Source organism: Pipistrellus hanaki, assembly GCF_964339955.1.
Source record: "Pipistrellus hanaki genome assembly, chromosome: Y".
Taxonomy (NCBI): Eukaryota; Metazoa; Chordata; class Mammalia; order Chiroptera; family Vespertilionidae; genus Pipistrellus; species Pipistrellus hanaki.
In genome coordinates, this window is record NC_140525.1 from 138,750 (window position 1) to 282,928 (window position 144,179).

The 144,179-nt window shown below is 42.7% G+C and overlaps 1 protein-coding gene across 1 annotated transcript; it reads right to left on the minus strand.

Moving 5' to 3' along the window:
- Positions 1-47,315: 47,315 nt before the first annotated feature.
- Positions 47,316-50,261, minus strand: LOC311615854 (melanoma antigen preferentially expressed in tumors-like; the record flags this gene model as incomplete). Its single annotated transcript, XM_084871287.1, is given in 5 exon segments — positions 47,316-47,498; positions 47,500-47,866; positions 48,975-49,207; positions 49,211-49,580; positions 49,969-50,261. Coding segments are annotated over 5 exon segments (1,446 nt in total).
- Positions 50,262-144,179: the final 93,918 nt, after the last annotated feature.

Sequence of the window (144,179 nt, forward strand, 5' to 3'; positions counted from 1 at the left end):
TGAAGGCCCAGGCAGTTCCCATGCCAACCCGGAGGGGCCTGGCGGACTCATGTGCTGAGGCTTGTTTCCAGAAAATGCCCTTTGATTCCCCCCTGGTTGTGTCTTCTGGAGGCGGGGGAGGGCAGTGGGTGAAGGTCCCAGGCTTTGCCCTTGTGAGAGGCTGGCAGGGAGGGGCAGAATGCAGGGGGCTGGCTGGGCGAGGGCATGCTGGGTGGGGAGCCCATGCGGGCTAAGAACTCACTTGGGCTGCGCTCCTGTGACCGGTTTCCTGGGTGAGTGAGCTTAGCTTGCCACCCACAGCGGGTAGCAGTGGTTTGCTCCTGGGGCCCAATGCTGGTCGCATTTTGGATCTTTACGTTTCCTTTGTTCTGGTTTTCTCAGAGACCTGGAAAGATTCAAAAATATCCTCAGCACACTTAAAACCCCTTTCATCGTTTCCTCTCAAAATGCCCAATGGCTGTGGAAGCGTACTCGCATAAATGCCCAATGGCTGCGGAAGCATCCTCGAAGTTTTGTAAAGCCTCTGTTGTTAGGAGTACATAAGCCCCCGTTCCCTCTCGTAGACCTCTTCTAGTCCAGCCCGCCCGCCTCTACCCTTCTCACTTCACCCCGCTATTATCTGTGCCCATGGGTAATGAATCTATGCATACAAGTTCTTGGCTCCCTCCCACATACCCTCCCCCGCCTTCCCTGTGCTGTCTGGGCATCTGTTCCATGCTTCTGTGTGTCCGACCTCTTCTTGGGCATCCCTTTATTTGGTTCACTACATTCCCCATATGGCTGAGTTCACGTGATACTTGTCTTTCTCTCGCTGGCTCATTCCACTTGAAGGAAGCATTAAAATTCACCTTTCCCTTTGACCAGTGTTTGCCCAAATCTATCAACACAAATAATCACCCTTTAAATTTGCCCATGGCAGTCTTTAACTTCCTTCTGACCAGCAAGGATCTGTGTTTTTCAAACCTTTGGAAGTAGAAGTTGACTTTAGGAATTTTTAACAGTGCTATGCACTCTTGATAATGACAAGAACTGTTGGGCATTATTTTAATGACACTTAAGTTAATGGCTGTTTGCCTGGTCAATTGTCACTCTGTAGTTAGGGACACCTGGGAAAGTGAGGGGTTGCATTGCCAGGTTGAAAGATGATCTCCACCCTCAGTGGGGTCCCTGGAGGTGATAGCTAACCAATCTAGGTGCCTGCCTTCCTTCGCTCTCTCTCTCTCTTTCTCTTCCTTCCTTTCCCCCTTCCCTCCCTCCCTCCCTCCCTCCCTCCCTCTCTCTCTCTCTCTCTCTCTCTCTCTCTCTCTCTCTCTCTCTCTCTCCTCTTTTCTCTCTCTCCCTTCCTTCTCTCCCTCTCCCTCTCTCTCTCTCTCTCTCTCTCTCTCTCTCTCTCTCTCTCTCTCTCTCTCTCTCTCCTTCCTTTCTCTCTCTCCCTTCCTTTTCTCTCTCTCTCTCTTCCACTCTCTCTCTTCCACTCCCTCTCTTCCACTCCCTCTTTCCACTCCCTTTCCTCCTCTTGCACTCTCTCTGGAAATGATTCTATGAAATATTTCCCCGTGAGGACTAAGGAAAAAAAAAATATATATATACACACACACACACACACACACACACAGATATAGATATACCCTGTTTTGCTGAAAATAAGACAGTGTCTTATATTAATTTTTGCTCCCAAAGATGCTAGGTCTTATTTTCAGGGGATGTCTTATTTTTCCATGAAGAAGAATATTGTACACATTCGTTGAATGAAAATAAAGGGAGTTTATTACCTGTATACGGTACTGTAGTATGATAGTTGTCAACACAAAGCAGAAAAATTGTGAATCCTACAGTATCAAGAATTTACTCATTTATTCAATGACAATCATGTCATCATCTTCTGGAACATCATCCTAACAATCCAATTTCTGAATTTCCTGATGAATTTCTTGTGATTCCATTTCTTTCAGAATCAGTGGACCAAATCTCTCATGTTTAGCCAATGGGGCCTTATTTTCGGGGGGGTGCCTTATATTTCACTCAGAAGGAAACCTGTAAGTTTGTGTTATTTTCGGAGATGTCTTATTTTCGGAGAAACAGGGTACATACAGATACAGCTATAGATATGTGTGTATATGTATATTTGGATATGTAGATATTTACTAGACTTTGAAGTCCAGAACCTACCAACACTTTCCCAACTGCTTATTTAGGTTGAATAGTGCATTTCAAAACAGTGACCTCTGGACTCTGCACCTCAAAGTTACCTTAGTTTTCCAATGGAATCTTCTCTTGAAAAATGGAGCATTTGTGGATTAGACCAGTACTCATTTTGTGCTTTAGGTTACAAAACTGTCATTCTTTGCAGATGACATGCACTATTTTGTACATGGCATTCCTTAAAGACTCCATCATAAAACTGTAACATTTAACCATTGAATTTGGCACAATGGCTGGATACAAAATTCACATGCTTAAATTGGTGGCATTTTTATAAAGAAATAATGAACTCACAGGATGAATAAATAAGAAAAAGTATGGCTGACCCCTGCAACAAAATACTAAGGTACTTGGGTATAAACTGAACCAAGGAGGTAGATACCAGTACCCGGAAAACTACAGATGCTTGCAAAAAGAGATGCAAAAAGTGGAAGCATTTACCATGTTCATAGACAGGAAGAAATAACGTCATTAAACTGTGTAACAACAACAACAAAAAAATCTGTAGATCCTAAGCAACCGCTCTTAAAATAACAATGGCTTATTTCAGAGATCTCAAATAAACACTGGAAAAAATGTATAAGCAACCAAAGAAGGCTCTGATTTCGCACAGGAATCTTGAAAATGAAAAACAAAATTGTAGGGGAATCACAATTTTGTACTTGAATTGGGTATCAGGTTATACTACAAAACCTTTGCTAACAAAAGAGCCTCCTGTTTGCACAAGAACAACCATATTGCTCAATGGAACAATAAAGAGATTGCAGAAATCACCCTGAGCCATTAAGCTCAATTAATATTTGACAAAGGGTAAAGGGAATACAATGGAGTGAAAACAGTGTCTTCATTTAATGGTGTTGCAAACATTGGACAGATATATGCAGGAAAATTAAGCAGGATCACAACTTACACATATAAATAAATAAACCCATCCCGTATAATAAAAGGGTAATATGTAAATGGACTGAATGGCAGAACTATTAGTCGCTATGATGTGCCCTGTGCACCAGGGGGAAAATGCTCAACCTAGAATCTGTCCCCTAGTAGTCAGTGTGCTCTCACAGGGGGAGCCCTGCTCAGTCAAAAGCTGGGCTCACAGCTGGAAAATGCAGTGGCAGTGTTGGTAGCCTCTCTTGCCTCCTCAATAACATTAATGACCACTCAGGGGGTGTCTGTCTGTTGGCTTAGGCCCACTCCCTGGGAGACAGAAAGCCCCCAAGGAGTTCAGGACTGAGAGATGGCACAGGTCAGGCTGAGGGATCCCAACCTCCCCTCACCACCAGCCACACACAGACACACACACACACACACACACACACACAAACACAATTACACACAATGCACAAATGTCATGCACCAGTACTCTAGGAAGGAATAAAGTCCTTAAATGTGAGTCTTGAAACCATAAAAATCATAGGTGAAGACTTAGACAGCAACAACACACTCTTCTAGCAGAGTTTTCAGAGACACTTTGCCTAGGAATAGAGAAACAAATGAAAAACTAAACAGATGGGACTGCAAGACATCAACATGAAAAGAGAAACTATGTGTGAAAACATATGTGCCAACAATGAATCTGATAAGGGAGCATTTTCCAAAATACATAAAGATCTCATACAGCTTCATAAAATGAGAACAAAAAAACCCAATGCTAAAAATGGGCTGAGGACCTGAATAGACACTTCACCCAAGGGGGCATAAAAATGGCCAAGAGTCATATTTAAAAAAAAATGCTAGGCGAAACCGGTTTGGCTCAGTGCATAGAGCCTGCGGACTGAAGGGCCCCAGGTTTGATTTTGTTCAAGAGCATGTATCTTGGTTGTGGGCACATCCCCAGTAGGGGGTGTGCAAGAGGCAGCTGATCACTGTTTCTCTCTCATGGATGTTTCTAACTCTCTATCCTTCTCTCTTCCTCTCTGTAAAAAATCAATAAAATGTAATTTTTTAACAATGCTAAACATCACCAACCATCAGAAACTTGGGAATGAAAACGACAATGATGTATCACCTGGAACATGCCAGAACTGTTATTATGAATAAATCAATACACAGCAAGTTCTGAAGGGATGCAGGCTTTTGTAACCTTTATGGAACACAGTGTGAAGATTCCTACAAATGTTTAAAATGGAACCACCATTTTACTCAAGGACACACTTCTAGGAATGACAACCTAAAAATCCCAAAATACCATTCAGAAACAATATATGCACCCCTGTGCTTATGGCAGCATTCCTTACAATAGATAAGATTGGGTAGCAGTCCCAGTACCCATAGGTAGAAGAGTGGGTAAAAAAGTTGTGCTATGTTTGCACAATTGGCACACTATGTAGCTGTAAAGAAGGCTCTCTTTCCCTCAGAGACAGCATGAATTCTGGAGATTATTATGTTAGGTGAACTAAGGCAGTCAGAGAAGGACAGATCTCTCATTATTGCATGCACTTACATGTGAAATTCAATGACAAGATCACCAGACGGGTAAAATAGAACCAGAGGCATGGAAACATGGAACAGACTGATGAAGCTCAGAGGGAAGGGGACAGCAATGCTGGAAATAGAATAACTAAATAACACTTATGCATGCATACATTGCCCTGCACAGTTGTAATAGGCTAGTGAGGGGCCAGGATGAGGCTGGAACCTGGCTGAGTAGGCCATTGTAGGCAAAATGGGGGGAGGAGGAGGCCCAGTAATATTCTCATCAGTATTAAAGATACAATATAAAAACACATATTTTTAAAAGTGAGCTCATGTATGTTGTTTCACTTGAATATTTGAAAGGCAGTCTAATAAAAATGATGTTCTTCGTTTTATAACTATTTTTTTCTATGTGTCTATTTTTGACCATTTACAGCACAATGATGGAAGTAGAGAGAACCAGAAAGCTGTTTGTGGAAGGCCTGGATATATGGAGCAATGAAAAAACTCTAGAAAGGATATTTGGGAGATTTCGTACCTTAAGAGAAGGTATGTCTTAGAACCAAAATGCCTACCTGCTCAGACTAAACTAGCAAATAGTAACATTGGCCACATACCTTAGGACTATTTTTCTTCTTGAAAGTATTAGGAAAACTTCCTTCTCCCTATTGCATTGTGAAAGCACTTCTAGCACTGAGTTAAACATTTTGCTTTAGGACACCCCAAAAGACCCAGAGGCTGTTCCTGGACAGCACCCTGAGTGGAAGGGAGAGCTCTTCCCTCCTCCCCCTCAGCTCTTGGCATGCACATGAGAAGAAGTTCAGCAGACTGATAGGCGGCAGCATTGTAGTACCACAAGGAACCTTTTAAAGGAGCAAAGCTAGCAAATTTATTAAAAAGGCAATGCAGCTGAAACCGGTTTGGCTCAGAGGTGGAGCATCGATATGTGGACTGGAACGTCACAGGTTCGATTCTGGTCGTGGGTATGTACATTGGTTGCGGGCACATCCCCGGTGGGGGGCGTGCAGGAGGCAACTGGTCAATGTTTCTCTCTCATCAACATTTCTAGATCTCTATTTGTCTCCCTTCCTCTCTGTAAAAAATCAATAAAAATATATTTTTTGAAAAGTTAATGTAGGCCAGTCTGTGGAATTTCACCTTTGGTAAAGCACAGGTGTGCTCTTAGCTACTCTGGCTTGCCCAGTGGGATACGAGGGTTTTTATAAATCCTTCATTGTATAGGTTTCAAGGTTCCTCTGCCTAGTATGTTGGGCACAGACTGCATTTCACGGTCTCCTTTTAAGATTGAGGCTGTCTCATAGTTGATGAAAATGTCTGACAATTTTTATCTTGGCAATTCCCAAGACTGTTGATTTCTTTGCTTAGCGACTGAGATAAACTCCTCTTTCCCCCCTTTCCCAAGACCGAAAGTTGGTTTGTTTAGTAGGGAAGACAAAACTACCCCTTCTTCTCATCCCTCTTCTCCACTCATGCCTGAGCAGTTCCAGGCTCACTTAGCTATAGAGCCCTCATGTGGGAAGACTAAGGTCTTTCTGCAAGCTGTAACACCGGCCAGGCTTGATTTTCTTGTCTCATGTTCTCTGTTCCACTTGCCCAGGAATCAATCTTAGCCCCTTGCAATTCCAGGTAATAAGAAGGAAAAGTAAGACATTGTGAGTTTATTGTGGGGTTAGTGCATGGAATGTCATAAGATAGCTTAGCTATGGCATTTATTCCATGCAAACTTTTGGGAAGGTAATGAGGATGCAAATGTTGTGTGTGTTCTTTTTACAAAAAGTTTCAGAAGATTGGTACTATACTTGTGTCCATTACATCAAATTAAGAGGCTCTGTGAGAATTCACAAAATGTTAGAGATTGAAAATCTCTAAAATCTCTAATCTTATATTTTTTTGTGACATGTGACATTTAACATTTTAAATTCCAGTACTTTTGATAAAGGATAAAGCAATGAACAAGTCCAGAGGCTTTGCTTTCATTGCTTTTGAGAATCCTAAAGATGCTTCTACAGATTCTGCCAAAGAAATGAATGTTAAAGCATTTTAATAAAATTTAGCACTGTGGTTCAAATAATAGTATTTCCAGGTTTCCTTCTTCTCATTTTCAACATTCATAATGCCATATGAGCCATGATTATTTAGCCATCACTTTTTTTTCCACACAAGTGCTGGAGTGTGGGTTTGGAAAAATGTTGAGATGTCCTTTTGGCAAAGCAAAATACTACAAAATACTACATTAGTATATGAATACATATGTAATTGGGCTTTAAGCCTTTAAAGACCTTTCTAATTTAGAACAGCCTGCCCACCTCAGAAAGACAATTACAACATAAATCTGGCCACTGTTGGTAAATAGCTAATGCAATTAATGCAAACATTTTCTTAGCTTAAAAGAAGTTCGCAAAGCAAGTTGGAACAGATGACTTCCCATTACTTTGCAGAAAAGGTCTTAAAAAGTTGCTATGTGTAGTAATGCCCAAGTGGGTATTCATTTTTTAAATATATTTGTATTGATTTCAGAGAGCAAAGGAGAGGGAGAGATGGAAACATCAATGATGAGAGAGAACCATTGATTTGCTGCCTTCTGCTTGTCCCCCACTAGATATTGATTCAGCAACTAGGGCTTGTCCCTTAACCAGAAATGGAAAGGTAACTTACGGACTCACAAATGGATGCTTAACCTTCACTGAGTCACAGCATCTGGGCTAGGTATTCAGTTCTTAAAGACAGGAAAGGAGGTGAGCAAGTAAACAGAATGAGTCATATGTATTATAACTAATTAACCTTCTTTCCTGCACCTAAATTTTCTCAGTTAATTATTTTAAAGCATGCAACCAGACTGATCATTGTTTAAAACACACACACACACACACACATTGTTCCTGCATGCGTTGCCATGGCACTTAGTCTGGTTAAATGGAAAAGAAAGAAAAAAGAAAGCACACTTTTCTAATATGTTTAATTTCACAATGCTTGTTGGTATACAGTATTTTTTGTTGTTCCCTTGTCTGTGCACATATACAGATTGTCTGGGTTTCAGACTCTAGAATATATAATTGTCCATTTGAGAAGCAATCTGTGCCTAGATCTAACCCCACAATTCTAAAGATTGACCCGGAGCTTTGGTGATGGTAATTGCAAACACCAAGTGAATTGGGAAATGCCATATCTTAAATTGAAATGGCATACCCATTGGAATGCGACGAATGAGGGCATTTTCACCTGTGAAAAGTCCTGTCCGGATTGTTGCTTCTATGATGTTGCTCATTAATTTTTGTAGTTCATTAGCTGGTTGATATTTCGCAACATGATAATTGGCACGCCAATTTTCAATTGCAGTACGTGCGGTGGCATCCCTGGCAGATCAAGTGAATTCAAAAATTATGTTGGATAAGTAACCACTTCCTCTCCTTCCACAACAGTGTCAATGGAATTGCACATGGCTACCTTGTTTTGAATGTTAGACTGAATAATATTGTTAAGTTTGTAGACATCTTTGTTCTTGGCCGTAAGACTAGCTCATTCACTCAGTCAATCAGGATTCTTACAATTGGTTTCAATATTGGGAAATACTTTTTCAACCAATTCTTCTTTTAAAGTCACTAAATTGCAGAAGTTATGAGGCAGTGAAATCCGTCCTGAGGTCAGATCAATGGGCACCTTTCTTTCCCGATTTCCAGCAATTGATGTGATAATATCTCAGCTGATCAATTGTTTTGCAGCTGACATGCATATTTGTTGTTAATTTTAAGATCTTTACCTGTTGCCAGCAAGTAGAGTATTTCAGGCAAGTATTTATTTCGTCCGTTGGTGTCGATCCAGAAATTACAGGTAATATTTGCCTGGAATCTCCTGCAAACAATATTAATGTGTTCCTAAATGGTCTGATGTTTCCATGCAAATCTTGCAATGATCGATCAAGAACCCTGAGAGATTTTTTTGTGTGCCATTGTGCATTCATCCCAAACAAGTTTACATTTCTGCAATACTTTTGCCATGCCGGATGCTTTGGAAATGTTGCACATGGGAGTTTCAGTGAATTTCTTGTTCAATGGCAATTTCAAAGCAGAATGAGCAGTTCTTTCACCAGGTAGCAGTGTCGCAGCAATTCCAGATGACACAAGACCTAAGGCTATGTCATATTGGGATCAAATTGCTGCCAGAATCAATTTAGGAAGGTTTTACCAGTTCCTCCTGGTGCATCTAAGAAGATTTCTTCAACCCCCTTATTGACAGTTTTTATTATTTGATCGTAAATGCCATTTTGCTCAAGGAATATTTTTGCTTAGAAATATTTGATTGCACATAATACGAAAGATCAGACGTGTTTTTAAATTTTGTTCACAATACAATTCTTCATCGAATGTAGCAGCAGATCGATTTGATTATGGCATTCCCAATTTATTGAGAACTTTGTTCACGATTTCTAAGCACAAATCTTCAATCATTATCAACTTTGAAATGGAATCATAAAATTGGAAATTTGGAAATCATAAATGAATCTTAAATCAGAAATATTGAAATGGAATCCTAAAATATTTAGTATAGTGTGTGTAACTTTTACGTCCAACAGATGGCAATGTTTTTCCAGAAAATCATGTTTAATCTTTCTCAGGTGAGACATCTATAGAATAGTACAGTGTTTTTCAACCTTTTTTGGGCAAAGGCACACTTGTTTCATGAAAAAAATCACGAGGCACACCACCATTAGAAAATGTTAAAAAAATTAACTCTGTGCCTACATTGACTATATATAAAGTATTCTCTTGAATAGGAATCAAATAAACACAAAGAAAGTATTTTATAATTACTTTATTATGAAATATTAAGTAAACAAAATAGTGAAAAATTATAAAATTCTTGTCTTGTCTGCACCTACGGCACACCAGGCAACATCTCGCGGCACACTAGAGTGCCGCGGAACAGCGGTTGAAAAACGCTGGAATAGTAGGTATAAGGTATATAAAAACATGCATGTATTTGAATGCAACATTGTGTCAAAATTTCAAAATAGGTGAAGAACTCTGCGATATTTAAGATTTTGTACAAAGGAACATCTACATTTCAAGTAGGGAATGAGAGTTTCTTTAATTGAGTCTTTAATGTACTAGTGAAGGAAATAATATTATTCTTCTTTGATCTTAAAGTCTAGCCAATGTAAGTGTGTCCTATTGCTTTCGAAGTTCTTCATACTTGTTGCACAAGTATCTCTTAAAGTCACTCCATTATGGTTCTTTTTGGAACATATTTTCTTTGGTTCTGTTATATTTACAGATATTTCCAATACAACCTACAATTATTTTAGCCTTTTTTTTTTATTTATTAAGTCAGTCTTCCCCAGAACAAGGAAACATATGCAGATTTCTACATCCCCCTTGGTTATCCATACACCTGATATCTACACAAAGTAGATGCAATTAATGCAAAGATTTAAAAATTGTAGCAAAAGCACAAACTCCGTAAATTGCTACAATTTTTAAATCTTATATTTAAGTTAATTTCTGTATATACTCATTATACCATATATTGTTATTGATCATTCAGTGACTCTTACTCCATAACTCACTTATGTCCCTGTCCTTTATTTCGAGAGCTTGGTTTATAGTTCTTTGAAGGAGGTTGGCAGCCAATAGTTGGATTTGGCTCATGATTTTTGTTGAGTTCAGAAGTTCATTTATTTGATTTATGAAGAATAGTTGATATTTTTCCTAGGTCCTAAGCACACAAAAAAAATGTACTTTGTGTAGATATAATTCCTAAACTAGTGTTCAGGTGCATGGAATCCTGCCCATTGAAAGGGAATTAATTAGAAGGTGGCCATGGGATTGGCCTGGGCAAAATGGGCCAGACTTGCTTGGAGCCAACCTGAGGTGGCACCATGGCTCAAAGTGAAGTTTCCTACAGCACATGGGGTCCCTAAGCCTGGCCTGTGGGGATCAGGCCTATTTGGCTCCTACATTCCCATAGAGGTCCTATATTGCGAGAGGATGGTTCTCAGGTAATGCACCCCAGAATCAGGCTTCCTCCTCTCTAGTTTCAGGGTGCATCACCAGAAAACTTGAGCTCCCAAGTCACCACAAATCAGCAGCTTCTGCATTGAGGGTCTTTCCCCTTGCATATACTAGCGACCAATTGGACAATTGGACATTCACTTATATATATATTAGAGGCCTGGTACATGGAATTTGAGCACAGTAGTTGGATCCTTCATCCTTGCCAGCCCTTTCTCACAGTCCTAAAGTCCTCAAGAGATGCCCTACTGATGGCAGTGGGCCTATGCCACAGTCTGGCCTCCCTCTGTGGGAGGTGACCAGCTGATCAGGGGTCAGCATCACCTCCTCACTGCTGCTGTCTCTGACCTCCCTCTGGAAGAGATTACCATTTATCAGTGAAGGCAACACCCTTACCATGCTTCTGCTGTTCTCATAGCAGACCACAAGGCTGCCTGATGCTCAACCATCTCAGCTACTGTGGCTTGCCTGAGGCTCACCTGGTCCTCATCACCTGAGCCTAGAGCCCTTACAATGGCAGCAGCTATCAACAACTTGCCAGAGTCCCAGGCTGGTCCGGGGCAAGCAGCAGTGGCCTTTGGAGGCCTGGGTTGGCCCTGTGCAAGTGACAGTGGCTATCAGCCATGAGCTTCCCCGTACATAACCAATGTGGTGCACTCATCCGGTGATGGGCAGACTGCATCTTCCAGGGCTCTAACTGCAGAGGAGGGTGAAAGGTCTCCTTCTGGCCCTGGATAACTTGGTCCAAATTCTAGAGAAAATGCCCTATTGGTTGCCTGGACACTTAGAGACTTCCACCAAATTCCTGGCTCTGACCAAAGGGGTGTTGGAGGAAACCTGGTAGTTTGAGGAGCTGCAGGAAGGAGTTTCCCTTCTCAGAACCTCTTATCTGTGGTACATGGTGGGGTGTGGCCGGGCCAAGAGCTCTTTAGCATGAAGCTCAGACTTTCCCTCACCTGCCTTGTCTGCTGGGCTTTCCCTCACTCAACTCCCTTTGCTGCTTGGCTTTCCCTCACTTGACTTTTCTCCTGGTGCAGAGGTTTCCTTTGCCACTTGTCCTTCTGAGTGTGCTCACAACCCATGCCATTTGAAGTGTACAGGCCACCCTTCTCCAGACTCTTCCTCCCCTGCCCTGTCCAAGATGCTACAAATATCTTCCTTCCTTCTAGCCACTGCTGCACAGATAGCCTGCTCATCTGTTGTTACGTGATGGCACCCTGGCCAATTTGCATATTTTTTATTATTATTATTAGATAGACTAGTGGCCCCATGCATGAAATTCATGCATTGGGGGGGAGGTTTCTCTCAGCCCAGCCTGCACGCTATCAAATCTGGGACCCCTCATGGTAGTCCAACTGCTTGTTTAGGCCGGGGAGGGATTCAGGAGGTTGGCCAGTTAGAGTGGGATCAGGGTGTGTCCAGCCCATCTTGCTCAGTCCTGGTCCAGATGAACCTCAGCAGCAAGCTAACCCACCTGACAGAGGTCTGCCCCCTGGTGGTAGTGCACATCAAAGTGAGTTTTTGAGTATCTTTAGCATATCATTAGCATATTATTCTTTGTTTGGTTGAACATACAACCAGATGATCAGACACTTAGCATATTAGGCTTTTATTATATAGGATGTCTTCTTTATAATAATATTTGTAGCCTACACACTGTGCTGCATAATGATTCTGAATAAGACAAAAATCGTCATTTATTGTGCACTTATTTTCTATAGTACAAATAAGAAATATACAAGGAAAAGTAAATAAGTAAAATCATGCACAAAAAAAGGATAAGAGGAAAATATGGGAGATAATTATTTTTAGAAGTAGTATGATCAGGAGTATGATCAGTGTTTTTTTATAAAAAATTGATGTGCTCAAATAAAAGGGATGTTTGCTGAATCTCAAACAATATGAAGGAGGAAGTGGTGCATACATATGTGGAAATGTTTTGGACTCAGAAACCTCAAGTGATGCCTTAAGGTAGGAACTGTTTAGTTTGTGTCAGGGCTCATCATCGCCAGACATCTTGGTGAAATACATGACTTCAGATTTGTTTACAAAAACAGTGCCAAACATCCAAAGAGGTTTATGTGGAGCAATTACTATGGCTGAGTTATGTTTACACAAGTTATGTTTATTTGGCTAAAAAATCAACTATCATGAAGTTATTGGAAGATTGGGGAATTGTGATGACCAGAACGACCAATTGCTATGACGCCCACTGTGGCCAGTGAACTGGCCCAATCAGGGAGCAGAGTTGATGGCCAACTCCCCCATGGCCCTTCACCCTGGCTGGCCACATCCCTGATCAAACCCCTACCCAAAAGGGGACAGGGCTAGCCAAACAACTTTCTGCAGACCCTCCCTTTGGCCTGCCCAATCCTGATCAGGTTCATATCAGGACCAGCTGGCCAACCTCCCAGAGTCTCCTCTTTCCTACAGGCTTGGCCCCAACCTGCCTCAACTGGGGCTAGGCTGGCCAAACCCCACTCATGCACAAATTCGTGCACTGGGCCTCTAGTGTATGGTAATTAAAGTACTATATTTAAAAGGAATATATCTAGAAACTATTTTTTTAATTATTTATTGTTTCAAGTATTACACCTATTATGTGTCTCACACCCCACCCCATTGTGTACTCCCTGGCTACCCAGACCCCCCATCATATGCCCTCACTTCCCTAGTGTCTGTGTCCATTGGTTATGCTCATTTGCATTAATACAATTCTTTTGGTTGATCTCTTACCTATGCCAAACCCCCAGCCTTCCCTTTGTGGTATGACAGTCAGTATCACACTTTGGTGTCTCTGGATCTATTTTTATTGATCATTTTATGTTATTCATTATATTCCAAAAATGAGTGAGGTAATGTGATATTTTTCTCTCTGTGTCTAGCTTATTCTAATTAGCATAATTTCCTCAATGACCTCATATGCTTTTAGGAAAGGCAAGAGTTCTTTCCTATTTATAGCAGTGTAGTATTCTATTACATAAGTGTACCCTCACAGTTTTTAATCCATTTATCTGCTGATGGATATTTAAGCTCTTTCCAAATCTTTGTTATTATAAATTTCTGCTATAAACTAGTGGTGCAATAAACTAGGGGTGCATAAGTCCTTTCTCACTAGTGTTTCTCATTGCTTGGTATTTATCTTTAATAGGGTGAATACTTGGTGAGATGGGAGTTCCCTTCATAATTTTCTGAGGAAACTCCATACTGTTTTCCACAGTGGTTGCACCAGTCTGCATTCTCACCAACAATGTAAGAGGGTTAAATTTTCTCCAGCACTTGTTTGATGATTTGTTGATGATAACCATTCTGACAGCTGTGGGATGGTATCTCATTGAAATTTTGATTTGCATGTCTTTGGAGATTAGTGACTTTGAGCATGTTCTAATATGTCTCTTGAACTTCTAAATGTCTACTTTTGAAAAGGGTCTATTCAAGTTCTATGCCCATTTAAAAAATACATTTTGTTGATTTTTTACAGAAAGGAAGAGAGAGGGATAGAGAGTTAGAGAGAATAATCGATCAGCTGCCTCTTCCACACCCTCCACTGGGGATGTGCCTGCAACTGAGGAACATGCCCTTGACCAGAATCAAACCTGGGATCTTTCAGTCCATAGGCCAACGCTCCATCCACTGAGACAAACCAGTTTTGGCTGTGCCCATTTTTTATTGGATTGTTTAGCATCCTTTTATTTAGAGGGGTGAGTTCCCTATAAATTTTGGAGATTAGGCCCATATGGGATATAACATTGGAAAAAGCTTGAGCTTTCCTGTTTTTTGTTTGTGTTTTGTTGGTGTTGATGGCTTCTTTTTCTCTGCAGAGAACATTTATTGTTTGTTTTTTGTTTATGTTGATGTAGTCCATGTGTTTATTTCCTCCTAAGTTTCCATTGCCCTAGCAGTTGCATCAGTAAAGAACTTTTGTGAGTTGTCTGATATTTTGCTGCTTTTAGATTTTTATGGTTTTCCATCTATGTTTAAGTCCTTTTTTTAAAATTTATCTTCCTGTATGGTTTAAGATGGTGGTTTAGTTTCATTATTTTGCATGTATCCAATTTCTCCAACACTGTTTATTGAAGAGATTGTCTTGACTCAACTTTATGTTCTTGCCTTTTTGTCAAATATTAATTGATGGCCTGGGTATATTTCTGGGTTCTCAGTTCTGTTCCATTGGTGTATATATCTGTTACTGCCCAAGTACCAGCCAGCTTCAGAACAATGGCTTGTAATATATCTTGATAGCTGGTATTTTGATCTGCCAACTTTGTTCTTCTTTCTCATTATGTGGGTATTCTGGGACTTTTTAAAATTCATACTAGAGATCTGGTGCATGAAAGGCATGCACAGAGGGGAGTATCTCCTCAGCCCAGGCTGCACCCTCTCCAATCCTGGGATCCACGGGGGATTGAGCCTAAACCAGGCAATCAGATAACCCTCTCATAATCTGGGACCACAGATTCCTCACTCATCATCTGCCTGCCTGCCTGATTTGTCCTTAACTGCCCCTCCTCCAAGCCTGATCACTCCTAACAGCCTCTGCCTGCCAAGCTGATTGCCCCTAATTGTGTACCCTACTGGACTTGTTGCCCCTAACTGACCCCTTTCCACCCCCACTGGCCTGGCCACCTCTTTCTGACTCCCCAGCCATCTGGTTATCCCCCAAGTGCCCTTGTCTACTAATCTAGTCACCCCTCACTGCCCCATCTGTTGGATAGTTACCCCCAACTGCCCTTCCCCATCCCCCACAATTGCTCTCGTTGCCCCACACAGCCTGCTGTTCAGTCATTTGGTCGTCCCTCATTAACACTTCTGCTGGCCTGGTTGTCCATATAGTCTGCCTTTCAGTGGTCTGTCCATTTTTTTTTTGGTTGTGGCAGTCCTTGGTTATTTATATATTAGGATGAATTTTTGGAGACTTTGTTCTATGATTCTAAAATATGCCATTAGTGTTTTAATGGGCATTGCTGTCAATCTTAGATTACTGTGGATAGCATGGCAATTTTAGTGATGTTGATCCTACCAACACATGAACATCATATAATCTTCCATTTGGTGGTCTTCCTCTCTCTTTTTTCAATATCCTATAGTTATCCAAGTCTTTTACCTCCTGAGTTACATTTATTTCTAGGTATCTTAATTTCTTTGTTGCAATGGTAAATGAGATTGTTGTATGTTTGTTGTTTGTTTGTTTAGTTTCTCTTTCTGTGAGTTCATTGTTGGTATATCAAAATTCATAGAATTCTGGGTGTTAACTTTGCATTTTGCAATTTTGCCAAATTCATTTATTAAGGCTATTAGTTTTTTTATGGAGTCTTTAGGAATTTCTACACGTGTACAATATCATGACATTCTTGAATAATAACAGTTTTACTTCTTTTCCAGTTGGAATACCACTTGTTACTTCTTTTTTTCTGGTTGCTGTGGCTAATACTTAAAGTAACTATTTCAAGCAAAAGTGGTGAGTGTGGTCATTCATGCTTTGTTCCTGTTCTTAGGGGAGATGGTTTCTATTTTTGCCCGTTGAGTATGGTATTGGCTGTCGGTTTGTCACATAAGGCTTTTATTATGTTGAGATGTCATACCTCTATTCCAGTTTTCTCAGAATTTTTACCAAAAAAATGTGTGTTGGGTTTTGTCAGATGATTTTTCTGCATCAATTAATGTGATTCTGTGATTTTTTATATCTTAAATTGTTTATGTGATGCATCACTTTTATTGACTTGGGGATCTTGTACCATCCTTGCATTCCTGGAATAAATCCAATTGGTTTTGGTATATTATCTAATGTAAGGCTGGTTCAAATTTGCTAGAATTTTGTTGAGGATTTTAGCATCTATGTTCACCAGAGAGATATTGGCTTGTAATTCTCTTTCTTTCAGTGTCTTTATCTGCTTTTGGAATTATGGTAATGCTGGCTTCATAGAAAGAGCTTTCAAGTGTTCCTTCCTCTTGAATTTTTAAAAATAGTCTGAGGAGGATAGGTTTCAGTTTTTCTTTGTATGTTTGGTAAAACTCCCTTGGGCTTGCTTGCTTGCTTGCTTTTTTTTTTTCTGGAGGGTTTTCAATGACTGTTTTAATATCTTCCATATTTAGTGGCCTATTCAGATTCCTTTTATTCTTCCAGATTGAGTTTTGGAAGGTTGTATTTTTCTAGGAATATATCCATTTGCTCCAGGTTGACCAGCTTGTTGGAATAGAGTTGTTCATACTGTTTTTTATAACCCTTTTTTAATTCTGTAGGGTCTTTTGTTATTTTGCTTCTTTCATTTCTTATTTTGTTTATTTGGGTCATCTCTCTTTGCTTCTTGGTAAGCCACAATAACAGTTCATCAATCTTGTTCATCCTTTCAAAGAACCATCTCTTGGTTGTACTCATAGTTAGTAGTGATGCTTTTCCTTTTCTTTACTGTTTTGTTTATTTGTTTGTTTTGTTGCCATGTGATTTATTATGATGTGATATTTTCTATTTCCTTACTTCTGCTCACTCTGGTATTTCTTGTTGTTCTCTTTCTAATCCTTTAAGTTGTAAAGTTAGGTAACTTAGTACCAGTTATTCTTGTTTTTTGAGGTAAGCTATGACCTTCCCTCTCAAAACTGCTTTCAGTGCATTGCATTGGTTTTGGATTGTTGTGTTTTGATTGTTATTGGATTCTAGGATGTTTTCAATCTCTTCTTTGATCTCTTTGTTTAATAATGTTGTTTAATAATGTTTAGCCTGCAAGTATTTGAATTTTTGTAATATTTATTGTAGCTTATATCTAATATGCCACTGTGATCTGAAAAAAAAAATGCTTGATATGAATTCCATCTTGTTGAATATGAAGAGACTTTATTGGTGTCTCAAGTTGTCTATCTTTGAAAATGTCCCATGTCCACTAAAGTAGAATGTATATTCTGTAGCTTTGGGGTGAAATGTTATGAAGGTGACTATTAAGTCTACCTGAGCTAGTGAGTTGTTGAGGATTGCTAATTTTTTGTCTAGAGGATTTATCCAGTGATATCAATGGGGTATTAAAATTCCCTATTATGATTTTATTGCTGTTGATCTCTCCCTTGATATCTTCCAGAAGTGATTTTTTGTTTTTCTTATTTTTTTAAATGTATTTGGTGCTCCTGCATTGGATGCATATATGTTTACCAGAGTTATATTACCTTGTATTCTTGACGCTTTTTGTAATATGAAGTGGCTTTTCTTATCATTTTTATGGCCTTAACTTTAAGGTTTATTTTGTATGATATAAGTATTGCTACCCTAGTTTATTTTTCTTTTCATTTTTCTTTTATTAAAAAATATGTTTGAGTTCCTAGTACTGTTTTGGGTTTCTTCTAGACAACATATACATGGGTCATAATTTTTTTTTATCATTTCAGCCACTCTATGTCTTCTTAATGGAGCATTTAGTCCATTTATGCTTAATATTATTATTGGAAGGTACTTGATTGTAGCCATTTTTGTTCTCTGTGCCTTCTTTGCCATCTGCTTTTATGACAGGCCCCTTAGCATCCCTTCCATTATTGTCTTCTTAGTGATAAATTCTCTTAGCCTTTTCCACTTTTTTTCATTCATTTTGTCTGTGAAATTCCTGAAATCGACTTCAATTTTAAATGATAAAATTGCTACACACAGTAATCTTGGATTCAGTCCCATCTTTTGCACCGCTTTATATACTTCCTCCCATTCCCTTCTAGCCTGAGATGTTTCTGTTGAGAAATCATTTGATAATCTTCTGAGTGATACTTTATAGGTAATTCTCTTCAGCATTAAGATTCTCTCTATGTAGTAAACCTTTGCCATTATAAAGACAGCATGTCTTGATATAGGTGTTTTTGGATTTATCTTATTTGGGACACTCCTTGCTTGTATGAATATTTTCTTTCCCAGATTACAGAAGTTTGTATCATTATTTCTTTTTCTTTTTAAAAAAAATATAATATTGATTTTTAAAAAATATATTTTATTGATTTTTTTACAGAGAGGAAGAGAGAGGGATAGAGAGTAAGAAACATTGATGAGAGAGAGTCACCGATCAGCTGCCTCTTGCACACCCCCTACTGGAAATGTGTCTGCAACCAAGGTACATGCTCTTGACTGGAATCGAACCTGGGACCTTTCAATCTGCAGGCCGACGCTCTATCCACTGAGCCAACTTGGTCTCGGCATAATATTGTTTTTTTACAGAGAGGGGGAGAGGGATAAATATTGATGAGAGAGAAACAGCAACCAGCTGCCTGCTGAAGAATGTGCATGCAACCAAGGTAGATTCCCTGGACATATTCAATCTTGGGACCCTTCAGTCTGCAGGATCATGCTCTGTCCACTGAGCCAAACAAGTGTTAAGGTTAATCGTTGTTTCTTCTAACAGGTTTCCTAGTCTGTGTTACTCTTCTAGTCCATCTGATACCCCTATTATATGTAAGTTAAATTACTTCCTTTCATGATGCCTCAAATCTTCCTTAGGATCACCTCTTGATTTTGAATTTTTTCTCAAATTGCCATTTGGATTGTGTTGTTCAGGATGTGTTTGTCTGTCCTGTCTTCTAACTCACCAATTTGGTCCTTTGATCTTCTAGGAAGGTTGAAACCTACCATCATGCTTTTTTTTTATTGTAGCATTTATAATTTTTTACCTCTCCTTGATTCGTACATAAGTTGTGGATTTCTAAATCATCCCAAATGACACTTATTCTGAATTATTTTTATGGCATACTGCACGTCTCAGTTTCATTTATTTCCTCTCTGGCAAATCCTCTTTTATTTACATTGTGGGCTGTTTCTTTTTATTCCCTTTAAAATGTGTATATATATATATATATATATATATATATATATATATATATAATGTATGTATTTTTATTGATTTTTTTAAAGAGAGGAAGGGTGAGGGATAGAAAGCTAGAAACATCAATGAGAAACAATGACTAGTCACCTCCTGCACACCCCCTAATGGGGATGTGCCAGCAAGCATTGTACATGTCCTTGACTGAAATTAAACTTAGAAAGTTTCAGTCCTCAGGCCGATGCTCTATCCACTGAGCCAAACAGGTTTCAGCTGTATTCCCATTTTTGCTGTCACTGAGCCAGGTCCAGAATTTTGTGGCTTGTAGCCATGGATATGTGTCAGTGGGATTGTGGGACCATCATGCACACCAAGCTTCACAGGAGGCAGCAGCCAGTAGGTGCCTGGAATCCCACTGTTGAAGAGTCTGTAGCCATATAGCAGGTATTTGGCCACAGTGGCTCTAGGTACCTGGGTGAAGCCTGAGGCCAATATTGGTGGTGGTGAGACTGGTCTCCTAATCACAGCTGCTCTCACCTTAAAGATGGCTTTCTTTCTAAGAAACACATTTGACCTAAAACACAGTAGTAAGATAAAAATACCAAAAATAGTGCAAGCATCCTATTGAAAAATAGAATGGACAAACAGATCAGAACTATGTAAATACAAATTGTATTCATGCTGTGAATTTTTATTTAACTAAATTTTTAACTAAAAATATAGTAAAAGTAAGAAAGACTGGAATAAAATGCCTAATCATTTTGAATTAATGGTTGAATTATTTGTTTTAAAAATAAAAGTTTAGGTGAGCTGGGTGCACCAAAAAATAAAATAAGAGTTGGCAATATATAAATGAAGTAACATACACATTCTAAAAAGTCATCCATGTTGCCCAGTCAGTGTTTCACAATGGTTGAGCAGTGAGCCATGGACCAAGATGTCTCCTCTTCCATTGCCAGTGAGGACACACGCCAGGGGAGCTGGCTGGATCACCAGTATGGAACATTTCAGGATCCACTGGATCAGACAGTTTCTGTATCATTGATGTTTTCTTCTCTCTATCCCTCCCCTTTCCTCTCTCTCCAGAAAACCAATAAAGAGGCCTATTATAAAACTAGAAAGAAGTTTATATGTTTTCTCCTGGAATATGAGATATTTTCGTCGTTATTACGAGAGGCTTTTGGAGGACTTTTGTTAAGCAACATATATGGTTAATAAAATCAGTGTTAGATGCCTTAATAGGTTGTTAGTAAAGAAAGTCTTCATAAACTTATCCCAAAAAGGAATTCTTAAAATTTTTAAGAAAATGCTTTGTTTGGGAGAAGAATTTGAGGTAGATCTTGATTTTAGTGGCAGTAATTTAGTGGCAGGTTTCAAGCAGTTGTTCATTTGGTCAGTTTAAATATTATGTAGTATTGATAATATTTGTGTACACATTTTATTCTGTGCATGGAAAAACAATTAAAGTAGACTATGCCAAGGAACCATCTTTTCAAAGTTGGAGTGGACTTTTATCAATTAACAAAGTGATGTAAGAAGTCTGAGAGCTGGAAGCAGAGGAAGTAGAGAGACAAAAGGAAGTTCCACAGGAGGAGAACACATAGATAATGTTTCATAATATAGGAATGGAAGGAGACTTGACTAGGTCAGGTGAACACATAATGCAATATGCAGATGAAGTATGATAGAGTTATATACCTGAAGCCTATATAATTGTTTTAAGCAATGTAGCTCCCATCCTATATAGCTTGTGTGTGGTTGTCCAGTTAGCCATTTAAACTATCAAAGTGTTATACACTAATCATATACTAAGTCTGCTTAATTGCTCTTTATGATATGCACTGACCCACCAGGAAACAGTGGACCCATAGACCAGTCTCTATGATATGCATTGACCACCAGGAGGCAGATGCTCAATCTGGTAGTTTAGCTTGATTCTGGGATCTGACTATTTGGGACTGAGAAAGATGGGCAGGGCATGTCCTGGAGGCCTCCTGCAGTCCCTCCCTGGCTGGCCAACATCCTGCTTCCCACAGCAGACCTGATCTTGCACTGGTGGGTTGGTCTATGCCCCTACTGTTCTGGGAACCTTTGGTGGATATCAGAGAGCCAGTTTCAGCCCGATGCAGTAGGCCAGGTGTGCACCAGGCCTCTAGTAAATTCTATAAAAAAGAAAAAATAGAGAAACTGTCAGTAATTCAAAATTCTTTTTAAAATATAATTATGAAGTCATTATTTGTGTGAAAACAGTAACATTGAATAAAGAAATACACCTCAAATTTTATTCATATCTTTTCAAGGCAAAATAAATGCTAGCATTCATTACATTGAGTATGGATGCTGATGATCCATATGATTTGTAATTGCTAAAGAATTATAGCACTTATAAAATGAATGTGAAAATGACCTTTAAGGTCTAAAACTTAAACCTGTAGCTAAATTCAGCTTATTTTAGCATTCTTACTGTTTGCCTCTATTCACTTCAATAGTTCTCTGAAGACCTCAATTTTATTGCTCTATGTTAGAATGTTACACTTTGGGAACAAGAGGTTTATGTAGGTTTGAATACACATTGAACTAATAAGAATTTATTCTCAAAGTACACTTCTTTAGTCTTAGTAAAAGGATACCAGGACACCTTGAAATTATCCAACAAAATAAAAGTCAGTCTAACTACATAAACCTTAAGAACAAATACTTCATTATATATAATTGGACTTGATATACTTGTTTTTACTATAGGAATGTGCCGCCCTGTGCTGTGTAAAATAATAATATGTATTATTATTTTAAAAATAGAAGTGTAGTGCATGAAATTTGTGCATGGGAGGGGGAGGGATGGTGGTGTCCCTCAGCCCAGCCTGCACCCTCTCCAATCTGGGACATCCCTCTCACAATCCAGGACTGCTGGCTCCCAACTGCTGACTTGCCTGCCTTTCTGATTGTCGCTAACCACTCTGCCTGACAGCCTGATCACTCCCTAACCACTTTGATGGAGCCTGTTTGGCCCCAACTTCCCACCTCTGCAGACCTGTTCACCCCTAACTTCCCTCCCCTGAAGGATTGATTGCCTCCAACTAACCTCCCTTGCAGACTTGTTCCTTTCAACTGCCTTCCCTTGCAGGCTTAGGTTCTCCCCCTTTATCCCCCCCCCCCCCGAAAACTGCCTTCCCATGCTGGCCATCTTGTGTTCACATGGGGGCAGGATCTTTGACCACCTGGGGGCAGCTATTGTGTGTTGGAGTGATGGTCAATCTGCATATTACTCTTTTATTAGATAGGATAGAGGTCTGGTGCTCAGGTGGGGGCAACTGGTTTGTCCTGAAGGGTGTCCTAGATCAGCGACAGGGCTCCCTTGGGTTGTGGGGTGGCCAGCCATGCGCCCTGGTGACCCAAGCAGAAGCCCTGGTATCTGAAATTTATTTACCTTCTGCAATTGAAACTGTAACCTGTAGCGGAGCCAAGCCTCATGCTGCTCAGTGGTTGGAAGCCATTTCTGCTTGGATTTGTTTACCTTCTATAACTGAAACTTTGTAGCCTTGAGTGGAGGCCTAGGCTGGCTAGGGCAGGGAGAAAGCTTATCTTCCTCAGTTGCCTGGGAAATCCAAGCTTCCCTCCTGCTCTCTGTGGGTTGATTTGCATACTTGCTCTGATTGGCTGGTTGGCATGGCTGGAGGTGTAGCATAGTGATGGTTAGTTTGCATATTATTTTATTAGGTAGAATGATGATCTTATACCTATGTTTGCTGTAGAGAACATTCTATTTGGAACTGACATAAGAGAAATGTCTAGAATATTGCATAGATTCACACAGATGTCTCTGACTCAGAAAAAGGCTAAGAACTACCACTTTACCAGTTGTATTTCTCTTTCTTGTTGTGTAGGAGGAAAATGAACCATCAATAATGATGATTATGAGCTGTTTTTAAAAGGGAGTTTGCCTTTTAATTCATGTTACTGACTATGAATGGAAAGTATATTCAAATCAGTATCTACGGAGCAGAAAACCATTGTTTCATGTTAAGCAGTTATCCAAAATTCAAAGATTTAGTGTCCATTTGTGATAATTAGGTGTGACATTTCAGGACAAATGTCTTAAAGTGTTATTGCAGGATTTGTCCAAGATGAAGGTGAGTGTTCCCATTTTTCCCATTAAGGTGATACTGAGAAGCATTTGCTAGTTTATATTTTGCCATATATGAAGATGTTCATATTCTTCTTTCCCAGGAAAATCTACCAAATTGGAACATAAGAAATTGGAACATTTCCATTTAGAAATGGAAACAGTGATTTTTAATTATTCATTATTCAACAAGTGTTCCTTAAATACTTATAAAATAGAGCATACTATTTTGATCAAAGGACCATTTTATAAGTGAACTCTAAGAATTCTATGGTAACTTTGCTTTGGATAATACTTTTTTCTGATGTCTTATGTTTTGAATGTTTTTACATTTGAATTGTTAACTCTGACTTTACATGCTTAAAAGCTTTTATTGACAAGACACTTTGACAAAAAAACAAAATAAAAAACACAACAACAAACAACAACAACAACAACAACAACTAAAGGAATTTATCATCACCAAACCAGCAATGCAAGAAATGCTAAAGGGTCTACTGTAAAAATAAAGAATTAGGAAGCGAAGAAGGAACACGGGGGTATAGAATAAAAATGGCATCAAATAAGTTCCTATCAATAATAACTGTAAATGTAAATGGATTAAATGCTCCAATCAAAAGACATAGGATAATAGATTGGATAAGAAAACAAGAGCCATATATCTGTTGTCTACAAGAAACCCACCTCAGACTGAGGGTGAAGGGAAGGAAAAAGGTTTTCCAGGCTAATGGAAATGAAAAAAAAAAAAAAAGCTGGGGTAGCAATACTTATATCTGACAAATTAGATCACAAAGTGAAGGACATAACAAGAGAAAATGAAGGCCACTTCATAATTCTTAAGGGAGTAATCCAACAAGAAAAAATAACCCTAGTAAACATGTATGCACCCAATACAGGAGCACCCAAATACATAAAAAATCTGCTGGAGGATATTAAGGGAGAGATTAATAGCAATACAATCATAGTAGGAGATTTTAATACCCCATTGTCACTTTTGAACAAATCATCTAAACAAAAAATCGGCAAAGAAATATCAATCTAAATGACTCAGTAGACCAGATGGAATTAATCGTTATCTTCAGAACATTTCACCCCAAAGCCACAGAATATACATTTTTCTCAAGACCACATGGGACATTCTCCAAGATAGACCACATGTTGGGACATAGGCAAAGTCTCTTCAAATTCAAGAAGATATAAATCATATCAAGCATCTTCTCAGATGATAGTGGCATAAAACAGGAAATTAACTACAATAAAAATAATTAAACGAAATTAAACACATGGAGACTAAACAGCATGCTATTAAACAAGGACTGGGTTACCAGAGAAATCAAGGAAAAAATTAAAAACATCCTGGAAACAAATGACAATGAAAACAGAACCATCCAAAATCTATGGGACACAGCAAAAGCAGTAAAGCAGTTTTGAGGGAAGTTCATATTGCTACAAGCCTATTGCAAAAAAAAAAAAAAAAAAAAAAAAAAAAAAAAAGGGAAGAAGAAGAAGAAGAAAGGAAGAAAGAAAGAAAGAAAGAAAGAAAGAAAGAAAGAAAGAAAGAAAGAAATGGTAACAAATTATCTATCTCTACAATTTAAAGAGTTAGAAAAAGAGCAACAAGAAAAACCCAGTGTAAGCAGAAGGAAGGAAATAATAAAAATCAGAGCAAAGATAAAGATAAAGACATTAGAGACCAAAGAAACAATACAAAACCAAGAGCTGGTTCTTTGAAAGGATAAACAAGATTGATGAACTTCTAGCCAGGCTAACCAAGAAACAAAGAGCGAGGACCCAAATAAACAAAATCAGAAAAGCAAGAGGTGAAATAACAACAGACCCCGCTGAAATACAAAGGATTGTAACAAAATACTATGAACAGCTCTATTCTAACAAACTGGACAAGCTGGAGGAAATGAACATATTCCTAGAAAAATACAACCTTCCAAAACTCAATCAGGAAGAATCTAAAAACCTCAATAGAACAGTGACTTGGGAAGAAATTTAAACAGTCATCCAAAAGCTTCAAGCAAACAAAAGCCCAGGACCAGATGGCTTCACAGGAGAGTTTTACCAAACATTCAAGGAAGAACTAAAACCTATCCTCCTCAGACTATTCCAAAACATTTAAGGGGAAGGAACACTTCCAAACTCCTTCTATGAAGCCAGCATTATGCTAATACCAAAACCAGATAAAGACAACTCAAAGAAAGAGAATTACAGGCCAATATCCCTCATGAACTTAGATGACAAAATCCTCAACAAAATTCTAGCAAATCTGCTCCAGCAGAACATCAGAAAGATCAAGTAGTATTTATTCCAGGAATGTAAGGATGGTACAATATCCACAAATCAATAACCATGATACATCACATAAACAAATTAAGATATAAAAATAATATAGTCATATCAATTGATGCAGAAAATGCATATGACAAAATCCAACACCCTTTCCTGATAAAAACTTTCAACAAGGTTGGAATACAAGGATCATACCTTAACATAATATATGAGAAAACCACAGCCAACATCATACTCAATGGGCAAAAACTAAAACCATTCCCTCTATGAACAGGAACATGAAAGGGATGTACACTCTATCCACTCCTGTTTTACATAGTACTGGAAGTACTAGACATTACAATTACACAAGAAGAGGAAATAAAAAACATCCAAATTGGAAAAGATGAAATAAAATTATCCTTATTTGCAAATGGCATGATATTATACATAAAAACCCAAAAAATTCCATCAAAAAACTAATAGACTTAATAAATGAATTTGGCAATATAGCAGGATACAAAATTAAAGCTAAGAAATCTATGGCATTTCTATATACCTATAGTGAACTTACAGAAACAGAGACTAAAAAAGCAATCCCATTTACCATCTCACCAAAAAAATTAAGATACCTAGGAATAAACTTAACTAAGGAGGTAAAAGACCTATACTGGGAAAACTACAGGACACTGAAAAAAGTGATAGAGGAAGATGTCAACAGATGAAAGAACATACCATGTTCATGGATTGGTAGAATCAACATCATTAAAATGTCCATTCTTCCCAAAGTAATTTATGGGTTCAATGCACTCCCCATTAAAATACCAGTGGCATATTTCACTGACCTGGAAAGAACTCTCCAAAAATTCAATTGAACAATAAAAGACCCCAAATAGCCATGGCAATCCTGAGACAGAATAGTAAAGTACGAGGGATCTCAATACCAGATTTCAAGCTGTATTACATAGCCACTCTTCTCAAAACAGCCTGGTACTGGCACAAAAACAGATGTAGAGAGCCACCTGAGAAGGCACATGGACATTCTTTTAATTCTTATCAGCTGAGCCAGAGGGCACTGGCAGAATCCTGTTATCAGTAATAATTTCTTAATCCATGTGCTTGGAATGAGGAACAAATAGGACCTTGACTCACCTAGGTCTTGATATGTTAAATCTGTTCCAAAAATAGGAGCTTACCCAGATTTTGATGAATAGGATCTGGGCAAACCCAAAACTCCTATTGACTTTAAACTTCCCTTTGTAAGTGAATAAATAAGCTGTGTTGTCTGTGGTGAGTGTGACTGTCTCTCCATCAGAGAGATGGTGCCCATCTAGCTCCCAGCTTTATGAATCTATCTCTGCCTCTTGTCTCTTTAATTTCTTAATCCCCAGCTCCTCCCCTCAGGAACCTGTTGCTTTTCCGTGTGGGATGCGGAAAACAGAGAAAATGCCCACTGCAAACAGACATATAGATCAATGGAATAAAATAAAGAATCCAGATATCAATCCAAATCACTATGCTCAATTAATATTTGACAAAGGAGGCACAAACATGCAATGGAGTTAAGAAAGTCTCTTCTATAAATGGTGTAGGGAAAATTTGACAGATACATGCAAAAGAATGAAACTAGATCACCATCTTACATCATACACAAAAATAAACTCAAAATGGATAGATGACAGAAACATAAGATGGGAAACCATAAAAATACTAGAGGCATCCACAGGCAGTAAAATCTCAGACATATGCCAAAAGAACTTCTTCACTGATACTGCCCCTAGGGCAATGGAAGCTAAAGAGAAAATGGGACTACATCAAAATAAAAAGCTTTTTACAGCAAAAGAAACCATCAACAAAACAACAAAAAAGTCCAGTGTATGGGAGAACATATTTGCAAATGTTATTTGATAAAGGTATAATCTCCAACATGTACAGACAGCTTATACAACTTAAGAAAAGAAAGTTAAGTGATCCGATTAAAAAATTGGCAATGGATCTAAATAGAATCTTCTCAAAAGAAGACAGAAGGAAGGCCAAGAGGCACATGAAAACATGCTCAAAGTCACTAATTATCTGAGAGATGCAAATCAAAACATCAATGTGGTACCATCTCACACCTGTCAGAATGGCCAACATCAACAAATCAACAAACAACAAGTGTTGGCGAGGTTGCAGAGAAAAAGGAACCCTCGTGCACTGCTGGTGGGAATGCAGACTGGTGCAACCACTGTGGGAACCATATGGAGCTTCCTCAAAAAACTGAAAATGGACCTCCCATCTGACCCAGTAATCCCACTCCTAGGAATATATCCCTAGAAACTAGAAACACCAATCAGAAAGGATATATGCACTCCATGTTTATAGCAGCACAATTTACAATAGCTAGTATTTGGAAACAGCCTAGGTGCCCATCAGCAGATGATTGGATCCAAAAACTATAGTACATCTACACAATGGAACATTATGCTGCCATAAAAAAGAAGGAATTCTCATCAATTGCAGTAACCTGGATGGAATTGGAGAACATCATGCTGAGTGAAATAAGCCAGCCAATGAAAGAGAAATACTATATGACCTCACTCATTTATGGGTAATAAAGAACCTTATAAACTGATGAAGCAAAACATAGATATAGATACAGTAAAGCAACATGCAGACTGTTAAATTATAGCTGGGATAGTAGGGAGATCTGGGGAAAATAAGAGATCAACTGAAGGACTTGTATACATGCGGATAAGTATAACTATTGGACACAAAGCCCTGAGTTGGGAGGGCACGTATGGAAGGGGGGGGGCAATGGCATATGTACACAGATAAAAATTTAATTAAAAAATTAAAAATTAAATTAAATAAACACAGATGATGGTGGACATACACTTAATCTCCACAGAAGTGGCTCTAGGGGATCCCTTCCACTTAAAATGGATCCATCTTCAAGAAGTTGGGATCCCTCTCTGCCCATGCTGCTCCAAAGGGAAGCAAAATTGGAGTAGAAAGTAAAAATAAATGCTACGGTCTCTTATGGATTAGCATAATGAGCTATTTTAACAGAAATACTGCACTTTAATTTCAGAAAGCTAATGGAAAGTGAGTGGGCATCTGTACTAAACACTACCTTATAGTGTGATTGTCAGGAAATTATTCCTCAGGTTCTGCCCCGACCCACGGGGCACAACAACGTGGGGAGAGGGAGGACCTGTGGAGGATGAAAAGAAGGGACAGGGGCACGGAGAAATGGAGGCAAGACAAAGTTCTGATCAAGCCTCAAACTTTATTTTTGTAATGGCAGTATATATACAGCAGGAACAAAGGGGGACAGGGTTGCCTAGGGTCTTTGACAGTGTATAATTGGTTTAGGCACAGAGTGACAAGGTGGTAAGGTATCTGGCAACACAGGATTGGCTAACTGCCAGGGCGGTGTAACATTCCAAGGTGTAACATTCTAAGGCAGGGCTAGCTATGGGGGAGGATCAGGAAGGGGAGTTGCAGAGATCCTCCGGAGCAAGATGTGCTAAGCGGCAGGTTATCTTTAGCTTCCGTCCAAACCCACAGGGCACCGCATAACTTCTGCTAGAAGGAACTTAATTCTAAGATGGAGTTGTATTTTCTTAAGACAGAGTTGCTTGTCTCAACTCTGATGGCTCCCAACAAGGTTCTAATTAGTGAGGCAAGAAGTAGGAATGCTTTTTGTTTATCCCATGATGATACAGAGTTTTATGTATTTTTGTTTAATATTTTAATAAAAATGATTAGGTATAATGTTTATTCAATAAACATTAATATTCATAGAAAAACTATTTAAAATGTAATAATTTTACTAGCAATAAACATTAATATTTGAAGCAATATGATTTTAAATATAATAAAATTGGAGACACAGTGAATGCATTTGTGCATCAGTGGGGTCCATCTGGCCTGCCCTGATCTCTGAGCCAGCCAGAGATAGGGGCTGCAGGATGCTGGCTGTTTGGTCCCACCCCGATTGAGTTGTGGGGGACAGATCAGGGGAGTGGCTGGCCAGGAGGAGGTCCCATGTGTAGCTTGTCAGCAGTCTTGGCCCAGATCTGTGTTTTGGGGGGCTGATTTAGGGCAGGGCCAGCCAGAAGGTGGAGCCATAGTCCTGTCCCCTTGTCAAACTTCTGGTCTAACTCCTGGTTGAGGGGACAATATACATATTAGCCGTTTATCATACAGCATTACATGCAATACAAACCAACATTTTTATTGCATGTAATAAGAAAAAAATGTTTTTTAAATATAATAATATTACCAAAGTATACTAATAAAGTATATCACAAAAATTGTAGGAAATATTAAAAATCTGGAAATAGTAGGATTCCTTGTATTATATTCTAAATTATTTCTTTTACACTGGCTCTATTTTGATTCATCATTTTATGTTATTGCTCTCCATGACTATCCATGCTGTTGCAAATCGTAAGAGTTCCTTCTTTGTTACAGCAACATAATATTCATTTTATAGAGGTGCCAGAGCTTTCTAATACACTCATCTGCTAATGGGAACTTAGACTTTTTCTGAAGCTTAGCTATTGTAAATGGTGCTGGTATGAACATAGGGTTGCTATATTTTCCTTGATAATTGTTTCCAATTTCTTGAGATATATTTCTAGAGGAGAGAGTACTGAGTCAAGTGGAAGTTCCAGTTTTAATTTTTTGAGGAAAAATTTTAAATTTATTCCTCAATTCGTTTCTTTTTCACAGCAATTGCAGCAGTCTGCCTTCCCACCAGGAGTGTCCTGGAGTTATGGGTTAGGTCTCTAGAGCAGGAGAGTGTTAAAGGCTGTTTCTCTCTAATTAGGTCAGGCAAAGACACAAGGTCTCCAGAAACTGCCTCTCTCTACAGACTAATAGGATTCCAGCTTGAATTATCCTCTTGGAGACAATAGTCCTCAAGTGTGGTGAGAGTTTTTCAACAAAGTGTGGCAGTGGCTTTTCCTGGAGGCCCAGTATCAGTTTTAATGGCCTCAGGGTACAGTTTTTTCCAATAGTATATGTCAAAGCAAATGTTTCTGTGGGAAAGATGATCTCCTCTGCATGAGGAAATGATTCAGCCCAGGAAACATTTGGTGTCTATCTTCTGAGCTCTATCCCACTAGTAGCCAGTCCTGGCTTCAACACTCACAGCTGCAGTCCACTTCACCCTCCCTTTCCCAGGGTACAAGGTGGGTCAACCCAGAGGGAATTTTCTGTGTTGGCCCTTTAAGAGGATGCCTGCATTACCAGCCATCTCTCCCTGCCAGATAGTGTCCAGCTGATTTTCAGAGCCAGATGTTCTGTGGGTATCCTTTTCAGTTCTGGTGCTCTCCACTGGAGGGCCCAGCTTGGGGATTAGACCTCAGAATTCCAGTGGCAACCCCCACAGCTGAGATAGCTCTCCGGGACCTCAGTTGCTGTTTGCTGGTATCTGGCTAGCCCTTTCTTGCCTCCTCCACTTCTAAGAGCGTATATGTGTTCTCCATTTTAGGTACTTGGGTGTCAGGATTCTCTCCTGTGAGTTTTTTGTTGATTATTTAGGGAGTTTTTCTGCATTTTAGATGTCATATCAGTTTGTTTTGGGAGCCATGTCCCTGCAGCATCCACTTTCTCTGCCTCCGTTTTTTTAATCATATATATATATATATATATATATATATATATATATATATATATATATATTGTATTATTGATTTTTTTACAGAGAGGAAGAGAGAGAGATAGAAAGTCAGAAACATCAGTGGGATAGAAACATCGATCAGCTGCCTCCTGCACACACCCTATTGGAGATGTTCCCAAAACCAAGGTATATGTCCTTGACTGGAATGGAATCTGGAACCCTTCAATCTGCAGGCTGATGCTCTATCCTGTGAGCCAAACCAGTTTGGCTCTGCCTCCATTTTTAATCCTCTCCAGATTCCCTCTTAATTTTAAAGTTCCTGTTAAATTTTATCCAAAAGACTTCTTTTTCACTTGGTTTGCATGAAGGCCCTAAAGTCCTGTGAGTGCATATTCAGATCAATAGCACCATCAGGAAATGTGTTTTGAGGAATGATCAATAGGCATATAATAACAGAAACTGGCTATGTCTCTTACTGTTTCTTTCTGTGTTTGGGTCATGAAGGAGCCAAATTAAGGCTCTTGGTTCAAGCAGCGTGTGGAAGGATGCACTCTTGATTTCAACATTTATTCTTCTGAGGAAACCTTGATAAAATGGTGTCCTTCCCTAAAACGTTTGTATTAGGATGTTCAGTTATAAGGCCAGAACCCTTTATAAGGACAAGACATTATATTGGTTGAATGAACATTCTAAGAAACACATAAATAAATAAAGATATATTGCATGCTTCCAAGAATTGTATACTTGTTGAGGAAATACATAGACTAAGTAACTAATCTTAATCAATAGAATATAAGTTTTTTTCAATAGGCTGAAAAGTGATCAATCTGGGTTCAGATGGTTTGTTTTTAATAAAAACTAGGTGTAAATCTTAATCAATAGAATATAAGTCTTTTTAAACAGGCTGAAAAGTGATCAATGTGGGTTCATGGTTTGCTTTTAATAAAAATTAGATGGAAAGGCACACTTCAAAGAGTTATGCATTGCAGTTTGCCAAATCACAGCATGCACGTTTGTGAAAAACAAGGCAAAAATTAGTATTTCTACCGAGATGTCTTAAATTCTAAGATAAATCCATTACATTAAAATTATGTTGAAAGTATTGAGAGCATCAGTGTAGTTAAGAAGAATATATACCTCTGCCCTTGAATATAGAGATGCAGCCTTTCCATTTCAATTTTGAATGATCTAATCAGCAAATAAAACTAGTGAAAGGTTCACTTTTGGGCATTAAGGATAAGAATTAGCACTGAAACATAATATTTATGGGAGACATCATATTTCTCATATTTAGAAGGAGGTTCAGTGCTCTTCATATTAGCCATTAAATAATACAACTAAAGAGCTGTATAATCTCTATTGCCATCATTACCAAAAACATGGCTATACCTTTAAGCCAGTCAGCACAAGGATGGAGTCATGTTAAATTGGTAATAAATTATACAATTATAATATTATAAAATTACTAGAGCCTAGCCCTTGAAATTCAAACACCGGTGGATCCACAAGCTTGGCCTGTGCCCTCTTGCAATTCAGGACTCTTTGGGGGATGCCAGACTGCTGGTTTAGTTCTTACATCTCCTGAATGATGTGGCAGTGCACAAAATGGCAGGCAGCTGGGGAGGAGCCCGAGATGGAGCCAGGGGCCTCGCTATTCCTGCTCATCCTCATCCCATTGCACCTGTTAACCCTGCTCAGTAGCACTGTCGCATAGGTGCCTCTCCCACCATAGCCGCGCTCTCCTGTCTTGAGCTTGGTTTCTGGCTGAGTGATGCTCCCACTGTGGGAGCATATTGACCATCAGGAGGCAGCTCCTGCATTGAGCTTCTGACCCTTGTGGTCAGTGCACTTCATAGTGACCAGCCATAAGGGCTGCTTGTGCTTTTATATATACATATATGTGTGTGTGCTACTAATTTGCATGTCCTAGCCCAATAAAATGATATCTTGCCAGTATTAGAATACTACTGGCCTGGTGCAAGGATTCGTAGACATAGAAAGGAAGTTACTTAGAGGAAATGTTTTAATATCACTATTTGCCCTTTATAATAAAGACGTCAACAAATTTCATGATTGACAGTGACAGATTGAAACACATGCATGCAATTGGCCGCAGTGAGAGTTTTGTATGTTATGTATCGCACATGCACGAGTCAACTTAGCCTTATGTATATGGAGAGAATAAACTTGATTAATTAGACCTGCTCTCTGATTTAGCTGAACTTGTACCAGCCCAGTAAAGCACCCTGACTTCTCTTTCAGGTAATTGTCAGCAACACAGCAGTAAATATTAACATAAAACAGATTATTAATGTAACAAAGGTTTCATTAAATCAATGGGTAGAACAAAGGGTAAAATATTTAACTGCAGCAGTGTTTGACTCTATTCTGTGCAGTGAGAAACCCTGAAGTTATTTTCAAGTTCCACCATTTCTTTCTATTTTCAGTCACATTTGTAAGCTTTCTCAATCTCTGTTTTCTGTCTAATGAAGAGAAAATAGTATTCCACCAGGACGCCTTTCTATCTAATTCAGGAATTCTGTGAGGATCAATTGAGATGAAGCACTGGAGAATGCTTCACAGACATTAGGTTAGGGTAAAATGTTTCCCCCTGGCTATAAAGCAAGTCATGTTCCTGGGCTGAAGAAACTGCAAGGAGGTTAGTCGCTAGGAAAAGGAAGCGGGGCATTGCTACTTAATGCCATTACCCAAAGGGACACTTACTCTATTAGCCATATGTGTCTGTGTGCACGTGTGTGTGTATACATATGTAGGTATACATGCATGTATACACATACACATTTATATACACACATATATATACTATATATACATTGTATACACATGTATATGTGTGTATATATATATATATATATATATATATATATATATATATATATAAATGTTAGCAGTGCACATCATATGTACTGGCTTATGGTTGGATGGTCACATTGACATACAGTCCATCATTTAACCTTTTATATATATACTAGTGGCCCAGTGCACAAAATCCTTGCATGGGTGTGGGGAGGGGAGGTGTCTCTCAGCCTGGCCTGCATCCTCTCCAATTTGAGACACCTGTGGGATCTGGCCTAAACTGGCAGTTGGATAGCCCGCTCACAATCAGGGACTGGTGGCTCCTAACCGCTCACCTGCTTACCTGCTTGATCAAACCTAACTACTTGGCCTGTTGGCCTGATTGCCCCAACTCTACCCCCCTGCTGGCTTGCTCAGACCCAACTGGTCCCTCTGCTGGCCTGTTCACCCCCAACTGCCCTCCCTTCTTGGTCTGATCTCCACCAGTTGCCTTTCCCTCCTGCCTTGATCACCCCTAACCACCTCTGTCTCAGCCCCACCACCATGGCTTTGTATGGAAGGACTTCTGGAAGGTCTCATGGCCTAATTAGCACATTACCCTTTTATTAATATAGATAGGATATGACATACTGCCCTAACTATAACATGTGTACCAGTATTACTCTATGAGAATACATACTTTATGTGATAGGACATTACATTGTATATGTGGTAAGTAGTAGGAAATATTGTATTCATAGCAATAATATACACCCTGTGACTTCCCTTTCTGATTTGGGAATGGCTCCTCAGTTCTTTAAACATTTCCTGGCCCCTAATGTATTTTTTTTTGTCATTCAGTGTAACTTTATTTACTGTTTATTGCACTTGATTTGAGGTTTTTAATTTCTACCCAACAAAGACTCAAAGGGTTATTTTTTCCATGAAGTTTAACATTAACATTAGTGAATTCATGTATTCATGTGATTTTTATTGTAAACATCTGGATTATTCACGTTGTCATAGATCCTGAACTTGTAGGCATGGACCATGCACAGGCTGGCAGCAAGCCAGGAAGCCACTCTGCAAGCAAACAGATACACTGCATAGCAAGAAAAGTTATAGCACAACATTTAATGTCCAACCTGAGTTTCCTCAGAATGTTACATATATTGACTTCTTAATTCATATAGTATCAGGAACTCAACTGCTTGGTTGGTTACAGGGTTGATCTGGTTTCAGGAGGATTATTCCTGAAATAAATAAGGAGAGAGGGGATCAGTCTTTTCTTTGTTGCTTGCTCCTCCCCAGCACCTTCATCATTCTTCTCATCCTCATCTTCTTGGGCATCTTTGTCTTCACCCCCTTTGCATCCTCAAATTCTTCCTTGGCACCTTCTCCCTATTCCTATCCTTCCTCTTTATCAGCCACTTCCTTCTCCTTCTCCTCTTCAGCTTCTCCTTCAGAGGGAGTGTTCACTTTTAGCTTCCTCGGCTTTTGCAGCCTCAATGGTCTCCTCCACCTCAATCAGTTCCTCCTGGATGTGGCTAGTGTATTAAGGAGGGAAGGAGCGAGCAGACATCAAGTAAAAGCTAGTCTGTAACCTCTTTAGGCAGATTGACCAAAGTCCTGGCAACTCTGGGAGTGGCCACTGGCTGTGCTTCCCACCCTGGTGAAACTGACCTGGGTCTCCTCACCTTCCAAGAGTTTCCTGTAAGCTGCAATGTCAATGTCCAAAGCCACATTGAGGAGGTCCTGGTATTCTCTTAAATATCAAGCCATTTTACTATTTGTAGTTCTCAACTCTTTTTCTAATTTGTTGATTGTGTCCTACATAGTACAAACATCAGTTTTCTGCTTACCCTTCAGCTCTTGAAGCTGCGTTCCCAGAGCTTAGTTCATGCCAGACATGCTTTGATCTCCAGGTCTTGGCCTTGAGCAGGCGGCAGCTTTAAGGCACATCCTCCTTGGCAACGCACACCTCATAGGTGTTCTTGGCAGAGCTCTCTGTCAGTGAGGTGAGCAGCTCTTGTACCATTCTTCTGCATTCTGCATGTCCTTGGCAACCAGATTCGCTTACTAGGCCCCAATGTCTTGAGCACTGCAGAGAGGTCAGACTTGGAGAACATGTCCATTTTCATGGAGATCTGAGTGTACTGGATCTGCACCCATGGCTCAGTGATCTCCTCTTCATGCACCTTCTTCAGAAAGGCGATTTAGTCCATCAGGCTGTTGGTGTGCTTTTCAAGCTCAACGTCAGGCAGAGCCATTTCATCTGAAGCTTTGCATGCCTCCATCAGCCAGCCCTCTGCATCATCATGGTTAAGCACCTCTTCCTGTTAGCATGCTTGCAATTTGCTATCAGTTCCTTCCAAGCCCTGGTACCTGCTAAATGCCCACTGCCCTCTCCTGGCCAGAGATTGGTGCACTGGGCCAAGGCACAGGCATCCCATTTTCATTAAATGTTCAACCCTGCCCTGCTCTACTGGTGTCCACAGGTGGCCTGGGGCAGACAGTGATACCTGCTCACCCCAGCCTACCCAGGGTCCCCAGGCTGCCTGGACCCTGTAGGCTGAATCAAGTGCTGCACGGCCAGCATGCCTGGTCCCTGATGGCAGCATGGATACCGCAGGCTGCATCAGGCACTGCCCGCATGGCCTGCCTGGTGTCCCATGGTGGACTGGACACCACGGGTGCCATCAGGTGCAATCTGCCCTGCCTGCCAGGTCCCCAGTGGCGACCTGGAACTCAGGAAGAATCAGGTGCTGCCTGCCTGGCCTTCTTGGACACCACATGTGGAGTCAGGTGCTGTCCAACAGGTCTACCCAACTCTGATGGCCTGGACACAGTGGGTGTTGTCCAGCGCTGCCCCACCCCACTGCCCCGTTACCTATCATAACCTCAACCCAGCAGGTAGCATCAGGCGCTGCCCACCAGGCCTGCCCAACTCCAATAGCTACCTGGACCCCGTGGGCGGAGTCAGGTGCTCTGCCCACCCCCACCTGCTTGCTTCTGAATTCATCACAAGATGCCAGGCATTGTCCACCTGGCCTGCTGGAACCTGATGGTGGCCTGATACTAACTGGCAGCGTCAGGAGCATCCTGCCCCTCCTGAATATGCAAATTTACCCTCCATCTTTGTTGGCTTAATTTACATATCACTTCTGATTGGCTATGGGCGTAGCAAAGGTACAATCAATTATCATTTTTCTCTTTTAATTAGTGTGGATTATAGGACAGGTGCACAAAATTTGTGCACAAGGCGGGGGGTGACTCTCAGCCCAGCCTACAACCTCTCTAATCTGGGACCCCTTGAGAGAAGTCAGACTACCTGTGTAGGACACATCTCACCGGTCAGTGGGACATCCCGCTTACAATTCAGGACTGCTGACTCCCAACTGTTCACTTGCTTACCTTCCTGATTGCCCCAACTGCTTCTGCCTGCCAGGATGATCACTTCCTAACCACTCCCTGCCAGCCTATTTTCCCCTAACTGCCCTCTCCTGCTGGCCTGGTCACCCCTATGTGTACTACCCTGCAGGCCTGGTCATTGATAACTGCCCTTCCTTGTAGGCTTGATCCCTTCCAACTGTCCGCACCTGCTGGCCATCTTGTGGTGGCCATCTTGTGTCCACACGATAGAAGAATCTTTTATCACATGGGAGCAGACATCTTGTGTATTGGAGTGAGGGTCAATCTGCATTTTATCCTTTTATTAGATAGGATAGAGGCCTGGTGCTTGGGTGGGGGCCAGCTGATATGCTCTAAGGGTGTCCTGGATCAGGGTGGGGGTTCCCTTGGAGAATGGAGCAGCCTGGGCGAGGGGCCTCTGGTGGTTTTCAGGCCAGCCATGCCCTCAGGCAACCCAATTAGAGGCCCTGGTATCTGGGGCTTATTTATCTTCTACAATTGAAACTTCATAGCTTGTAGCAGAACCAAACCTTCTGCTCACTCCATGGCTGCAGCCATTTTTGTTGGGATTTTCTTACCTTCTATCATGGAAACTTTGTAGACTTAAGTCAAGGCTTGGGACAGCAAGGGAAGGCAGAAAGCTTGGCTTCCTCCATCACTGGGAAAACCCAAGCCTCCCTCCTCTCTCTGGTCTCAGACATCTTGGTTGGATTTATTTGCATATTTGCTCCTAATTGGCTGTTGTGTGTGGCTTGTGGGCATCTATTGTGGGTGTAGCAGAGTGATGGTTAATTTGGATATTACTCTTTAATTTAATAGGATATAAGTGTATATGTAAATGTATATGTAAATGTATATGTATATGTATATGTATATGTATATGTATATGTATATGTATATGTATATACACACAAACATATTCAAGAGCACAACAAGAGCATGTAGCTTTTCCTCAGTCCAAAATGTAGTTGAAAGTTCTAAGAGAAGTGAGAAAATTTCTTTTGAAATTAAATGGACATAACATGGCTCAACATTGTGGGCTTCTAGGAGCAATTGAAAGTGTTTTAACTAAGATCTTAATAACTCAATAATTGTATAGCAAAATAATTATTAGTTCTTAGGGAAAGAGCATGGAGCAATGAGTATAACATTAAGATTTAGAAGCTTTAAACAGCCCAAACCGGTTTGGCTCAGTGGATAGACTCTGTTGGTCTGCAGACGGAAGGGTCCTGAGTTCGATTCCAGTTAGGGGCATATACCTTGGTTGCGGGCACATCCCCGGTAGGTGGTGTGCAAGAGGCAGCTGGTCAATGTTTCTCTTTCTCATCGACATTTTTAGCTCTCTATCTCTCTCCATTTCTCTCTGTTAAAAATCAATTATATATATATATATATATATATATATATATATATATATATATATATATATTTTTTTTTTTTTAAAAAAGAAGCTTTACACATTTATTGACAACTGATGTGAGAAAGAGTGCAAAGTAGAGAAGGGGAAAAGCTGACAGATGCTAGTCAAGCTATAGGTAGGAACTGATAAATATGTACCGTATTTTCGGCGTATGAGACAACCCCTAATTTTACAGTTAAAACATATGTTTAGGCCTATATTCGCTGTATAAGACTACCCCCCACTTCAACAAAAAGACTTACTTTGCCGTCAAGATCTGCAGGTAATTTTTGTGCAATTTTGGTCTTTTGCCCCCGATTTTCGGTTGACTTTTTTTCGTTTCAAAAGTCGTCTTATACGCCGGGAAATACGGCATGTGGGCATATTGGAAATTGCTTGCACTTTGTTCAGAAGTAAACAAGTTTTTCCCACTGATGGTAATTCAAGAAATTAAGGATGATGTACATGGAAAACAAGATGTCAGAAAATAATACATTCCAGAGTAACATTTTACAGGGCATACAACCATGAACCCAAATGGAGTCTTAGAGTAAATTTAAACTTTGTCGTGGAAAGAAAAAGTTAACTGGTGTTTTGAATTTTTACATTTCCTTAAAACATTGCTCTCCATTGAGATATCCTCACCTAAGTGTTTTTCATTTTCATTACCACTGTCACATGGTAGACAGAACTATGTAGGTGCTCTGTACAAACAGCCAATCCCTTTCAGGAGAAATTACCATGTCTCTCCTAGAGATGATGATTTCAGTACTAGTTATAGATAATGGGCAACAAAACACAAGGTCACCTAATGTATACTAGATACTGTTTGTAGTTGAGGTGAAATTCATCTATTATCATACTAACTATTTACCCCTGAGCAAGTAAGTAGCATGCAGTTTATTCAGAGTCTTATGCCACCGCCACATCTGTGTAGGTCCAAAACATCTTTATTGCCCCAAAATAAAAGCTCTGCACTAGCATTCTTGTCCCCAATCCAGCAGCTTCTATTAAACAACAACCAGTATTCTGTCTCTATTGATGTGCCTGTTTCCCACAGATCATAATATGGGAATGAAACAGGACAGGGCATTTTGTGTCTGGCTCATTTCAGTTAGCATAAATGTTTCCAAGGGTCATCCACGTGGCAGTAGTCAGTCCTCAGCCACATTTATGATTAAATATTCCATTGCAAGTCTAGTCACTCAGCTCATTTATCTCTTCATCGGTTGGGGTCATTTCCACCAGAGGACTGCTGTGAGCATTCTTGGACTGGTATTTCAGTAGAAGTTTCCAGTGATTTTGGTGCATAACTTAGAGTGGAAAACTGAGTTTTATTATGATCCTGTGATAAATGTTTGTTGCAGGAATTTCCATTGTTTTCCACAGCAGTTAGCACCTTGTCACCTTTCTGTTGTTTGTGCACAGGATTCGTTTTTTCTAAATCCCCAACAAACCCTGATATTTTCCTCTTCACACATTGGAGTCTACTTAGGAATAAAGTAGCATCTCATTTTGGTTTGGATTGGCATTTCACTAATGACCCATTATGTTGATCATCTTTTCATGAGCTTGTTAACTGTTTGTGTATCTTCTTTGGAGAAATGACTCTTGAAGCCTTCTGTCCATTTCCATTTTCCTATTTCTGTAATCATGGTGTGTACATGTTCCATATCTTAGAAGGTGATTGCAAAATACTTCTGCTTTATTTCCTTGTTGTTCCAGCACAGATGATCCAGGTTTGTGATTCAGCAAGCATTATGTCCCACCATCTAGTGAGGAGGCACACCGTGACCAAGCATTGCAGATTCTAGAGATGTGCGTTGCTATTGAAGACAAGGGTGTTTAAACGTGTTTCCCTCTTTCTGTCAAATTACAGCAGGAATGTTTGGGAAGGATCATGAGGTAAAAAATCAATCTAAGGACTTGTATGCATGCATATAAGCATTGCCAATGGATGGAAGACACTGGGGGTGGTGGTGAGGGCATGCATGGAAATGGGATGGGGGGGGACAATAGGAAGATGTATATACTTGTGATACTTTAATCAATTAAAAATTGAAAAAAATAAAAAGTTAAATAAATAAAAGTGTTTCCCTCTTTTATCCAATAACTTGCTATAGCTGTTAACATGGACACAGTAAATTTGTGTTTTTTACTGTTGTGATTGTGATGGCTGTGGCAGCAGTCCTGATAGAGATTATTCTGAATGTTGAACTAGAGGCTCTTACAGATGGCTTTTATTTTTTATACTTTATTGATTTTTTTACAGAGAGGAAGAGGAAGGGATAGAAAGTTAGAAACATCCATCAGCTGCCTCCTGAAAACCTCTCACTTGGGATGTGCCCTCAACCAAGTTATGTGCCCTTGACTGGAATTGAACCAGGGACTCTTAAGTCTGCAGGCCAATGCTCTATCCACTGAGTCAAATTGGCTTTAGCTCTTAAGGCCGTTTATGTGAGAACTATGGTAAATGTCTGGATATACTGTGTGTGAGAGATAGGATTATATTTAATTGCCTGCCTTCTGTTACTCTAAGTTCACTTCCATTTGCCAAAGGGAGTACTATTGTATATGCAGTATGAGTATTGTATTATCTTGGATCTTGTGTTCTTTTCTTATAGCTCATTTGGAACAGCACATGCTTTCAGGGATGAGAGATCACATTTAACTTCCTTATTAAAGAAACAAAATTCTACATTTTTTGTTGTTGTTGTTGTTCCTCACCTGATGATATTTTCTCTAATTGCCCTTGGGGAGTGGAATGGAGGGAGTGGGGATGAGATAGAGCTACATCAAAGGGAGAGAAATACCTTGAATTTTTCCTCATGTACAACCCTCAACCTGGTCCAGGAAGGGACCCTGCAACCCAGGGGCATGCCCTGGTCCAGTCCTGCAAACAAATTCTGCAGGGCCAAGGCTGGTACTCTTCTCACTTATGCATACCAGTCAGGTTTTTTGTTGTTGTTGTTGTTGTTGTTTTAACATCTTTTAATCAGAGGGAGCAGTTGACAGAGTGAAGCATGGGAACAATACAATGGTAAGAATTTCAGCCTGTTTTCAGAAAAAATCTGCATTCCATTTATTCACAATCAAATATTTAAGATAAAACATTATTCGTCGCTGTCTTTTAAATAATTGTAAGCTCCATTGCCAACCTCAGCATTACTATTATCTTTTCAGCACAGGCAGGTAAACTTATAGGTTTCCCGAATATTTAAGACTTTATGGGGTCATGCCATACTGATGCAAAATTATTCAATTAGAGGTTCAAGTATTGTTATTTTGTCACTGCTTTGTCAGGAGGCTCAGGTGGAACACCTCCAGCACAAAGGTCTCTTCTGCCTTATGGTGGAAGCAGTCAGTGAGATGATAAATATAGCCACAGATGAGATGTTTATGATGTGGGGCATGACAATTAATGCAGCAGAATACGGGTAATCTCTCTAAGGGGTCCTGGTGTTGGCAGAGATCATAAGTTCACCATCTACTCATGCAGTACAGCAGCTCAACTTATCGGGCTCCTCTGGGAGAGTCAGGAGGGAAGCTCCTGTGACACAGGAAGTAGACACTGAAATTAAAAATGGTGCTAAGGTATGGATGACATTTAATTTTTTTAAAAATTGTCTTCTGTTGTTTAAGAATGACCAAAGGCTAATGGTGGGATTGGGGAAGAAACAAGAACTGCAGGTGCCTTCACATCCTATGATGTTTCTGCATAGGGTGCGAAGTTTGAATTATTCAAGGTTATTTCATAAGCATTTATGTTAATTACAATACACTTAATTATTTAAATTGAACATTTGTATTGTTAAAATATTCAGAATAAAGTTTTCAACAAAATGGGATTTCTTGTCTGATTTTACTCAAAACACGTAAAAGCAATGTGTTTGGAAGGTGAATTGAATTCTTGGCCCTAAATTCCCCAATATGTCTTTGACCATACTGCATACCAGATTTTGAAAGAACTGCATACAGAATGTAGCAGTGTGCTACTTCTTTATGGCATACTGCCCTGTTTTCCAGTTAGGCAGGGCAAACAAATCACATTTTCTTTGGAAAACCTAAATGGAAAAAAGGATTGAGGAATCTCCAACAAGGCTGCAAAACAATTGTTTGCCTCCTTCCTATGGCATTTTGTATGCCCTCAACCTTTAAAGGCATAAAGTAGGGAGAAAAATTACATACAGAATGAAATAAATGTTTGAAGAAGTCTTAATGTAAGCATCCTTTTGCTTATTGAATGACATCAGCACCTTTCCGATATAGGAATAATAAAATTGAAACAGATTGTCACTTAAACCGAACCAGTTATCTTTCCTGACAATACCTCTGAATGACATGAACAAAAGTGCCCCTCGGTAGTGATATGTATTTTACTGTAGAACTACTCATGCACTTCCCTTCAACTGTTTGACATTTAATGTACTACAAAGGGTGTGCTCTCCTAAACATCAAGTTACCTGAACCCTCGTTATATTTATCAGTGTATGTAAACAAATATCTCATTGGTAAGACTTTTTATTTATTTTTTAAATTATATTTTATTGATTTTGTACAGAGAGGAAGGGAGAGAGATAGCAAGTTAGAAATATCGATGAGAGAGAGTCATCAATCTGCTGCCTCTTGCACACCCCCTACTGGGGATATGCCCGCAACCGAGGCACACACCCTTGACCGGAATCAAACCCGGGACCCTTCAGTCCCCAAGCCAACGCTCTATCAACTGAGCCAAACCGGTTTCGGCTAGTAAGGTTTTTTAAAACTCACGTCTTTGCCTTTTAAGTGTATAGTTATTAACTACACTTCCAATGTGAATTTTAAAAATTACCAGAAAATGTGCGATTTCTTAAAAGTATTTTTATTACAATGGTGTATGTGAAGTTCGGTGAAAAATTTGAAAGCTGGAGCCTCAGTTTTTTTAAGGACTTTAAAGTCCAGCATGTAAGATTGGGGGCAGTGAGGGAATAAGCCCTGTTGGGTTTGGCTCAGTAAGCCCCTTTTCATTGCCACCTGGTATGCTGCTGGCCTGATGAAACACTTAATAAAGCCACTTGGATGTAACATTTACTCAGGTGAATTTTACCAATGTAGGTAAAATTTGAATTGATAGCACATTTGGTGCGGAGAAGTACAAGAAGGCAAACAATGCAAAACTTCCCAGCATAGAATAGATCACATTATATAAATCCTATAGGGAAGTGGCAAGAAAGGAAGATTAAGGAGAAGGAGAAAAAGCATAAAATTCTGACCAAGGAAAAGGGCTCCTCCTTCTATTTCTTAAATGGTAGAACCACCAATCCTGAGAGAGAATCATGGGTTGGCTGCCTCCTAAAAGACACTTACTGGGCTTGGAGCCCACAACCTGGGCATTGAACCCGGTCCTCCTGGTTCACAGGTCAGAACTGAACCCCTGAGCCAAGTGGACTAGGATTTATCTTTTTTATTGAGAGTTTTCCCTTTGACATCTGTGTCCCCCAGCTGTCCTAAATCCAACCTGCCTGACTACAGTGCAGATTGGTGGATTCTGGGATACATTAAATAGTAAGCAACCAACTATTGTGCCTTACTCTCCCTGCTTGCTTTCCAATGGCTTGGAGACCGCCATACATACAGTCTTCATGTACAGGATCCCTGTGCACCAGCAGTCACCACCTACCCAGGGCCCTTGAGTGCCCATCTTCACAGATGATGTCTCTATATAAACATGCACTTGCTAAGCCTCCTTGCCCTGATACTATGCCTTTTTGTGCATTTTGATGGGAAAGTTCATCAAAATAAATAATTTTGCTGGATTAACCAGTTGTGGTCTCCAGAACAAATAAAGTGTCAAGTGCAAGAGACCTGTTGAGGGACAACATGCAGCAATGAGTTTTCATTTGTTCTGCCTTGTTTTTTGGTGTGTTTTTAAATTCATTCTTTAGAGAGAGATGAATGGAGAGAAACAGAGAAGCATGCATTCATGTGAGCCAGAAATATTAATGGTTGCCTGGGGACCGGACCTGCCACCTTGACATGTGCCCTGACCAGGAATTAAACAGGTGACCTTTGTCATTCACAGGACAATGCTTAGCCCCGCTGGCCAGGGACACTAACTTTCACTTTTTTTTCTTTAATTTGTCTAATAATCACTATAGGTGGCTAATAATCACTATTAATGCTAATAACAGTGGACAAGTACAAAACAGGACATGTTGACAAGTGCTTTACATAAGTTAGCCCCACAGGTGAATCTCACCACAAGGTAATGGGGCATGGTCTCTACGTGTGGTGAGGAACCAACACCCAGATCATGAGATGTTTAGCGCATGCCCTTCCTCCCCCAAAACCTGTCCATTTTTATACTTTCCTCAAATTCCAGAGATTTGATCCCAATTATGGACACTGTTCCCTGTCAAGCGGGGATAGGATGACAAGGTGCAAGCAGAGAGAGTGTTTGATTAAGAGATAATCCTGTTCTCTTTCCTGGGGTTTGGGAGATTCACCATCCATTACAGATATCTCAGCATTTTCTCTCCTCTATAGAGGTAGCATATAGTGCCTTGCCAGTGTGACTTACTAGACCTATGATCCAAGAGGACATAGTCCAATTCTAAGTTGGGGCAGGGCAACTTAGAATGTAGGTTTGATCCCAGGGGGCATACAGAAGACAGCCAACTAATGATAGTGTCTCATTATTGCGGTTTCTATCCATCTCTCCCTCTCCCTTTCCCTCTGCAATTATTAAGAACTGTACTTAAGAAATGGTAATATATGCTCCCAAGCTGATGGGACCAAACTAGAAGAGTGGAAGGAAGAAGAAAATAAAGAATGGCAATAAAAAGAAAGAAGGGCCAGGTGCTGTGTGTGGCAAGCTGCGAACCTGCTGATACCCAGCAGAGAGCAGCAAGCACATGAGTGGCTGGCACTGAGTGAGAGACAGAAATAGCACATTAAGGAAGATGAGAGGAACACGTGGAGGCCTGCCCCTGAGCCTGGGTGTGTGGCCTTCTCCCCAGGTGCTCCTATGGCTGAGCGCTGACTGAGCCAAATGAGACTGCCCAGAATTTCTTGTTGGGCAGCTGACTGTCCTTTGACTATAGGAATCCAACCACACAATATGACTTCTTCCTTTCACTTGGTTGAATTGCCCCTCAGGGTGGCCCTACAAACCCCCAACTCCCCAGAGTGACCTTCACCTGTGTCCACTTAAGTGCTCTCCCAGAACTGGCTTGGGGTAGGTCACTCTTCAAAATCAAAACTCAAGGCCTGTCACTGCTCAGAGTTGGTTTACCACAGCCTTGACTGATAGAAATGAAGATCATGTGGAGAGAGCCTTCTCACATTATGACCTAGCCTCCACAGAGGGGTTCATATTAGTAAGGGACACAGATATTAAGCAAAGGTTTATGCCAGCTTAGCATTTTGTTGAAAATAATAAGCTGGCATAAACACAGAAAACTGTGTTTCTAAGCAAATAGAGAAAACTGTGTTTACTGGCCACAAGTATTAGAATTCAAGCAGGGGCTGGATTGAGGGGGATGACAAGTTTGGATTTGGAATTTCAGGCCTCTGACTAGCTGGCAGGATGATGTCCCTTTCAGTACTGGGGACCTGACTTGTGCACAGGGAAGCTCTACCCTGGAGTGACCACAGGCCAGTGATGGAGGCTCCCAGTGGGGAGGAGTGTTTTAATCTATGGCCACTAGGAAGTTGTAGTTCAGTGGTGCTAATGGGAGGCCACTTGTTCCAGTCCATGTGGATGCACCTTCTGTAGGCTGATCCACTGAACAGTCACAGAGCTAAGGGAAGAGGTACTGGTCCCCCAGAAGAACCACCAAACCAGAAAGGATAAGTGGTGATGGAGCTGCTGGAACCAACCTCACCACACTAGAGTGTGTGCATTACAGATGCTCATGCCCTCTTATTGGACCAGCAACTGCAGATGGCAGAATTGGTTAGCATATCATAGGGGACTCCAAATGGTTCACATTCAGTTTCCTTTATTACTGACATTTATTCACAACCATTCAAACAAAGATAATCTTGCTTCTACCTGCCAAGCCTGAATCCCACCTCCCTAGAGATTCAGATGCACATCTCTAACTCCTTAGGACCCATCTCCCCAAAGAAAAAATCTGCCCCCAATCTGCATCTCCCCCCACCACTGAGTAGTTGTGTGAAAATGGCTGCTGGGTTCCTTTAAGATTCACTTATGTCTGGGCTTCAGTGTCCAAGGGCCCATAGTAAAGCCTATGAGATGTGCACCCAGCTAGACAGGCATGTAACAGGGTCACAGAATGGGGTTTGGGTTACAGAAGGTTCTATAGACACCATGAGGACGGGGGTAAGTACAGAACCAGAACATGCCTGGGAGTCCCAACTCCTGCAGCATATGCTTCAGCCCCACATGCACCTGGGCAAGTCGGCCCAGGTCGATGATGTTGTTGCTCCTTTCCTCGTAACTCTCCAGGGGGGGCAGGATACAGCACGTAGTTCAGCTTGCTCAGCCCAATGGTGTGGCGAAGCAGGTCCTCCAGGACGGTCATGGAGATGGTGTTTTCACAGAAGCTTAGGGTCATGAGCTGAGAGCAGTGGCTCAGGGCAGGCAGGATATCCATGAACTGGGAGTCCATGATCCCACACTCATCCAAGTCCAACTCCTGCAAGATGGGGGAGGCTCTCTCTAACAGCAATTGGAGGGGCCCAGAACTGACGTGGGTCAGGTTGAGCCTCCTTAAATTCAGGACTTTCAGCTGGCTCACATTCAGATGCTGGGAGAGATGTCTCAAGTCACTTTCTAAAAGCATGCAGCTAGTGATGGACAGAGTCTCCATCATGCAGCTGGGGAGACACAGAGCAGTTAGGTGAGGGGGTGGGAAGGTGGAATGGTTAGACAGAGGGAAGCGAGCATGAGACAGGCCTTAAGGTAAAGAGGCCCATGTCACCTTAGTCTCAGGTCTTCCAGATGATGATCAAGCCCAGGACCTTGCACAGTGAAAAGTGTGATTCAGTCAGGGCAAATTTGAGTGGAATCTTTTCTCCATCTCCTACCTGCTCTGCGAGGGATTCAGCTCCATGAAACATCACACCCTTCATTTGTTCATCTGTCACCATACACCCAACCTCAGACACACAGGTGTTGTGAGCATGAATGATGGGAGGTAATGGTGAGAGGCTCAGAAAGGAGCTCAAGCAGTAGGCAACCACTGAAATTTAGTATTGGAGACAGGAACCAACATGCCATCCATTTGGGCTCCCTACCAGCACTGCCTGGACTCCTGTAACCCTCATATCTTAGCCCATGAGGCCACTGGCATAGTTGCAGAAAGGGCTAATCTGGACACGGTTGGGTATCATCCAGCTGGAGCAGCAGTCCTGCAGGAACTTAGATCACTGCATCTTCTACAAACTACCTATCCCTTTTCATGATTCCTCCCTCCAGAATCCTGCATTCACCAGGCATTCCTTAGCAGGAGCCTTTGGCAAACCTTGGCAAACAGGTGATTAGAAGCAGGTTTGGATTGAAAGGCTGCCATCACCAAATCGATAAGTGTGGACATAAATCCCTGAAACCTCACTTCTGATGGGCTTTCCTCTCCTCACTGCCATCCTCACGATTCCATTGCACAATCTTCCCTTACACACCACTTAGGATTCCCAAGCTCCCATCACCTCACCCAAAGCCCCCATTACCTCCATTCCTAGTAAGGAGTCTCTTCAGTAGCATCTTTCTTAGTTCATTCATCCTACCTTTGTCTGGAGGTGGGGGGAAGTTACTTGACAATATGCAAGGGGACAGAGCAGTGAACAAGACACTGACTGTGTGGAGCCTCTAGTGACTCAGGCTCTGTCGCACTGCTGATGAATGGCACATAGGAGGTCCTGTCACTGTGGAATGAAATGAGAAGGGGCTTGCTCTGGTCTGCAGAGAAACCTCGACATCCCTCACCTGAGGATCTGGTCCCAGCGGCCTTTGAGGATGGTGACGTCATCCAAATAGAGCTTCTGGAGGCAGGAAAGCCTGAGGAACTGAGAGGTGAACAGGCTAACACAATGCTCCTCCTGCTCCAAGGTGGTGTGAGAAGACGCAAAGACATGGGAGAGGAGGAACTGACGCAGATTGCCCATCTGGCCCAGGAAAGGAGTGAACTTCCTCAGAGTGGACAGTTTCCCAGTACAATTTTACTTCAAATCCTGGACAGAGTTGAGCTGCACCATACCCAGGATGTTAATGTTTTCCTTTGACACAGCATAAACCTTCACCTTCTTACAGCAAAGGTGCAGCAAACCTCTCCTCTCACTGACTTTCTTAATAAGGTAACTGAGGGACTCATCAAGGACACCTCTCTTGAGACAAAGGTCTACTAACACCTCCATGGGGGCCAAGGGTGGCTTTGGCACCGTTCTTAAGCTGTCCAGTTTACCCCTCCTCCTCATGGGCTGTGGGGCCTCAGGATCCAGCAGTGAGCACACATCAGCTCTGGTACCTGCCCACACAATACAGAACTCCTGATGAGCTCCCTTCTTTAAATTCAGTATCTGCATTTTCCACCTTCTGTGGAGAAAATAGGAGGTAAACAAGGGTCCATTAAGATATCAGGGAATAAGACCATGGCCAGGAGTCTGGGAATCTTGACAGCTGGGCCAGACACCCAATGGGACCTTTACTCCTTACCCCAGAAATCAGATGCTCGTTGCACTACTGGGATCCTTCGTGGTCCCCATTTCTGGTACCTTTCAGTGCCACCAGGAAGGGGGTTTCATGTCCTTCCTGTCACCCTCTCATCATCATCAGCCCTAAATATCTGAAGCTGTTCTCAGGATGACCCCAGCAGTGGCTCCAAGGCCTCCCTGAGCGCTCCCTGTGGCCCTATGCAATCCTATATCCCGGCTATAACTGCTCAGACCACCAGGGCCCAACTAGGCAACTGAATCCTCCTCACCTGGGTCGAGTCTCCTGGGCAAGCAGGGCATCTAGCCCATTGAGCACAGCCTGCAAGATATCATGGTAAGGCTGCTGATGGTTCAACAAGGCACGAAGAGAGAGGCAGAGGAAGGGCCAAGCCTGCACCAGAACCTTCAGGACATTGCTGTGCCTCCCAGGCAAGGCTGCTGTGAACAGAGGTGGGAAAAGCTCCATAGGCAGCCACTCCACTGCAGCAATGCCCGAGGCTTCATCCCTCAGCAGGCTCTGGCATGCCAGGTCCAGGAGTCTGAGTGGAGCCTCACTGTTCATCCTGATGAAGTGGCTCTGAAAGAGATCCTGGGAAATGGTCAGGAGCAAGGCATCATGTCAGGCTAAGCATGAGCAACCCCATTCCCTCTCCCTTCAGAGGAACCAGCTGAGGGCCAAAGGCACTGCTCTGGCAACAACTGCAGCGTCCCAACTTACCCCATTCCCATCTTCTGCTTAGGGGCCACAAGGCCACTCAGCCCTGCCTCTCCTAGGCTGGTGCAGGATATATATCTCATCAGGCACCAAGGAGTGGTGAGATGACCACTGCACCCCTCCCACATGTACTCACTGCCTACCTGTAATTCTGCTGTGCAATGAGTACTGGGAAACCAGAGAGATGGCCCCACCTTTTCAGGGAAACCTTTCTTATTATTGCCGAGGGACTGAAAGCCCATGGAGTACGCAGCAGTCCCTGGTCCATCACATCTCTTGCTAATCTACAATAAATTAAATGGATAGGGAAAATTAAGAAACAACCACACAATGCATACCTTGTGTCTTCTGATATATTCTGAAAGAGTAAAAGCAGAGCAAAAGTTTTCATAGCATGAGGGAGCGCGAGATGAGAAAAATAACCATCAATTTGAGATGTACATTTATTGTGTGTCCCTTCTATGAATATTAGAATGACCACTTTATCCATGACAAGAGAGGGCTCACATGGCACAACTAAGCCCCCTCCCAAAAGAGACTGCAAGCCCTGGTCAGTGTTGCTCAGTTGGTTGGGCATTCCCCCTTGTACACAAGGCTCATTTACAGGTTCCATTCCAAACTCCAGTACAGAGTAGGCAGGAGCCAGTTGATGGATGATTCACCAATCAATGTTTCTCTCTCTCTTTCTCCCTTCTTCTCTTTCTAACCATCACTTGGCTTTTATTAAAGAACTCCCTTAAGACCTGTTGTTAGACACATAGCCTGGCCTCCAAAATATCCAAATGGGATATTGTCACTATGGTCTGCAGTAGGTTCCTTAGGAATACTCTACTTTCAGACAACAGGGAAACTTGCCCTGAAAATCTATATGAATGGAACACACCAATACAGAAATAAAAACCTTTTGGATTAAGGCTAACCTGCATCTACTGGCAAAGGCAAAGTCAGTTCATTTATGAGGAAATAAACCACAATTGTCTGTGGGACCTGGGAAACCACTTTAGGCTTATGATTCAGCAGACTGGGTGTGATGCAAGAGCCCTCTGCTCTGACCTGGGCAGCGTCTCTCATGCTCTTGCCTCTGGTCCCTCAGCCTCCTCAGAAACCATTATATCCCAACTGGACACAACTTCCTGTTGACATCCTAGCTGAAATGGCAACTTCCAACTGAGAGCTGAACCTTAGTACTGGTTCTGCACGCAGTTTACCTGATTGGGTTTTGCACTCTGCACACCTCCAACTGAATCCTAGGTCCTTTCATGATAAGAAAAGAAAATGAAACCAACCTGGAAGTAGACTTGATGGATTGTTGGTACCATATAAAAACTCCCCAGTATTCCTGGTAATACACCATTAGACAGACAAGGTATCCTCTCAAGAGAAAAAAGGAATACAATGCAAAAGCATTGAGTACCACAGTCACTGACACGTGATGTTGCCTCAATTGCAAACTCATTCCTATTCAAAGAGTAACATAGACATAGTTGTTGTTCCAGATTTTGAAGATCAAGCCTTCTCCAAAGGAGGAAGGGCCAAAATCACATCTAGGGATTGATCAGGAGAAGGGAGTGGTGCAAGTTTGCAATGGAACCAAGGGAATCAGCCAAGACAGAGTGCACCCTTGGGAAACTCACAGGCTCTGACTGGGTAAACTAGAGAACTGAAAAGGCTGGTGGTTAAGAAGGAAATGGGTGGATCCCTTAAACCCAAGCTGCTGGGAGTACAGGCAGGAGTTTCAATCACCCTCCCTCTGTGGAGGTAAAGGCCATTTCCTACAGAAGAACCAGATGAGCTCAGCAAACTGGCTTGAGAAAATTACATGTAAAAATATGGGCTATGCAGAGGCCAGAGGAGAGGTGTTTAGTGGAACCTGGGAAATGACTTACCCAGTTATAAAAGCCTTTGAGAGGCTAGAATTGTGTGCTCTTTTGAATCTTGGAGGCACAGAGAAAAGTAAACCTGGACCAAAAGCCCTAAGTATCCTTATCAAGGAGCTGCTCCCAGAGGGCATTCTATTTAGCTCAGGCCTTCTATTTCAGACCCTGATCTTGCACAGGTAGCAGATTAGGTCCAGTCAAGTTCCAGGGTTATGGCACTAAACATAATTGCCAAAGTTCGTATGGATAACTAATGTTTTCTCAACCCCAGGGAACAACCCCATGAGAATTTGCTTCAAAAAGCTCCTCCTGGATGTAAAATACTCAGATTGTGAGGGAAGAGTGTTCTCTCTCAGGATTAAGCAGAGTGTACAGATACACCTTCCCCTTCAAAAGAATTCAAGATGTACTAAAGACATGCCATATTTTGAGATATCCCATGCTGCACTGAATCACACATTGAATCTTTTCAAATTGAGAGAGACAGGCACAGAGTGATTGAGACAGAGATATTGTGACACAGGGGAGAGAGAGGAGCAGGGAGAGGGAAGAAAGGAGAAAGGGGGAGAGAGAAGGATGTAGAAAGAGAGAAAAAAAAACTTTTCTGCAGGAACTTCTCTACCACCTATAATGTGATGCCCAAGCAACTCTCATATTCCAGAGAGAGGGACCATGTGACAGATTACCATAGCGTTGTTCAACAGAAACTTCCAGAATGGTTAATTAGATTTCTGAAGAGGTTCAAACAGTAATGAGTTCATTAGTTAATTTAGATTTGTATCCTGGGTTTTAGCAGGAGTGGTGCCACGTGGGGGCTTTATTTCTCTTTAACACTGACATTACATGCACCAGGAAGAACCTGGAAAATTGTAGGAGCCCAAGCTCAGGCAGCTTCTATGAGATCCCAGAGTCCAAGAGATTCAAGGAGGCATGAGGGATCACTTAGAATGACCTAGAATCAAAGTCAAAGCTGAAAATGCATTTTTAAAAAAAATATATTTTATTGAGTTTTTACAGAGAGGTAAACAAAGAGATAAGGAGATAGAAACATAAATGAGAGAGAATGATTGATCAGCTGCCTCCTGCACACCCTCCACTGGGGATGCGTCTGCAACCAAGGTACATGCCCTTGACCAGAATCGAACCAGGGACCTTTCAGTCTGCAGGCTGACGCTCTATCCACTGAGCCAAACTGGTTTCAACTGAAAATGCCTTTTTCCTGAGCAAGAACCATTTCTCTTCCCAGGTAGAGCATGCTTTTGCAGGGCATGAACTGGGGCACTGGAGGCAGGAGCACATCTGCATCAAGGGCTGTCCTTCCTGCCCAGTATAGGAGAGTACCTGCCGACTCCCAGCACCCATACATGAATCTGGGGATGTTTTTACTACATCCTGGTCCCCTTCTACCTGCCCTCATAATGGCTCTCACTTATGTACAGGCCACAGCAGCCTTTGAGCACATGATTCCTACTGGGAGCCCAAGGCATCTGTCCTTCCAACCTTTTGTTTTTTGTTTTGTTTCTGAGTGGGAGAGTGGTACTTAGAATGTGCTCAGAAGGCTGGGAGCCCTCGTTATGCATCCCTGGGATGTCAGCCAACCTCTCATGAGCCTGACGCTGGGACACCCACTGGGGACAGAAATCAGGAGATCTCCCCAATTCATCTGAGCTCTTTTGGAGAACATGACATGCTACAAACTTCAGAAGGAAAAACAACTTACCAGATATTTTCCTGGATCCAGAGAGGAACCAAAGAGCTGTAAGAAGCCCTTTCTGTGTTCCAGAACAGGCCCTGCATCTGTGAAATTTCTAAGGACCTGGGGATAAATCCCCATGGATGGACTTTCCCACATTGAGCTCTCTTTGCCCAGCATTTGAGCAGACATGCATCCAACAAACTCGACACCCTGGACAAATGAATATATTCCTAGAAAATCCAAGCTTCCAAAACTCAATCAGGGAGAAAAAAAAAACACATGAAAAGACCCATAACTACTGATGAAATTCAAATAATAATCAAAAAGCTTCCAGCAAACAAAAGCCCTGGACCAGATGGCTTCACAGTGGAACTTTATGAAACACATAGAAGAACTATAATACATACTTCTCAACTATTCCAAAAAATGCAAGAGAGAGACATACTTTTGAGATATTTCTATAACTATAGCATTATTTTAATACCAAAACCACACAAATACACCACAAAGAAAAATAATTACAAACTTATATCTAAGATGAACATAGATGCTAACATCGACAGCAAAATTATAGCAATCCGGATCCAACATTACATCAGAAAGATCATAAACCATGAGCAAGTAGCACTTATTCTATGGATGCAAGGCGTGTATAATAACCGCAAGTAAAAAATGTGATACATCACATAAACAAACTGAGAGACAAAAATCACATAATGATATCCATGCAGAAAAGGCATTTGACAAGCCCAACACTCTTTCCTGATAATCATGCTCAGCAAAGTGGGAGTAGAAGGATCCTATATGACAAACCTATGGCCAACCTCATACTCAATGGGTAATATCTAAAATCATTTCCCTTGAGAACAGGAACAAAACAAAGATGCTACTTTCACCACTCCTGTTCCACACAGTACTAAAAGTGATTGCCACACTAATCAGACTAGAAAAAGAAATAAATGGCATGGCACACATGGAAAAAAAAATTGGTAAAATGTTCATTATTTGCAGAGGACGTGATACTGTACATAGAAAACCCTGAAGAGTACACCAATAATTATTAGACAATAAATGTAGCAGGGTACAAAATTAACACCATAAAATCTATGACATTTTTATACATAGGTTTACAGAACAGAAATTTAAAAACACAAGCCCATTTACCATTTATCATAAAATTAAGATACCTAGGAATAAACTTAACTAAGGCGGTAAAAAAACCACTACCATAAAACTACAAGATGCTGAAGGAGATACAGAAGATGGCTGCTGTCAGGACTGCAGACTACAAGATAGTGTGTGAGTGAGAAGACAAAGGGAGAGTGTGTGGTCCCACTACAGTGTTTGTTGGTGAGTTGAGGGACAGTTATACTTTGGTAGATTGTTAGGGACTACTGGACAGGGCTTCCCTGAACAGATAGACCCCTCTGCTGCTGGGTTCCTGCCCAGAGTAACTGGCTAAGATGCAGAGACCATGCCATCTTAAAGGGGAAATTGGATATTATGGGAAAGAGTGAAAAGCCCGGGGAAACTACAACTATGGCACCTACCTAACAGCTGTGAACCTGAGAATATGGATCCCCAAATGGCGCAAGCATGCAAATTCAGAGGAACTCTACACTCACTCACAGAATGTTAGATTTTGCCTGGGATAAGCTGAGGCTCATGGTCCCGGTAGGAGAGAGAAACTCGTAAACCATGGGAGCTGGAGAACCTAGGGAAGTCTCCACCAAGAAAAATCCGTGGCCCTTGGGGCTGGCATGATCCCTGAATGTGGAAGTGGGCCCTCACAGCTGCTACCGAAAGGAACTCTAAAAAGCAACCCATTTACATCTGGTCACAAAAGGACAGCCTAAATATTTTGAAAGTGTGACAAGCTGCTTAGACCCAAGGGGGGAAAAAAGACTGCACAGACTTGCATACAGCCCTGGAGTTTGCACACTTACTCTGGCTCCTTTTTTTTTTTTTTTTTTCTTCTTCTCTCTTTAAATCCTTGCTTCTGGTTACTAAATGCATTACATAGGTTCACCCAATTGGGGGCACTCAAAGAGACTGCAGGGGAAATCTGTTTTTCTGGAACCTGGGGATCAGAGCAGAGAACAAGCTCTTGGGCAACCCATTCCCACAAACAAGTATTAAGTGCCACAGGGAAAACAAATTCTACACACCAGGAAAAGAGAACCTATAGACCCTGAGGTCAACCCAGAAACACTGCCACCCAGAGGTTGAATTACAATTAGACTCCTGTGTAAACACAAAGAAAGGAATACAAGAAATAGAGATGTACTGCCTGTTTAAAACTCAGGACTGGATGACAACAACTAGGAGCAGTGGAACTTAGGGAACTTCAATACTGTCCTGGCTAGGAAACAGGTGTGCCAAACAGAAAAGCAGAGAAAGTGAATGACCTTTAATTTTTTAAAGGTCATTTTAATTTTTTAAAAAATATTTTACGTAAGAAACTATTTTCTTTTTCCTCACTTAATTTTATCTTTTTAATTATTAAATTTTTATTTTCCACCAATATTATTACTATTACTTTTATGACTTTTTTAAAAAAAGTGTCATTTGATTTTCTCTATTTAATTTGAGATTAGTATTCTACATTCTATTTTCATTTTTCCTTTAGCATAGTTTTACTCTTTGAACTTTCCCTTTGTGCCAACACTCTCTTCCTCAATTTTCCCCTTTTGTTGTCCTTTTTCTCTTACCCTGTTCCAGCCTTAGATTTTCCCTTTCACTTTTTTCACTCTTAATATTTCATACTTATATTCCAATCCCTGCTGCAAGTACATACACACCTCTCTTCTATTTCTTTACTATCCAGCAACTTTCCTCTCTTTGTTGTTGTTAGCTTGTTTATTATATCATTTTTATGCTTGTTTGTGAGATTGTTTTGCTTATTCCTTTTTGTTTCTGTTTCTGGTGGTTTTTTGTTTTTTTTTCTCCCTCGCCTTATAAATATTAGTTTTTGTTTCTAGTTTGCATTCAGCTCCAGGTACTTGTTGCTGGTTTTTGTTGGTATTAGTGACCATTCTATTTAAGTTTTCTCCCCATATATGAAGTTTGTCCTCCTCTTCTTTATTATTCTCTTTATTTTCTCGGTTACTTTTTGTTCTTTTCCAAATTTCATTTTTGCGCTCTTTTTTTCTCTTCTTTTTCCTCACTTATTCTCTAATTCACATTTCCCTCATGGTCACATTTATTAGGGGTTATTAAATCATGAATACATTTCTATTCAATGCCGTGTGCATTCTACCGGGTTGTGTCGTATTTTGTGCCTTTAAATCAATACAGGAGAGAGGAACTACATAAACAGACACTTGGAGAAGTGAGACACTGGGGAGCCAAAGAAACAGCCCGCATGTGAAAGAAAAACAGGCATCACCAGAAAAGAAAGTAAAATTGAAGCGAGCAACCTGTCAGAGAAAAATTCAAAAAAAATGATCAAAAGGTGGTTGAAAAGAATGGAAGACAAATTTGAAAGTATGTGTAAGAACCAAGAGTAAATGAAGAATAAATGAAATTTAGAAAATGAAATTGCTGCTATAAAGAACAGTGAGAACCAAGAGTAGACTAAAAGAAGCAGAAGACCACATCAATGAGCTGTAAGTTGAGGAAGGAAAAATACCCATGTAGAGAAGCTTCTAGAAAAAAAAAATTAATAAGCAGGAGGAGAGCCATAAAAAAATTAAAAAGTTGGAGGAAAGTCCTTTGGGACATCATGTAAGAAAACAAAATCTGCAAAATAGTTTCTAATAGTGGGAACTGATCAATGAACTGAAAACAAGTTTGAAGGAAAAAAAAATGACACAAAATTTCCCTGATATAGGGAAGAAAAAAACAAAACAAAACATGAAAATCCAAGAAGCTCACAGAGTCCAAAGCAAAATGCACCCCAAAAGAACAACCCAAGGCACATTATATTTAAATTGGCTAACATCAACCACTAAGTAAGAATCTTAAAGCAGTAGAGACACAGAAAGTTACCTACAAAAAAACCCCCTCAGACTAGAAACTGCTTCCTCAACAAAAAAAACATCAGGCCAGAAGGTAATGGAATGAAATATACAATTCATGCAAAGGAAGGTCTGAATCCAAGAATACTGTATCCAGCAAGGCTATCAATCAAAATTGGAGGTAAAATCAGGAGCTTCAAAGAGAAAAAAGGATTAAAAGAGTTGATTACCACCAAACCAGTAATGCAAGAAATGCTAAAGGCCCCGTTGGAAAAAAAAGAAAAAAAAGAAAAAAAGAAAGAAAGACAAAAAGAAAAGAAATAAAAGAAGAGATATCAGGAGTGAAGAAGGAACACAGGAATAAAAAATAAAAATTATGACAAACAAGTACCTATCAATAATAACTAAATGTAAATGGATTAAATCCACCAATCAACAGACAAAGGGTAATAGATTGGATAAGAACACAAAACTCATATACCTGTTGTCTACAAGAAACCCAATTCAGAAAAAAAGATGCACACAGACTGAAAGTAAAAAATTGAAAATTTTATCAGGTGAATGAAATGGAAAAAAACAAACAAAAAAATGATGGGGTAGCAATACTTATATCTGACAAATATATCAAAGTGAAGGACATAAAAAGACATGAGAAAGGCCATTTCATAATACTAAAGGGAGCAATCCAACAAGGAGAAATAACTCTTGTAAACATATACATAACTGATACAGAAGCACCCAGAATATATATAAAAAAAAAAACTCCTGGAGGATATCACGGGAGAGATTGACAGCAATACAATAATAGTAAAAGATTATAATACCCCACTATCACCATTGAACATATCCTTTAAACAGAAAATCATTAAAGAGACATCAATCCTAAATGACTCACTAGATCAGATGGAATTGAAAATTTCACCCCAAAGGCAAAGAATACACATTCTAATCAAATGCACATGGGTAATTTTCAAAGATAGACCAGATATTGGGTCACAGGCAAGGACTATTCAAATTCAAGAAGAGGGAATGCATATCACCCTGGAGGATGAACCAGGCTGTATAAAAACTTAAGCTGCCTCCATGGGCCCATTACTCAGAAAGGGATTGCATTTTGTAAACAGACCAAGGACAGGGCATGCTTTGACCCTGGGTTGGGGCTAGGTCGACCGGAGGTCTTTCTCAGGAAAGCTCACCCACAATTCTTCCTTCCCAGGAAGAGGCTGAGCTGTTGCTAGGGTGATAGAAGATTAGCTACCATGTTGTAGAGTCTGCGCTCCTGAAGGCTGACTGCAGGCCCTCCCCTCCCCTCTCCCTGTTACACTTGTAGCTGGCAGCTAAAGGTAGCCATCTTCTCCCCAGGGGGTCAGAGCAGCATTGCCAGGGAGGGCGCCTACTGACTGCATTGTCTGGATAAACGCTAACCTGTGCTTCAACTCTGTCTCTGCTTATTTTGGCTCAAGTAGTGACAGGCAGCCTCAGACACATTGTGTCCCTTTCCCTTCCTCACTCAGGCTTGGGAAATACTCAGACTCCTCAAACTGTGAGACTTTTCCTGAGAGGGATAGTGGCACTGGGCACTGTGTCCCTGCCATGCAGGTGGCCCTGCATCTCTTTACCATAGGGTGTGGGGAGGCCATGGGTCTGAGAGTAACAGGCAGGGTGATGAGGCTGCCTTTGTCTGTAATTCCTCCAGAAGTTCCCCATGCCTATGAAATAGCAGAGTTTTAGGTTTCTAGCTACATGGATGAATGGATGAGTACAAATGAGGCCACTGCACTCATCCCCAATGGTTCTGGGACTGTCACCAAGAGCAGAGCAGATAGAAAACAACCACACCAAAAACCTCAATTGCTTCACTGGGAGGGTCTGGTGGCCCTCCCAGGTGTGTGACTGTAGGGGGAGAGGTCTGGTGGCACTCCCAGGAGTGTGACTGTTGGGGGATAGGTCTTGTGTGTAGAGAAGTACACTCCCTCCTCTCTTCTAGATGCCTTTGGCATGTATTTGCCCTATGTTGGCTGCTAATGCCATGCTCAGAGCTACTCACAGTCTCTCCTCACAAGGTTTAGGATGGAATAAAACGAACACACACACACACACACACACACACACACACACACACTGGAAGCAAAGGATACCATTATCTAGAATTGGCTCTTTGTAAATAATTCTGTCAAGAAACACAGGGACTGGTATGGAAACTACAGAGGCCTGAGGCCTGAGCAAGGAGGGGCCATTGGAGGGTTTGGAAGGATCCTGTTCTGGTGTGAGGACAGATGGCACAAATGCTGGGAGAGTAAAGCGCTTGGCCAATATGAGAACCCAAGAGAGACCGGGGTACAAGGGAGATGATAAGTGACAGAGGGCAGAGGATGCATCACTGGAAGGTGATTTTCTAGCCAAACTCCTGACAGGACACTTTGAAGTTTCATGCTGTCAGTTGTTGTTTCTTTCTGGTGAAGACACAGAGAGGAGACAGAATAAGCCAGAAGTAAGAACAGCTGGGCTAATCAGGAAGGAATCTGGGTCTGACGTGTGCTTCCATGATACCCCCTGAACAATAGCCTCCTGATTTAATAACAGGCACTTGCAATGGCCTCTGGATGGCCAGTGCATTGCCGAGTTAGCCTATTTGATAGGTCTTAGGGAGCACTCAGGGTGGCCGGTGTGCATTCCCTAGGATGTTAGTTCAGATTTGGGAGAACCACACCTTTTGAAAATCCTTTTAGGGTAGTATCCAGGACCCCAGAGGGAAAAGCAGAGACCTTCACCTGTGGGCGGCATCTTTCTCCCTGATTCAGGCCTCTGAGAGACTGGACTTGAAGAGGGTAGGGCCCTCCCAGGTGTGTGACTGTTGGGGGAGAGGTCTGGTGGCCCTCCCAGGTGTGTGACTGTTGGGGGAGAGGTCTGGTGGCCCTCCCAGGTGTGTGACTGTTGGGGGAGAGGTCTGGTGTGTAGATAGGTACACTCACCTGAAGGCCAGCGGCTCACTGACAGGAGGGGCTCCCACAGCTCTAGGCCCTGGGACCAGCCTCAAAGCACCTTCTTGGGAAGAGGATAGGACATAGGCTGCCCCACCAGTCCTGGTCCAGTCCTGCCTGGAACTGAGTGTCCATCGGTTGCTATCCCGGTTCCTAAGTCTCACAGCTTGGAACAAAAGAACTTAGAATCCTCAGAGCTTAGGAACAAATTTGCATGGAGATCCCTCCTCACCTGGGAAGCTGGCTGAGGAGAGGTTGAGAGAGTCAGTCGTGGGCGTTCTGTACAAGTGTCAGAGTCTCAGGAGGCAGAGCCGTGCGTGGTCTCCCCCAAGACCTGGGCTCTACTTCCCTTTGTGTCCTCCCTCAGGACCCAGGAAATAGTTCCCAAGGACAGTTTATGTGGCTACCTGGACTGACTCCTCTCCTTCCCCTCCAGGTTCACCTGATTCACCCCTCCCTGCCTTCCCACTCTTCTCCAGGTCCTGGGCCCAGCATACCAGATAACACCTCTTCCCTGTCCAGCTGTGGGATCAGGAGGTGTTCTGGGTGAGCTGGAATGCTACCATCTCCAGCACTGGTCCCAGCAGCCACTATGGAATGGATAACCCTTCCTCCTGAGACCAACAGTGTCTGGGAAGCTCCCCCACACACCTGATTGATAGTGTCACAGGATTGCAGGGAATTCTAGCTAATAGACAACCTGCTGAAGCCCTCTTGTGTACCATGTTTCACTCAAACCAGGCAAAGGCAACTACCTTCCTCAAGCAGGTTTCCCTCTCTGAGTCTTTTGGATAGGAGTGGGCTGGGGGTGTGCAAAGTTTCTCTCTGAGACATTTGCCTCTTAAATAACAGCTGAAAATCAATATCCCCCACAGCAACTTCAGGGTGGTCGAGTTCTAGTCCTTTAATTCTCAATGATATGCTACATGAGAATTCAAGCAGGTATCTGTCAGCTACATAACCTGTGTCATATGGTTTCTTAATTTTCCTGACATGTGTCTTCTGTTCTTCCTTGACTACCTGCAAATCTCCCATTCTCACTTCAGGAAAGTAATATCCCATTACCCCCTTTCTTCTTTGTTCAAATATGCCATATACAGCCCATCTGTCCTATCTAAGTGGTTGAGGGTTGCCCTATGAAGCCAGGAGGTCAGCATTGGATATCCCATCAGGGGACATGCCAGTTTTCAGGCTGCTTCCCCAGAATGGTGCAGCCGGTCAAGGATTCTCTCTCATTATTGATGTTGCTACTTCTCTCTTCCTCTCCTTCCTCTCTGAAATCAATAAAAATATGTTTTAAAATTTTTTTAAATGTCTTATACTGCCACAGTGTCTTTGAAATGTTTATGCATTTATTATATCTATATAATAAATGCATAAACATTTATTATATAGATATAATAAATGAAACCTCCTTGCACATGTAGTAAACCCTGATGTTCTCCTATTAATCTTTCTTTGCTGGATGGCTATTAGCCCAACCTAGAAAAACTTAGCTAAAACAAAGATATTGAGTATTTTACTTTCATGTTTTTCAAAAAGTCTTTTTATTTTGATGCCTCTCAAAGACAATCTCATTAAGTATTGAGTACTAATTTTAATCCTTTTTAATCAGAAATGATGGGTCTTTATTTGCATTCCTAACATTTAAAAAAATAGATTCCCTCATACAGCCAAGGTGCTCCAAACAATAACCGAAAAATATGTTACATTGAAAGTTAGATGAAAATAAAACTCAGCTTCTCAAGTGCACTAGATACATTTCAAGGGATAACTCATCACATGTAGCTGGTGTCTACCATACTGCATGGGGAAGCCTGATTAGCTGCTATGTTAAGCAAGCAGGTACTACAAGGCTGAGTGAGTTTTTTCCAGGGGTGGGTAGGGGCTGTGTTGGTGGGACTGGTCCAAGCGGAGACACCACAAGCACTGGTCCAAGGGGAGACACTGCAACTCTGCCTGTGTGGCAGCCTCAGCCACAGGAAGAGACAAAGCACGGACCCTTTGTTTGGGCTGCAGTGTCCAGATCTTCAGTCCAGGGCTCATTAAGTTTGTGCTGAGCAGAGCTCTGTGGGCTCTGCCAAATCTCCAAGGTCGGTGCAGGATGTGGGGTATAAGCTGCTGGTAAGGTTCCAGGTGCCCCAAACTTGCCCTTAACTAAGATTCCAATTGCACCAATCGGTAAGAGAGTGACCTATGCATAGTTATCATGGCCATTTGTTTAGACTGTTGTGGAACTACCGTCCTCAAGCAGGTTTCCCTCTCTGAGTCTTTTGGACAGGAGTGGGCTGGGGGTGTGCAAAGTTTCTCTCTGAGACTTTTGCCTGTTAATTAACAGCTGAAATTCAATATCCTCCACAGCAGCTTCAGGGTGGCCGAGTCTTGGTCCTTTAATTCTCAATGATATGCTACATGAGGATTCAAGCAGGTTTCTGTCAGCTACATAACCTGTGTCATATGGTTTCTTAATTATCCTGACACGTGTTTTCTCTTCTTCCTGGACTACCTGCAAATCTCCCATTCTCCAGAAAAATAATATCCCATTTCTCCACTTTCTCCATTGTTCAAAATATGTCATATTCCTGAGGCCCATTGCATGAAGATTCATGCAATAGTTCTTCCTTACCCTGGCTGCTGGCACTAGTTTTGCTCTAGCACCCCGGACCCAGGCCTTTGCTCTGGCTGCAGCTGAGAAGCCAAACCTGGAAGCTAGGCTTCTCCATTCAGCCCTCAGCAGAGAAGCCAAGGCTGGAGGCTTCTCTGCCCACCCCAGTCACAGCAGGGAAGCCAAGCCTGTTCAGTCTTCAGCCTTCAATATTTTTAAATTAATTAATTAATTTATTGATTATGGTCTCACATAATTGTCCTTATCCCCCCCATTCCCATCCCAACACCCTCCCTACATATGCCTCCACCCCCCTGTTTTCCATGGCCACTTGTGTCCATGCACAAAAGTCCTTTGGTTGATCTATTCCCCTTACCCCAGCCTCCGCTACTTTCCCTCTAAGGTTTGTGAGTCTGATCGCTGCTTCTCTTTCTTGAGTCTGTTTTTGTTCATCAGTTTATGTTATTCATTATTTCCTCTAGATGTGTGAGATCATGTGATCCAAGAAATACCATTGTAAGTACCTAAACTGCAACAAGCAATCATGGTTATGCTGAGAGGCAAATGAATCAGTCTGTAGTGAGTTCCTTTCTGGGCCAACAGTTCTTTTGAGACCCAATATCAATGTCAAATAGTTCCTTATGTGTACATGTCAGCCATGATATTTCAGATCTGGTTGTTGGACAAATGGTGGTAAGACAGGTCCGACCATCTCTAGTTTGGTCCTGGGCATCCTTCAGCAACAAGCAGCTGCTATCTGCTGGTATGCTGAGGCGTCATCAGCATCTTCCATCTCTGAGTTGTATCTTTCTCTCTTCATGGCTGGAGTGCTTCTGTCTATTCCTCTCTGTTACAGGATTCCAGATGGTCCTCTGAGTTGTTTTCTGAAAATATGCAAACATATTCTTGACCAAAAGTTAATAAATGGTTATTCTCTTTAAATTTGATTTGGTATTCTTTTTCTTTCCCCCGCTCCCCAATGATTTCCCCCTGGCTTGTTTTGACACTATGTGTGTCTTTTCATGGGTATCTTGCTGTTAGCGTTTCAAATGAAGGTTAATTTTCTAAAGTACAAATTTTTTAGATGTAAATTATTCTCAGGATATTTTCTCTTACATGATAATCTTCCACTGTCACTCCCTTTTTTACTTTAAATAATAGGAGACTTTTGGAAATTTTATTCTGTAGTCTTGGTAGCTTTCACATTTTAACTTATTTGTCCTACCCTATGACTGCTTTAGGTTCATAACATGTTGTGCAATTTTACCGTGGGACACTCTGCCAATAAGAACTTTTGTTAACACTTAACGCTTTTTGTACAGTGCAATCAGTTTTTCTAGAATATTCATTTATTTCCATTAGCCACAATAATTTCCTCTGAGAAGTTGGCTACTATTCATCTGGCAAATAAACCCTCTAGCAGCAATCTTATTTATCATGTGTATATTAGTGGAATTGATTATTTCCCTTCTTGAGAAGGGCCTGAGCATTCCTGCTACTGGGCTGGACTTGGATATTATAAACCCACTTGGCCACACCATGAGTATAAGACCTATCAAATAAGTCTTGTTGCAGTATGAGGGCAGCTGTTGTCAGCCAAGTCTCTGTCTGTTATCTAGGTCCCAATTTGAGCTGTGCATGGGAAGCAAAGCCGCCATTGAGACAGGAGACCTCCCTCAGAATGGGAGAAGGTTCAGGTGCCTGCCATGCTGCAGGGGGTGGGGGAGTTGATAAGGGTCTGTGCCCCACCTCTCTTCACCCCCAAGTTCTCTCCTGTTGGCCCCTCTGCGACTGTGCCTGTTTTAGGTTGTTCCTTCCCTGAGGAATCTTACCCATCTCTGGCTAACCAGCCATCCTTCTGGGCCAAGCAGGGTGATGTGAGGTTACCCCTCACCTGGCAGTGAGGTCCGGGTTTTGATCTCAAAATTTCTGGGAACCCATGTTTCTTCTCCAGAGAGGGTCCAGCTTTTCCACTGGGCTGGCAAGAGATCCATGGTTCCAGCCACATGGTGCTTCAGCCTCGGCATAAACTGAAAGGTCAGGCAATAGTTTTGGGCACATGGACCATGAGAAGAGGTTCATTTTTGGCCACAAGTGTAAGATGGGGCAATATAGAATGCTCAGGTGCCTTCCCAGGGGTCTCTCTGCATAGTGGGAGGGTTGAAGTCCTTTCATGTTGTTGTAAATTGCTGCCAGACATTCAAAGGATTGATTTGTATGCTTGTTTAGGATAATTGTACAATATGCTGTTGTAATTTTAAAATATCTAGAGCTGTGTTACCTTTCTCTCTAAGCACCACCAATTATATATATATAATAAAATGAATGATTTTTATTAATACCCCATGGTGTGAGATACTATTATAGGTAAAGGGGACAACCCAAATCTGAGAAAAATTATAGTGACCTTGTAGAATAATTTCATGTAAAGATATTCTTTTATCTGGGCTATGGAAATTCCATTTTAAACTGGCTGTCAATTTCTTTTTGTATAGACAAGGTCTTTGTTTCATTTTCTACACCTCTCCCAGGAGGAAGTAGTGATGGTCCCTTCCTTTGGTGTCATCACCGGCCAGAAACCTCTGTTTAATTTTACACACAAAGGAGCAGTGGTTTTATTTTGTGTCACACAGAAGGGGAGATGGATGGTGACCGCTATATAATTACACTTCCTTGTCCCACCTGTGGATCTCTTGGATGACCAAGGTGTTAGGTATCATCAGTGAGTACTTTGGGCAGGAGGATCAGCCCAGGTAAGGGCTCCCACCCATGAAGGATTAGGAATATAAGTTCAGAAATTCTTACCCAATAGCCCTCGGTTATATTACCGTACTGCTGATGCCTGCTAACATGGCAGTAAAGGCATTCTCTGGTGTTCTTGGGGTTCTGGTTACCTCACAACTTTCTTCTCTCTCTTTCTCTCTGTCTCTCTCTCTCATATTATTATTATTATTATTATTATTATTATTATTATTATTTTACCTATGTGTTCTTATCCCTGCCTTATCCCCTCATACTCCACCCCCATGTTATCTGTAGCCATTGATATGCCCACAATTCTCTTGCTTGATTTCTCCCCCTTACTCCCAGCAATCCCCTCCTTCCCTGGGGTTTGAGGTTCTGATCAGCATTACTCAGTCTCTGGGTCTGTTTTTGTTTGTCAGTCTACGCCATTCACTATATTCCATAAATGAGTGAGATCATGTGATGTGTATCTTTGTCTGGCTTATTTCACTTAGCATAATGCTCTCCATCTCCCTCCGTATTGTTGCAAATGGTAGGAACTCTTTTTTATTGCAGCATAGTATTCCATTGAGTAGATGTACCACAGTTTTTTTAATCCATTCATGTGTTGGTGGGCATTTAGGCTGTTTCCAAATCTTAGCTATGGCAAATTGAGCTGGTATGAACATAGGGGTGCATATATCCTTTCTGATTCGTGTTTCTAGTTTCTTGGGATACATTCCTAGAAGTGGGGTCATTGGGTCTAATGGGATTTCCATTTTTAGTTTTTTAAGGAAAGTCTATACTGTTCACAGTGGCTGCACCAGTCTGCACTCCCACCAGCACTGTAAAAGAGTTCCTTTTTCTCTGCATCCTCGCCAACACTTGTCCTTTGCTGATTTGTTGATGATAGCCATTCTGACTGGTGTAAAATGGTACCGAATTGTTTTGATTTGAATCTCTCTTATGATTAGTGACTTTGAGCATGTTTTCATGTGCCTCGTGGCATTCCTTCTGTCTTCTTTCAAAAAGTGCCAGTATAGCTCAGTGACCCTTTTTGATTGGGTTGTTTATCTTCTTTTTGTTAAGTTGTATGAGTTCTCTGTAAATTTTGGAGATTAAAACTTTATCCTTGATATGGTTGGCAAATATGTTCTCCCATGTAGTGGGGTTTCTTGTTGTTTTATTGATGGTTTCCTTTGCTGTGAAAAATCGTTTTATTTTGATGTAGTCCCATTTGTTTATTTTCTTTTTAGCTTCCATTGCCCTAGGAGCAGCATCAGTGAAGAAGTTCTTGCGGCATGTGTCTGAGATTTTCCTGCCTGTGGATTCCTCTAGTATTTTTATGGTTTTCCGTCTTATGTTTAAGTCCTGTATCCACTTTCAGTTTATATTTGTATATGGTGTAAGTTGGAGGTCTAGTTTCATTTTTTTGCATGTATCTGCACCATTTGTTGAAGTGACTGTCTTGACTCCAATGTCTGTTCATGCCTTCTTTGGCAAACAATAATTGAGTGTAGTGGTTTGGGTCAATATCTGGGTTCTCTGTTCTATTCCATTAGTCTGTATGTGTATTCTTGTGCTAGTACCAGACTGTTTTGAGTACAGTGGCTTTGTAATACAGCTTGAAATATGGTATTGAGATCCCTCCTACTTTATTCCACTTTCTCAGGATTGCTCTGGCTATTTGGGGTTTTTTTTTATTCCAGATAAATTTTGGAGTGTTCTTTCTAGGTCTGTGAAGTATGCTGTTGATATTTTAATGGGGAGTGCATTAAATCTATATATTGCTTTGGGTAGTATGGACATTTTAATGATATTGATTCTACCAATTCATGAACATGGTATGTTCTTCCATCTGTTTACATCTTCCTCGATCTCTTTTTCCATTGTCATATAGTTTTCTGCATATACGTCTTTTGCCTCCTTAGTTAAGTTTATTCCTATGTACCTTGATTTTTTTGGTGTAATGGTAAATGGGATTGCTTTTTTAGTCTCTCTTTCTGTAAATTCATTATAGGTGTATAGAAATGCAATAGATTTTTTGGCATTTATTTTGTATCCTGCTACATTGCCGAATTCATTTATTAAGTCTAATAATTTTTTGATAGAGTTTTTAGGGTTTTCTATGTGCAGTATCATGTCATTTGCAAATAAGGATGGTTTTACCTCTTTTCCAATTTGGATGTTTTTTATTTCTTCTTCTTGTGATGGCTAGTACTTCCAGCACTATGTTGAACAGGTGTGTCTTCTTCCTGTTTAAGAGGGATGGTTTAATTTTTGCTCATTGAGTATGATGTTGGCTGTGGGTTTGTCATATATAGCTTTTATTATGTTGAGGTATATGGTTTTTGCTGAGGGTTTATATCAAGAAAGGGTGTTGGATTTTGTCAAATGCTTTTTCTGCATCAATTGATATGACTATGTGATTTTTATCTCTCAATTTGTTTATGTGATGTATCATGTTTATAGATTTGCGAATATTGTACCATCCTTGCATCCCCAGGATAAATCCTACTTGGTCATGGTGTATGATCTTTTTTATGTACTGCTGGATCCTATTTGCTAGAATTTTGTTGAGGATTTTGGCATCTATGTTCATGAGGGATATTGGCCTGTAATTCTCTTTCATCGTGTTATTTTTATCTGGTTTTGGTATTAGGGTGATGCTGGCTTCATAGAAGGAGTTTGGAAGGGTTTCTACCTCTTGAATTTTCTGGAATAGTCGGAGGAGGATAGGTTTTAATTCTTCCTTGAATGTTTGGTAAAACTCTCCTGTGAAGCCATCTGGCACTGGGCTTTTGTTTGCTAGAAGCTTTTTGATGACTCTTCAATTTCATCCATAGTTATCTGCCTATTGAGATTTTTTGTATTTTGTTGATTAAGTTTTGTAAGGTTGTATTTTTCTAGGAATGTGTCCATTTTCTCTAGGTTGTCTAGATTATTAGAATAGAGTTGTTCAGAGTATTTTGTAACAACGCTTTGTATTTCTGTGGGGTCTGTTTTTATTTCATCTCTTTCTTTTCTGATTTTGTTTATTTGGGTCCTCTCTCTTTGCTTTTTGGTGAGCCTGGCTAGAGGTTCATCAATCTTGTTTGTCCTTTCTAAGAACCAGCTCTTGGTTTTATTGATCTTTTGTATTGTTTCTTTGGTCTCTATGTCATTCATTTCTGCTCTGATCTTTATTATTTCTTTCCTTCTGCTCACTGTGGGCTTTTCTTGTTAATCTCTTTCTAATTCTTAGAGTTGTTGAGTTAGGTTATTTATTAACCCTTTTTGTTATTTTTTGAGATAGGCCTGTAGAGCTATACACTTCCTTCTTAGGACTGCTTTCATTGTGACCCATAGGTTTTTCAGTGCTGTGTCTTTATTATAATTATTCTCCAGGATATTTTTAATTTCTTCTTTGATCTCATTGATAACCCAATTATTGTTTAGTAGCATGCTATTCATCTTCCAGGTGTTTGAATTTTTTGGAATGTTTTTATTATAGTTTATTTCTAATATTATGTCATTGTGATCTGAGAAAATGCTTGATATGATTTCAATCTTTTTGAATTTGGGGAGACTTTGCTTGTTACTATATCAATATGTGGTCTATTTTTGAGAATGTTCCATGAGCACTTGAGAAGAATGTATATTCCTTGGCTTTGTGGTGAAATTCTCTGAAGATGTCAATTAGGTCCGTCTGGTCTGGTGTGTCGTTTAGGGTTGCTGTTTCTTTGCTGACTTTATGTCCAGAGGATTTATTCATTGATGTCAGTGGTGTATTAAAGTCTCCTACTATGATTGCATTGATGTCTATCTCTCCCTTGATATCTTCCAGAAGATTTTTTATGTATTTTGGTTCCTCTACATTGGGTGCATATATCTTTGCCAGAGTTATATCTTCTTGCTGAATTGCTTCCTTTAGTATTATGTAGTGGCCTACCTTATCTCTTGTTACAGCCTTTACTTTGAGGTCGATTTTATCTGATATAAGTATCACAACCCCTGCTTTTTTCCTGTTTCTGTAAGCCTGAACATTTTTTTCATCCCTTCACTCTAGGTCTGTGTGAATCCTTTGCTCTAAGGTGGGTTTCTTGTAGGCAGCAGATATATGGGTCATGTGTTTGTATCCATTCAGCTACCCTATGTCTCTTTACTAGTGCATTTAATCCATTTACTTTTAATGGTTCTATTGATAAGTGCCTGTTGTCATATTCTTTCTTAGCGTTTGTGTTTTTCTTGCATATCTCTTTCTTCCTTTTCGAGGAGTCCCTTTAGCATTTCTTGCATTGCTGGTTGGTTAGTGATGAGATGAATTCTCTTAGCCCCTCTTTTGTCTGTGAAGCTTCTGATCCCACCATCAATTTCAAATGATAGCCTTACTGGGTATAGTATTCTTGGATTCAGTCCCTTCTTTTGCATCACTTTGTATATTTCATTCCATTCCCTCCTGGCCTGGTGTGTTTCTGTTGAGAAATCAGTTGCTATTCTAATAGGAGTTGCCTTGTATGTAACTTTCTGTCTCCCTCTTGCAGCCTTTAAGATTCTTGCATTGTCATTGGTGTCTGTCAATTTAATTATGATGTGTCTTGGTGTTGGTCTTTTGGGGTTCAATTTGTTTGGGACTCTCTGTACTTCTTGGACTTGGATAGTTTTTCCTTGCCAATATCAGGGAAGTTTTCTGTCATTATTTCTCCCAGAAGGTTTTCTTGCTTTTCTTCTTCTCCTTCTGGTATCCCTATTATTGTAATGTTGTTTCCTTTTGAGTTGTCCCATAGTTCCCTTAGGCTCTCCTCTTGCTTTTTAAGTCTTCTTTCCAGTAGCTGCTGTGTTTGTGTGTTTTTTTCTACCTTGTCTTCTACTGTGCTAATGTGGTCTTCAGCCTCTTCTAGCCTACTTCTTAAGCCTTCCACAGTGTGTTTTTTGCAGCTATGTCGTTCTTTATCTCCTCTTGGTACTTTTTCATGTTGCTGACATTCTCATTCATCTCCTTGCAATTCTCAGTGAGTTGTAATTGTCATTGAGTTGTGTGCATTTATCCTCTAGCCATTTGAACATCCTTATAACCATTACTCTGAATTCTGTCTCTGATAAGCTGTTAACTTCAGATTCATTAACTCCCTTTCTGGCAGTTCCTCTTTCCCTTTCCTTTGTGGATTGCTTTTTTGTCTTCCCATGTTTTACTGTAGTGTTTTAATTGTAAACCCAATTTCCTTGCTTCTCAGGTTCCTTTGGGGAGATGCTACTGGTGTAATTTCTCAGTTCCCCCGGGCTTGTTAATCTATTGTAGCTCCCTTCTCAAGCTATATACTTGGGAGGTACAACCGTGGTGTCTACAATCAGCTGATGTGGAGGGGAGTTTCTTAATTTTTGCTGTCTTGCACCCTTAATTGTAATCACGCATGCCCTGCAGGGACTCGTGATGGTCCTCAGGAACTGTCTGTTGGGTGTTGTGGTTCAGGGGGCCTGCTATTTGAAAAGGCGTGGTTGAGGTGCCCAGAGATATGCAGTCATGTGATGGACAGACCCAGCTTTTGCTGTTGTACCTGTGGTGAATAGGTCCTTACTCCCAGTGGTGGTTCACAAGAAAACCCACATTAGATTGCCAATGCGGAACACGAAATGACTCTGAAGGGTTCTAGCAGTGTAGTCCTGCAGTTGCCTGTGTGTCAGTATCCAGGCAAAGTGAATTCTACTGCTGGATGAGTGTGTGCCTCGTGCTTGTTCAAGATCGCATCCAAGGCCAGATCACTGTGGCTCCCACTAGTGGCTTACAGAGGTCTGCGGGAACCTCCGCTCTGCAGTGGAGTGTCCACAGATACACACTGTCAGGGCTCTGAGTTCCGATGTACACCTAGGCGTCCCGGCAGTCAGTTGAGCAGCTGGGCTAGCCTCCAGGAAGAGGGTGTTCAGAATTTCCACTGCAGGGCCTGAAGCTCTCCTTTGTACAGAATCCACTTTCCGGTGTTCTTGGTATCTCCCGAGAACTGCCCCAGGAGAGACATGCAAGCCCACATTGGGCTGTCCTATTGTCTATGGGGTTGAAGTAACCAGTGCCCCAGGATAGGCCCGCAACCTTGGGGTGGGGTGTACTTTCTAGTCTTAGCCTGCACAAGCCTGCTAACAAGTGAATCCAAGGGTTTTGCTGTCCAGCGCAAATCAGGTGCGATCCCGAGAATGTGGGAATCTGGGCGCCAGCGGAGGTGAGGGGGAGTGAAGGAGTGGGGGCAGGCAGGAGCCCATGGAATCGTGGGAACCTGGGTCTTGCTGCAGGGCTAGAAAGAGCACGAGGGATAGCGAAGGCGTGAATCCAGGCACAAGTGCACGAATCCAGGCCATGGGTGGCAAACATCCGGTTGCAAGTGGAGGCCAGAGGGGTGGAGGAGAAGTGGTTGCGAGCTCACAAAAGCCCTAGACCCAGGATCTGGGTCAGGCACAAAATCCAGGTTTTGCTATGCAGCGGGAGCGGAGGCGAGAAGGTGGGGGTTGGGGGTTGGCGCCGCAAACGGGGGGAGGGGGTGATGGGGTGGGGCACACGCACAAACCCGGGTTTTGTGGTTAGGGAGGGGGAGTGAGTGCACTTACAGCTGCTGTGATCAGTGTATCTTTGCATGTGGAAATCCAGCCTTCAATATTTTGATTGATGTTTTACAGAGAGGAAGGATAGAGATAGAGATTAGAAACATTTATTAGAGAAACATTGATCGGCTGGCTCCTGCACACCCCCAACTGGGGATGTGCCCACCATCAAGATATGTGCCCTTGACCGGGATTGACCCTGGACCCCTCAATCCACTGGGCCTATGCTCTATCCACTGAACCAAACCGCTTATAGCAGCCTTCAGTTTTCAGTCTTCATTTCATACCGGAATCTTCAGTCTTCCCTCTGCGCCTGGGCTTGTTAATCTATTGTAGCTCGGTGTATGAAAATTTATCCACCATCTTTGTGGGGTTAATTTGCCTACTCACTCCTATTTTGCTGGCTGGCATAGTAAAGGTATGACCAATTTGCATCTTTTGCTTTTATTAGTGTAGATACTCCATACAACCTGGCTCAGTAGTTGAGTATTATCCTATGGAGCCAGGAGGTCACCATTCTATATCCGATGAGGACACATGCCAGGTTTCTCACTGGATAGCAGAATGGTGTCCACAGTGGGCAGCTGGTAAAGGATTCTCTGGAATCATTGATGTTGCTACCTCTCTCTCCCTCTCCTTCCTCTCTGAAATCAATAAAAATGTGTTTTAAAAATTTAAAGAGTATCTTACACACCCAATGTTGCCTCAGTGTGTTTGAAATGTTTATGCGTTTATTATATCTATGTGAAACCTCCTTGCACATAATAGTAAACCCTGATGTTCTCCTATTAATCTTTTTCTGTTAGTTTGGCGATTAGTCCAGCCTAGAAGAACTTAGCCAACACAAAAAATATTGAGGTGTTTTTCCTTCATGTTTTACACAAAGTGTCTTTAGTTGGATGTCTCTCAAATGCCATCTCACTAAGTATTGATTACTAATTTTAATCCTTTTTAATCAGAAATGATGGGTCTTTATTTGCATTCCCAACATTAAAAAAAAATAGATTCCCTCATACAGCCAAGGTGCTCCAAACAATAACCGTAAAATGTGTTACATTGAAAGTTAGATTAAAATAAAAACTCAGCTTCTCAAGTGAACTAGATACATTTCAAGGTATAACTCATCACATGTCACTAGTCGCTACCATACTGGATGTGGAGGGCTGCTTATCTGCTATGTTCAGCACAGCAGGTACTACAAGGCTGAGTGAGATGTTTCCAGGGGTGGAGAGGGGCTGTGTTGGTGGGACTGGTCCAAGGGGAGACACCACAAGCACTGGTCCAAGGTGAGACACTGCAACTCTGTTTGCCTGTGTGGCAGCTGCAGCTACAGGAAGGGACACAGCAGGGAGCCTTTGTTTGGGCTGCAGTGTCCAAATTTTCATTCCAGGGCTCACTAAGTTTGTGGTGAGCAAAGGTCTGTGGGCTCTGCCAAAACTCCAAGGTGGATGTAGGGTGTGGGTATAAGCTGTGGGTAAGGCTCCAGGTGCCCCAAACTGCCCTTAACTGAGATTCCAATTGCACCAATCGGTGAGAGAGTGACCTATGCATAGTTATCATGACCATTTGTTTAGATTGTAGTGGAACTGTGGAACAAACCTTGGCTCACAGTTATGGGGACCTCTGGTCCTAGCACTTCTCCCTTAAATAACTCTGCTCAGGGGCCCTGTCTCCATGAGGAGTCCCTCACAGATCTATTTTTAAACATACATACCAGCCACTCCCCCTTGGACATATCCCAAGAAGAAAGGTCACTCTTGAAGACCCCATCCTCAGGGGTCTGAAGAGACAGTCCATGCTCAGAGAAGGCCTTTGAATGAATAGGCATAACCACCTTCCCACCCCCACACTCAATGCAGGGCACCCTGCTATGAACAGTAACCCACACATAGGCTGCCCTGCCCAGCTCTGGGCTCAGAGGCACTCGGAGTGCCACTAGCATGGCTGGGCTCCTGTGCTCCTCACCACCCAGGTGCGATACCATCCTTTGGGTTCTTGGGTGACCAGTTATTTTATTGTGACTCACCAGATGCCATGGTCCTGGACTTACCAGTCTGTTTGTGCCTTGTTCTCATTCCAAAGTTCATGAACTCTGTCTATCCTGAATCAAGCTATCACGGTTCATGGCTATGGGACAGAAGCTCTGGAAGAGGCAGTGACAGTGGGAGTGGGGGCAGTGTGTGTGGGATTATAACGAGGTGGAATCACACCAATAAGACCTGGGCACTCTCGCTGAACTCCTGAAGGATGATGTCAGTTCTGAGCCTTTGGGGATCTCACACTGATTCTCTGCCTTCAGGTTTGGCACCCAGCCTACCTCACCATCTCTAGGGTCCAGTTTGAGAAGGGGGCAGATGTCACTGTTTTATATAACATCTGGGGACCTTAGCACAGTGCAGCAAGCCCCTTGGGAAAATGAGAGCAAACCTGCCCTGAGCTCAAAGAATCCTGCTTACTCACTTCCTCTTTCCCTGTGTGCAGGAACATTTATATCTCTGTGGCTGGAGTGCTCTCTGAACTTCTCTTGTCTTTCATCATGGACATGAGGAACCTACTCCAGTTTGGTGTTCACTGGGAAAACAAGTGTACCACAGGGGACACCAGATATTAAACTTAGCTTGCCCTGGAATCTAGTCAGCATTGTCGTTTACTGGGGCCTTGCTTATGCAGCCTATTGCCTAAACTCCGGTAAATGAGGGAAGCCATGAAGAATTGGTGGGATGAAGGAAGAGAGAGAAACAGAGATGAGACCTTCCATTTGGCTCACTGTCTCCTTTGACACAATACTCAATCAGTATTTCACGGGGACTGAGCTGGAGGAGTTCTGGAGGGACAAAACCTGTGCTCTGTAAAGAATTGACTGAGGCCCAACCCACTGCCCTTGTACCAAGCTTGGCACAGTTCCCTTTCCATCTTGAAGAAATGTTTCCCAATTGACTCTGCTGTCCTACTCCTCAAAAGATATGATGGGGGTTTGTCTGGTGAGCCAACTTCCTCTTAACTGTATCCACCTAACAGGACTAGACAACACCATGAAGAGATTAATCCACACACGGGCATCATGAATGTTCAGTCTAGTGTAGAACTTCTGAACAAACTTGGGCTTGTGCTTCTGGATTCCAGTGTACCCCTCTTCTCCCTTCAGTATTTTCACAAACCCAGAGGGCAGGCATTAGTCCACACTTCATGCTTCTCCTTCCTCCGTCCAGAAGCAGTGACTCACAGAGATCAGGGGGAGTCCTCTCCTCTCTCAGGTGGAGTCACATCCTGATCACCTGTTCTTCATTTCTTTAATGCTAACTAGGGGCTGGGCCTCGTGCTTCCTCAGTCATCAACAGGTACCACTGCATGTCACCAAGGCTCCACACTGAAAGCTGCTTCCTGTCTGTTATGGGAGGAAGGAATCCCTTAAAAAAAACAAAAACACAAGGGTAGCATTGTAGGAATTCATAAGGGAAAAATGGCTTTGATTGTAGAAGGATATTGTCCTCTTTGGTTTACAGTAAGGCATATTTTAATGGGAAGCACTCATGAAGGCTTCAGAAGTGAGACTGTGAGCAAGGCAGGGTTACACTGATGGATATTTCCAGATCTTTCCTTTGCTTTGTGTGCAGACTAAAGCAGTGGGAACAGCCTCTCAGTTCTCCATTTATATGAGTACTTCAAGAAAAGGACAGCTGGATCATATTAAAGGATGTTTAAAAGTCAGTTTGGGGTAGCTCCTGTGTCAGGGACACCTCAGTGGGCTACTGTGCAAAACAGCCTGAGAACAGCCCCTCAGAGAACCTTTCCTGTGTGTGTGTGTGTGTGTGTGTGTGTGTGTGCCCTTGTGTGTGTATTTGTGCCCACACTCCTGTGTAGGACTCAAAGGCTGGTCCTGAGCATGAGCAATGAGTGCCCAGAGATATCCAGGTGGTAACCCCTGGGATCTGGAAATGTTACCTATTAAGGAAAAAGGAGTTTGCAGATGACATGAAGGCTTTAAGATAGCTCTGTCATTGTTAATTGTATGTCTTGGCTTCTTGGCCCAAAGGGCAGGACAGCAGCCCACCTTACAAATGATTTCTGGGTGTGTATCTGATCAGCATCCAGAGAAGGTTAGCATTTGAATTGTTGGACTCCTAAAAAGAGATCACCCTCCCTATGTGAACACCATCAATGCACTGAGAGCCTGCCTAAAACAAAAGGAGTAGCTCACCCCTTTATTGCTGAATCACTGGGGAATGGGGCATCACAACTCATCTCATAGGCCTCTGTCCTCAGACTGCATCTTCCACTACCAGCTCCTCTGGTTCTCAGGTCCTCAGACTCAGGCCAAATTTGACCAACAGCTTTCCCGGGCCCCCTAGCTTGCAGATTGTGGTTCTCAGTCTTTGAAATCACACCAGCCAAGTATTCATAATCTCCAACTGGTCCGGAGAACCCTGAGTAATGCAAAGGCAATGGATTACTAAGTGTGAGGAGGCAGAACTGAGGACAGAAGAGGAGCAGGAGATGGGATCACAGAGCAGAGATTGGAGTCATGTACCTACAGCTATGGAATGCTGGCAGCCTAACAACTGGAGGATCCAGGAATAAGACTCTCCCTGGAATTTCCAGAAGGAACCAGCCATTTCTCACCTGACTCCTGCTATTCCATGACCTGAAGCTTCTAAGTCCCACAGAACCCTTTCTTTGTAAATATCCTTTCTCCTCACAATTCCACAATTCCACAAAGCACAAGGGCACTAACTTTGTGCCATAGCTCTGTCAGAGTTTTTGATCCATAGAACTTTCATTCATTCCTGAGTACAGTGCCATATTCCTCTGGCCAGGACCAGCAGACCTGACTTGTCTGTTCTCCAAATCCAACTTTCTTTAGAATATACCGGGCCAATATCTCTCATCTATTGATATTGTGGCCCCAAATTGTGGCCCCATGTTTCTCATCCAACCTTCCTATTTGGGTTGGTTTCAGTTCATGTGTCCTCAGTCTTGAGCCTAGAGCTACCTCATGAGCAACACCTGTGTGCCTAATCAACGGAGGGACAAGCTAATCAGCACTGAGATGAGCATTTTGGCCACCTGGTATGGCAGGGGACACATTCCAGGCTAGAGGAATTTGAAAGACAAAGGGCAATGAGCTCATGGGGAAATAGAAGGGGTCAAAGGGCCCGGTGCTGAGCTGGAAAAACAGGAGATGCTAAAGAAATAATCAGGGATACCCCTTCAAAACCCCGCTGCCTTCCCTGAAGAATTCAGGGTCTTGGGCCACCAGGGACTGTACTATCTTAGGATTCCAGGGGCAGCCAGGGCCTGGATGAAGGGAAGGTACTTGCTTGGCTTTATGCTGTCAGAGGACGTAGTTTGAAGCGCTGCTCCCCTGGGAGCTCCTGAAGTCCCCAAACAGTGGTGCCCAATACATTATCTCTTAAAACTGTTAATGTGGCCTAGGGCTCAGCTTCAGGCTCAAACCACTGCAAAGACAGAGGATGGAGCCATGTGGAGGAGTAATCTTCACTAAAGGGAATAAGGTAAGTGGAGGACAATATGCAGTCCCCAGCTCTGCCATTGACACCCAGGGAAGGAAGCACCTGAACCTTCTCAGCCAAGCTGTCCTCACCTTTGTCCACACCTCAGAGAGGGGAAGTCCTGTGATTTCTCATTCGGAGCAGCCAGGATTCCCCCAACAGAAAAGGCAGGTTTATCCTGGCCAGCTCCATTTCTGCAATCTGTGCAGAGTTCAGCATGACCTTACTTAGGGTATATTAAAGAGCTCAGTTGTTTTAAAAGTATTTACTGATTGATTTTAGAGAGAGAGAGGAAGTGAGAGAGAAACATGGATTTGTTGTACTGCTTACTTAAGACTCCTGGTGGATTCCTGTATGTTCACTGGCAGGGGATCAAAGAGGAGCAGGATGATGCTGTAAACTTGTAACCTATAAGACCAGGGCATGAATTATTATTGCCAAAGCTCTTCTTTCCAGGGCATCTAAGTAGATTGGATTGGGTTGTGATGAGGCAAGGAAGAAAGCAGATTTGCATGAAAGACAAGTGTAGGGATCCAGGCCCAGGCTTGAGGATTTCTGAACAGGTCAGGGATTACTACCATTTCATTGTTATCTCACATTAAAGAGAGTATTGTGGAAACTGACTTAATGGAACACACACATGTTTAGGCACCCACACTGAAACGATAGTATCATAGAAAATTGTCACTGCCTACCGTGTCCCATTTACTTTACTCTACTCCATCATAGATGTCTGTCCTCCTTTGGCCAGGGTGTCACCTCCATTTGCTCTTCAGAACACCTGTGCTGTGGTAAGCACAAGGGCACTAACTTTGTGCCATAGCTCTGTCAGAGTTTTTGATCCATAGAACTTTCATTCATTCCTGAGTACAGTGCCATATTCCTCTGGCCAGGACCAGCAGACCTGACTTGTCTGTTCTCCAAATCCAACTTTCTTTAGAATATACCGGGCCAATATCTCTCTGTGTATGAGGCAGATTTCTCCTCCAAAAGTCACACAGCTCTGAGATGAGGATTCTCAGTGACCAACAATGTAAGAGATGTGGTGCAGAACACTGTGTGTCCCACGTGACATCCAGCCTCTTAGGACAAGATTAGGGGTAAGGCTCCTTGCCAAGTCAGACCTGTCACCTCCCAGAATCTGAAGCACAGGAAACCCACTACCTGCTTTCCTCTCAGTGGCCTTCAATCAAACTGAGTTCTCTCCTTCATGGGCATTGTGACCTTCAACATTGTGGGAAGTCTCTCTGTCTTCCCTTGGCCCTTTCTGTTTCATCCATTTTGCAATTGATTTTACTTAATATCCAATGTCTCCTCAAGCAAGGCCAACCCCTACCTCGTGAGCAGTAGCACTCAGCCAAGACTACATAGACACATGCACAATGGTCCTAACGAGAGGGTCTGGTCCACCTCCTGTGGCAGATGTCAGCCCATGGGGGAGGAAGAGGAATACAAAGGTAACTGAGCTTGAATTCATATAGGAGATTTTGAGGGGCCCGGTACTGAGCTGGATGGGACTTAAAAGAGTAGGAGAAGGGGGCAGAGCAGAGTCTGACACTTCCCTCTTAGCTACCTCATATGGCGCTGGGGTTGATAATCTGAGGCCTCCAGGGGGTGGTTCTGCCCTAATTTTGGGAGAGAACTTGCTGTGGTTTACCCCTGATGTGTATGAAGTCCTCATAGGTGTTTACCATGAGATCCTCTCCAGTGGGTGTCTGCTAGAGGGCAATATCCTGTATCTGTTGCATCTCAATATTTCTATTTCAGAAAGTGGCCAAAAAAAATAATCCCTGAGCCTCCGACAGTGTGCAGTTTGGGACAAGAGGTACATGAGGACTCATTTCAACTGAGGAGCATCAAGGAAAAGGCTGCGAAAGAATGAAAGAGACCAGATTTGCTGTTGGTTTTGGGGTAACAGGTCAATTGGATTGTTTTGATAGAAAACTCAGTCACTGTCCTCACCTTCCTCCCTAGGTTTCAGGAGGGAAGTCCTCAACCCCTCAGCTGAGAACCACTTTGATGCCCACAGGAGGAACGACAGGGCCATCTGAATTGGCTCCAGTAGCTAGGTCTCAGTGTGTACTGAGTGAGAAGAAACATGTCACACTATTCCCATTGTCTCAGGTTCGCTCACCATAGGGTGCTTCTGCTCTTTTCAGGGTCCTGGGCCTCTCTGCCCTCAGAGTCTTGCACAGCTAGAAAGTCAGTCATCGAAGCAGCAATGGCACTGGGTGTTACATTTATGTCTCCTGGCACTATTCATGTCTCCGGCATGGCCCCTAAACTCCTGATTTACAAGGTCAGTGTTGCTGAGGGATGGAGGACAGAAACAAGTCCTCTCCCTTAGAGCAGTGCACTCCTAATCTGGAGGCAATTCTGCACAATGCCTTTCTCCCATCACCTAGGCTCTTTCCAAAATGGCTCCTATTTTCCACAAGGGAAGAGATTCGGGGCGGGTGTGTCCTGCTTTTTTCAAGGACCCTCAAGGTGTCTGTGATACCGGGATGAGCCAATCCCATTTCTACCTGGCACAAATGTATTTCGCCTGTGCACATACAATGCCAGGAAATGTTTGGACATCTTAATCAGTCTAGGCGTAAGCATCAGAAAAACTGCACTGTGACCAACTCCTTCCATATTTCCAGAATTTTCCTGGCTTTACTACTGAAAATGCCATATCGTAGCAAAGTCCTCATTCTCAGGACAATTAGAATATACGTTTGCAGTGAAGATTCATTTTATGGTTATCTTGAGTGGTTCCCAGTTTACACATTATTTCTAGGTGTGTCTGTGAGGGTGATTCTAGATGAGACCAGCATTTCACTGGCTAGCTCAGTATAGCAAACACATTGGACTCTATGTGAGATTAGGTTCACACAACCCATCGAGGGTCTGAGTAGAACAAAAAGCCCAGGGAAGCAGAAACTCATCTCCACTTTAGTTTCAGAGATTAAATGGGAACAATCTCATTTCACCTTCCCCTGCCCTCAGAATGAAATTTACATGATCATCTCCCCTGGTTCTCAGGCGTTTTCAGTGAAACTGAATGGCAACATCAGCTATACAGGCTCTCTAATCATGGGACTACCCTGCCTCAATAATCAATAATCAATAATCAATAATCAATATTCAATAATAAATAATCATGTGAGAGCCAATTCCTCAGAAAGGCTGAGCATATATCTGAGAGGAAGGAAAGTGGTTTTTTACAATTTTTCATATAGAAAAGAATACAAAATCTATAGTAATAATCTTTACTAATGAAAGGTAATACATTAATTATACTGGGAAACCCTCCTGACAAAGCCAAGGTGCCATGGCCAAGGCAGAGGCAGTTAGGGGCAAACAAGCCAGCAGAGGGGGCACTAGGAGTGAGCAGGTTATCGGGGGAGCAGTTCACAGTGAGCAGGTCAGTTGTGGGTGGGGAGGAGCAGATGGGGGCAACCAGGCTGGCAGGGGTAGCAGCTTTTGGGTAGCAGGCCAGCAGGGGAGGACATTGTGGGTGATCAAGACAGTATGTGGGGACAGTTTGGGGTGAGTAGGCCTGTGGGGGATAGTTGGGGGCAATCGGGCAGGCAGGTAGGAGTATAGGATAAGGTGATCAGATTTAAACATTGGTAAAGGAGGACACCATTGATGGGGGTAGGGGGTTCTTGATTATATATAGGGCAACAAGAATTTTCGTACAATACAAAAATAGTATTGTAATATATTTTTTAAAATTTCAACATAAGTACAATTTACAAATATAATAAATAAATAAAAATTATGTAAAGCTATGTCACTTTCAAGGCTTCCACTAGGCTTTTTGCCACCACTATAAAATATAAATAATATGACTACTGTCTGCTAAATTCAAGAAAATTTATGAATTTATGAAATAAATAAGTAAATTACTTACCTAAATTATCTGAATAGCTGATTTGTAATGACATCACTTGTTTCACTAGCTTACTAGCACTCAGTATGATGTGTATCATCTGAGAGACAGTTACAAAATGTTTTCGTCATTGCCAATACCAAAAAATGCCATTGTTCATTAAGTCCAAATAATGGTGGTCGAATTCTAAGAACTGATTAACAATGCGAACTTTGATAAGAAGTTCTTGATAATTAGTCCTCAACAATTATTTGTTATTATTAAAGTTTAACATTATAAAATTAACAAAAATAATATAAAACTCATATCCTGGTTAAATGGCCACATGGCCTCTGAAAACATTATATTCCCTTCCTGTTCTCCCACTGTTCCCTAGCTTGTTGTGCATTCTTTCCAAAAATCGGGACTTTTTAAAAAAGCCGCTGGACTTGGGACAAATTGTTAAAAATTGGGACTGTCCTGCCAAAAGTAGGATGTCTGGTCACCTTAGTTTAGGAGCCAGTCATCCCAGATTGCAAGAGGGATGATCAACTGGGAGATCTTGCCTAAACAGGCAGTTTTATATCCCCTAAGGGGTCCCATATCAGAGAGGGTGCACAGGCAACTAGGCAATAAATGATAATTGAGTTTTAAACTCTGTGTTTCACATATTCACAGCTGTAAATCTGCATTCACCCCCTACCATGAATCTTCTCAGTTAGGATAGAATGAGCTCAATGACAGAGATGATGGGATCAAGCCCTCTTTGGGGTGTCCTTACCTTCCTATTGCAGGAGTCTCAGTGCTCAGTGAGGAATCCTAGGACCTTCACCCATTGCTGTGTGGGACAAGGTGGAAACATCCCACATCCCAGGCTGGCTAAAGTATGGGAAATCTACTTACTGCCTTTCTCAGGGACCAAGAGCAGAGCTGGATTTTCGTAATGCCCTCTCAACCACTTCTTTAATTTTTTCTCATTTTTAATTAATTAAGGTATTACGTATGAGTCCATATTTCCCCATTGCCCCCCTGGCATGGATGCCCTCACCCCTTGCTGTCTCTGTCCATTGCTTATGTTTAAATGAATGCATATATGTCTTTTGGGTGATCTCTCCCCCTTATCCCTCCCCTCTCCTACCTTTCCTCTGAGATTTGATTATCTGATTGATGTTTCTCTGTCTCCATATCTATTTCTATTAATCAGTTTATGGAGTTCATTCTAAGCTGCAAATGAGATCATGTGATATTTCACTTAGCATAATGTTCTCTAGTTCCTTCCATACAGTTGGAAATGGTAGAACCTTCCTTTTCACAGCAGCTTATTATTTCAGTGTACAGATATACCACAATTTTCTAATTAACTTACCTCCTTATGGGCTTATAGGCTGTTTCCAAATATTATCTATTGTAAGCTGTTCAGTTATGAACATAGAGGTGCATATATACTTTCTTATTGGTGTTTTCAGTTTCTTGGGATACATTCCTAGAAGAGGGATCAGAGGGTCAAGTAGGAATTACATTTTTAGTTGTTAAGGAAACTCCATTCTAGCAAACAAAATCCAGCATTATATTAGAAAGACCATATACCATGTCCAAGTTGGATTTATTACAGGAATTCAAGGCTGATACCATATGTGTAAGTCAATAAATGTGATACATCACTAAAATAAAGTGGGAGACAAAAATCACATAATCAGATCAATTGATGCAGAATAAGCATTTGACAAAATCTACCATCCTTTCCTGATAAAAATGCTCAGCAAAGTTGAATAGAGGGATCCTACTTCAATATAATAAAAGCCTTATATGACAAACCTACAACCAACATCATATTCAATGCGCAAAAACTAAAACAATTTCCATTAAGAACAATTTCCACATTCATCACTCCTGTTCAATAAGTTACTGAACGTGGTAGTCATAGCAATCAGACAAGAAGAAAAAACAAAGGGCTTTCAAATTGGAAAATAAGTAAAATTTTCATTATTTGCAAATGACATAATACTGTACATAGGAAACCATAAAGGTCCCATCAAAACGATATTAAATTTAATAAATGATTTTGGCAATGTAGCAGGATACAAAATTAATACCAAGAAATCTATGGCATTTCTGTACATTTTTCAAGAGACTAAAAAAATCTCATTTACCATGATACCAAAAAATAAAAATTAAAATTAAGATACCTAGGAATAAACTTAACTAAGGAGGTAAAATACCTCTACCCATAAAACTATGAAACTATAGGACATTAGAAAAAGAGATAGAGGAAGACATAAAGATATGGAAAACATACTGTGTTCATGGATTTGTAGAAGTGAGATCATTAAAATATCTATGCTACCCAAAGCATACTATAGATTCAATGGTCTCCCCATTAAAATGCCACTGGCATATTTCACAGACCTAAAAAGAACCTCCAAAATTTCATCTGGAATAAAAAATAAATTAAAAAAAAAATAATACCTCTAAAGCTGGAGCAATCCTGAGAAACAAGAGCAACATAGGAGGAACCTCAATACCAGATATCAAGCTGTATTGAAAGTCACTGTCCTCACAACTGCCAGATACTGACAAAAGAACAGACATAGAGGCCAGTGGAACACAATGGAGAACTCAGAAATCAACTTAACCCATTATGCTCAACTAATATTTCACAAACTAGGCAAGAGCATACAATAGAGTGAAGACAGTCTCTTCAATAAATGGTGTTGGGAAAATTAGTCAGAAAAATGCAAAAAATTAAACTAGACCGACCACACACTTACACTATACAAAAAAATAAATTCAAAATGAATATAAGTTACTTAAATGTAAGGTGGAAAACATAACAATATTAGATGAATCCATAGGCAGCAAAATCTCAGACATATGCCTGAGCAAGATTTTAAACAATACAGCTCCTATGGCAATAGAAACCAAAGAGAAAATTAAAAAATGCAGCAACATCAAAATAAAAATTTCTGCAGAGCAAAAGAAACCATCAATAAAATTAAAGAAATTCCATTGAAGAGAATATATTTGCCATTGTTATTTCAGATAAGAGTTTAACCAACATTTATAGGGAATTCATACAACATAACAAAAGAAAGATAAACAACGCAATCAAAAAATGGGCAATGGACCTAAATAGATACTTTTCAAAAGAGGACATAAGGAAGGCCACGAGACATGAAAACATGCTCTAAGTCACTAATCATCTGAGAGATGCAAATCAAAACAATAGGGTATCATCTCACATCTGTTAGAATGGCATCAACAAATCAGCAAATCAGCAAATGACAAGAATGCAGAGATAAAGGAACCCTTGTACTCTGCTGTTGAGAATGCAGATTCAACCCCTTCTGATCCCACTGTGTTTGGAGATGTACTCCTAGAAAAGGAATTATCCAGACACAATAAATGTTCAACACACCTTTCTTTGTGTCCCACTTACATAGGAATGGCTTAGGAAGCAGCTAATGGGACTTTACAAAGGAAAGAATAAAAACAAAAATATCTTTAACAACCACAGGCCCTTTCTGAGCCCTCGTGGCCATATATACTGAATGGCAAACACCATGCTCTGCTCCTACTCCTATCCTCCCTGCCCGGGTCATTACCAGGTCCCTGGATCCCTTCTGATCCAATTCATGATCCTTTAACTTCCTTCAGAATGGCATGTGTCACACAAAGTTGGATGCCCCATGAGAAAGCCTTTTCCTTCTTTGGAAGCAAGGTACAGCTTGGGGCAGACCTCAGTCCATTTCGAGAGGTACAGAGAGCATCCTCGGCAAATGGTTTCCCCACCTTGGGGCTTAGAGATGGAAGACACCTTCAATGCCCAGATAAGACCTCTGCCAGAGACTGGAACCTGGACTCCCCACAGGTAATCAGAATCCCCATGGATTTATATTTTCAAAATAGGACATATGGGTAATCAGAATCCCCATGGATTTATATTTAGCTAATAACCCTTGGTTCCCTTGATTTTTTAATTAATAAAAGCATTGTCTGTTACCCCTCCTTATTTTACCTAAATTACCACTATATTTTTCTTCTCAGCATTCTTGTGCATGGACTTGCATGGAGCTTGGCCTAGAGGTCAGGTCATGTCCAGCTATCCACAAGGCAGTAAACCAGGACAGTCAGGGGTGCTAACTTTTGGGTCCAGTCCCATGGATCCTGGTTTAGCAGTGAAGTAAACTTGAAAAAGTCACAGGTCTTCTGTCCAGACAAGGGTAGGTGTCTGAGAAAATTGGAATGAGGTGACTGCCCAAGTCAAAGCATTGAGAACCTACAGGTGGGAGGTAATATCAGACCCCAGGCCTCCTGAAGTGTACACAGTCCCTGTGCCCTGACCAAAGTATAACATGTCTTTTTTCTTTCCATTTTTTTTGGCAGTGTTATTTTTTTTAATCTTTATTGTGGGAAGTATTACATATGTCCATTTTCTTCCCCCTATCAACCCTTCCAGGCCATCCCAGCTCCCTGCCCCAGATCCTCACCACTGCCATTGTCTGTTTCTGTGGGTTATGCATAAATGCATGCAAGGTCTTTGGTTGATTACCTCCCACCCGCCACCCACTCACTCTCCTCTGCCTTTCCTCTGAGATTACAAAGACAGTCCATGCTTCCATGTCCTTCCCCATTTTTGTTTATGACATTGCACATGTGAATGAGATCACGTAATACATGTCTTTCTCTGGCTCACTTATTCACTTAGCATACTATTCTATAGATCCACCCATGCTTTGCAAATGGTAAGAGTTGTCCTGTTTTTTATGCCTATTAGTATTCCAATGTGTAACTGTACCACATTTTGTTTGTTTGTTCCTTTGTTTTTATTCACTCCCTGCATAGACACTTAGGTGCTTTCCAAATGTTAGCTATTGTAAATTGTGCTACTATGAATACAGGGAGACATGCATTCTTACTGATGAGTGTTTCAGGTTTCTTAAAAATATATTTCCACAACTGGGATGATGATGACACGGTCATATGTAAGATCCGTTTTAAGTTTTCTTAGCTGCTTCCTAAGCCATTCATACTGTTTTCCACAATGACTGCACCAATCTGCATTTCCACCATCAGTGTGCTAGGGTTCCCTTTTCTCTACATGCCTGCTATCACTTTTTATTTGTTGATGATTCCCATTCTGACAGGTGTGAGGTGATTCCTTATGTCCTTTTGATCTGCTCAATGTCCTTTTGGCTTCTTTATATTGAAGGTGCTCAATACACATTGACCCTTATAATTTACCTTCATCTTTAGGGTTTTGTAGAAGCTAAGAGTTGGATTTGGCTCATAATCTTTGTTGAGTTCAGAGATCCATTTGTTTGACTTAGGAAGAATAATTGAAGGTTATCCCTTTTTTTCCTATTGTCTAAGCACAACAAAATGTAGTTTGTGTAGACATTATTCTTCAACTTCTTCTTCCAACAGGTATTATGTGCATGCCTCCTGAGTGCTGAGTAATGCCTCTGAATTAGACAAACCCCCTGTTTTATTGGGTAGTGATTTTTTTTTTTTGGTACATATAACAGATGTTTAAGGAAAAGTAAGCACTATTATGCACAAGAATGTTGAAAAGGAAAATGATGGTGGCAATTTATGTAAAATTAGTAGGGGTAGCAGACAATGCTTTTATTCATTAAAAATCTAGGGAACCAAGGGTTGTTAACTAAAGCTAGAATGTTGGAAATGAGGCAGTGGTGCATACATCTCTAGGAAATATATTAAACCCAGAGTACTCAGAGGGCTCTTATGGCTTTTGTTTTGTGTCAGGGACCCTGAGTGGCAGAAATCTTATTGGGATTTGTTTACAAAAGTAATACCAGATTTGTTTACCAAAATTGTTTATGTGGGTTAATTACTATCCACTGAGTTATGTTACACATCCAATGTTGACTTTGGGATAGCAGGGGATTTAAGCACTTATGATAACTAAAGTGCTATCTTTATAAAAGTTATATTCATGGGAACATTTAAATATGAACAGTTGAGTGATGTAAACATATTAAAGATTATGTAAAGATTCTACTTAAAAAAAGAAGAGATGGAATACTTCAACACTATGTAAGTAAATACATGGATTAATACTGAGAATTTCTACTTCAATCACTTTAATCAAAGAAATAATAAAAATAATACAGACTATGAGTAAAATAAACAATCCCTTTGAATTATTGAATGTATAATTAATTTCCAAAGTAGTAACATTTCTATGTCACCTGAGTACACTTTAAAAGAAATCAAAGCTGACAATATAAAAATAAAGTAAGAGAAAGTAATGCATATAATTTCTCATGGTATAGGAGACTTGTTCATTTATAACTTTGCTTATTTCTAGAGGGCATTTGAATAACTTTTAATAATCAACATATATGATTTTGTGTTAGTGGAGTTAATGGAAGGCAGTGAGTGGTAAGTGATTTTATAAACTTAACATTATGAAGGCATAAATAGTTTGTGAAGACAATTTTTGGTTTGGGGAATATTTAAAAAGTTATCAATTTTGATTTGGTTGCCATGATAAAGAGATTTATAAAAGGTGTGCACTTGTTCCATTTAAATGTGCTGCAATTATGTGGATTTAATGCATAACCATTTAAATGTGTGGGTGGAAAAGTAATGAAAATAGATCAAGCCAATCTAGCATATTGTGAAAGTGGGGGTGCATGAGGTCATCACTTCCTTCAAGAAACAGAGGTGATATGAGATGTGGAAGAGGAGAAAGGGAAGGAGCAAGATGGGCGTCCCTCAGGTGGAGAACACTTCTTAGGAAATGTTCTAAAATGCAAGGATGAAAGGAGATTTTGTTCAGAGTGGTGTAAAAAATACAATGTACAGATGGCATATTTTAGAATTGTACATTTCAAAGCTAGATAAAGGTATTTACAATGTCATAGCCATGAATTTTAAAAGTAAAAAGATTTCCAGTGAGTCAAAAATGTTCTAAAATTTAATGAACTAATGAAACGTATCAGTAAGAAACTATATGAGTGAAACACAGTTATTTCCAAAGTGTAGAAAAACCACACATGAAACTGATTTGATAATATTAAAGAATTATTGCAGTTATAAAAATTAATGGGATAAGTAATGTGCCAATCATAGTCACCTTAGGGAAATGGCATGTACTTCAGCGTAAATTTATTTTAGATTACCATTTTCAATATCGGTGTCCTCTTCAAGAGTTTTCTGCGGACGTCATTTTTATTGACATATGTTAGAATGTTCCACTTTGGGGCCAAGAAATGTATATAGGCTTAAGGTGATGATTCATACAAACTGACCTATTAAGATTACATTAGATGATTGATTCATAAAAATAAAGTGGTTTTTTTTGTTGTTGTTGTTGTTGTTTTCTTGTTCTATTTTTTTTTTTAATCTGAAAAGAAAATTAGGGCATGTTGAAAACTCCACAATAAAATATAAGTTATAGGGGGAAGAACCAAAATAGTGGCACAGGTAAACACCACTACTCCTCACCTCCCACATCACAATGATATGTACAAAACAGATCTGCTGAAATGAGGCAAGTCCTACAACTAGTGAAGTAAAGAAGAAAGGACATCAGGATTGGTTGGTGGCCAGAAGTGCAGAACGACTGGCCCCACACCTACATGTGCTGTGATTTTTCAATCAGGAGGGATTTCTCACCTACAGAGGCCTCCCATGAGAAGAAAGGGGTCCTGGCTCACACTAGAGACCCCCAGCACATGGTTCCACAGCTGAGAAGGAAAGGCCCTGTAATTTTACATTATGAAAACCAGGGGGGATTGAGGCTGAGTGATATTGGAGGCTGCTGGAATCCCACATTACCTTTATTGGGTAGCTTTGGGGGTTCCATGGCCAGTCAAGGAGGAACTGGATTGGCTGGCATTGGGGCAGGAACTGGGGGTCGGGTTGTTCCCCAATGAGGGTGCTCACAGGGGTCATTGATCCTGTGCTAGGATCTCCCTCTTCACAGAGCTGCTAGCATTCATTCCTGTGTTTCTACAAGATCAGTGTGGCCCCAACTTTTTCCTCTAAATTGGTGGTTTTCTGACACCCTACCAAATCTAATTGTCAGCTCCAGCCAAACTGTTTGCAGCACTTTTCCAGGTGAATGGCATGACCTGGCTCAGGCTTCATACTTTTCAAAAACCTCTCCAACAAGCAGCAGCTGGGGTCAGCATGCCTCACAAATATTAATAACAGCCTGTGTCCAGCACCAGCAGCAATATGCCCTGCTTCATGCCTGGGTCTCTCCTGGGCATTTCCAAGCCCACTAAAAATAGCAGCCAGCTGCAGACAGCTCCCAAGCTCCTGCTGAGTAGCCCCAGGATGAGGTTGACTTTGCACCTCCTGGGAGCCAGGACACCAGCTAGACAGCTTTAGAGCATACCAGGTTACAACTCTACATACCCACAAGGGACACTCTCCAGGGGCAGACTCATGAGCACAAAAGCCAACAGAAACAAGACCTGCTCCATGGGAATATCTCATGCACAGCACCTCTCCCACTGTGGGTGCAGCTGGTCCTCACCATCAGTTTGTTTGGACATTAGTTGCATCCACTGATGCCAACAGCAATCAAGGCTCAACTATAATAAGACCCAACACACAGCACACGCAGGTACACCTGGAGGGCCCAGCTCAGGTAACTGGGGAGGCTTAGCCACAGGAAAATCTAATTAATAGGGAGGTATAGAAAATCTACCTAGTGTCTAGAAACAAACCAGGGAATCAGCCAAGATGCAGAGACAAAGGAAGCAAGATAACTACTGCATTCAGAGTTCAAAATAATGATTATAAGGTTGTTCAAGGATTTTGATGGTAGGGTCAAGGAGTAAAACAAGAATACTAGTGAGAAGGCCAAAGACATGAAAGAACCTTAAAGAATCTTGCCAGATGTTTCTGTCTCTGAGTTGTTGGGAGCAAGGAAATGTAATGGTATTGAGCAGAAGCACTCACTGGAAGCTGTGGAAGCAGCCTCTCCTGCATTCCAGCCTGCCTAGAAAGAGGCAGGGCCACAGAAGAAGAGACACCAGGCCTCAGAAGGCCTTCAGGTGTGGTTCCCTTCTTTCAGGGTGTTGCCTGGGAAGAGAAGGGTGACTTCTGATAACCAGTGTTTTAGGATGGCCAAGGGACAGGAAAGGTGTTCACTACAGGAGTGCAGGGGTTAGATGTTAGCTTCTGACCCTTGGCAGGCTCTCAAATCCCTGGGCCAGGGTAGTCAGTCCCATAGACATGCCATTGGCCGACAGAACGCAGGTGACGTTTTCAAGATGGCTTCACTGCTCAACAGAAGCCCAGGGCCCTGTCCTGTGAATGTGAAAGCTCATAGGCAGGGCCACCCTCCCTGAGTCTGGGGCAGCGTCTTGCAAAGAAGTGAGCAGGAGTGTAGCCTCACACGGCAGGGAGGGTGCCAAGGCCTGGCTGTATGGAGGCTGGTGCACCCTGCAGCACCCTGAATGGGTTGCCCTTGGGAAAGGGAAAAGGTCAAAACTGTGTCAACAGGCCAAAGGATTCCTGGTACACAGCCATCCACAGAGGCCAATCAGAACTTTCTAGGCCAGAGGGAAACCTCAACCCAGCAAAGTTCCTTTTCATGTCAAGTATGCGTGAAATGTGAGATGACAAGCACTTGGACACAACTTGCCTTTCATTTAAGTTGGGGACTGGCCTGCCTTTCTCCATTCCAGTTTCTCACTCAGCTTTTGAAAAGGATTTTGGAGTGTGAGAAATGAGCAGAGGATGCGATGGGGGTGTTGGGTGCTGGGTGCTGGCAAGGACTGCACCTGGTGTCTGCACTCTTCCTTGATCCCAGTTCAGTAGAACTCATGAGATGGGCACCATTCCACTCCTCCTCTTTTGAAAGCAGGGCTGCAAATGCACCAGCCGCTGACTGGGGCCTCTTCGTACAAACACTGCCTGGGCCACCGACCCGAGGAGCTTCCCTGTGTTGCCCAGGAGGAGAGACAGTTTGTCACTGGCACTCTCAAAGGAGCCAGCCAGGCTAAGTCTTGTGCCCGCTTTCCCAGCCTCAGAGGAGACAGGGGTGTCTGTGATGCATTAGGAAGGCACTGTTGGAACAGGGTCACCCACAAATACTCAGATTTTATTGGTCACCTGCATGGGTGCCTGTGGGTGACGGGAACCTTCTTTTATTTAGTAAGGTGCTCTTTGGGAAGAGGCATGTCTTTTTTAAAAACTGAATTTTGCTATATCTGACAGAAACCCCAAGTAGAGAAGTGAAGAGAGAGGGAGAGAGACAGGGAGGAGAGAAGGAAAGCCAGTGCAAATGAATGAAGTGAGATGTGGGTGGTATGTCAATGACCTGCAGGCCATTCAAAGAGGCCTTTCCTTGGTCTTTATTCTCCTCAGCCTTTGATTTGCAAGAATGGAGGTTACAGTCCCCTACACCCATAGGCCTTCCCCTTGGCTCCAGCTTGGACCTCAGAGACCTTACAGGGTGCTTTGCCCTCTCTTGCCCAGATTCTATGGCCCAGTTTATTAGCACATATTTTTGTTTCTCACCCCAGGCCATGTTTAATGCTTAGGGGGGAGATTATGGAGGGGAGGAGAGGGAGAGGGAGGGAGGAAGGAAGAGAAGGGAAGAGGGAGAGAGAGATCCCTTTCCTCTCCTAATCACCCTGACCAGGAATCCAACACAACCTCTGGTGTTTGGGACCACGGTCTCGCTGTCCATTTTGCCAGGGTAAATGTGGACCTGGGTGTAAGTGACAGAGAAAGCAAATTTGCCATGTGCAACCTCTGGCTGGTGCATCAATGGAAAGAGCAGGTGGTGAGGGCCAGGAAAAGGCCACATTATACTTCAGAAGGGGCCCAGGGGGGAATTTTCAGGGAGGGCAGTGGCAGGCAGTGGTGCTGGGGAAAGGAGCGGTGGAGCAAAGTGGGGTCCAGGGAAGTGTTGCTCACTGTTTGTATTACATGTGAAAAGAGCTGATTGTGCATGGCCAGCACACCCAGCACTGTGGGTGCACCCTCATTTCCACGAGGTGGAGCCCAACCTGTTGCAGGGGAGAAGCACCCCTTGAAGCCAAGCCTACGCCTGAAGGACCAGGATAAGGGCACTAGAGACAGGCAGAGAGATCCATGCACCGCCACCTGCTTTCTGGCAACTGTCCAGCTTAGGACCAGTGTGCCCTGTTGTTGGGGAATGGTGGGAGGAGGGTTGGTGGACCATGGGGTTGGGGAAGGAGTCCTGCTGGGTCAGGAGACTGTGGGTCTCTCTAGCCTTTTGGATCAAGAGTGTCCCCAGAAAAGCCCTTCCACTGAACACAGGGGCTTGTGGATACAGGTGCAGGGAAGGAATGTGGGGGGGACCACGCAGGCCAGGGCAGAAGCGGGTGGCGAGGTGGCCTCCATGTTGAGCCTGATGCTGTGTAGAAACTTAGAAGGCCCTAGGAGGCCAGGGCACAGGTGCTGCTGAGGAGGAGCAGGGACTGAGCGTGGACCATCTCACGTGGGTGGTGGAAGTGCTGGACGACCACAAAATGAGTGTGGCAGAGGAGGCAGAGTCCCAGGTGGAAGCGCAGGTGAAGCCTGAGGAGCAGCAGAGAGCAGAGCCAGGGCCGGGTGGGACAAGCGCCCGGCACACACTAGATGCGCTGGAGGCCCTTCAGGTCCAGCTAAGCACTGAGAGTGCCTGAGCCAGCAGGGCCTACATGCAGGTGAGGCACAAGACCTCTCAGCATAGAAAGCCCATTCTTGAGTGCAGACAGGCCATCATCCAGTGCGTCCCACACTTCTGGGCCCAAGCTGTATCCTTGCCCAAGCCCTCTGGCTTCCCTGTGGACAAAGACACAGAACATACGGACTAAGTGGAGGAGGAGCCAGGAAGTGGTGAAGGGGAGGAGGGCAGAGAAAAGAGCCCGCCCCACAACCCCTGACCCTCACCTCGCACCAACCACGACCCACACCTCCGGATCCCATCCACCCCCTCCAGTGGCTCCGCAATGCGAAAGCGAGGGCCAGCTTCTGCATCCTTCCAGTTTTCCACCTGTGGGTCTAGAAGTGTGGGCACGAGAAATACAATGGCTGGCACACAGTGGGTAGCACAATGTGGCTGGCCCACAGTGGTGGTGCACAGTGGGGGTGCACAGTGGCTGGCGCAAACTGGCTGGTGCACAGTTGCTGGCGCACAGTGGGGGCACACAGTGGCATGTGCACAGTGGCTACAATACAGTACCTGGCGTCCAGAGGCTGGTGCACACGGGCTGCAATACATTGGCTGGTGCACAGTGGCTGGCACACAGTGCCTGGAGCAGAGTCTCTGTGGTGGCGAACCAGGGCTAGTGCACAGTGGTTGGTGCCCAGTGGAGGCTCACAGATGCAGGCGCACACCAGTGGCACACAGTGGCTGGTGCACAGTGGCTACAATACAGTGGCTGGAGTACAGAGGCTAGTGCACAGTAGTTAAAATACAGTAGTGGCTGGAATACAGTGGCTGGCACACAATGGCTGGCACACAGTATTATCACACTGTGGCTGGTGCACAGTGGGTGGCAAAAAGTGGCTCGCGCACAGTGGTGGCACATAGTGGTTGGCGCACAATGGATAGCACAAGTTATTGTTGCACAGTGGCTGGCCCACAGTGGGTGGTACAAAGTGGCTGGCACACAGTGGCTATAATACAGTAGCTGGCACACAGAGGCTGCCACACAGTGGCTTGAGAACAGTGGCTGGTGCACAGTGGCTGGAGCACAGAGTCTTACGCACACTGGCTGGCACACAGTGGCTGACTCACAGTAGATGCAGCATAGAGCCTGGCGCACAGTGGCTGGAATACAGTGGCTTGTGCACAGTGGTGGTGAACTGTGGCTAGCGCACAATGGCTGGCGCACAATGGCTGGTGCACTGTGGTGGCACACAGTTGCTGGCTCACAATGGTGGTGCACACTGGTGGCGCACAGTGGCTGGAACACAGCAGCTGGCGCACACTGATGGCCCACAGTGGCTGGTGCACAGGGGCCGGCGCACAGGAGTGGCTTGAGCACAGTGGCTGGCGTAAAGTGGCTGGTGCTCAGTGGTGTCGCAGAATGGCTGGCATACTGTGGTTGGTACACAGTGTTTGCGCACAGTGACTGCTGCACAGAGGCTGTCGCACTGTGGCTGGAGCCCAGAGGCTGGCACAGAGTGGGGGTGCACGGTGGCTGCAGTAGAGTAGCTGGCATCCAGAGGCTGGTGCACATTGGATGCAAAACAGTGGCTAATTTCCAGGAGCAGGCGCAAAATGGTTGACCCAAAGTGGTGATGCAAAGTGGCGGACATACAGCGGCTGGCCCACGGAGGCTGGCACAAAGCGGCTGGAGCACAGAGGCTAGCACACATAGGATGGTGCACACTGGTGGCGCAAAATGGCTGTAGCCCAGACATTGGCGCACAATGGTGGCGCAAAGTGGCTGGTGCACAGAGGCTGGCTCAGTGGTGGCTCACAGAGGCTGGTGCACAGGAGTGGCGCACAGTGGCTTGAGCACAGTGGCTGGCATAAAGTGGCTGGCGCTCAGTGTTTGCGCACAGTGACTGGTGCACAGTGGCTGGCCCACAGTACTTATAGTACAGTGGCTGGTGCACAGAGGATGGCGCACAGTGGCTGTCGCACAATGGCTGGGGCACAGTGGGTGGCACAAAGTGGCTGGCACACAGTGGCAGGAGCCCAGTGCCTGGCGCACAGGGGCTGGAGCCCAGAGGCTAGCACACAGAGGCTGGTGCACAGTAGTGACCCAAAATGGCTGGCGCACAGTGGTGGCGCACAGTAGCTGGCGCACAGTGGATGGTGCACAGTGGCTGGAGATCAGAAGCTGGTGCACATTGGCTGCAGTAAGGTAGCTGGCATCCAGAGACTGGAGCATATTGGCTGCAAAACAGTGGCTCGCGTCCAGGAGCAGGCATAAAGTGGCTGGTGCACAGTGGTGGCGCAAAGAGGCTGGCACATAGGAGTGGCGCACAAATCTCTTGAGTACAGTGGCTGGCGTAAGGGGCAGGCGCTCAGTGTTTGCGCAAATTGGCGCGCAGTGGCTGGCACACAGTGCCTGTTGCACAGAGGCTGGCGCACAGTGTCTGGCACAAATTCGCTGGTGCACAGTGGTGGCGCACAGTGGCTGGCGCACAGAGGCTGGGGCATAGTGGCTAGAATAAGGTGACTGGTGCACAGTGGTGGACCACAGTGGCTGAAATACAGTTGCCAGCGCACAGTGTCTGGCGCAAAATTACTGGCCCACTGTTTTGGATCAAATTACTGTTGCACGGTGGTGGTGCACAGTAGCTGGAGCACAGCAGCTGGCGAATATTGGTGGCCCATAGTGACTGATGCACAGTGGCTGGCGCACAATGGCTGGCACACAGTATTGTCACACAGTGGCTGGCGCACAGTGGCTACAATACAGTGGCTGGTGCACAGAGGATGGCGCACAGTGGCTGGAATACAAAGCTGTCGCACAATGGTTGGCGCACAGTGGGTGGCACAAAGTGGCTGGCGCACAGTGGCAGGAGCCCAGTGGTTGGCGCACAGAGGCTGGAGCCCAGAGGCTATCTCACAGAGGCTGGTGCACATTGTTTGAGCAAAATGACTAGTGCACCGTGGCTGGTTCACAGGGGTTGTGTAAAGTGACTGGTGTACAGTGGTGGTGCACAGTGGCTTGCGCACAGTGGCTGGGGCACACTGGTGTCACACAGAGTCTGGCACATAGGAGTGGCGCACAGATCTCTTGAGCACAGTGGTTGGCGTAAAGTGGCTGGCGCTCAGTGTTTGCGCAGTGACTGGTGCACAGTGGCTGGCACACAGTACCTACCATACAGTGGCTGGTGCACAGAGGATGGCGCACAGTGGCTGGAATACAGTAGCTGTCGCACAATGGCTGGGGCACAGTGGGTGGCACAAATGGCTGGCGCACAGTGACTGGAGCCCAGAGGCTAGTGCACAGAGGCTGGCACACAGTGGTGACCCAAAATGGCTGGTGCACTCTGGCTGGCGCAGAGTGGTGGCGCACAGTGGCTCGAATACAGTGGCTGTTGCACAATGGTTGGCGCACAGTGGGTGGAACAAAGTGGCTGGTGCATAGTGGCAGGAGACCAGTGGCTGGCCCACAGCAGCTGGAGCCCAGAGGCTATCGCACAGAGGCTGGCACATGGTGATAGCTCCAAATGGCTGGTGCACCATGGCTGGCACACAGTGGTGGCACAGAGAGGCTGGTGCGCAGCGGCTGGCACCCAGTGGCTGGAATACAGTGGCTCGTGCACATTGCTTGGAAAACAGTAGCTTGCGCAAAGTGGCTGGTGCATAATAGCTGGCACACAGTGGTGGTGCACAGTGGCTGGTGCACTGAGGCTGGTGCATAGTGGCTGCAATAAGGTAGCTGGCATCCAGAGACTGGCGCATATTGGCTGCAGAACAGTGGCTCGCATCCAGGAGCATGCGCAAAGTGGCTGGAGCATAGGAGTGGCGCACAGATCTCTTGAGCACAGTGGCTGGTGTAAGGGGCTGGCGCTCAGTGTTTGCACACAGGGACTGGTGCACAGTGGCTGGCGCACAGAAGCTGGCAGGCAGTGGCTGGCACATGGTGCCTGTTGCACAGAGGCTGGCGCACAGTGTCTGGCGCAAATTCGCTGGTGCACAGTGGTGGCGCACAGTGGCTGGCGCAGAGTAGCTGGTGCACAGTTGTTGGCGCACAGAGGCTTGGGAACAGTGGCTAGAATAAAGTTACTGGTGCATAGTGGGGGCCCACAGTGGCTGGAATACAGTGGCCGGTGCACAGTGTCTGGCGCACTGTTTTGGCTCAAATTACTGGTGCACTGTGGTGGTGCACAGTAGCTGGCACACAGCAGCTGGCAAACATTGGTGGCCCATAGTGACTGATGCACAGTGGCTGGTGCACAGTGGTTGGCACAAAGTGGCTTGCAAACAGTGGTGGCACACAGTGGCTGGTGCACAATGGCTGGCGCACAGTATTGTCGCAAAGTGGCTGAAGCACAATAGGTGCACAAAGTGGCTGGCACACAGTGGTGGGCACAGTGTCTGGTGCACAGTGGCTGGCACTCAGAGGCTGGAGCACAGTGGCTAGAGCACATAGACAGGTGCTCAGTGGCTGGGGCACAGAGGCTGTTGCACCATGGATGAAGCCCAGAGGCTATCGCACAATGGCTGAAGCCCAGAGGCTGGCACACAGTGAAGCCACACTGCGGCTGTCGCACAGTGGCTGGCACACAATGTGTGGCGCACAGTAGGTGGTGCACAGGTGCTGGAGCACATAGGCTGACGCACATTGGGGGCGCACAGTGGCTGGCACAAGAAGTGGCACACAGTGGCTGGAACAGAGTGCCTATAATACAGCTGGAACAGAGTGTCTATAATACAGCAGAGTGCCTATAATAGCTGGTGCACAGAGGCTGGCTCAAAGTGGGTGGAATACTGTGGCTGGAGCCTAGAGGCTGGCACTCAGTTGGGGGCTCACAGTGGCTGGTGCACCATGGCTGTAATACAGTGGCTCGCGCAGATTGGCTGGTGCTAAGAGGCTGGCGCACAGTGGCTGGTGCACAGAGGCTGACGCACAGTTGTTTGCACACAGTGCCAGGAGCAAAGAGTCTGGTGCACAGTGGGTGGCACAAAGTGGCTGGCACACAGTGGTGGCGCACAATGGCTGGTGCACAGTGGCTGGTGCACAGAGGCTTGAGCACAGTGGCTTGAGCCAAGAAGCTGCCGCATAGTGGGGGCGCACAGTGGCTGGCGCACAGAGGCTGGCGCTGAATGGCTGGGCACCAAGGCTGGCGCAAAGTCTCTGGTGCATAGTGGCTTGTGCACAGTGGCTTGCTCACAGGAGCGGCACACAATGTCTTGAACACAGTGGCTGGCACACAGAAGTGGCGCACAGTGGCTGGAATACAGTGACTTGCGCACAGTGGCTGGTCCACAATGGCTGGAGCACTGTGGTGGCACATAGTGGTGGCGCACAGAGGCTGGTGCACAGGAGTGGCACACAATGGCTGGCACACTGTGGCTGCAATACAGTGGCTGGCGTACAGAGGCTGGTGCACAGTGGTGGCGCACAGTGGCAGGCACATAGTGGCTGCAATACAGTAGCTGGCATCCAGAGGCTGGCACACACTGGCTTCAAAACAGTGGCTGGCATTCAGGAGTGGCCAGAAAGTGGCTGGTGCATAGGGTTGGTGCACAGTACCTGGTGCACAGAGGTGTCGCACATTGTCTGGAATGCATTGGCTGGAGCACAGAGGCTGGCACACATGGATGGTGCAAACTGGCTGGTGCACCGTGATGGCGCACAGTGATGGCCCTCCGTGCCCAGAGCACATACTCTGGCTCACTGTGGTGATGCACTGTGGCTGGCACACAATGGATGGGGCACAGTGGCTGGCACACAAGGCTGGTGCACAGGAGTGGCGCAGAGGCTGACACCCAGTACCTGCAGGAAAGACATGGCACACAATGGCTGGCACACAACGGCTGGTGCACAGAGGCTTGAGCACAGTGGCTGGAGCCGAGATGCTGGCGCACAGTGTCTGGCTCAGAGTGGCTGGCGCACTGTGGTGATGCACAGTTCCTGGCACACAGTGGTGGCACACAGTGGCTAGAGCACAGTGGCTGGCGCACAATGGCTGGAGCACAGTGAGTGGCACAAAGTGGCTGGAGCACACAGGCTGGTGCACAGGAAAAGCGCTCAGTGGCTGGTGCACAGTGGCTGCAATACAGTGGCTGGTGCACAGAGGATGGAGCACAGTGGCTGGAATACAGTGGCTGTCGCACATGGTTGGCACACAGTGGGTGGCACAAGGTGGCTGGTGCATAATGGCTGGAGTCCAGTGGTTGGCCCACAGCAGCTGGAGCCCAGAGGCTATCGCACAGAGGGTGGCACACAGTGATGGTGCAAAATGGCTGGTTCTCCGTGGCTGGCACACAGTGGTATCACAAATTGGCTGGTGTATAGTGGCTGGGAAACAGTGGCTGGAATACAGTGGTTGGTGCACAGTGTTTGGAAAACAGTGGCTGGCGCACAGTGGCTTGTGCACAATGGCTGGCGCACAGTGGCTGGTACAGAGTGGCTATAATACAGTGGCTGCGCACAGAAGCTGGCGCACAGTGGCTGGAATACAGTGGATCGCGCACAGTGGCTGGCATACAATGCCTGTTGAACAATATTGGCACACAGTGTTGGCGCACAGTGGCTGGCACTCAGAGGCTGGAGCACAGTGGCTGGAGCCCAGAGGCTGGCACAGACTGAGAACACACAGTGGCTCGTGCATTGAAAGGGGGGTGCACAGTGTCTGGTGCACAGTTGCTGGTGCACAGTGTGTGGTGCACAGGTGCTGGAGCATATAGGCTCGGGCACAATGGGGGTGCACAATGGGGGCACACAGTGGCTGGTGGACAGTGGTTGGCGCACAGTCTTTTGCACAGTGGCTGGAGCAAAGAAGCTGGAGCACACTTGCTGGCTCACAGAGGCTGGCACTCAGTGGTTGGAGCACAGAGGGTGAGGCACAGTGGCTCACGAACAATGGTGGAACAAAGAGGCTGGCATACTGTTGCTGCAATACAGTGACTGGCGCACAGAGGCTGGGGCACAGTGGCTGGAATACAGTGGCTGGAGCACAGTGGCTGGTGCACAGTGGCTGGAGCACAGTGAGTGGCACAACGTGGCTGGAGCTCAGTGGTGGCACACAGTTTCTGGCACACAGTGGTGACACAAAATGGCTGGAGCACAGTGGCTGGCACAAAGTGGCTGGAGCACAGGAGTGGCGCACCGTGACTGGCGCAGAGTGGCAACAATACAGTGGCTGACACACAGACGCTGGTGAAAAGTGGCTGGAATACAGTGGCTGGAGCCTAAAGGCTGGCACACAGTTAGGGTTACACAGTGAGTGGCGCACCATGGCTGCAATACAGTTTCTATCATACAGAGGCTGGTGCACAGTGGCTGGAATACAGTGGCTGGAGCAAAGTGCTGGTGCACAATGGCTGGTGCACATTGGCTGGCGCACAGTGGTGGCACACTGTTGCTGGTGCACAGGGTCTGGATCCCAGAGGCTGGTGCACAGTGGGGGCGCACAATGGCTACAATAAAGTAGCTGGCACACAGAGTCTAGCGCACAGTGGCTGGAATACAGTGGCCGGTGCACAGTGTCTGGCGCACAATGACTAGAGCACTGAGGTGGCGCAAATGGCTGGTGAACGGTGGTGGAGCACACTGGTGGCCCACAGTGGCTGGCGCACAGTGGTGGCGCACAGTGGTGGCGCACAGTGGCTGGCGCACAGTGGTGGCGCACAGTGGCTGGTGCACAGCGGCTGATGCACAGTGGCTGGTGCACAGCGGCTGGTGCGCAGTGACTGGAACCCAGAGGCTGGCGCACATTGGCTGCAAAACAGTGGCTCAGATCCAGGAGCTGGCGCAAAGTGGCTGGCACACAATGGTGGCACACAGAGTCTGGCGCATAGTAGTGGTGCATAGATGTCTTTAGCACAATGGCTGGCATAAAGTGGCTAACACTCAGGGTTTGCGCACAGTGACTGGTGCACAGTGGCTGCAATACTGTGGTTACGTACAGAAGCTGGCGCACAATGGTTGGAATACAGACGCTGGTGCACAGCGGCTGGAATTCAGTCGCTGGCACAGAGAGGCTATCGCAGAGTGGCTGGCGCACAGAGGCTGGCGCACAGGAGTGGTGCACTGTGGCTTGAGCACAGTGGCTGGTGCAAAGTGGCTGGCGCACAGTGTGTCGCACAGTGGCTGGCTTACAGTGGCTGGAGCACAGTGTTGGCGCACAGTGGCTGGGGCAAAAAGGCTGGCGCATAGTGGCTGCAATACACTAGCTGGCATCCAATGACTGGCACAAAAAGGCTGGCGCACATTGGGGGCACACAGTGGCTGGCGCACAGTGGCTGTAATACAGTGGCTGGTGCACAGTGGATGGAAAACAGTGGCTGGCGTAAATTGGCTAGCGCTCAGTATATGTGCATAGTGACAGGTGCACAGTAGCTGGTGCACAGAGGCTGAAATACAGTGGCTGTGCACAGAAGCTGGCGCACAGTGGCTGGAATATAGAGGCTTGCATACTGTGCCTGCAATACAGTGGCTGGCATACAGAGGCTGGGGCACTGGCTGAAATATAGTGGCTGGTGCACAGTGGTGGCACACAGTGGCTGGCACAAAGAGGCTGACGAACATTTGTGGCACACAGTGGCTAGAACACAGTGGCTGGCGCACAATGGCTGGCACATAGTATTGTTTCATATTGGCTGGTGCACAGTGGGTGGAACAAAGTGGCTGGAGCACAGTGTTGGTTCACAGTGGCTGCCGCATAATGGTGGGGCACACAGGCTGGTGCACAGGAATAGTGCACAGTGACTGGTGCACAATGGCTACAATACAGTGGCTGGTGCAGAGAGGCTGGGGCACAGTGGCTGGAATTCAATGGCTGGTGCACAGTGGTGGTGCACAGTGGCTGGCGCACAGTGGCTGGCGCACAGTGGTTGGGCACACAGGCTGGCACACAGGAGTAGCGCACAGTGGCTGGTGCACACTGGCTACAATACAGTGGTGGCGAAAAGTGGCTGGTGCACAGCAGCTGGCACACAGTGGCCGGAATACAGAGAATCTGAGACAATACTGTGTGCCAGCCATTGTGCGCCAGCAACTGTGGGCCAGCCACTTTGCACCACCACTGTGCACCAGCTACTGTATTCCAACCAGTGCTCCAGCCTCTGTATGCCAGCCACTATATTGCAGCCACAGTACACAAGCCTCTGTGTGCCGCCATTGTGTGAACCCCTGTGCACCAGCCATTGTGCTTCAGCCACTGTGCATCACCCTCTGTGCTCCAACCACTGTGCACCAGCCACTGTGTGGCAGCCAGTGTGCCCAAGAAACTGTGCGCCAACCACTGTGTGCCACTCACTGTGCGCCAGCCACTGTGCGCCCCATTGTGTGACAGACTATGTGCTCCAGCACCTGTGTGCCAGCCGCTGTGCTCCAGCCACTGTGCTCCAGCCACTGTACACCCTCACTATGCACCAGCAACTGTGCACCCCCACTGTGCACCAGCCTCTGCTCTCTAGCCTCTCTGCGCCAGCCACTATATTGCAGCCACTGTGCGCTAGCCTCTATGCGCCAGCCTCTGTGCGCCAGCCACTGTGCACCAGACTCTGAGTGCCAGCTACTGTGAGCCAGCCATTGTACTGCAGCCCAGGTGCGCCAGCTTCAGGACGCCAGATTCTGTATTGCACCAAATGTGGGCCAGCCACTGTGCACCCGCACTGTGCACCAGCCTCTGTGCTCCAGCCACTGTGTGCCAGCCACTTTGTGCCAGCTGCTGGGCTCCAGCCACTGTGCTCCAGCCATTGTGTGCGACCCACTAGGTGCCAGACACTGTGTGCCAGACACAGTACGACAATACTGTGCCAGCCAATGTGCACCAGCCAGTGTGTGCCAGCCACTGTATTCCAGACACTCTGTGCCAGCCACTGTACTCCAGCCACTGTATGCCAGCCTTTGTGTGCCAGCCACTTATTGCAGCCACAGTGCGCCAGCCATTGTGGCCTGCCTCTTTGGACACCTCTGTGGGCCAGCCGCTGTGCACCAGACTCTGTATTGCAGCCCATGTGCACCAGCATCTGGACACCAGCAACTGTATTGCAGCCATTGTGCGGCAGCCACTGTGTGCCCCCACTGTGAGCCAGCCACATTGTGCCACCCACTGTGTGCCAGCCACTGTATTTCTCGTGCCCACACTTCCTGACCCGCAGGTGGAAAGTTGGAAGGCTGCAGAAGCCGGCTCTCGCTTTGGCCAGTGCTGTGCCACTGGAGGGGGTGGGGGGGGCCAGGTAGGGGGCAAGGGAGGCACAGGGTGAGGGGGAGTTGTGGGGTGGGGGTGGGGGACTCTTTCCTCTGCCCTCCTCCGCTTCAGCACCTCCTGGCTCCTCCTCCACTTACTCCTATGGTCTTTGTGTCTTTGTCCACAGGGATGCCAGAGGGCTTGGGCAAGGATACAGCTTGGGCCCAGAAGTGTGGGACGCACTGGATGATGGCCCGTCTGCACTCAAGAATGGGCTTTCTACGCTGAGAGGTCTTGTGCCTCACCTGCATGTAGGCCCTGCTGGCTCAGGCACTCTCAGTGCTCAGCTGGACCTGAAGGGCCTCCAGCGCATCTAGTGTGTGCCGGGCGCTTGTCCCACCCAGCCCTGGCTCTGCTCTCTGCTGCTCCTCAGGCTTCGCCTGCGCTTCCACCTGGGACTCTGCCTCCTCTGCCGCACTCATTTTGTGGCCAGCCGCCACTTCCACCACCCGCGTGAGATGGTCTACGCCCAGTCCCTGCTCCTCCTCAGCAGCACCTGCGCCCTGGCCTCCTAAGGCCTCCTTGGTTTCTGCACAGCGTAACGATTAACAGGGAGGCCACCTCGCCACCTGCTTCTGCCCTGGCCTGCGTGGTCCCCCCCACATTCCTTCCCTGCACTTGTACCCAAAAACCTTGTGTTCAGTGGAAGGGATTTTCCAGGGAAACTCCGATCCAAAAGGCTGGCGAGACCCGCAGTCCCCTGACCCAGCAGGACACCCCACCCCAACTCCATGGTCCACCACCACTCCTCCCCCGACCCCCTAATAATAGGGCACACTGGTCCTGAGCTGGACAGTTGCCAGAAAGCAGGTGGCAGTGCATGGATGTCTCTGCCTGTCCCTAGTGCCCTTATCAAGGTCCTTCAGGTATAGTCCTGGTTGAAGGGGTTGTGCACCACATGCAACGGGTTGGGCACCACCTCGTTGTACTGGCCATGCACAATCAGCTCTTCCCACACGTACTCCTAACAGTGAGCAACACTGCCCTGGACCCCACTCTGCTTCACCGCTCCCTTCCCCAGCACCACTGCCTGCCACTGCCCTCAATGAAAAGTCCCTCCTGCCCCCCCTTTTGAAGTATCATGTGGCCTTTTCCTGGCCCTCACCACCTGCTCTTCCCATTGATGCACCAGCCAGAGGTTGCACATGGCGAATTTGCTTTTTCTGTCATTTGCACCCAGGTCCACATTTACCCTGGCAAAATGGATAGTGGCAGCGTTGTCCCAAACACCAGAGGTTGTGTTGGATTCCTGGTCAGGGTGATTAGGGGAGGAAAGGTATCTCTCTCTCCCTCCAGCCCAATCCCTTTCCCTCCCTCTCCCTTTCCTCCTCCCTCCAGAACCCCCCCCCTCTCAGCATTAAACATGGCCTGGGGTGATAAACAAAAATATGTGCTAATAAACTGGGCCATAGAATCTGGGTAAGAGAAAGCAAAGCGCAATGTAAGATCTCTGAGGTCCAAGCTGGAGCCAAGGGGAAGGCCAAGGGGTATAGAGGACTGTACATTCCATTCTTGCAGATCCTAGGCTGAGGAGAACAAAGACCAAGGAAAGGCCTCTTTCTCTGGCCTTCAGGTCATTGCCATACCACCCAACATCTCACTTCATTCATTTGCACTGTCTTTCCTTCTCTCCTCCCCATCTCTCTCCCTCTCTCTTCACTTCTCTACTTGGGGTTTCTGTTAGATATTGCAAAATTCAGTTTTTAAAAAAGACATGCCTCTTCCCAAAAAACACATTACTAAACAAAAGAAGGTCCCGGTCACCCACAGGCACCCATGCAGGTGACCAATAAAATCCGGGTATTTGTGGGTAACCCTGTTCCAACAGTGCCTTCCTAATGCATCACTGACACCCGTGTCTCCTCTGAGGCTGGGAAGGTGCACACAAGACTTAGCTTGGCTGGCTTCTTTGAGAGTGCCAGTGACAAACTTTCTCTCCTCCTGGGCAACACAGGAACGCTTTTCGGGTCAGTGGCCCAGGCAGTGTTTGTACGAAGAGGCCCCAGTCAGCGGCTGGTGCATTTGCAGCCCTGCTTTCAAAAGAGGAGTGGAATGGTGCTCATCTCATGAGTTCTATTGAACTGGAATCAAGGCAGAGTGCAGACACCAGGTGCAGTCCTTGCCAGCACCCAGCACCCAACACACCCATCGCATCCTCTGCTCATTCCTCACACTCCAAAATCTTTTTCAAAAGCTGAGTGAGAAACTGGAATGGAGAAAGGCAGGCCAGTCCCCAACTTAAACGAAAGGCAAGTTGTGTCCAAGTGCTTGTCATCTCACGTTTTACTCCTAGCTCGACATGAGAAGGAACTTTGCTGGGTTGAGGTTTCCCTCTGGCATAGAAAGTTCTGATTGGCCAATGTGGCTGGCTGTGTACCAGGAATCCTTTGGCCTGTTGACATAGTTTTGACCTTTTCCCTTTCCCAAGGGCAACCCATGCAGGGTGCTGCAGGATGCACCAGTCTCCATACAGCCAGGCCTTGGCACCCTCCCTAGCGTGTGAGGCCACACTACTGCTCACTTCCTTGCAAGCCCCTGCCCCACACACAGGGAGGGTGGCCCCGCCTATGAGCTTTCATATTCACTGGAAAAGACTCTGGGCAGTGAAGTCATCTTGAAAAGGTCACCTGCCTTCTGTCGGACAATGGCATGTCTATGGGACTGATTCCCCTGGCCCGTGGAGTTGAGAGCCTGCCAAGGGTCAGAAGCTAACATCTGGCTTCTGCACTCCTGTAGTGAGCACCTTTCCTGTCCCTTGGCCATCCTAAAACTCTCCTTATCAGAAGTCACCCGGCCTTCCCTCCTCTTCCTAGGCAACACCCTGAAAGAAAGGAACAACACCCGAAGGCCTTCTAAGGCCTTGTGTCTCCACTTCTGTGGCTCTGCCTCTTTCCAGGCAGGCCTGAATTCAGGAGAGGCTGCTTCCACAGCCCCCAGTGAGTGCTTCTGCTCATTACATGTTCCTACTCCCAACAACGCAGAGACAGAAACATCTGGCAAGCTTCTTTAAGGTTTTTTCATGTCTTTGGCCTTCTCACTAGTATTCTTGTTTTATTATCTCCTTGACCCTCTCATCAAAATCCTTGAACAACCTTATAATCATTATTTTGAACTCTGAATGCAGTAGTTAGCTAGCTTCCATCCCATTTCTTCGTATCTGCATCTTGGCTGCTTCCTTGGTTTGTTTTTAGACACTAGGTAGATTTTCTATACCTCCTTATTAATTTGCCTTTCCTGTGCCTCAGCCTCCCCAGTACCTGACCTGGGCCCTCCAGGTTTACCTGTGTGTGCTGTGTGTTGGGTCTTTTTATAGTTGAGCCTTGATTGCTGTTGGCATCAGTGGATGCAACTAATGTCCAAACATACTGAGGGTGAGGACCAGCTGCACCCACAGTGGGAGAGGTGCTGTGCATGAGACACTCCTATGGAGCAGGACTTGTTTCTGTGGGCTTTTGTGCTCATGAGTCTGCCCCTGGAGAGTGTCCTTTGTGGGTATGTAGAGTTGTAACCTGGTATGATCTAAAGCTGTCTAGCTGGTGTCCTGGCTCCCAGGATGTGCAAAGTCAACCTCATCCTGGGGCTACTCAGCAGGAGCTAGGGAGCTGTCTGCAGCTGGCTGCTATTTTTAGTGGGCTTGGAAATGCCCAGGAAGAGACCCAGACATGAAGCAGGGCATATTGCTGCTGGTGCTGGACACAGGCTGTTATTAATATTTGTGAGGCATGCTGACCCCAGCTGCTGCTTGTTGGAGAGGTTCTACAAAACTATGAAGCCTGAGCCAGGTCATGTCATTCATCTGGAAAAGTGCTGCAAACAGTTTGGCTGGAGCTGACAATTAGATTTGGAAGGGTGTCAAAAAACCACCAATTGAGAGGGAAAAGTTGGGGCCACACTGATCTTGTAGAAACTCCGGTATGAATGCTAGCAGTTCTGTGAAGAGGAAGATCCTAGCACAGGATCAATGACCCCTGTGAACACCCTCATTGGGGAACAACCCGACCCCCAGTTCCTGCCCCAATGCCAGCCAATCCAGTTCCTCCTTGATTGGCCATGGAACCCTCAAAACTACCCAATAAGTGTAATATGGGACACCAGCAGCCTCCAATATCACTCAACCATCATCCCACCTGGTTTACATAATGGAAAATTACAGGGTCTTTCCTTCTCAGCTGTGGAACCATGTGCTGGGGGTCTCTAGTGTGAGCCAAGACCCCTTTCTTCTCATGGGAAGCCTCTGTAGGTGAGAAATCCCTCCTGATTGAAAAATCACAGCACATGTAGGTGTGGGGCCAGTCATTCTGCCCTTTTGGCCTCCAACTAATCCTGATGTCCTTTCTTCTTTACTTCACTAGTTGTAGGACATGCCTCATTTCAGCAGATCGGTGTTGTACATATCATTGTGATGTGGGAGGTGAGGAGTAGTGGTGTTTACCTGTGCCACTATTTTGGTTTTTCCCCCTATAACTTGTATTTTATTGTGGAGTTTTTAACATGCCCTAATTTTTTTTTCAGATAAAAAAAAAAAAAAAAAACGAACAAGAAAACAACAACAACAACAAAAAAAACCACTTTATTTTTATGAATCAATCATCTAATGTAATCTTAATAGGTCAGTTTGTATGAATCATCACTTTAAGCCTATATACATTTCTTGGCCCCAAAATGGAACATTCTAACATATGTCAATAAAAATGACGTCCGCAGAAAACTCTTGAAGAGGACACCGATATTGAAAATGGTATTCTAAAATAAATTTACGCTGAAGTACATGCCATTTCCCTAAGGTGACTATGATTGTTTGGCACATCATTTATCCCATTAATTTTTATAACTGCAATAATTCTTTAATATTATCAAATCAGTTTCATGTGTGGTTTTTCTACACTTTGGAAATAACTGTGTTTCACTCATATAGTTTCTTACTGATATGTTTCATTAGTTCTTTAAATTTTAAAACATTTTTGACTCACTGGAAATCTTTTTACTTTTATTAAATTCATGGATATGACACTGTAAATACCTTTATCTAGCTTTTCAATGTACAATTCTAAAATATGCTATATATGTATTGTATTTTTTACACCACTCTGAACAAAATCTCCTTTCATCCTTGCATTTTAGAACATTTCCTAAGAAGTGTTCTCCACCTGAGGGACACCCATCTTGCTCCTTCCCTTTCTCCTCTTCCACATCTCATATCACCTCTGTTTCTTGAAGGAAGTGATGACCTCATGCACCCCCACTTTCACAATATGCTAGATTGGCTTGACCTACTTTCATTAGTTTTCCACCCACACATTAAAATTATTATGCATTAAATCCACATAATTGCAGCACATTTAAATGGAACAAGTGCACAACTTTTATAAATCTCTTTATCATGACAACCAAATCAAAATTGATAACTTTTTAAATATTCCCCAAACCAAAAATTGTCTTCACAAACTATTTATACCTTCATCATGTTAAGTTTATAAAACCACTTACCACTCACTGCCTACCATTAACTCCACTAACACAAAACCATATAAGTTTATTATTAAAAGTTATTCAAATGCCCTCTAGAAATAAGCAAAATTATAAACAAATATGTCTCCTATACCATAAGAAATTATATGCATTACTTTCTCTTACTTTATTTTTATATTGTCAGCTTTGATTTCTTTTAAAGTGTATTCAGGTGACATAGAAATGTTACTACTTTGGAAATTAATTATACATTCAATAATTCAAAGGGATTGTTTATTTTACTCATAGTCTATTATTTTTATTATTTCTTTGATTAAAGTGATTTTTTTTTTTTTTATTTATTTATTTATTTATTTATTTATTTATTTTTTTAATATATTTTATTGATTTTTTTTTACCCCCTCCCTCCCTCCCACACAACCCTTCCCTCCCCAGAGTTTTGTGTCCATTGGTTGCACTTATATGCATGTATACAAGTCCTTCAGTTGATTTATTATCTCCCCCAGATCTTCCTCCCGTCCCCGCTGTAACTTGACAGTCTACTTGTTGATATACTGTCTCTATATCTATCTTATGGTTCACCAGATTATAATGTTCTTTATTATCCACAAATGAGTGAGGTCATGTGGTGTTTCTCTTTCATTGATTGGCTTATTTCACTCAGCATGATGTTCTCCAATTCCATCCAGGATGCTGCAAATGATGAGAAATCCTTCTTTTTTATGGCAGCATAGTATTCCATTGTGTAGATGTACCATAGTTTTTGGATCCAATCATCTGCTGACGGACACTTAGGCTGTTTCCAAATTCTGGCTATTGTAGATTGTGCTGCTATGAACATAGGGGTGCATATATCCTTTCTGATTGGTGTTTCAAGTTTCTTGGGATATATTCCTAGAAGTGGGATTACTGGGTCAAATGGGAGTTCCATTTTCAGTTTTTTGAGGAAACTCCACACTGTTCTCCACAGTGGTTGCACCAGTCTACATTCCCACCAGCAGTGCACGAGGGTTCCTTTTTCTCCGCAACCTCGCCAACACTTGTCGTTTGTTGATTTGTTGATGTTGGCCATTCTGACAGGTGTGAGATGGTACCGCATTGTTGTTTTGATTTGCATCTCTCGGATAATTAGTGACTTTGAGCATGTTTTCATGTGCTTTTTGGCCTTCCTTCTGTCTTCTTTTGAAAATATTCTATTTAGGTCCATTGCCCATTTTTTAATTGGATCATTCATCTTCCTTTTATTTAGTTGTATAAGCTGTTTGTAGATGTTGGAGATTAAACCTTTATCAGTGGTAACATTTGCAAATATGTTCTCCCACACAGTGGACTTTCTTGTTGTTTTGTTGATGGTTTCTTTTGCTGTAAAGAAGCTTTTTATTTTGATGAAGTCCCATTTGTTTATTTTCTCTTTAGCTTCCATTGCACTAGGGGTAGTATCAGTGAAGAAGTTTTTTTGGCATACGTCTGAGATTTTGTTGCCTGTGGATGCTTCAAGTATTTTTATGGTTTCCCGTCTGATGTTTAAGTCCTGTATCCATTTTGAGTTTATTTTTGTGTATGGTGTAAGTTGGTGATCTAGTTTCATTCTTTTGCATGTATCTGTCCAATTTTCCCAACACCATTTATTGAAGAGACTGTCTTGACTCCATTGTATATTAGTGCCTCCTTTGTCAAATATTAATTGAGCATAGTGATTTGGGTTGATATCTGGGTTCTCGATTCGATTCCATTGATCTATATGTCTGTTTTTGTGCCAGTACCAGGCTGTTTTGAGAACAGTGGCTTTGTAATACAGTTTGAAGTCTGGTATTGAGATACCTCCTACTTTACTCTTCTTTCTCAGGATTGCTGTGGCTATTCGGGGTCTTTTATTGTTCCAAATGAACTTTTGGAGAGTTCTTTCTAGGTCAGTGAAATATGCCGTTGGTATTTTAATGGGGAGTGCATTGAACTTATAGATTGCTTTAGGAAGTATGGACATTTTGATGATGTTGATTCTACCAATCCATGAACATGGTATGTTCTTCCATCTGTTTACATCTTCCTCTATTTCTTTTTTCAGTGTCGTGTAGTTTTCCGCGTATAGGTCCTTTACTTCCTTAGTTAAGTTTATTCCTAGGTATCTTAATTTTTTTGGTGCGATCGTAAATGGAATTGCTTTTTTAGTCTCTGTTTCTATAAACTCACTGTTGGTGTATAGAAATGCCATAGATTTCTTAGTGTTAATTTTGTATCCTGCTACATTGCCAAATTCATTTATTAAGCCAATTAGTTTTTTAATGGAGTCTTTTGGGTTTTTTATATACAATATCATGTCGTCTGCAAATAAGGATAACTTTACTTCTTCTTTTCCAATTTGGATGCCTTTTATTTCCTCCTCTTGTCTAATTGCAATGGCTAGTACTTCCAGTACTATGTCAAAGAGGAGTGGCGATAGTGGGCATCCCTGTCTTGTTCCTGTTCTTAGAGGGAATGGTTTTAGTTTTTGCCCATTGAGTATGATGTTGGCTGTGGGTTTATCATATATAGCTTTTATTACGTTGAGGTATGATCCATGTACTCCCACCTTGTTAAGAGTTTTTATCAGGAAAGGGTGTTGGATTTTATCAAATGCTTTTTCTGCATCAATTGATATGACTATATGATTTTTATCTTTCAACTTGTTTATGTGATGTATCACGTTTATAGATTTGCGGATATTGTACCAACCTTGCATTCCTGGTATAAATCCTACTTGGTCATGGTGTATGATCTTTGTGATGCTCTGCTGGAGCCGATTTGCTAGAATTTTGTTGAGGATTTTGGCATCTATGTTCATGAGGGATATTGGCCTGTAATTCTCTTTCATTGAGTTGTCTTTATCGGGTTTTGGTATTAGGGTGATGCTGGCTTCATAGAAGGAGTTTGGAAGTGTTCCTTCCTCTTGAATTTTTTGGAATAGTCTGAGGAGGATAGGTTTTAATTCTTCCTTGAATGTTTGGTAAAACTCTCCTGTGAAGCCATCTGGCCCTGGGCTTTTGTTTGCTGGAAGCTTTTTGATGACTGTTTCAATTTCTTCCCAAGTCACTGGTCTATTGAGATTTTTAGATTCTTCCTGATTGAGTTTTGGAAGTTTGTATTTTTCTAGGAATATGTCCATTTCCTCCAGGTTGTTCAGTTTGTTGGAATAGAGTTGTTCGTAGTATTTTGTAACAATCCGTTGTATTTCGGTGGGGTCTGTTGTTATTTCACCTCTTTCATTTCTGATTTTGTTTATTTGGGTCCTCTCTCTTTGTTTCTTGGTTAGCCTGGCTAGAGGTCCATCTATCTTGTTTATTCTTTCAAAGAACCAGCTCTTGGTTTTGTTGATCTTATGTATTGTTTTTTTGGTCTCTATGTCGTTTATCTCTGCTCTGATTTTTGTTATTTCCTTCCTTCTGCTTACACTGGGTTTTTCTTGTTGCTCCTTTTCTAACTCTTTGAGTTGTAGAGTTAGATCATCTGTTACTATTTTTTCTAGTTTTTTGCAATAGGCTTGTAAGGATATGAACTTCCCTCTCAAAACTGCTTTTGCTGTGTCCCAAAGATTTTGGATTGTTGTGCTTTCATTGTCATTTGTTTCCAGGATGTTTTTAATTTCTTCCTTGATTTCTCTGGTAACCCAGTCCTTGTTTAATAGCAAGCTGTTTAGTCTCCATGTGTTTGATTTCTTTGGATTATTTTTATTGTAGTTAATTTCCAGTTTTATGCCATTATGGTCTGAGAAGATACTTGATATGATTTCTATCTTCTTGAATTTGAAGAGACTTTGCCTATGTCCCAAAATGTGGTCTATCTTTGAGAATGTCCCATGTGCACTTGAGAAGAATGTATATTCTGTGGCTTTGGGGTGGAGTGTCCTGAAGATGTCAATTAATTCCATCTGGTCTAGTGAGTCATTTAGGATTGATATTTCTTTGCTGATTTTTTGTTTAGATGATTTGTCGAAGGGTGACAGTGGGGTATTAAAATCTCCTACTATGATTGTATTGCTATTAATCTCTCCCTTAATGTCCTCTAGCAGTTTTTTAATGTATTTGGTTGCTCCTGTATTGGGTGCATATATATTTACCAGGGTTATTTCTTCTTGTTGGATTGTTCCCTTTAGTATTATGAAGTGACCTTCATTATCTCTTGTTATGTCCTTCACTCTGAGATCTAATTTGTCAGATATAAGTATTGCTACCCCAGCTTTTTTTTCATTTCCATTTGCCTGGAAAACTTTTTTCCATCCCTTCACCCTCAGTCTGTGTGCATCTCTTTTTCTGAGGTGGGTTTCTTGTAGACAACAGATGTATGGGTCTTGTTTTCTTATCCAATCTGTTACCCTATGTCTTTTGATTGGAGCATTTAATCCATTTACATTTAAGGTTATTATTGATAGGTACTCATTTGACGCCATTTTTATTCTATACCCGTGTTCCTTCTTCACTTCTTATTTCTTTATTTTTACAGTAGACCCTTTAGCATTTCTTGCATTGCTGGTTTGGTGGAGATAAATTCCTTCAGTCTTTTTTTGTCTGTGAAGCTCCTGATTTCCCCTTCAATTTTGATTGATAGCCTTGCTGGGTACAGTATTCTTGGATTCAGACCCTTCCTTTGCATGACTTTGTATATTTCATCCCATTCCCTTCTGGCCTGATAAGTTTCTGTTGAGAAATCAGTTGCTAGTCTGATGGGGGTTCCTTTGTATGTAACTTTCTGTCTCTCTCTGGCTGCTTTTAAGATTCTTACTTTGTCGTTGTTGTTTGCCAATTTAATTATAATGTGCCTTGGAGTCTGTCTTCTGGGATTCATTTTGCTTGGGACTCTGCGGGCATCTTGTATTTGTGTGGGTTTTTTCTTTTCTATTTCAGGAAAGTTTTCTGTCATTATTTCTTGAAATACTTTTTCCATGTCTACCTCAGTTTCCTTTCCTTCTGGAACCCCTATTATTCGAATATTATTTTGTTTTGTTTTGTCCCAAAGCTCCCGTAGGCTCTCCTCCTGCTTTTTAATCTTTTTTTCTAGAAGTTGCTCTACTTGGGTATTTTTTTCCATCTTATCTTCTAGCTCACTGATGCGGTCCTCTGCTTCATCTAGTCTACTCTTGATGCTTTCTATTGAGTTCTTCATGGTAGCGATGTCACTTTTCATTTCTTCTTGGTTCTTCTTCAGTTCCTCATGGCTCTCCTTCATTTCCTCATGGTTCTTTCTCATTTCTTCTTGGCTTTTGTCAAATTTCTCTTCCATTCTTTTTAGCCATGCTATGATCATTACTCTGAATTCTTGCTCTGGCAGGCTGCTTACCTCTGGCTCGTTTACTTCCTTTTCTGGTGATGCCTGCTTTTCTTTCAAGTGCGGACTATGTTTTTGTCTCCCCATGGCCTCTCTTTTCAGGATGTCTGGTTATGTGGTATTCCTTCTCCTGCGTTGATTTTGAGGTACAAAATACAACACTACCAGGTACGACACAAGCGGCACTTAACAGGAATGTATTTACAATATTAATAACCTCTAATAAAGGTGACCACTAGAGAAAGGCAACTTAGGGGATAGGAGAGAAGGAATAAGGTAAAAATAAAATAAAGAAAAATAAAAAAAAAATAAAATTAGAATTAAAAAAAAAAATAAGTAAATTAAAAAAAAAAAGAGGGATAAAGAGATAGAAAAAGAAGAAGAAAAAAAAGTAATGACAAAATGAAGTTGGAAAACAGGGAAAAAAAGAAGAGGGAGAGAGAGAGAGAGAAAGAGAGAGAAGAAGCAAACTAAAAGAGAAATGGGAAACAAACTATATATATGTGGAGAAAATTGCCGTAGAAAAACCTCTGGACCCAGCCAATGCCAGTAACAAAACTTGGAGATTAATACAAACTACAATATCCACTATTATTAAGTAAGGCTATGATATACAGAAGTAAAAGAAACAAACAAAAACAGAGGATTTAAAAAAAAAATACAAAGCAACAATAACAATACAGGAATAAGCATAACAATTTCACTAAAAGGCATAAAAATTCACAATAATCAACCTTCACACATACAATGCGAAAAGGATAGAGGGGAGAATGGATTTTTTTTTTTTTTTTTTAACTAGTTAATATAGTGCAGAGATTGGTATTTATACACTTGGATCAGGGGTTGGAACTTAGGTCTATAAGTATAGTGAGAGCTTTAGCAGGGGGTATAGAGAGAGAATAGAGGAAAAACTAAAGCCGGAAAGGGATAGGATAAACTGTAGACTAAAGGGTAAAGTTTAGTAAGAGAGTGATAGTGTAAAGGTTGAGTTGAGATAGGGTTGAATGATGCTATAGTAGAGATTAAAATAGAATGAAGGTTACTCCCAATGTAAAATAAAGAAAAAATAAAATGGTACTAGAGAGAGAAAAAAAAAGAAAAGAAAAAAAATAAATAAAAATTTTTTTAAAAAAAAAATTGCAAAATAGCAGTAGTAATAGTGATAGAGATTGAAAAATGTAATAATTGAAAAGGTAAAATCAAGTAAGGAAAAAAGAAAAAAAATTGTTTCTTAAGTAAAAGATATGAAAAATGAAAATTAAATAAAAGATGTAAAAAATGAAAATAAAATAAAGTATAGCAAAATTAGCATAAAAATGACCAGTACTGGTCACTCACTTCCTCAGTTAATGTATTTGGCACTTCTGATTCTCGGACCAGACAGTCTTGCAGTTCCCAGCTTTCCACTGCACCTCAGTTTTGTAAGGTAATCCTTAATTTTTAGTAGACTATATCTTAGATATTTGTGTCCATTTATTTTTGATTAATTAAAAGACAAAAGAAAAGAAAGGAAAAAAAAAAAAAAAAAAAAAAAAGAAAAAAAAAAAAAAAGGGCAGTTTGTAATTCAGCTCTTAGGTGTCAGTGTTTCCGGTTTGACCCCCCAGTCTTTTTGGTTGCTCTGGCCTTCTTTCTCTATGGCTCTAGCTGGCAGGGTGCCAGCTGGCTCCCAGACTATCTCTTCTGGCTCCGATCCCTTGTTTCCAGGGAGGCACTTTCTCCCTGCAAATTCCCCGGATATGCCCAACTAGGCTGTTCTTCCCTGGTATTCCGAAGCTAGGGGGTAAAGGGGATCAGGCGCCGAGGTGTCCAGATGTTCCGCCCTTGGCGGGACAGCCGCGATTCTTAACACTCTGTCCCGTGTCCCCTGGCTTTAAAAAAAAAAAAAAAAAAAAAAAAAAAAAAAAAAAAAAAAAAAAAAAAAAAAATTCCCGCTTCTGGGGAAGCTTATGCCAAACCCAGCACTAGATGTCGCTGCAGCCTTCTTAGGGCTCAGCTTTGCGGGCGCTGCATGGAGGCGGGGCCGGAACTCCCCGGCTACTGTGGCTGCCGGCACCGCGGGACCGCGATCTCTCAGGCTTTCCCCGCAAATTCTGACCTTTCCGTGGGTGACCGAAGAACTCCTTTGAATCCACGCGCCAGCTCCAACTCGGGCGTCTCAGCTACTGGATGGACCTCTCCGCAGTGGGTTTTCCAGGCCTCAGAGAAGCCACTCCTTTCTCACAGCGCCGCCGCCGCTGCCTCTGCCGCCGTGGCCGCCGCGGCCGCCGCTGTGGCAGTGTTGGCCACCGGCTGGAAATCCTGTCCAGCGGTTCGCTGCCTAGCTTCCTTGAAACCTCTGCTGCCCCTCAGCTGCCAATCAACCCTCCCTGAGCGACTCAGATGTTACTTTTATCTGTTCTGGGACCAGAGTCAGAACAAGTCCGACTGTTCGGTCGCCATCTTCAAGCTCCCTGATTAAAGTGATTGAAGTACAAATTCTCAGTATCAATCCATGTATTTACTTACATAGTATTAAATATTTCATCTCTTCTATTTTTAAGTAGAATCTTTACATAATCTTTAATATGTTTACATCACTCAGCTGTTCTTATTTAAATGTGCCCATGAATATAACTTTTATAAAGATAGCACTTTAGTTATCATAAGTGCTTAAATCCCCTGCTATCCCAAAGTCAACATTGGTTGTGTAACATGACTCAGGGGATAGTAATTGACCCATATAAACAATTTTGGTAAACAAATCTGGTATTACTTTTGTAAACAAATACCAATAAGATTTCTGCCACTCAGGGTCCCTGACACAAAACAAAAGCCATAAGAGCCCTCTGAGTACTCTGGGTCTAAAATATTTCCTAGAGATCTATGCACCACTGCCTCATTTCCAACATTCTAGATTTAGTTAACAACCCTTGGTTCCCTTGATTTTTTAATGAATAAATGCGTTCTCTGCTACCCTACTAATTTTAGATAAATTGCTACCATCATTTTAATTTTCACTATTATGCACAACTATTATGTTGTGCTTACTTTTCCTTAAACATCTGTTATATGTACCAAAAAAAATCACTACCTGATAAAACAGGGGGTTTGTCTAATTCAGAGGCATTACTCAGCACTCAGGAGGCATGCACATAATACCTGTTGGAAGAAGAAGTTGAAGAATAATGTCTACACAAACTACATTTTGTTGTGCTTAGACAATAGGAAAAAAGGGATAACCATCAATTATTCTTCCTAAGTCAAACAAATGGATCTCTGAACTCAATAATGATTATAAGCCAAATCCAACTCTTAGATTCTACAAAACCCTAAAGATGAAGGTAAATTATAAGGGACAATGTGTAATGAGCACCTTTAATATAAAGAAGCCAAAAGGACATTGAGCAGATTAAAAGGACATGAGGAATCACCTCACACCTGGCTGAATGGGAATCATCAACAAATGAAAAGTGCTAGCAGGCATGTAGAGAAAAGGGAACCCTAGCACACTGATGGTGGAAATGCAGATTGGTGCAGTCATTGTGGAAAACAGTATGGAGTGTCCTCAGAAATCTGAAAACGGATCTTACATATGACCGTGTCATCATCATCCCAGTTGTGGGAATATATTTTTAAGAAAACTGAAACACTCATCAGAAAGAATGCATGTCTCCCTGTATTCATAGCAGCACAATTTACAATAGCTAAGATTTGGAAAGCACCTAAGTGCCTATTGCAGGGGAGTGAATAAAAACAAAGGAACAAACAAACAAAATGTGGTACAGTTACACATTGGAATACTAATAGGCATAAAAAACGGGACAACTCTTACCATTTGCAAAGCATGGGTGGATCTATAGAATAGTATGCTAAGTGAATAAGCCAGCCAGAAAAGACATGTATTGCATGATCTCATTCACATGTGGAATGTTATAAACAAAAATCGGCCAGACATGGACTGTCTTTGGAATCTCAGAGGAAAGGCAGGGGAGAGTGAGTGGGTGGTGGGTGGGAGGTAATCAATGAAAGGCATTGCATGCATTTATGCATAACCCACAGAAGCAGACAATGGCAGTGGTGAGGATCTGGGGCAGGGAGCTGGGATGGTCTGGAAGGGTAGATAGGGGGAAGGAAATGGACATATGTAATACTTCCCACAATAAAGATTAAAAAAAATAACACTGCCAAAAAAAATGGAAAGAAAAAAGACATGTTATACTTTGGTCAGGGCACAGGGACTGGGTACACTTCAGGAGGCCTGGGGTCTGATATTACCTCCCACCTGTAGGTTCTCAATGCTTTGACTTGGGCAGTCACCTCATTCCAATTTTCTCAGACACCTACCCTTGTCTGGACAGAAGACCTGTGACTTTTTCAAGTTTACTTCACTGCTAAACCAGGATCCATGGGACTGGACCCAAAAGTTAGCACCCCTGACTGTCCTGGTTTACTGCCTTGTGGATAGCTGGACATGACCTGACCTCTAGGCCAAGCTCCATGCAAGTCCATGCACAAGAATGCTGAGAAGAAAAATATAGTGGTAATTTAGGTAAAATAAGGAGGGGTAACAGACAATGCTTTTATTAATTAAAAAATCAAGGGAACCAAGGGTTATTAGCTAAATATAAATCCATGGGGATTCTGATTACCCATATGTCCTCTTTTGAAAATATAAATCCATGGGAATTCTGATTACCTGTGGGGAGTCCAGGTTCCAGTCTCTGGCAGAGGTCTTATCTGGGCACTGAAGGTGCCTTCCATCCCTAACTCCCAAGACGGGAAACAATTAGCCTAGGATGCTCTCTGTACCTCTCGAAATGAACTGAGGTCTGCCCCAAGCTGTACCTTGCTTCCAAAGAAGGAAAAGGCTTTCTCATGGGCCACCCAACTTTGTGTGACACATGCCATTCTGAAGGAAGTTAAAGGATCATGAATTGGATCAGAAGGGATCCAGGGACCTGGTAATGACCCAGGCGGATAGGAGTAGGAGCAGAGCATGGTGTTTGCCATTTATTATATATGGCCACGAGGGCTCAGAAAGGGCCTGTGGTTGGGAAAGATATTTTTGTTTTTATCCTTTCCTTTTTAAAGTCCCATTAGCTGCTTCCTAAGCCATTCCTATATAAGTGGGACACAAAGAAAGGTGTGTTGAACATTGATTGTGTCTGGATAATTCCTTTTCTAGGAGTACATCTCCAAACACAGTGGGATCAGAAGGGGTTGAGTCTGCATTTTCAACAGCAGTGTGCAAGGGTTCCTTTTTCTCTGCATTCTTGTCATTTGTTGATTTGTTGATGCCATTCTAACAGGTGTGAGATGATACCCCATTGTTGTTCTGATTGGCATCTCTCAGATGATTAGTGACTTTGAGTATGTTTTCATATGTCTCGTGGCCTTCCTTATGTCCTCTTTTGAAAAGTATCTATTTAGGTCCATTGCCCATTTTTTATTATATTGTTTATCTTTTTTTTATGTTATATGATTTCCCTGTAAATGTAGGTTAAACCCTTACCTGAAATAACATTGGCAAATATGTTCTCTTCAATGGACTTTCTTTTATTTTGTTGATGGTTTCTTTTGCTCTGCAGAAATTTTTATTTTGATGTTGCTTCATTTTTTAATTTTCTCTTTGGTTTCTATTGCCATAGGAGCTGTATTGGTTAAAATATTGCTCAGGCATATGTCTGAGATTTTGCTGTCTATGGATTCATCTAATATTGTTATGTTTTCCACCTTACATTTAAGTAACATATTCATTTTGAATTTATTTTTGTGTATAGTGTAAGTTTGTGGTCTAGTTTAATTTTTTTTTTGCATGTTTCTGACTAATTTTCCCAACACCATTTATTGAAGAGACCATCTTGACTCTATTGTATGCTCTTGCCTAGTTTGTGAAATGGGTTAGGTTGATTTCTGAATTCTCCATTGTATTCCACTGGCCTATATGTCTGTTCTTTTGTCAGTATCTAGCAGTTGTGAGGACAGTGACTTTTAATACAGCTTGATATCTGGTATTGAGGTTCCTCCTATGTTGCTCTTGTTTCTCAGGATTGCTCCAGGTTTTGAGGTGTTTTTTTATTTTTTATTTTTAATTCCAGGTGAATTAAATTTTTGAGGTTTTTTTTAGGTCTGTGAAATATGACAGTGGCATTTTAATGGGAAGAGCATTGAATCTATAGTTTGCTTTGGTACTATAGATACTTTAATGATCTCATTTCTACAAATCCATGAACACAGTATATTTTCCATCTCTTTATGTCTTCCTCTACCTCTTTTTCTAATGTCCTATAGTTTTATAGTTTTCTGAGTAGAGGTCTTTTACCTCCTTAGTTAAGTTTATTACTCAGTATCTTAATTTTTTTTGATATCATGGTAAATGAGATTTTTTTAGTCTCTTGAAAAATGTACAGAAATGCCATAGATTTCTTGGTATTAATTTTGTATCCTGCTACATTGCCAAAATCATTTATTAAATTTAATATCGTTTTGATGGGACCTTTATGGTTTCCTATGTACAGTATTATGTCATTTGCAAATAATGAAAATTTTACTTATTTTCCAATTTGAAAGCCCTTTGTTTTTTCTTCTTGTCTGATTGCTATGACTACCACGTTCAGTAACATATTGAACAGGAGTGATGAATGTGGAAATTGTTCTTAATGGAAATTGTTTTAGTTTTTGCGCATTGAATATGATGTTGGTTGTAGGTTTGTCATATAAGGCTTTTATTATATTGAAGTAGGATCCCTCTATTCAACTTTGCTGAGCATTTTTATCAGGAAAGGATGGTAGATTTTGTCAAATGCTTATTCTGCATCAATTGATCTGATTATGTGATTTTTGTCTCCTACTTTATTTTAGTGATGTATCACATTTATTGACTTACACATATGGTATCAGCCTTGAATTCCTGTAATAAATCCAACTTGGACATGGTATATGGTCTTTCTAATATAATGCTGGATTTTGTTTGCTAGAATGGAGTTTCCTTAACAACTAAAAATGTAATTCCCACTTGACCCTCTGATCCCTCTTCTAGGAATGTATCCCAAGAAACTGAAAACACCAATAAGAAAGTATATATGCACCTCTATGTTCATAACTGAACAGCTTACAATAGATAATATTTGGAAACAGCCTATAAGCCCATAAGGAGGTAAGTTAATTAGAAAATTGTGGTATATCTGTACACTGAAATAATAAGCTGCTGTGAAAAGGAAGGTTCTACCATTTCCAACTGTATGGAAGGAACTAGAGAACATTATGCTAAGTGAAATATCACATGATCTCATTTGCAGCTTAGAATGAACTCCATAAACTGATTAATAGAAATAGATATGGAGACAGAGAAACATCAATCAGATAATCAAATCTCAGAGGAAAGGTAGGAGAGGGGAGGGATAAGGGGGAGAGATCACCCAAAAGACATATATGCATTCATTTAAACATAAGCAATGGACAGAGACAGCAAGGGGTGAGGGCATCCATGCCAGGGGGGCAATGGGGAAATATGGACTCATACGTAATACCTTAATTAATTAAAAATGAGAAAAAATTAAAGAAGTGGTTGAGAGGGCATTACGAAAATCCAGCTCTGCTCTTGGTCCCTGAGAAAGGCAGTAAGTAGATTTCCCATACTTTAGCCAGCCTGGGATGTGGGATGTTTCCACCTTGTCCCACACAGCAATGGGTGAAGGTCCTAGGATTCCTCACTGAGCACTGAGACTCCTGCAATAGGAAGGTAAGGACATCCCAAAGAGGGCTTGATCCCATCATCTCTGTCATTGAGCTCATTCTGTCCTGAGAAAATTCATAGTATGGGGAGAATGCAGATTTACAGCTGTGAATATGTGAAATACAGAGTTTAAAACTCAATTATCATTTATTGCCTAGTGGCCTGTGTACCCTCTCTAATATGGGACCCCTTAGGGGATATAAAACTGCCTGTTTAGGCAAGATCTCCCAGTTGATCATCCCTCTTGCAATCTGGGACCACTGGCTCCTAAACTAAGGTGACCAGATATCTCACTTTTGGCAGGACAGTCCCAATTTTTAACAATTTGTCCCAAGTCCAGCGGCTTTTTGAAAAAGTCCCAATTTTTGGAAAGAATGCATGACAAGCTAGGGAACAGCAGGAGAACAGGAAGGGAATATAAAGTTTTCAGAGGCCATGTGGCCATTTAACCAGGATATGAGTTTTATGTTATTTTTGTTAATTTTATAATGATAAACGTTAATAACAACAAATAATAGGTGAGAACTAATTATCAAGAACTGCTTATCAAAGTTTGCATTGTTGATGAGTTGTTAGAAATCTACCACCATTTTTTGGACTTAATGAACAATGGCATTTTTTGGTATTGGCAATGACGAAAACATTTTGTAACTGTCTCTCAGACGATACACATCATACTGATTGCTAGTAAGCTAGTGGAACAAGAGATGTCATTACAAATCAGCTATTCAGATAACTTAGGTAAGTAATTTATTTATTTGTTTCATAAATTCATAAATTTTCTTGAATTTAGCAGAAAGTAGTCATATTATTTATATTTTATAGCGGTGGCAAAAAACCTAGTGGCAGTCTTGAAATGACATGACTTTACATTTTTTAATTTATTTATTATATTTGTAAATTGTTCTTAAGTTGAAATTTTAAAAATGTATTACAATACTATTTTTGCATTGTATGAAAATTTTTGTTGCCCCATATATAATCAAGAACCCCCTCCCCCCATGAATGGTGTCCTCCTTTATCAATGTTTAAATCTGGTCACCTTATCCTGAACTCCTACCTGCCTGCCTGATTTCCTCCAACTATATCCCTCAGGCTTGCTCACCTCAAACTGTCCCAACATACTGTCTTGATCACCCTCAATGTCCTCCCCTGCTGGTTTGCTAGCCCAAAGCTGCTTCCCCTGCCAGCCTGGTTGCTCCCAACTGCTCCTCCCCGCCCACAACTGACCTGCTCACTTTCAACTGCTCCCCTGATGACCTCCTAGTGCCCACCTCTGCTGGCTTATTTACCCCTAGTGCCCACCTCTGCTGGCTTATTTACCCCTAACTGCCTCTGCCTTGGCCATGGCACCTTGGCTGTGTCAGGAAGGTTTCCCAGTCGAATTAATGTATTACCTTTCATTAGTATAGATTATTACTATAAATTATTGCTTTCTTTTCCATATGAACAGTTGTAAAAAAACCACTTCCCTCCCCCTCAGATATATGCTCAGCCTTTCTGAGGAAATTGCTCTCACATGATTAATGATTATTGATTATTGACTATTAACTATTGGTTATTGGTTATTGGTTATTGATTATTGATTATTGATGCAGGGAAGTCCCTTCACTAGATAGCCAGTATAGCTGTTGTTGGCATTCAGTTTCACTGAAAAGTCCTGAGAACCAGGGAAGATGATCATGTAAATTTCATTCTGAGGGCAGGAAAATGTGAGATGAGATGTTCCTGTTCAATCTCTAAAACTAAAGTGGAGATGAGTTTCTGCTTCCCTGGGCTTTTGTTCTACTCAGACCCTTGATGGGTCATGTGAACCTAATCTCACATAGAGGGCAGTGTGTTTGCTATACTGAGCTAGCCAGTGTAATGCTGGTTCCATCCGGAATCACCCTCACAGACACACCTAGAAATAATGTGTGAACTGGGAACCACACAGCCCACTCAAGATAACCATAAAATGAATCTTCACTGTAAAGATATATTCTAATTGCCCTGAGAATGAGCACCTTGCTAAGATATGGCATTTTCAGTAGTAAAGCCAGGAAAATTCTGGGAAAAATGGGAGGAGTTGGTCACATTGCAGTTTTTCTGATGCTTAGGCCTAAACTGATTGAGATATCCAAACATTTCCTGGCATTGTATGTGCACAGGCGGAATATATATGTGCCAGGTAGAAATGGCATTGGCTCATCCAGGTAACACAGACACCTTGAGGGTCCTTGAAAAGAGCAGGACACACCCACCCTGAATCTGTTCCCTTGTGGAAAATAGGAGCCATTTTGGAAAGAGCCTAGGTGATGGGAGACATGCATTGCGCAGAATAGCCTCCAGATTAGGAGTACACTGCTCTAAGGGAAAGGATTTCCTTCATGAAACAGAGTTCCAGCTCCAAACCTTTACTGCTCAGCTACCTTGGATTTGGTGTCAACATGAGGTATCCCACAGGAACAATGAAGAGCACCTAACTCTGTCCTCCATCCCTCAGCAACACTGACCTCATAAATCAGGAGTTTAGGGGCCAGAGACATAAATGTAACACCCAGTGCCATTGCTGCTTCAATGACTGACTTTCTAGCTGTGCAAGACTCTGAGGGCAGAGAGGCCCAGGACCCTGAAAAGAGCAGAAGCACCCTATGGTGAGCGAACCTGAGACAAGGGGAATAGTGTGACATGTTTCTTCTCACTCAGTACACACTGAGACCTAGCTACTGGAGCCAATTCAGATGGCCCTGTCGTTCCTCCTGTGGGCATCAAAGTGGTTCTCAGCTGAGGGGTTGAGGACTTCCCTCCTGAAACCTAGGGAGGAAGGTGAGGACAGTGACTGAGTTTTCTATCAAAACAATCCAATTGACCTGTTACCCCAAAACCAACAGCAAATCTGGTCTCTTTCATTCTTTCGCAGCCTTTTCCTTGATGCTCCTCAGTTGAAATGAGTCCTCATGTACCCCTTGTCCCAAACTGTACAGTGTCTGAGGTTCAGGGATTTTTTTGCCACTTCCTGAAATAGAAATATTGGGATGCAACAGATACAGGATATTGCCCTCTAGCAGACACCCACTGGAGAGGATCTCATGGTAAACACCTATGAGGACTTCATACACATCAGGGGTAAACCACAGCAAGTTCTCTCCCAAAATTAGGGCAGAACCACCCCCTGGAGGCCTCAGATTATTAACCCCAGTGCCATATGAGGTAGCTAAGAGGGAAGTGTCAGACTCTGCTCTGCCCCCTTCTCCTACTCTTTTAAGTCCCATCCAGCTCAGTACCGGGCCCCTCAAAATCTCCTATATGAATTCAAGCTCAGTTACCTTTGTATTCCTCTTCCTCCCCCATGGGCTGACATCTGCCACAGGAGGTGGACCAGACCCTCTTGTTAGGACCATTGTGCATGTGTCTATGTAGTCTTGGCTGAGTGCTACTGCTCACGAGGTAGGGGTTGGCCTTGCTTGAGGAGACATTGGATATTAAGTAAAATCAATTGCAAAATGGATGAAACAGAAAGGGCCAAGGGAAGACAGAGAGACTTCCCACAATGTTGAAGGTCACAATGCCCATGAAGGAGAGAACTCAGTTTGATTGAAGGCCACTGAGAGGAAAGCAGGTAGTGGGTTTCCTGTGCTTCAGATTCTGGGAGGTGACAGGTCTGACTTGGCAAGGAGCCTTACCCCTAATCTTGTCCTAAGAGGCTGGATGTCACGTGGGACACACAGTGTTCTGCACCACATCTCTTACATTGTTGGTCACTGAGAATCCTCATCTCAGAGCTGTGTGACTTTTGGAGGAGAAATCTGCCTCATACACAGAGAGATATTGGCCTGGTATATTCTAAAGAAAGTTGGATTTGGAGAACAGACAAGTCAGGTCTGCTGGTCCTGGCCAGAGGAATATGGCACTGTACTCAGGAATGAATGAAAGTTCTATGGATCAAAAACTCTGACAGAGCTATGGCACAAAGTTAGTGCCCTTGTGCTTATCACAGCACAGGTGTTCTGAAGAACAAAGAGTGGTGACACCCTGGCCAAGGGAGGACAGACATCTATGATGAGGTAGAGTAGAGTAAATGGGACATGGTAGGCAGTGACAATTTTCTATGATACTATGGTTTCAGTGTGGGTGCCTAAACATGTGTGTGCTCCAATAAGTCAGTTTCCACAATACTCTCTTTAATGTGAGATAACAATGAAATGGTAGTAATCCCTGACCTGTTCAGAAATCCTAAAGCCTGGGCCTGGATCCCTACACTTGTCCTCTCCCCTGCCTCAGAGGAGGGAGGGGCCTCCTTGCAAATCTGCTTTCTTCCTTGCCTCATCACATCCTACTCCAATCTATTTAGATGCCCCTGGAAAGAAGAGCTTTGGCAAGAATTAAGCTCTTGCCTTGGTCTGATAGGTTACAAGTTTACAGTATAATCCTGCTCCTCTTTGACCCCCTGCCAGTGAACATACAGGAATCCACCAAGGAGTCACAAGTAAGCAGAACAACAAACCTACGTTTCTCTCTCTCCCTTCCTCTCTCTCTAAAATCAATCAGTAAATGCTCTTAAAACAGCTGAGCTCTTTGATATACTCTAAGTAAGGTCAAGCTGAGCCCTAGACAGATTGCAGAAATGGAGCCGGCCAGGATTAACCTGCCTTTTCTGTTGGGGGTATCCTGGCTGCTACTCGATGAGAAATCACAGGACTTCCACTCTCTGAGGTGTGGACAAAGGTGAGGACAGCTTGGCTGAGATGGTTCAGGTGCTTTCTTCCTGGGTGTCAATGGCAGAGCTGGGGACTGCATATTGTCCTCCACTTATCTTATTCCTTTAGTGAGGATGGTTCCTCCACATGGCTCCATCCTCTGTCTTTGCAGTGGTTTGAGCCTGAAGCTGAGCCCTAGGCCACATTAACTCTTTTAAGAAATAATGTACTGGGTACCACTGTTTGGGGACTTCAGGAGCTCCCATGGGAGCAGCGCTTCAAACTACGTCCTCTGACAGCATAAAGCCAAGCAAGTACCTTCCCTTCATCCAGGCCCTGGCTGCCCCTAGAATCCTAAGATGGTACAGCCCCAGGTGGCCCAAGACCCTGCATGCTTCAGGGAAGGCAGCGGGGTTTGGAAGGGCTATCCCTGAATATTTCCTTAGCATCTCCTGTTTTTTTCCAGCTCAGCACCGGGCCCTTTAACCCCTTCTATTTCCCCATGAGCTCATTGCCCTTTGTCTGTCAAATGCCTGTAGCCTGGAATGTGTCCCCTGCCACACCAGGTGGCCAAAATGCTCATCTCAGTGCTGATTAGCTTGTCCCTCCGTTGATTGGGCACAAGGGTGTTGCTCATGAGGTAGCTCTAGGCTCAAGACTAAGGACACATAAACAGAAACCAACCCAAATAGGAAGAAACATGGGGCCATATGAAGTCAAACTGATTTGTGGAATTGTGGGGAGAAAGGATATTGCACAAAGAAAGTGTTCTGTGGGACTGAGAAGCTCCAGGTCTTGGAATAGCAGCAGTCAAGGTGAGAGATGGGCTGGTTCCTTCTGGGAATTCCAGGGAGAGTCTGATTCCTGGATCCTCCATTTGCTAGGTCGCCAGCATTCCATAGCAGTAGGTACATGACTCCAATCTCTGCTCTGTGATCCCATCTCCTGCTCCTCTCCTGTCCTCAGATCTGCCCTCTCACACATAGTAATCCATTGCCTTTGCATTAGTCAGGATTCTCCGGAGCAGCTGGAGATTATGAATTTTGGCTGGTGTGATTTCAAAGACTGAGGACCACAATCTGCAATCTGGGGGGCACAGGAAAGCTGTTGGTCAAATTTGGCCTGAGTCTGAGGACCTGAGAACCAGAGGAGCTGGTGGTGGAAGATGCAGTCTGAGGACAGAGGCCTATGAGAGGAGTTGTGATGCCCCATTCCCCAGTGATTCAGCAATAAAGGGGTGAGCTCCTTCATTTGTTTTAGGCAGGCTCTCAGTGCATTGATGGTGTTCACATAGGGAGGGTGATCTCTTTTTAGGAGTCCAACAATTCAAATGCTAACCTTCTCTGGAAGCTGATCAGAGACACACCCAGAAATCATTTGTAAGGTGGTCTGCTGTCCTGTCCTGTGGGCCATGTAGCCAAGGCATACAATTACAAATGAAAGTCATATCTCAAAGCCTTCATCCAATCTCCAAACTCCCTTTTTCCTTGCTAGGTAACATTTCCAGATCCCAGGGTTTACCACCTGGATATCTCTGGGCACTCATTGCTCAGGCTCAGGACCAGCCTTTGAGTCCTGCACAGGAGTGTGGGCACGAACACACACACGGGCGCGCGCGCACACACACACACACACACACACACACACATAAACACACACATACACACATACACATACACACACACACACACACACACACAGGAAAGGTTCTCTGAGGGGCTGTTCTCAGGCTGTTTGGCACAGTAGCTCACTCACGTGTCCCTGACACAGGAGGTACCCCTAATTGACTTTTAAACATCCTTTAAGATGACCCCGCTGTGCTTTTCTTGAAGTACTCATATAATTGGAGACCTGAGATGCTGTCCCCACTGCTTTAGTCTGCACACAAAGCAAAGGAAATATCTGGAAATATTCATCAGTATAACCCTGCCTTGCTCAAATTCTCGCTTCTGCAGCCTTCACAAGTGCTTCCCATTAAAATTTGCCTTACCGTAAACCAAAGAGGACAATATCATTCTACAATCAAAGCCATTTTAGGAAGTCTCTTATGAATTCCCACACTGGTATCCATGTTTATTATTATTATTATTATTATTTTATTATTATTATTATTATTTTAAGGAATTCCCACCCATCCTGGATAGAAAGCGGCTTTCAGTGTGGAGCCTTGGTGACATGCAGTGGTACCTGTTGATGACTGAGGAAGCACGGGGCCCAGCCCCTAGTTAGCATTAAAGAAATGAAGAACAGGTGATCAGGATGTGACTCCACCTGAGAGAGGATCAGAATCCCCCTGGTCCCTGTGAGGCACTGCTTCAAGAGGGAGGAAGGAGAAGCATGAAGTGCGGACTGATGGCTGCACTCTGGGTTTGGGAAAATACTGAAGGGAGAAGAGTGTTGCACTGGACTCCAGAAGCTCAAGGCCAAGTTTGTTAAGAAGTTCTACACTAGACTGAACATTCATGATGCCCGTGTGTGGATTAATCTCTTCATGGTGTTGTCTAGTCCTGTTAGGTGGATGCAGTTAGGAGGAAATTGGCTCACCAGACAAACCCCTATCATATCTTTTGAGGAATAGGACAGCAGACCCAATTGGGAAACATTTCATCAAGATGGAAAGGGAACTGTGCCAAGCTTGGTACAAGGGCAGTGGAATGGGCCTCAGTCAATTCTTTACAGAGCACAGGTTTTGTCCCTCCAGAACTCCTCCAGCTCAGTCCCCGTGAAATACTGATTGAGTATTGTGTCAAAGGAGACAGTGAGCCTAATGGAAGATCTCATCTGTGCTCCTCTCTCTTCCTTCATCCCACCAATTCTTCAAGGCTTCTCTCAGTTACCAGGGTTTCAGCAATAGGCTGAATAAGCAAGGCCCCAGTAAAGGATAATGCTGACTAGATTCCAGGGGAAGCAAAGTTTAATATCTGTTGTCCGCTGTGGTACACTTGTTTTCCCAGTGAACACCAAACTGGAGTAGGTTCCTCATGTCTATGTTGAAAGACAAGAGGATTTCAGAGAGCACTCCAGCCCAGAGACATAAATGTCCCTGCACACAGGGAAGCAGGGAGTTAGCAAGCAGGATCCTGTGAGCTCAGGGCAGGTTTGCTCTCATTTTCCCAAGGGGCTTGCTGCACTGTGCTAAGGTCCTCAGATAGGATATAAAAGTGACATCCACCCCCTTCTCAGACTGGAGGCTAGAGTTGGTGAGGGAGGCTGGGTGCCGAACCTGCATCAGAGAATTATTGTGAGATCCCTGAAGGCTAAGAACTGATAGCATCCTTTAGGAGTTGAGTGCTCAGGTCTTATTGGTGTGAGTCCACCTCATTATAATCCCACACACACTGGCCCCACTCCCACTGTCACTGCCTCTTCCAGAGCTTCTGTCCCAAAGCCCTGAATGGTGAGAAGTTGATTCAGGACAGACAGAGTTCATGAACTTGGGAATGAGAACAAGGCACAAACAGACTGGTAAGTCTAGGACCATGGCATCTGGTGAGTCACAATAAAATAGTTGGTCACCCAAGAACCCAAAGAATGGTATCTCACCTGGGTGGTGAGGAGCACAGGAGCCCAGCCATGCTAGTGGCACTCTGAGTGCCTCCTGACCCCAGAGCTGGGCAGGGCAGCCTATTCATGGGTTACTGTTCATAGCAGGGTGCCCTGCATTGAGGGAGGGGGTGGGAAGGTGGTTATGCCTATTCATTCACAGGCCTTCTCTGAGCATGGACTGTCTTCCCTGTCTCTTCACTTCAGACACCTGTGTTGGGGCCTTTAAGAGTGTTCAATCTCCTTGGAACCTGGCCAATGGGCTGTGGCTAGTATATCTGTTTAAAAATAGATCCAGGAGGAGATCAGCATTTCTAGTGCCAGGCTGACAGTTTAAACCAGGCTGAGGTATGGAGGTGGGTATTGAGGAAAGAAAAAAAGACAGGAGAATGGGATTGGGAGGGTTGCGAGCCACTGACTGACTGCAGTAACCTTATTAATTGCATACTTTTTTTAATTAAATTATTATCTGTGTACATATTTTACCATTGCCCCCCCTCCACATACATACCCACCCTCCCCAAAGTTTTGTATCCATTGCTTGTACTTATATGCATGTATACAAGTCCTTTGGTTGATCTCTTATCTCCCCCAGATCTCTCTCCCCTCCCCACTGTAATTTGACCATCTGCTTGTTCCTTTACTGTCTCTATATCTGTCTTTTGGTTCATCAGTTTATAATGTTCTTTATTATTCATAAATGAGTGAGGTCATGTGGTGTTTCTCTTTCATTGACTGGCTTATTTCACTCAGCATGATGTTCTCCAATTCCATCCAGGTTGCTGCAAATGATGAGAATTCCTTCTTTTTTATGGCAGCATAGTATTACATTGTGTAGATATACCATGGTTTTTTGATCCATTATCTGATGATGGGCACCTAGGCTTTTTCCAAATCCCAGCTATTGTAGATTGTGCTGCTATGAACATAGGGGTGCATATATCCTTTTCTGATTGCTGTTTCTAGTTTCTTGAGATATAATCTTAGGAGTGGTATTACTGGGTCAAATGGGAGTTCCATTTTCAGATTTTTGAGGAAACTCCATACTGTTCTCCACAGTGGTTGCACCAGTCTGCATTCCCACCAGCAGTGCATGAGGGTTCCTTTTTCTCCACAATCTCACCGACACCTATCATTTGTTGATTTGTTGATGTGGGCCATTCTGACAGGTGTGAGATTGTACCGCATTGCTGTTTTGATTTGCATCTCTCTGATAATTAGTGACATTGAGCATGTTTTCATGTGCCTCTTGGCCTTTCTTCTATCTTCTTTTGAAAATAATCTATTTAGGTTCATTGCCTAAATAGATTATTTTTTAATTAGATCATTCATTGTCCTTTTATTTAGTTTTATAAGCTGTCTGTAGACGTTGGAGATTAAACCTTTATCAGTGATTCATTTGCAAATATGTTCTCCCACACAGTGGGCTTTCTTGTTTTGTTGATGGTTTCCTTTGCTGTAAAAAAGCTTTTCATTTTGATGTAGTCCCATTGTTTATTTTCTCTTTAGCTTCCATTGCCCTAGGGGCAGAATCAGTGGAGAAGTTCTTTTGGCATATGTTTTAAAGTTTGCTACCTGTGGGTGCCTCTAGTATTTTTATGGTTTCCCGTCTTATGTTTAACTCCTGTATCCATTTTGAGTTTATTTTTGTGTATGGTGTAAGTTGGTGATCTAGTTTCATTCTTTTGCATGTATCTGTCCAATTTTCCCAACACCATTTATTGAAGAGACTGTCTTGACTCCATTGTATATTAATGCCTCCTTTATCAAATATTAATTGAGCATAGTGATTTGGGTTGATATCTGGGTTCTTGATTCTATTCCATTGATCTATATGTCTGTTCTTGTGCCAGTACCAGGCTGTTTTGAGGACAGTGGCTTTGTAATACAGCTTGAAATCTGGTATAGAGATCCCTCCTACTTTACTCTTCTTTCTCAGAATTGCTGTGGCTATTTGGGGTCTTTTATTGTTCCAAATGTATTTTCGGAGAGTTCTTTCTTGGTGAGTTAAATATAGCATTGGTATTTTAATGGGGAGTGCATTGAAACTATAAAATGCTTTAAAAAGTATGGACATTTTGATGATGTTGATTCTACCAATCCATGAGCATGGTATGTTCTTCCATCTGTTTACATCTTCCTCTATCTTTTTTTTTTTCAGTGTCGTGTAGTTTTCCACATATATGTCCTTTACCTCCTTAGTTAAGTTTATTTCTATGTATCTTAATTTCTTAGGTGCGATGGTAAATGGAATTACTTTTTTAATCTCTGTTTCTGTAAATTCACTGTTGGTGTATAGAAATGCCATAGATTTCTTAGCATTAATTTTGTATCCTGCCACATTGCCAAATTCATTTATTAAGTCAATTAGTTTTTTAATGGAGTCTTTTGGATTTTTATATGTACAATATCATGTCATCTGCAAATAAGGATAACTTTACTTGTTCTTTTCCAATTTGGATGCCTTTTATTTCCGCATCTTGTCTAATTGCAATGGCTAGTACTTCTAGTACTATGTCAAAGAGGAGTGGAGAGAGTGGGCATCCCTGTATTGTTCCTGTTCTTAGAGGGAATGGTTTTAGTTTTTGCTCATTGAATGTGATGTTAGCTGTGGGTTTATCATATATATATATAGCTTTTATTATGTTGAGGTATGATCCTTGTACTCCCACCTTGTTGAGAGTTTTTATCAGGAAAGGGTGTTGGATTTTATCAAATGCTTTTTCTGCATCAATTGATATGACTATATGATTTTTATCTTTCAATTTGTTTATGAGATGTATCACGTTTATTGATTTGTGGATATTGTACCATCCTTGCATTCCTGGAATAAATCCTACATGGTCATGGTGTATGATCTTTCTGATGTTCTGCTGGAGCAGATTTGCTAGAATTTTGTTGAGGATTTTGACATCTATGTTCATGAGATATATTGGCCTGTAATTATCTTTCATTGAGTTGTCTTTATCTGGTTTTGATATTAGAGTGATGATGGCTTCATAGAAGGAGTTTGGAAGTATCCCTTCCTCTTGAATTTTTTGGAATAATCTGAGGAGGATAGGTTTTAGTTCTTCCTTGAATGTTTGGTAAAACTCTCCTGTGAAGCCATCTGGCCCTGGGCTTTTGTTTGCTGGAAGCTTTTTGATGATTGTTTCAATTTCTTCCCAAGTCACTGGTCTATTGATATTTTTAGATTCTTCCTGATTGAGTTTTGGAAGGTTGTATTTTTCTAGGAATATGTTTATTTCCTCCAGGTTGTTCAGTTTGTTGAAATAGAGTTGTTCATAGTATTTTGTAACAATCCTTTGTATTTCGGTAGGGTCTGTTGTTATTTCACCTCTTTCGTTTCTGATTTTGTTTATTGAGTCCTCTCTCTTTGTTTCTTGATTATCCTGTTTAGAAGTTCATTCATCTTGTTTATCCTTTCAAAAAAACCAGCTCTTGGTTTTGTTGATCTTATGTATTGTTTATTTGGTCTCTATGTCTTTTATCTCCACTCTGATTTTTGTTATTTCCTTCCTTCTGCTTACACTGGGCTTTTATTTTGGCTCTTTTTCTAACACTTTGTGCTATAGAGTTAGATAGTTTGTTACCATCTTTTCTTGTTTTTAGCAATAGGCTTGTAGGGGTATGAACTTCCTCTTAAAACTGCTTTTGCAGTGTCCCATAGATTTTGGATAGTTGTGTTTTTATTGTCATTTGTTTCCAGGATGTTTTTAATTTCTTCCTTGATTTCTTTGGCAACCCAGTCCTTGTTTAATAGCATGCTTTTTAGTCTCCAGGTATTTTATTTCTTTGGATTATTTTTATGGTAGTTAATTTCCAATTTTATGCCACTTTGATCCAAGAAGATGCTTAATATGATTTCTATCTTCTTGAACTTGAAGAAACTTTCCCTATGTCCCAACATGTGGTCTCTTTGAAAATAACTTATGTGAACTTGAGAAGAATGTATATTCTGTGGCTTTGGGGTGAAATGTTCTGAAGATGTCAATTAATTCCATCTGCTCTAGTGAGTCATTTAGGATTGATATTTCTTTGCTGATTTTTTGTTTAGGTGATTTGTCCAAAGGTGACAGTTGTGTATTAAAATCTACCTTTATGATTGTATTGCTATTAATCTCTCCCTTAATGTCCTCCAGCAGTCTTTTTTTTATGTATTTGGGTGCTCCCATATTGGGTGCATATATATTAACCAGTGTTATTTCTTCTTCTTGGATTGCTCCCTTTAGTATTATGAAGTGGCCTTCAATATCTCTTGTTATCTCCTTCACTAATTTGTCAGATATAAGTATTGCCACCCCAGCTTTTTTTTTTCATTTCAATTCTCTTTTTCTATCCCTTTACCCTACGTCTGAGTGCATCTTTTTTTTTTTTTTTTTTTTTTTTTCTGAAGAGGGTTTCTTGTAGACAGCGATATATGGGTGTTGTTTTTTATCCAATCTGTTACCCTATGTCTTTTGATTGGAGCATTTAATCCATTTACATTTAAAGTTATTATTGATAGGTACTTATTTTATGTCATTTTTATTCCATTATTCTTCCCTATTATCCTAATATTGTTTTGTTCTGTATTGTCCCAAAGTTCCCTTAGACTCTCCTCCTGCTTTTTAATTTTTTTTCCCCCAGAAGGTGCTCTAATTGGGAAATTTTTCATCTTGTCTTCTAGCTCACGGATGCGGTCCTCTGCTTCTTCTAGTCTACTCTTGATGCTTCCTATTGAGTTCTTTACAGTAGTGATGTCATGTTTCATTTCTTATTGGTTCTTCTTCATTTCTTGTTGGTTTTTACTCATATTGTCAAATTTGTTTTCTATTCTTTTTAACCATCTTATCATCATTACTCTGAATTCTTGCTCTGGTAGGTTGCTTGCCTCTAACTCATTTACTTCCTTTTCTGGTGATACTTGCTTTTCTTTCATATGTGGGCTCTTTCTTTGTCTCCCCATGACCTCTTTTTTTAGGATGTCTGGTTGTGCAGTTCTCTCCCTACTGCTTTGATTTAAACACACAAAATATAACACAACCAGGTACAATACACAAGGCACTGACTAGAAATGTGTTTGTGATATTAATAACCTCCAATAAAGGTGACTAGAATGCAACTAACAAACACATACAATCAAACAAAAAGAATAGGCAAAGCAATCTTATATATATAAAAAAAGCATACGACTTCAATATAGTTAACATTCAACATACAACTACAAAGAGATAGAGAGAAAGACTTTTTTTTTGGACAGCAACAAGGGAGGTGTGAATGGGCTTGGAGCAGGGGTTGGAAATTAGATATACACAAGTAGGGTGAAATTTTAGGAGGGGGTAAACAGAAAGAATGGGGAAAATCTAGAGCAGGAAAGGTGTAAGATAAACAAGGCACCAAAGGAAAAGGTTAGGAAGAGAGTGATGGCATAACGGTAGGGTTGAGTTAGAATAAAGCATTGGAAAAGGAAAGATAAATATAGACTGTAGAATGATAATCCGAAATAAAAAATAAAAATAAAAGATAATAAAAATAAACAAAAGAAAATAATGTAAAAAAAGGTAAAATTGTAGTAGTTTTAATGTTAATTGCATATACAATGTAATAATTAAAAGGGTAAAATCAAGTGAGGAAAAAGAAAAAAAATAGTTTCTTGAGTAAACATTGTAAATAATGAAAACAAAAATGAAAAGAGTTAAAAAATTTAAATAAAATTTGCAGTAATGACGATCATTCACTTTCTCTATTGTTGTAATCCAGTCCTGATTTTTAAGCAGTTCTTGCTTTGATTTTATTACACTAGGGTCAATTTGTGAATTAGCCTCTGGGTGGCAGTGTTTCTAGGTTGACTTCCCAGGCTCTAAAGATTCTCTAGCTTTTTTTTTTTTTTCTCTTCCCTCTCTGAGGCACTGATCTATGGAGGAAGGGAGAGGGCAAGTCCGAGCCAACTGTAATCTCCTGCAATTCTCCGATATTTCTCTGAGTCAGATCCAAATGTGTTACTCTTTAGATATCTCCCCTATTAGGAGTCCTGTCCACTTTCACGGGTGACACCAGCCCAACAGCTGGGACTTCTACTTATAATCACCGCCCCTGTCCTCCAGTTTCCACGTGCCCTGTGTGCACAGCCTTTGTCTTGACCACGAGCAATCACTCACCCTCTCGCCCGAAGTCTTACCTTTTCTCTGTGCGGTGGGGCACTCCTGTGACTCCAAGTGTTTGCGCAGCCTGGGATCAGCATTCTGGGGGTCACGGCTGCTTGGTGGTCGCTGCAGCTGTGGATATTCAGGCCTCTGACATGATTCAATTTCCCTACAAGATGGCGAGCTGTCCCCTTCCAAGCCGGTAGGTAGCTCCCGGAAGGGAACTCACTGGGCGTGGGTGCTTCCCTTTGAGGAGCACCCTGGTCAGCGGCCCCCCAGCAGTTTCTTCTGATGTTCGGCTGTCTCTTGGCTTGCTAATAAACACTCACAGCACAAGACCATCAGCTGCTCTCTCTTTCTGCTTTGGGACAAGGCTCAGAATCCACCTATCTATTCTTCCACCATTTTGTCTCCCCCGCATAATACTTTTTATACACAAACACTTGAATAGAAGGTCTGTCAAGAGAAATGAATTATTTGTTCCTCTTAATCTCTAAGCGGGAGACAGAAGCAGAAGGACAAATTCTCAGTACAGCAAATCACAGTAAATAGTTACAGACATCTTGGTAAGCCATGAAAGGTTGCTCTCATTCTACTGATAACTGCCATCCAAACAAGTCTGGGAAAACTGTATGGGTAAAGGACCCAGCCTTGTTAGTCCCTTTGGGTACAAAGACCGTGTCAGCTTACACCTGGTCTCCAACAGATCCTCCTTTTTTGTTTTGTTTTTTAGGCTACTAATAATAAGAGTAAAATTTAAACATTAATAATAAAGCTCCAATATTAAAACTATTATAAAGAATGTTGATATAAAACTGAATTACACACATACTATCGTTGACAAAATTTGAATGTCACCAGCAAACAATAGGAGAGAAATCAAAACTACGGATATGTTAATATTTTAGCTACTAAATGAAAGAGAGTTTCTTGAGCCGCTGATGTGTATTTACTCAGAGTCCTTGGACTTGGTTGCACAAGACTTTGTAGAAGACTGGCAGCTAACATGCTAGCAGGAGTAGGAACATGTTTGAAGAAGTAGCTTAAACTTCTTGCTTTTTCACACTCTGCTACAGCTTAACGACTTCAGATGACTCTATGTTGGCACCTCAGTCCCTTACATAGCTTTAAGTTTTCTTCTTTCTCCGCTTTGCTGACATTAGGGTAGTACTTAGTTCTTTTGAGTGAAGGGACAGAGGAGCTTGTTTGAGTCCGTTGTGGTGATACACATAACGCTCTGGCACCTGAATTGGCTGTATTGCTCCTTCTGAAAAGATATAAAACACAACCTCTTCCCCACATTATTACTGAATCTGATTAAACTCTTTTCTGGTTTATGCTTCCTTCCACCTAGCTAACTCAGTGGAGGCTGTTGTACAGGAGGCTTGATGCCTTACGCCTGCTGTATAACCCTCTGCAACAAATTCAAAAAATGTTTAAAGTATAAAACATATGACTGGGCTTCTCTTGAGGTGACACATACAACTGTCTCCCCCTGTTTTGTTTTAATAAATGATTTTAAGAGTATGATTGGCTCTTTCTATTACTGAGCGACATTTATCTATTTATTTATTTATTTATTTATTTATTTTTGAGTGACATTTATTTTGCTAGATTTGATTAGGTTTAAGTCCTAGGAGATTTACCCTTACAGTTTATACAGAAAGGTGGATAGTATACTGAAGGCATTGCTTCTAGTAAAACATGAAATTGTCCTTCTCAAATATCATTTAAAAGATGGAAAAGTAAATTAAAAGTTTCTCTGAATTAGTGTGCCCTGTTGTAGCTGTTTCAATAATTTTTGCTATCCTTACCACATAAGCATTATTACTATAGGTTGATGGGCTCTGTGGTAAAATATATTAAGGCATATATAAGAGTTTGTATTTCTACTGAAATATAAGGGGTTTGAAGGACCTTTGCTCCTCTGCTGTAGTAGATCCAGTCTTTCTAGAACTGGATTTATAAAAATGGTTAATGCCCGAGGCATTTCTTTTAATGTGGTAGTTAATACTATTCCCTGTGTTAGAAATAAAGCAAGCCCCTAAGCCAGGGGTCTTGGTAGACTATAAAATATTAAACATTTTGACTTCTATGTAGAAGGGTGAGTATACACGGTCTGAAAGTAGACACACCAACCTTTTTTGCCCCTGATCCTAGGCAATCTGTAGGAATGTATAGGTGCTGACTGCTAGTGTGGCAAGGCATCTTCACTATTTTTATTTCTGGACTATTTCTCTTCTGTTATGGGCCACTGTCTAATCTATGGCTGGAACAGTTCTATCATGTCTTCTCTGGGATATGTTGTTGCAGGAATCCACATGGCTTTTCTGGAAATATGCACACTTATTTAGGACAAAAGGTTAATAATTATTTTCTGTAAATTACATTTGGGATCCTTTTGATTTTTGTCCAAATGATTTTCCTTTGGCTTATTTTGATACTATAAGATTTCATGAGTATCTTGTTATCAGTATTATAACTGAAAATTAATATTTGAGTAAACATTTTGAAGCAATAAAGGCTTGATGTAATTCACTTACAAGGTATTTCTTTTAAGGTATTATTCTATTAATTTCCCTTTTTGTATTATGAGGCTTTTGTAAAATTTTTAATGCAGTCTTGATCATCTTTTCTTTTTAATTTTTGTATAGAATTATGACTTCTTTGGGTTTATTGTATGCTAAGCAATTTTACTATGAGATGAACTATCAATAAAGTTTTGTTAATACTTTAGGAATAGTTTTTTGTATAGTATTATTAAGTTTTTATGAATACTTATTTTAATTACCTAATTTAAATTAACCTGAAATAAAGCTTAATTTAAATTTCATTTGTCCTAGATTATTGATAATAAATGACATTCCAGTTTTGCTATTAAAATTTAATTTTACAAAAAAATACCAGAGAAAAAGAACAAATATTATTTACCTTAGTTTAAGAGGCTAAATATATAGACTTTACATTATAATTCCTTTAACATTTGAAGGAAACCTCTTTATTTCCTTTTAGAATAATTTTTAGAATAATACTAGAATAATGTTTTTGAACTTCTTACACGCAAAAACCTTTATAATTTTTAGGCTACAGAGATTTTCATTTAAGAATTTTTGTCTCTCTTTTTACAACACGCTATCTGTAGGGTTGTAGTTTGAAGGTCAAGCCTACAGGAGATTAGCTAGCCATATTAAAAGTACTTTTACAGTAAGGCTGACTACTAATTTACTTTTAAATTTGACATTTTAACATCAATCTTAGTTTATACTGTAAATATTAGTAAAAGAGAATTCAAAATTTTAAATTTATTTTTATTAAAATTTCAATTATATTTGAAAGTATCCCTTTAGGCTTTTTTGTATATATAGAGGGATCATGGACTTACTCAAAGAAAGGAGGTTGGCCTTTGATATTTTAAGACGGTGGCCTGGCCAAAAGCAATGTGGCCAGAGGGAAAGCAGCTCAATCTGTCAAATTATATTGTAGATAAAACTTTTACTAGCTGTTTCTGGTCTTTATTAAATTTGTTTATAACATATTAGCTTTTGATTTAGCTGAAAATCTTGGTTATAATTTAATAAGCTATTTATTTAAGTAATCAAAGTAGGTATGTTATTTAAAATAAAGTAAATTTACATCTGATTTTCGAAGCTGTAAATGTTGCCCTGCCTCTAACTTATTGCAGGTGCCTATATACGTAAAGTTAGATAGTAAATGATGGCTTCTAATCTGTTCCTAGATTTCACGTCAATTCAATTATTTAAATTTTGGTTTATAATGTAACTTAATTTATATGAGACCTTGATTATATTTTATTGTAAAAAGGCTAATTTATAAAGTAGCTTTGACTGACTGCAAGAGCTTTATGTACTGCTTCATGATTTTTATACACAAACACTTGAATAGAAGGTCTGTCAAGAGAAATGTATTCTTTGTTCCTCTTAATCTCAAAGGGAGAGACAGAACAGAAGGACAAATTCTCAGTAGAGCAAATCTCAGTAAATAGTTACAGACTTCTTGGCAAGCCTTGAAAGGTTGCTCTTTCCTACTGATGACTGCCATGAAAGCAAGCCTGGGAAAAACTGTGTGGGTAGGGGAGCCAGCCTTGCTAGTCCCTTTGGGTGCAAGGACCATGTCAGCTTACACCCAGTCTCCAACACCCAATAGGGAATAGGCCCCTGAGCAGTTACTCAAGGGAGAAGTGCTAAGACCAGAGGTCCCCATAACTGTGAACCAAGGTTTGTTCCACAGTTCCACAAATGGTCTAAACAAATGGTCTAAACTGTCTAAACAAATGGTCATGATAACTATGCATGTCACTCTCACTGATGGGTGCAATTGGAATCTCAGTTAAAGGCAGTTTGGGGCACCTGGAGCCTTACCCACAGCTTATACCCCACATCCTGCACCCACCTTGGAGATTTGGCAGAGCCCACAGACCTCTGCTCAGCACAAACTTAGTGAGCCCTGGGATGAAAATTTGGACACTGGCGCCCAAACAATGGCTCCCTGCAGTGTCCCTTCTTGTGGCTGCAGCTGCCACACAGGCAAACAGAGTTGCAGTGTCTCCCCTTGGACCAGTGCTTGTGGTGTCTCCCCTTGGACCAGTCCCACCAACACAGCCCCTCTCCACCCCTGGAAACAACTCACTCAGTCTTGTAGTAACTGTTGTGCTGAACATAACAGGTAGTCAGGCCTCCCCGTTTAGTATGGTAGTCACCAGCCACATGTGATGAGTTATCCCTTGAAATATATCTAGTACACTTGAGACGCTGAGTTTTTATTTTAATCTAACTTTCAATGTACACATTTTTTCTGTTATTGTTTGGAGCACCTTAGCTGTATGAGGGAAACTATTTTTTTTTTATGTTGGGAATGCAAATAAAGACCCATCATTTCTGATTAAAAAGGATTAAAATTAGTAATCAATACTTAGTGAGATGGCATTTGAGAGACATCCAACTAAAGACACTTTGTGTAAAACATGAAGGAAAAACACCTCAATATTTTTTGTGTTGGCTAAGTTCTTCTAGGCTGGACTAATCGACAAACTAACAGAAAAAGATTAATAGGAGAACATCAGGGTTTACTATTATGTGCAAGGAGGTTTCACATAGATATAATAAACACAGAAACATTTCAAACACACTGAGGCAACATTGGGTGTGTAAGATACTCTTTAAATTTTTAAAACATATTTTTATTGATTTCAGAGAGGAAGGAGAGGGAAAAAGAGGTAGCAACACCAATGATTCCAGAGAATCCTTTACCAGCTGCCCACTGTGGACACCATTCTGCTATCCAGTGAGAAACCTGGCATGTGTCCTCATCGGATATAGAATGGTGACCTCCTGGCTTCATAGGATAATACTCAACTACTGAGCCAGGTTGTATGGAGTATCTACACTAATAAAAGCAAAAGATGCAAATTGGTCATACCTTTATTATGCCAGCCAGCAAAATAGGAGTGAGTAGGCAAATTAACCCAACAAAGATGGTGGATAAATTTTCATACACCGAGCTACAATAGATTAACAAGCCCAGGCGCAGAGGGAAGACTGAAGATTCCAGTTTGAAATGAAGACTGAAAACTGAAGGCTGCTATAAGCGGTTTGGTTCAGTGGATAGAGCATAGGCCCAGTGGATTGAGGGGCCCAGGGTCCATCCCGGTCAAGGGCATGTATCTTGATTGTGGGCACATCCCCAGTTGGGGGTGTGCAGGAGGCAGCCGATCAATGTTTCTCTCATCAATGTTTCTAATCTCTATCTCTATCCTTCCTCTCTGTAAAACATCAATCAAAATATTGAAGGCTGGATTTCCACATGTAAAGATACACTGATCGCAGCAGCTGTAAGTGCACTCACTCCCCCTCCCTAACCACAAAACCCGGTTTTGTGCCTGTGCCTCACCCCACCCATTTGCCGCACCACCCCCCCACAGCCCACCTTCTCGCCTCCGCTCCCGCTGCATAGCAAAACCTGGATTTTGTGCCTGACCCAGATCCTGGGTCTAGGGCTTTTGTGAGCTCGCAACCACTCACCCTCCACCTCCCTCCCCTCCACTTGCAACCAGATGTTTGTCACCACTGGCCTGGATTCGTGCATTTGTGCCTGGATTCACGCCTTCGCTGTCCCTCGTGCTCTTTCTAGCCCTGCAGCAAGACCCAGGTTCCTACGAGTCCATGGGCTCCTGCCGGCCCCCACCCCTTCACTGCCCCTCACCTCCGCTGGCGCCCAGATTCCCACATTCGCGGGTTCGCATCTGGTTTGCGCTGGACAGCAAAACCCTTGGATTCACTTGTTAGCAGGCTTGTGCAGGCTAAGACTAGAAAGTACACCCCACCCCAAGGTTGCGGGCCTATCCTGGGGCACTCGTTACTTCAATCCCATAGACAATAAGACAGCCCAATGTGGACTTGCATGTCTCTCCTGGGGCAGTTCTCGGGAGATACCAAGAACACCGGAAAGTGGATTCTGTACAGAGGAGAGCTTCAGGCCCTGCAGTGGAAATTCTGAACACCCTCTTCCTGGAGGCTAGCCCAGCTGCTCATCTGACTGCCGGGAGGCCTAGGTGTACATCGGAACCCAGAGCCCTGACAGTGCGTATCTGTGGACACTCCTCTGCAGAGCTGAGGTTCCCGCAGACCTCTGTAAGCCACTAGTGGGAGCCCCAGTGATCTGGCCTTGGATGCGATCTTGAACAAGCACGAGGCACACACCCATCCAGCAGTAGAATTCACTTTGCCTAGATACTGACACACAGGCAACTGCAGGACTACACTGCTAGAACCCTTCAGAGTCATTTCGTGTTCCGCATTGGCAATCTAGTGTGGGTTTTCTTGTGCAGCACCACTGGGAGTAAGGACCTATTCACCAGAGGTACAACAACAAAAGCTGGGTCTGTCCATCCCATAACTGCATATCTCTGGGCACCTCAACCACACTTTTTCAAATAGCAGGCCCCCTGAACCACAACACCTAACAGACAGTTCCTGAGGACCATCGCGAGTCCCTGCAGGGCACGCATGATTACAATTAAGGGTGCAATACAGCAAAAATTAAGAAACTCCCCTCCACATCAGCTGACTTGTAGACACCACGGATGTACCTCCCAAGTATATAGCTTGAGACAGGAGCTACAGTGGTGCCTCGCATAAAGAACGCCTCGCACAGCGAACGCTGCACACAACGAACTTCATTTCATGATTCATACAACGAACTTCGTTTCACACAACGAAGTTGCCCGAGCTTCCACGACTGCTTTGCCCGAGCTTCCACGACTGCTTCGCCCGAGCTTCCACGATCGCTGCCGATGTATTGCATCCCTCTG